The following is a 144,179-nucleotide window of genomic DNA, read 5'->3' on the forward strand; positions in this document are numbered from 1 at the left end:
CGAATAGTAGGCCAACACAACCAAATGGCTTTGACAGTTAACATCTGGCATCCCACATCTATAAATAATGGAATGTACAGAGAGAGCTTTGCTAAACTTGGCAAGCAAACTGTCAAGTAGTGCCAGAACATATTGAGGCCCAAGTGAGGGATGTGTGTTGGCCTCTCTTTGCCCCTTTCTTTAAAAAATACTTTTTAATTCCAAATGTTTCAACATTATTTCCATGATATTTATGTTTGTTTACAATTAGTCCACAGTTCTACTCTCCAAACTTAACCAGCTCCTCCCTTGGAAAATCTGATCAATTCCCTTTTACCTACACACTGATCTTCTGTGTTTATACAACGGCCAGAAGCCATTCCACTATCCATCGGAAGATAACAAACTAATAACAGAAAACTGTACCATATGATGGAGCTCTGATTCACTCACGTGCAGTTTCCATTTTGTATTTTGGGAAACAAACTCAGTGGAAGATTTGGAAGAAAGTATTTTCCATATATAATGAACATTGGCAGATGTTAGAATAATATGGGAAATGGTGGGTATGCTAATTTGCAGTTTTATATATAGTCCACATTATACATGTAAAAGTATAAACCAAACATCCATAAAATTACCAAATAACTATCTAAAGTTCCATATCAGGTTTTGACTATATATGTTATTGATGTGGATCAACAGTCAGCTATTTTATGCCACATTTTCACACTGTCCTGGAAGGAATATTAGGACATAGTTTCTGCTCCCATACGCCAGTGGTGCAGGTACACATCAGACACCGGAGGCAGAGAATTGGAAGCAGTCAGTGCACCCAAAAGTGCTAATAATAATATTTTCTGATCAGGCAGCACTGGGGGGCGAGCAGGAGGCTTACACTCCTCCTGGGTCCATTAGTACGTCAAAAAGAAAATGAATGGGCGCGGGGCATCCCAGTCCATCACTTTCCATTGCCCAGTGACAATTGTTCATCACTGATCAGCTGTTTAAAGAGACAGCAGGTGTACAGAAGGAGAATGAATTTCCTGACCCTCTTGAAGCACTGTGCCCCGTTGACCTTCGCTTTTTTCCCCAGACATGTTGTGTTCCAGTTTCTTGTAATAATTGAAGTGCATTGTGTTTTTCTGGTATTTCAGACTGGGAGAAATTTAGAACTCAGCAGAGGAGTACAAAGGGTTTGATTAGGGCAGGGAAAATGGAGTACGAGAAGAAGCTTGCAGGGAACAGTAAGACGGATTGCAAAAGTTTCTATAGATATGTAAAGAGAAAAAGATTAGTAAAAACAAACGTAGGTCTCCTGCAGTCAGAATCAGGGGAAGTCATATCGGGGAACAAAAAAATGGCGGACCAATTAAACAAGTACTTTTAAAAAAAAATACGTGCAGGAGTAGGCCATTCGGCCCTTCTAGCCTGCACCACCATTCAATGAGTTCATGGCTGAACATGCAACTTCAGTACCCCATTCCTACTTTCTCGCCATACCCCTTGATCCCCCTAGTAGTAAGGACTTCATCTAACTCCTTTTTGAATATATTTAGTGAATTGGCCTCAACAACTTTCTGTGGTAGAGAATTCCACAGTTTCACCACTCTCTGGGTGAAGAAATTCCTCCTCATCTCGGTCCTAATTGGCTTACCCCTTATCCTTACACTGTGACCCCTGGTTCTGGACTTCCCCAACATTGGGAACATTCTTCCTGCATCTAACCTGTCTAACCCCATCAGAATTTTAAACGTTTCTATGAGGACCCTCTCATTCTTCTGAACTCCAGTGAATACAAGGCCAGATGATCCAGTCTTTCTTGATAGGTCAGGCCCGCCATCCCGGGAATCAGTCTGGTGAACCTTCGCTGCACTCCCTCAATAGCAAGAATGTCCTTCCTCAGGTTAGGAGACCAAAACTGTACACAATACTCTAGGTGTGGCCTCACCAAGGCCCTGTACAACTGTAGCAACACCTCCCTGCCCCTGTACTCAAATCCTCTCGCTATGAAGGCCAACATGCCATTTGCTTTCTTAACCGCCTGCTGTACCTGCATGCCAACCTTCAATGACTGATGTACCATGACACCCAGGTCTCTTTGCACCTCCCTTTTCCTAATCTGTCACCATTCAGATAATAGTCTGTCTCTCTGTTTTTACCACCAAAGTGGATAACCTCACATTTATCCACATTATACTTCATCTGCCATGCATTTGCCCACTCACCTAACCTATCTAAGTCGCTCTGCAGCCTCATAGCATCCTCCTCGCAGCTCACACTGTCACCCAACTTAGTGTCATCCGCAAATTTGGAGATACTACATTTAATCCCCTCGTCTAAATCATTAATGTACAGTGTAAACAACTGGGGCCCCAGCACAGAACCTTGTGGTACCCCACTAGTCACTGCCTGCCATTCTGAAAAGTCCCCATTTACTCCTACTCTTTGCTTCCTGTCTGACAACCAGTACTCAATCCATGTCAGCACACTACTCCCAATCCCATGTGCTTTAACTTTGCACATTAATCTCTTGTGTGGGACCTTGTCGAAAGCCTTCTGAAAGTCCAAATATACCACATCAAACTGCTTCTCCCTTGTCCACTCTACTGGAAACATCCTCAAAAAATTCCAGAAGATTTGTCAAGCATGATTTCCCTTTCACAAATCCATGCTGACTTGGACCTATCATGTCACCTCTTTCCAAATGCACTGCTATGACATCCTTAATAATTGATTCCATCATTTTACCCACTACCGATACCAATTCCCTGTTATCTCTCTCCCTCCTTTTTTAAAAAGTGGGGTTACATTGGCTACCCTGCACTCCATAGGAACTGATCCAGAGTCAATGGAATGTTGGAAAATGACGTCAATGCATCCACTATTTCCAAGGCCACCTCCTTAAGTACTCTGGGATGCAGTCCATCAGGCCCTGGGGATTTATCGGCCTTCAATCCCATCAATTTCCCCAACACAATTTCCCGACTAATAAGGATTTCCCTCAGTTCCTCCTCCTTACTAGACCCTCCGACCCCTTTTATATCCGGAAAGTTGTTTGTGTCCTCCTTAGTGAATACCGAACCAAAGTACTTGTTCAATTGGTCCGCAATTTCTTTGTTCCCCGTTATGACTTCCCCTGATTCTGACTGCAGGGGACCTACGTTTGTCTTTACTAACCTTTTTCTCTTTACGTATCTATAGAAACTTTTGCAATCCATCTTAATGTTCCCTGCAAGCTTCTTCTCGTACTTCATTTTCCCTGCCCTAATCAAACCCTTTGTCCTCCTCTGCTGAGTTCTAAATTTCTCCCAGTCCCCGGGTTCGCTGATATTTCTGGCCAATTTGTATGCCACTTCCTTGGCTTTAATACTATCCCTGATTTCCCTTGATAGCCACGGTTGAGCCACCTTCCCTTTTTTATTTTTACGCCAGACAGGAATGTACAATTGTTGTAGTTCATCCATGCGGTCTCTAAATGTCTGCCATTGCCCATCCACAGTCAACCCCTTCAGTATCATTCGCCAATCTATCCTAGCCAATTCACGCCTCATACCTTCAAAGTTAGCCTTCTTTAAGTTCTGGACCATGGTCTCTGAATTAACTGTTTCATTCTCCATCCTATTGCAGAATTCCACCATATTATGATCACTCTTCCCCAAGGGGCCTCGCACAACGAGATTGCTAATTAATCCTCTCTCATTACACAACACCCAGTCTAAGATGGCCTCCCCCCTAGTTGGTTCCTCGACATATTGGTCTAAAAATCCATCCCTTATGCACTCCAGGAAATCCTCCTCCACCGTATTGCTTCCAGTTTGGTTAACCCAATCTATGTGCATATTAAAGTCACCCATTATAACTGCTGCACCTTTATTGCACGCACCCCTAATTTCATGTTTGATGCCCTCCCCAACATCACTACTACTGTTTGGAGGTCTGTACACAACTCCCACTAACGTTTTTTGCCCTTTGGTGTTCTGCAGCTCTACCCATATAGATTCCACATCATCCAAGCTAATGTCCTTCCGAACTATTGCCTTAATTTCCTCCTTAACCAGCAATGCTACCCCACCTCCTTTTCCTTTTATTCTATCTTTCCTGAACGTTGAATACCCCTGGATGTTGAGTTCCCAGCCCTGATCATCCTGGAGCCACGTCTCCGTAATCCCAATCACATCATATTTGTTAACATCTATTTGCACAGTTAATTCATCCACCTTATTGCGGATACTCCTTGCATTAAGACACAAAGCTTTCAGGCTTGTTTTTTTAACACCCTTTGTCCATTTAGAATTTTGCTGTACAATGGCCCTTTTTGTTCTTTGCCTTAGGTTTCTCTGCCCTCCACTTTTCCTCATCTCCTTTCTGTCTTTTGCTTTTGCCTCCTTTTTGTTTCCCTCTGTCTCCCTGCATTGGTTCCCATCCCCCTGCCATATTAGTTTAACTCCTCCCCAACAGCACTAGCAAACACTTCCTCTAGGACATTGGCTCCGGTCCTGCCCAGGTGCAGACCGTCCGGTTTGTACTGGTCCCACCTCCCCCAGAACCGGTTCCAATGCCCCAGGAATTTGAATCCCTCCCTGCTGCACCACTGCTCAAGCCACGTATTCATCTGTGCTATCCTGCGATTCCTACTCTGATTAGCACGTGGCACTGGTAGCAATCCCGAGATTACTACTTTTGAGGTCATACTTTTTAATTTAGCTCCTAGCTCCTTAAATTCGTTTCGTAGGACCTTATCCCTTTTTTTACCTATGTCGTTGGTACCAATGTGCACCATGACAACTGGCTGTTCTCCCTCCCTTTTTAGAATGTCCTGCACCTGCTCCGAGACATCCTTGACTTTGGTTCGGTATTCACTAAGGAGGACATTAACAACCTTCCGGATATAAGAGGGGTCAGAGGGTCTAGTAAGGAGGAGGAACTGAGGGAAATCCTTATTAGTCGGGAAATTGTGTTGGGGAAATTGATGGGATTGAAGGCCGCTAAATCCCCAGGGCCTGATGGACTGCATCCCAGAGTACTTAAGGAGGTGGCCTTGGAAATAGCGGATGCATTGACAGTCATTTCCCAACATTCCATTGACTCTGGATCAGTTCCTATCGAGTGGAAGGTAGCCAATGTAACCCCACTTTTTAAAAAAGGAGGGAGAGAGAAAACGGAATTATAGACTGGTCAGCCTGACATCGGTAGTGGGTAAAATGATGGAATCAATTATTAAGGATGTCATAGCAGCGCATTTGGAAAGAGGTGACATGATAGGTCCAAGTCAGCATGGATTTGTGAAAGGGAAATCATGCTTGACAAATCTTCTAGAATTTTTTGAGGATGTTTCCAGTAGAGTGGACAAGGGAGAAGCAGTTTGATGTGGTATATTTGGACTTTCAGAAGGCTTTCGACAAGGTCCCACACAAGAGATTAATGTGCAAAGTTAAAGCACATGGGATTGGGGGTAGTGTGCTGACATGGATTGAGAACTGGTTGTCAGACAGGAAGCAAAGAGTAGGAATAAATGGGTACTTTTCAGAATGGCAGGCGGTGACTCGTGGGGTACAGCAAGGTTCTGTGCTGGGGCCCCAGCTGTTTACACTGTACATTAATGATTTAGACGAGGAGATTAAATGTAGTATCTCCAAATTTGCGGATGACACTAAGTTAGGTGGCAGTGTGAGCTGCGAGGAGGATGCTATGAGGCTGCAGAGCGACTTGGATAGGTTAGGTGAGTGGGCAAATGCATGGCAGATGAAATATAATGTGGATAAATGCGAGGTTATCCACTTTGGTGGTAAAAACAGAGAGACAGATATTATCTGAATGGTGACAGATTAGGAAAAGGGGAGGTGCAACGAGACCTGGGTGTCATGGTACATCAGTCATTCAAGGTTGGCATGCCAGTACAGCAGGCGGTTAAGAAAGCAAATGGCATGTTGGCCTTCATAGCGAGGGGATTTGAGTACAGGGGCAGGGAGGTGTTGCTACAGTTGTACAGGACCTTGGTGAGGCCACACCTAGAGTATTGTGTACAGTTTTGGTCTCCTAACCTGAGGAAGGACATTCTTGCTATTGAGGGAGTGCAGCGAAGGTTCACCAGACTGATTTCCGGGATGGCGGGACTGACCTATCAAGAAAGACTGGATCAACTGGGCTTGTATTCACTGGAGTTCAGAAGAATGAGAGGGGACCTCATAGAAATGTTTAAAATTCTGATGGGTTTAGACAGGTTAGATGCAGGAAGAATGTTCCCAATGTTGGGGAAGTCCAGAACCAGGGGTCACAGTCTAAGGATAAGGGGTAAGCCATTTCGGACCGAGATGAGGAGGAACTTCATCACCCAGAGAGTGGTGAACCTGTGGAATTCTCTACCACAGGAAGTTGTTGAGCCCAATACACTAAATATATTCAAAAAGAAGTTAGATGTAGTCCTTACTACTAAGGGGATCAAGGGGTATGGTGAGAAAGCAGGAATGGGGTACTGAAGTTGCATGTTCAGCCCTGAACTCATTGAATGGCAGTGCAGGCTAGAAGGGCCGAATGGCCTGCTCCTGCACCTATTTTCTATGTTTCTATATCGTTGGGATTATCACAGTCCATTTGGGTTGTCCCTTTCTCAAAGAAGTCGAGGAGTATAGTCAGGCAGGGTTTTCCTTATCTGGATCGATGCTGATTGTCATTAACTAGTTTAATGTTATACAGATGATCCTAATGTTTACTCCTGATAATCAATTCCATTATTTTACATAGAATGGATCTGTAGTTCCATGTGTATATTTTGTTACCTGCTTTTGAATATGACATATTAACCTGTTTCCAGTCTCCTGCTATGTTCCCAGTACCCATTATCTCCCTCATAAATGATGGATAGTGCCTCACAAATCTCATTTCTGGTCTCTCTTACCACACTGGAATAAATACCATATATCTAGAGGGATTTATTTGTTCACTGTCCAATTTAGCTTGTCTAGATCTTCCATCTCATATATGGTGAAGTCATTGAATATAATTGGGACATCTTTGTTTGGAGAGAGCATGTTGCTCATGTCTTCCCTTGTCAATACTTGCAGGGCAGGCTAAGCCACTCACAGTGCAACAGCTCCACTAGCCTGTGAGCATGCTCACAAGTGCATACATTAAACAACCCAAACACATTTCAGAGTAGAAATCCATACAAACTGATTTTAGTGACAGCTAATGTCCTTTCCTATTTAAACTAAAAGATCCTGTTTATTGATAGGAATAATGCAAAGTTTAATTGAAGTTTACTGGAAAAGCGTTATTCTTTAGCTTTGGTTCCGAGAATGAAAATCAAATTGAGGAGTTGCGTTAAGAGTTAAGATCTCAGATTCGGATTGCAACAACAATTTGGGAAATGGGCGTTCCAAGTTCAATGGCTTTGGAATTAATCACCCGAAGGATTTACTTCAGAAATAAAACATCTGCGTTTTAGTTACTCAAAGCTAAAACACAAAGTTAAATACGAGAAGGGCAGCTTCACACTGTTCCAGTTCTTCGGTCGATCATGAATTTGAAGATTGTGTTCGTTCTCTTGGCGGTAGCATTGGCGGCGATTATCGCCCTGAACTGCATACTGCTGGTGGGGATGTCGAGGTCGGCAGCCTGTGAGAGCCGCAATGTATTTAAGGAGATGGAAGACGGGTATGAGAAGAGCGAGGTGTTTGCAGATCTCGATTCTGAGGAACTGATCAACACTGTGAAGTATCTGAAGCAGAAACTTGGGGTGACCCTGGTGAGCTGCAGTAAAGCACTTCCATCCGATAACTTCATCTACCTGATCGAATTGCAAGTCCCCCGGAAAAACGATGCCTTGATGTTTTTAGACCACGATGCAGATCAGCCAAGGAGGGAAGCCAGAGCTGTGGTGATATTTGGGGCTCAAATCGACCCCAATATAACTGAATACATCGTGGGACCTCTCCCTAGTCCAATCTACCATAAGGACATTACTTCTCACAAATACCAGAACCTCAACTTTAACTCCAGACCAGTGACACACTTTGAATATGAAAAGATCGTTTCAAGTATGGGATTGGAGAAAGTTTCTCGACTTCTTAGGGAAAGTTTTGGCTCCGATTCGAAAAGCTTGTCTTATCTGGACTCAGCGCCTCGCGGCTTCAAACCCGGTGACAGAGAAACCTGGTTCCCCTTTGTTAGAAACATCAGTGGTTTATTTCTGCATCCTTTGGGGTTTGAAGTAATGTTAGATCACAGCAGCACAAATGTCTCCGAGTGGAGTGTGAAGAAAGTCTTTTACAACGGCCAGTACTTTGACAGTATTGATGAGCTGGTAGATAAGTATGATAGGGGGTTAGTGAAGAAGATAAAACTGCTTCGAAATGAATCTGATCCCAACTATGCATCGCTGAAATCCCGGCAGAACTTCACAACCATCGCCCCTTTGCAATATAAGCCGCGAGGCGAACGATACCATGTTCGCAAGAATTATGTTCAGTACTTTGGTTGGAGTTTTGCATTTCGACATAGTACTATAAATGGTTTACAGTTGTTTGATATCAGATTCCAGAAGGAAAGGATCGCCTATGAATTAAGTGTACAGGAGATAAATTCTGTTTATGGAGGGGATACACCATCTTTATTGAGGACGAAGTTTTTAGACAGCCATTATGGAATTGGGAAAAGTTCGAATGAGCTTGTGAGAGGCGTGGACTGCCCCTATACTGCAACATACATTGATACCTTGCACTTACTGGACAGTGCAGAGCCAAGGGTGAAAACACATTCCATTTGTGTTTTTGAACAAAATCGGGGAATACCCCTGAGACGTCACTATTCCGACTGGTATACTCTCCCCTCTTATGGAGGATTAGCCGACAGCGTGCTGGTCATCAGGTCGATATCAAGCATGGGCAACTATGATTATGTTTTTGATTTCATATTCCACAACAATGGGGTGATTGAGACCAAGGTGCATCCGACAGGGTATGCACTAACATCATTACTTTTTAAAGAAGGAGTTAACTTTGGAGCAAAGCTTGAAGAGAACGTTTTAGGGAATATTCACACTCATTCATTGCACTTTAAGGCTGACTTGGATGTTGCGGGTAGGTCCCAAACGAATTTTAAGAAGTTTTAACTATGGATATGATGATACCTTTTGAGCAATGTGTCCCGAATTTATTTCATTAGTGAATGTTTAAAAGTCTGGGTGACACAGTCTTAGAGCACTTAAGTAATTGTTATTGAATATACATGGTATCCCTAGAAGGGCAATAAATATCTTGCTCAATGATGGGAAGGTCTTGTATCGGTGGTGAGGAAATAGGCTATTGCATGGGGACCTTTCTAGCATGTCGCTAGGCATTCAAGAATATTGAATGGCTGAAATCATTTAGTCGATAAAAAAAGTCACTATCTATCAAGTTACTTTCTTTCCATTCATTAAAGAACAGCAAACGACCAACTGGTAACCAGGCAATCATCACAATAGCAGCCAATCAATGCACTGAAATAATTTTTGCAAATACCCATGAGCAGCCATGTTGTCAGCCCACCTACTCCGCTATACGTCTTAAGTACAGCGCTTTTATTAAATATCAAACGTTAAACATTTCTGAAAGAAATCACTAAATGTAGACATAAATATTATTAATTTCATGTGAGAAATACATCCAATAATCTCCATAATGGAGGCCTGTCAATTTCCCAGGGACCTTGGGTTCATGAACTTGGATACTTAAATTTGCTTCGGTTCCCAAAATTCTTCCAGCCTCTACTCATGAGTAATGTCAGTGATTGCTGGCTCTTCTCCAGGGAGTTTAGCTGATACACTAGCGAGAGTATTTTTGTTATTCGTTCCTGGGATGTGGGCATTCCCAGCAAGGCCAACATTTCTTGCCCATCCCTAATTGCCCTTGAGAAGATGGTGGTGAGCTGCTTTCTTGAACCACTGGAGTTTGTGTGGTAAAGGTACTTCCACAGTGCTGTTAGAGAGGGTGTTCCAGGATTTTGACAAAGTGACGATGAAGAAACGGCAATATATTTCCAAGTCAGGATGGTGTGTGACTTGAAGTGGAACTTGGAGGTGGTGGTGTTCCCATGTACCTGTTGCCCTTATCCTTCTAGATGGTAGAAATTGCGGGTTTGGGAGATACTGTCGAAGAGTTGTTGCGATGTATCTTGTAGATGGTACACACTGCAGCCATGGTGCGTCGGTGGTGGAGGGAGTGAATGTTTAAGGTGGTGGATGGGGTGCCAATCAAGCGGGCTGCTTTGTCCTGGATGGCATCAAGCCTTTCAGCGTGGCTGGAGCTGCACTCATCCAGGCAAGTGGAGAGTATTCCATCACGCTCATGACTTGTGCCATGTACATGGTGGAAAGGCATTAAGGAGTCAGGAGGTGGGTCACTCGCTGCAGAATACATAGCTTCTAACCTGCTCTTGTAGCCACAGTATTTATGTGGCTGGCACAGTTAAGTTTCTGGTCAATGGTGATCTCCCAGGATGTTGATGGTGGGGGATTCATTGATGGTAATGCCACTGAACATCAAAGGGAGGTGGTTAAACTCTTTCTTGTTGGTGATAGTCATTGCCTGGCACTTGTGTGGCTCGAATGTAGTTTGCCACTTATCAGCCCAAACCTGAATGCTATCCAGGTCTTGCTGCATGTGGGCACAGACTGCTTTATCACCTTTCTTCCCAATCTAAAGACTGCTCTTTGACAACATCATCTGCAGACATGTACATTGATGACACCCAGCTCTACCTCCACCATGTTTTTTAACTCCTCCACTGCTTGTCCAACATTCAGTCTTAGATGAGCATTGATTTCCTCCCGCTAAGCACTGAAAAGACCGAGGCCATCACCTTCAGCCCCTGGCACAAATCTGTATCCTTGCCATTCTCTCTATTTCCTACCCCAACCGCTGACTCCATCTTGGTGTACTTTCAATCCTGAGCTTAGCTTCTGATCTCATCCTTTCCATCACAAAGACTGCCTCTGTCCACCTCCCTAATTTTGCCTGCCTCCACTCTGGTTCAGTCCAACTGCAAAATAAGATTCTCATCCATACCCTTCTTGCTTCCAGACTCAACTGTTCTCATATTCTTCTGACTTACCTTCCTATCCACCCTCATTAAACTTCAGCTCATCTAAAACTCTTTTGTCCATATCACATCCCACACTGAGTTGACAGCACAATCATTACAAATGGGTATGATTTGGTGGCCATTACAGAAACGTGGTTGCAGGGTGGCCAAGACTGGGAATTAAACATACAGGGGTATCTGACAATTTGGAAAGATAGACAAGAAGGGAAAGGAGGTGGGGTAGCTCTGTTAATAAAGGATGATATCAGGGCAGTTGTGAGAGACGATATTGGCTCTAGTGAACAAAATGTTGAATCATTGTGGGTGGAGATTAGAGATAGTAAGGGGGAAAAGTCACTGGTGGGTGTAGTTTATAGGCCCCCAAATAATAACTTCACAGTGGGCGGGCAATAATCAAGGGAATAATGGAGGCATGTGAAAAAGGAATGACAGTAATCATGGGGGATTTTAACCTACATATCGATTGGTCAAATCAAATCGCACTGGGTAGCCTTGAGGAGAAATTCATAGAATGCATACGGGATTGTTTCTTAGAACAGTATGTTACAGAACCTACAAGGGAGCAAGCTATCTTAGATCTGGTCCTGTGTAATGAGACAGGAATAATAAACGATCTCCTAATAAAAGATCCTCTCGGAATGAGTGATCACAGTATGGTTGAATTTGTAATACAGATTGAGGGTGAGGAAGTAGTGTCTCAAACGAGTGTACTATGCTTAAACAAAGGGGACTACAGTGGGATGAGGGCAGAGTTGGCTAAAGTAGACTGGAAACATAGACCAAACGTTGGCACAATTGAGGAACAGTGGAGGACTTTTAAGGAGCTCTTTCATAGTGCTCAACAAAAATATATTCCAGTGAAAAAGAAGGGCGGTAAGAGAAGGGATAACCAGCCGTGGATACCCAAGGAAATAAAGGAGAGTATCAAATTAAAAAACAATGCGTATAAGGTCGCCAAGGTTAGTGGGAAACTAGCAGATTGGGAAAATTTTAAATGACAGCAAAGAATGACTAAGAAAGCAATAAAGAAAGGAAAGATAGATTACGAAAGTAAACTTGCGTAAAACATAAAAACAGATAGTAAAAGCTTTTACCGATATATAAAACGGAAAAGAGTGACTAAAGTAAATGTTGGTCCCTTAGAAGATGAGAAGGGGGCTTTAATAATGGGAAATGTGGAAATGGCTGAGACCTTAAACAATTATTTTGCTTCGGTCTTCACAGTGGAAGACACAAAAACCATGCCAAAAATTGCTGGTCACGGGAATGTGGGAAGGGAGGACCTTGAGATAATCACTATCACTAGGGGGGTAGTGCTGGACAGGCTAATGGGACTCAAGTTAGACAAGTCCCCTGGTCCTGATGAAATGCATCCCAGGGTATTAAAAGAGATGGCAGAAGTTATAGCAGATGCATTTGTTATAATCTACCAAAATTCTCTGGACTCTGGGGAGGTACCAGCGGATTGGAAAGCAGCTAATGTAATGCCTCTGTTTAAAAAAGGGGGCAGACAAAAGGCAGGTAACTATAGGCCGATTAGTTTAACATCTGTAGTGGGGAAAATGCTTGAAGCTATCATTAAGGAAGAAATAGCAGGACATCTAGATAGGAATCGTGCAATCAAGCAGACGCAACATGGATTCATGAAGGGGAAATCATGTTTAACTAATTTACTGGAATTCTTTGAAGATATAACGAGCATGGTGGATAGAGGTGTACCGATGGACGTGGTGTATTTAGATTTCCAAAAAGCATTCGATAAGGTGCCACACAAAAGGTTACTGCAGAAGATAAAGGTACGCGGAGTCAGAGGAAATGTATTAGCGTGGATAGGGAATTGGCTAGCTAACAGAAAGCAGAGAGTCGGGATAAATGGGTCCTTTTCAGGTTGGAAATCGGTGGTTAGTGGTGTGCCACAGGGATCGGTGCTGGGACCACATCTGTTTACAACATACATAGATGACCTGGAAGAGGGGACAGAGTGTAGTGTAACAAAATTTGCAAATGACACAAAGATTAGTGGGAAAGCGGGTTGTGTAGAGGACACAGAGAGGCTGCAAAGAGATTTAGATAGGTTAAGCGAATGGGCCAAGCTTTGGCAGATGGAATACAATGTCGGAAAATGTGAGGTCATCCACCTTGGGAAAAAAAAACAGTAAAAGGGAATATTATTTGAATGGGGAGAAATTACAACATGCTGAGGTGCAGAGGGACCTGAGGGTCCTTGTGCATGAATCCAAAAAAGTTAGTTTTCAGGTGCAGCAGGTAATCAGGAAGGCGAATGGAATGTTGGCCTTCATTGCGAGAGGGATGGAGTACAAAAGCAGGGAGGTCCTGCTGCAACTGTATAGGGTATTGGTGAGGCTGCACCTGGAATACTGCGTGCAGTTTTGGTCACCTTCTTAAGGAAGGATATACTAGCTTTGGAGGGGGTACAGAGACGATTCACTAGGCTGATTCCGGAGATGAGGGGGTTACCTTATGATGATAGATTGCGTAGACTGGGTCTTTACTCGTTGGAGTTCAGAAGGATGAGGGGTGATCGTATAGAAACATTTAAAATAATGAAAGAGATAGACAAGATAGAGGCAGAGAGGTTGTTTCCACTGGTCGGGGAGACTAGAACTAGGGGGCACAGCCTCAAAAAAGGGGGAGCCAATTTAAAACCGAGTTGAGAAGGAATTTCTTCTCCCAGAGGGTTGTGAATCTGTGGAATTCTCTGCCCAAGGAAGCAGTTGAGGCTAGCTCATTGAATGTATTCAAATCATGGATAGATTTTTAACCAATAAGGGAATTAAGGGTTACGGGGAGCGGGCGGGTAAGTGGAGCTGAGTCCATGGCCAGATCAGCCATGATCTTGTTGAATGGCGGAGCAGGCTCGAGGGGCTAGATGGCCTACTCCTGTTCCTAATTCTTATGTTCTTAGGTTCTTATGTACTCCTTTCCTTGGCTGATCTACATTTTGTGGCTCAAATTTAAAATTCTCATCCTTGTGTTTCATTCATTCCAAGGCTTCACATGTCCTAACTCTGTAACCTCCTCCACTACTACAGCCCCTGCCCCACCTACCAAGCTCTCCATTTCTTTGACTTTAGCATCTTATGCAACATGACATCCTCTGCCATACGATTGGTAGCCATGCCTTCAGAAACCTATACTCAATGCTCTGGAATTTCCTTCCTAAACCACTTACCTTCTCCATCTCCATCTCCTCTTTTATAGCCTCAATTTTCCCTGGTCATTTGCACCATTTTTTTGGCGTGTGCCATTTTTTCTGGTGTATTTATTTTTTTGCAAGTTTCCCCCTATGATCTGTGCCAGCGTAACTGATGTAGTTACGATTTTTCTAGACCAATTTTTTTTCAATGTCATGTTCCCTCATGTCTGTGCCGGTTTTTACAATTTTTCGCAGTTTGGCCAACATTTTTTCCTCCTAAGTCGGTGTATCTGGCCACTCCCGAAAAACCTTCTGGGCACTTGAGAAAGCCAGTGCACATTCACAAATTGGCGCTGAAAGATGTCATTGCTTTTAAATCGAAGATTTTGGAGGGAGTTAAGAACACTGTCAAAATCAATAACAAAGTTCAACTATTTTTTACCTGTTAATGTCGAAGTGTTGAATTTCAGAAGTTTCCTCATTTTTTTACTCACTCACACACCACCACCGAACATCCTGAAGCAGAGCTGGAGAGTCATAGCTTTGACCGGCAGAATCGACCCCGCGCCCGGACACAGGGGCTTGTGGCTCATGACTCAGCTGCAAAACAAGCTGTGAGAGATGGGGTGGGGGGCGGGGGAGAGGAGAGAGAGAGCACAAGGTGCCGATCGGAAGGCTTGGAGCCTGAGGGAGCAAGGCACCAACCGATCGGAAGCCTTCTGCACTGAAGACTACAATGAGTTGGGGAGGGGGGGGAGAGAGAAGGGGAGAAGTCACAAGACGGCAAATGGTTAAGTGGGTGGGTGGTTGGAGAGAGGAGAAGTCACAAGACCTTTATGTGTAGTCCACCTATACAGACCTTGGGGAGAGAGAGAACTGTGAACCTGTCCTGCCTGCCTACTTTCCTGCCATTTTGAGCTTCTTTCAAAGGTTAAATTTAAGTATGCGGGCAATACTGACAATTCCATACCTTGTGTGAGCCTTCTGCATCATGGTGCTATGTAGGAGACAATTGATTCAATATCATCGCATCAGGAACATCAGAGCCCTTAGGGAGCTGAGCAGGAGGCCTTACCCACCTTGGGTATATCGAGACAGGCGTTCGTACCTCCACCAGAGTGATGCAGACTGTGTCAGTTTGGAGCTGTTCTGTAATGTGTTGTGTTGTGTTAATGGAACATGATTCAGTTTTAATGCAAAATATATTTTATTCAAAAGTTTATTAACAATGTACTTAACTTAACTTTAATAAAATTATTCTTGTATCAAACTTTACTTTAAGATCACTCTTTAAGATCACTTAAAAACTTTAAGATCACTTATAAACTTGTAAATTTACATAACTTACAAGAAACTTTTAATTTGAGATCAGTTACAACAGTAACAACAATAATAATAACAACAACAGCAGCAGCAAAGAAAGGCCGCACCCACCCATCTCTCCTCCATCTTATTCTAAGACCGCCCGCTGCGTTTGGTCTTGGAAACTCCACCACCCCTGCCCGCAGGCGGTGGCACAGTGTTTCTGGGCTTGGTACCAAGCTTATTCTTTCTAACCTCTCGGGCACTGCGCACCTCTTGATGGGGGAGGGGCATCTGCATCAGTCAGCAAGTTGGAAGATCCAGCTTTGGGCTCTTCAGAGGCTGGTGTGAGGATTGGAGTGGGAGTGGCACTGATTCTGTCAATGGGCGCAGGGTCTGGGCCTGTTCCCATATTGCAGTAGCTAACTCCAACATGCCGTCCCTCATGCGCCCTGACAGTGTTTCAACAACCTGCAACATTTCCTCCCTCATGTTGAGCAAAACTGTCTGAACAACCTGAAACATTCCCTCCCTCATGGTCAGTGACAGTGTTTGCACCACCTCTGACATTCTCTCCCTCATGGCCATTATTCCCTCGCTGATGGTCCTGGACATCGTTCCCAATTCTCGTGTCATTGCTGTTACTTCTCCCGACAGTCCCGCTGCCTCATCACTCACCCCACTGATGGCGTCCAGGAGTGATCAGGTAAGGTCACTGCTCTCTGCACTCAATGACATCATCAGAATCACATCTGTTAGATCCTGCACCTCAAGAGAACGCAGTCGAGCTCTCCTTCCCCTCCTCCCCATGGGTGTGCTTCGCTGCACCCCACCACTGGGACCCGCAGCCTGGGACAGCGGGGCCCTGGGTGTACCTTGCTGCATCCCATCACTGGAACCCACAACCTCGGGATTGGGGTCCTGGGTGTACCTTGTTGGATCCCATCACTGGAACCCGCAACCTTGGAAGGTGTGAAGCCATGGAATGACCCACCAACACTCAAACCACGAGTCATGGAAGGGGCTGTCACCTCCATGAGTGGCACCTCCTCCAAAGTCAGTACAACAGTGGGAGCTTCATCCAGCTCCATCCCCTCCCCCTCACCCCCATGTTCTTGGTCTGGAGCATTGGATTGGATGATGTTCTCCTCTTCAGGCTCATCTGCGTCTGAATCTTCTTCTACATTGTCAGGGTTGGCCTCAAGTTCTACAAAATATAACAGAACAGTCAAATGGTTAGCAGCAGAGGAAGGGGCAGGGTGGGTGACATGAGTAGGCTCATCAGGCAGCAGGCTGATTTGAAGGAACATGATGAATTTGCAGGACTTACCCTCTCCTATGAGTGTGGGCCCAGCTTGTTCAGTATTGATTGCTTTTTTCCAGGCAGGACCCATCAACGCAGCGACCCGCTCTTCTAAGTGTGTCAGTGGGTGCAGATTTGCTGGGACTCCTCCTGTTGGAGTTCTTTCCCTTTTATTATGTACCACCTTCCTCTGCAAAGATGAAAACCTAACTTTTTAGAGAGGGTGTCTTTCTGCTGGGTGGGACATATACAGCTGGTCACATTTACAATTGCAATTGCATTGAATAAATTCAAATATAGCTTACATTAACTACTTGACCAAGGTGCTGCCATTTCTTTTTGCACTGGCCTCCAGATCTCATGGTGGTCACCACTGCACAGTAATCTTCTGCAACTTGGTTCCAGCGTTTCTTCATTTCTTTGGGTGGAACTTTTATGTGACCTCTGCTGGTGTCCAGCACCTGCCGTCTGGCCTCAGTCACAGTAACTAGTGCCTCCACTTCTTCCTGTAAGAAATTCTTGGTCCTTGCACCGCGTTGTATCTTGTATTGCTCCAGCTGTGATATTTCCAATGCTGGCACACAGCACTCAACATTCTCACACACACAACTGGCTCTTTAAAAATGGCCGATTGCCAAAGTGGAGCTGTACTGAGCATGTGCGTCCATTGCAACAACGTCAAAAACATAACTTTTTTTCCCACGCATGCGCAGAAGGTGCAGCATTGTTTTTTTTGGGGCAGGCAGCAGGCTCCACCCCGCGAGGTGACTGGACACGCTGCGTGGCGCCAAATTCGAATGATACATCAGGGAAACTTTGGCAAGTTATTCCTGCCGCATTTCTGGTCTAGAAAACCAGGTGTAACTCTGGAAATATGCCAGAAAACGGGCTTGGGGAAAATTGAGCCCTTAATTCCTTCCATAAAATCCATCTCATTGACCAAGCTTTTGGTCAATCCTGCTAATATCTCCATCCTTGGCTCAGTGACTGTGAAGCAAGTTGAATGTTTTACTGTTAAAGGTGCTCTACAAATGCAAGTTGTTCTTCTTCCTGTTCCAAAGAGAGCTGAGGTGGTGTGAGGTTCTAGGGTGGATACTGCATTGAAGGAATTGGCATTTTAGGGAAGACAGGGTAAATGTAGACTGCTAAACAGATGAGAACACTTCATTGATAAGGTGCAATCTGATGGCCATCACAGAGTAGTCCTCCAGTCTTCATTATGCTCCATGCTATGGTCTTGTGCCTCCAAAGCAGCTGGGCCCACCGCTCTGGGATTCTGATGTCAAGCCTTTTTGGACTGCAAAGTTGTGCAGGGCACTGCAAGCTACTCCTATGCAGGATACATGCTCAGAATTATTTTTTTAGAACCCCTCCAGATCTATCAAGGCAATGAAAGCTCTTATTAAACCCCTATAGTTCTCGCAATATAGTTCTTCTTGTATAAGGAATGTCTCATTGTAGAAAATTCTGTGTTTGCAACTCACAGAGGGCTCATGCTCCATGGCAGCAGAGGGTACACTATGTCTTCATGAGCCATCCGATTACTGTAGATTCTTCCTTGAAGAGATCAGGGAGGTCAGAATGCTTGAGGGCAAAAGTGTCATGGCAACTTCCAGCACATCTGGTTTTCTCAAAGACATCAGGGAGATTTTATTGTGCAGGTAATCCTCATACTTCTTTTTATCCATTATTTATGTTACATGCAATTGAAGTATGACTGATGAGTATTTAGCTCTCTGTTTCTGTTTTATCACTGTATCTATTTGTATTTATTTCCTCTCACCATGGCTAACCTTATCCAATGCTTGTCCAGATCAACCATAAGTGGCTGTTTATTAAATGTAATATTGCAGATTCCTGTTTTATTTACACGGGGAATGTGAATTCTGCAACTGAGGAGAGACAGCGTGAGATTTTGCATTCACCATGTTAACGAACAGTTAAATTCTCAGAAAAGTACTCTGGATTGCAGAGCATTCTGGGATGGGCATTCCAGACCCAAAGTTTTGGGGAGAAATATACTGAGCAGGGGAGTGGAGGGAACAGTCGCTTTGCTGATCAACTGTGAAACAGTCAGAAGAGGGCCGCGTCACACTGTCTCACTTCTTCGGTCGATCATGAATTTGAAGATTGTGTTCGTTCTCTTGGCGGTAGCATTGGCGGCGATTATCGCCCTGAACTGCATACTGCTGGTGGGGATGTCGAGGTCGGCAGCCTGTGAGAGCCGCAATGTATTTAAGGAGATGGAAGACGGGTATGAGAAGAGCGAGGTGTTTGCAGATCTCGATTCTGAGGAACTGATCAACACTGTGAAGTATCTGAAGCAGAAACTTGGGGTGACCCTGGTGAGCTGCAGTAAAGCACTTCCATCCGATAACTTCATCTACCTGATCGAATTGCAAGTCCCCCGGAAAAACGATGCCTTGATGTTTTTAGACCACGATGCAGATCAGCCAAGGAGGGAAGCCAGAGCTGTGGTGATATTTGGGGCTCAAATCGACCCCAATATAACTGAATACATCGTGGGACCTCTCCCTAGTCCAATCTACCATAAGGACATTACTTCTCACAAATACCAGAACCTCAACTTTAACTCCAGACCAGTGACACACTTTGAATATGAAAAGATCGTTTCAAGTATGGGATTGGAGAAAGTTTCTCGACTTCTTAGGGAAAGTTTTGGCTCCGATTCGAAAAGCTTGTCTTATCTGGACTCAGCGCCTCGCGGCTTCAAACCCGGTGACAGAGAAACCTGGTTCCCCTTTGTTAGAAACATCAGTGGTTTATTTCTGCATCCTTTGGGGTTTGAAGTAATGTTAGATCACAGCAGCACAAATGTCTCCGAGTGGAGTGTGAAGAAAGTCTTTTACAACGGCCAGTACTTTGACAGTATTGATGAGCTGGTAGATAAGTATGATAGGGGGTTAGTGAAGAAGATAAAACTGCTTCGAAATGAATCTGATCCCAACTATGCATCGCTGAAATCCCGGCAGAACTTTACAACCATCGCCCCTTTGCAATATAAGCCGCGAGGCGAACGATACCATGTTCGCAAGAATTATGTTCAGTACTTTGGTTGGAGTTTTGCATTTCGACATAGTACTATAAATGGTTTACAGTTGTTTGATATCAGATTCCAGAAGGAAAGGATCGCCTATGAATTAAGTGTACAGGAGATCAATTCTGTTTATGGAGGGGATACACCATCTTTATTGAGGACGAAGTTTTTAGACAGCCATTATGGAATTGGGAAAAGTTCGAATGAGCTTGTGAGAGGCGTGGACTGCCCCTATACTGCAACATACATTGATACCTTGCACTTACTGGACAGTGCAGAGCCAGGGGTGAAAACACATTCCATTTGTGTTTTTGAACAAAATCGGGGAATACCCCTGAGACGTCACTATTCCGACTGGTATACTCTCCCCTCTTATGGAGGATTAGCCGACAGCGTGCTGGTCATCAGGTCGATATCAAGCATGGGCAACTATGATTATGTTTTTGATTTCATATTCCACAACAATGGGGTGATTGAGACCAAGGTGCATCCGACAGGGTATCCACAATCTACGCTTTTTTCAGAGGAAGCACTGAAATATGGAGAAAAGCTTGAAGAGAATGTTTTAGGAAATGTTCAGATGCATTTCTTGCACTTTAAGGCGGATTTGGATATAGTAGGTAGGTTGCAAAGTAATTTCAAAGGTTTCTGACCATTTTAACAAAATCATCGATTGTCAGAATCGAGCTTTTTAATATATGCCAGGACCGTTGTATTGAAGTTTAACATTTCCGAGGCTGGATTTTTTTTGCAGTGACCTTCTTGTATTTCGGGTGGGCTGCGAAGGGCAATGGGCATGGGATCCATTACTCCAGATCCCACTCTGATATATTCTTTACCACATCACTGACAAACACACTATACAAGATGGCTCTAATACATCATGTGACTTTTATTGTATTTACATCAGCAGTTGCATTACTACAGTAGTCCACTCGGTGGAGCAATAATCCACTAGGGGGAGCTCCATATTACACTTCTCCCTCATTAATGAAGAACGAATCATAACAAAATATATGGATTTATTTTGCCATATTTACAAATCAAACTTAACCACTTGTTTTCTGTTTTGAAGAGGGTACCTTCGCTCTTTTCAAACCTGTTGTTGAATTTAGACTTATTGTAGGGGGAGCCTGAGGAGAATTTTCCTCCAAGAGTAACCCCTGATCTACGTTTGGAGTCTACAACCTTAGACTGTTTGTCTGCCTGACTCAGACTCAGACTTAAATTCTGACTTTCTCTTGGACTTGTTTCTAGTACATAGAAATATAGAAACATAGAAAATAGTTGCAGGAGCAGGCCATTTGGCCCTTCGAGCCTGCACCACCATTCAATGTGATCATGGCTGATCATGCACTTCAGTACCCCATTCCTGCTTTCTCTTCATACCCCTTGATCCCTTTAGCCGTAAGGGCCACATCTAACTCCCTTTTGAATATATCTAACAAACTGGCCTCAACAACTTTCTGTGGTAGAGAATTCCACATGCCCACAACTCTCTGAATGAAGAAGTTTCTCCTCATCTCGGTCCTAAATGGCTTACCCCTTATCCTTAGACTGTAACCTCTGGTTCTGGACTTCCCCAACATCGGGAACATTCTTCCTGCATCTAACCTGTCCAATCCCGTCAGAATTTTATATGTTCCCTTGAGATCCCCTCTCATTCTTCTAAATTCCATTGAATATAAGCCTAGTTGATCCAGTCTTTCTTCATATGTCAGTCCTGTCATCCTGGGAATCAGTTTGGTGAACCTTCGCTGCACTCCCTCAATAGCATGAATATCCTTCCTCAGATTAGGAGACCAAAACTGTACACAATATTCAAGATGTGGCCTCACCAAGGCCCTGTACAACTGCAGTAAGACCTCCCTGCTCCTATACTCAAATCCTCTCGCTATGAAGGCCAACATGCCATTTGCCTTCTTCACCGCCAGCTGTACCTGTCATCATCATAGGCAGTTCCTCGGAATCGAGGAAAACTTGCTTCCACTCTTAGCATGAGTTCTTAGGTAACTGTACAGTCCAGTACAAGAACCACAGTCTCTGTCACAGGTGGGACAGATAGTCATTGAGGGAAAGGGTGGGCAGGGAGTCTGGCTTGCCGCACGCTCCTTCCGCTGCCTGCGTTGATTTCTGCTTGCTCTCGGCGACGATACTCAAGGAGCTCAGCACCCTCCCGAGTGAACTTCCTCCACTTAGGGCGGTCTATGGCCAAGGACTCCCAGGTGTCAGGGGGATGTCGCACATAACAGGAAGGCTTTTAGGGTGTCCTTGTAACATTTCCTCTGCCTGCCTTTGGCTTGTTTGCCGTGGACGAGTTCCAAGTAGAGCGCTTTCTTTGGGAGTCTCGTGTCTGGCATGTGAACTATGTGGCCTGCCCAGCGGAGCTGATCAAGTGTGGTCAGTGCTTCAATGCTGGGGATGTTGGCCTGGACGAGGACGCTAATGTTTGTTCATCTGTCCTCCCAGGGGATTTGCAGGATCTTGCAGAGACATCATTGGTGGTATTTCTCCAGCGACTTGAGGTGTCTACTGTATATGGTAGAAACTTTCAATGACTCATGTACCATGACACCCAGGTCTTGTTGCACCTCCCCTTTCACTTCCTGCACACATAGTAGTCAGGGACACTGGGAGCATCCCTGATTTCCCACATGGCACAGGAGGAGCATGACACGTGTCTGGGCTCTCCTTCCATGACTTAACCCTTAAATTACTTAATTTGGCAACAAGATTTCTTACTGCTAAGAAAAAGATGTAGGATTTCTTATGGGTACTCTAATTGTAATAAGACTATCAGAAATAATTGAATCAATCCAACGTTCAACACCATCCACATCTGTAGGTAAAGTATGATCAATGTGAACAAACCTAACCTTTCCATGATCAAACATCTTGATCAAATATGTGCAAGGACCACATATCTTCTTCCTGGTAGCAACTTTAACCATTTATGTTAATGGTTCTTCACTCTCACCTTCTGATTCAATTTCACACTTCTCTCTCTTACTCAATGTCTATCATGATTCTCTTTCTGTCTTAATTGATTCTCTTCTACTGACTATGCCAGGTTTGGCATTAACAACGAGAACCTGGTTCATGGCTGTCATTTGAACAACAACTCTGCTAGTGTTCTACAAGTACCGGTAGATATATGAGGAGTATTATGATAAGTAATTAGAAAATTTGCCAATTTGTGGTCCAATGACAACTGCCATTTCCTTGGATTTAGATCCAATATTGGCTTGATGAGGGCACATTTTACAATTTGTGCTCTACGCTCTGCTGCATCATTTAAAGCAGGGTGGTACAGTGGAACCTTGGTATGTTTCACATCATTTCTGCTCATGAACTAAGCAACTTCCTTTGAACAAAATTGTGGCCCATTATCAGACATAACTTCTTCTGGGAAGCCATATGAAAAAAATAATCTTCGCAAACTGTCTAATGTTTTACTTGTTATTTTCCACATCAGAAACACCTCTACCCAGTTTGAATGGCTATCAATCACAATGAACAATTGTTGTCCTTCTAGCTCATTCAAGGCCTTGCAAAATCTGGTTCATCACCCTTTGGAATATAGTGGGGGTGGAATACACTCCAAATGGTAGCCTATTAAACTGATATAGGCCTAGATGAGTATTTACAGTCAAGCATCACTTGGTCTCCTCATCTAGCTCAAGTTGTAAATAGGCATTGGACAGATCTAACTTCGTTAAGATCTGGCCACCTATCAGCGTTGTGAACAAATCTTCTACATTTGGCAATGTATTGGGTAGATTACCCTCTCGAGCCTGGTTTACGGTTACTTTATAATCACCACACAACCTTACCTTATAATCTGACTTAGGTACAACAACAATGGGTGTAGCCCAATTACATAGATAATGTTCTCAGTTTCTAGTCTTTTGAGTTCTTGCTCAACTTTCTCCTTGAGTGCATATGGTATGGGACACAGCTTGCAGTAAATTGGTCTAGTGTCCTTCTGTACTTTGACACACACCTTGAAGCCTTGGATCGGACTGCCTGTTTCATGGAACACCTTTGGATACTGTTTGATGTGATCATCCTTCGATGCAAATCTCGTTTCAACACGAAAAATCTCATTCCAATCCAGCTTCAGTGATCCCAACCAATTTCTACCAATTAAGGCAGGCTTGACTCCTGCCAGTACTAAGAGAAGCAAGCTCTGAAACTGATCCTTGTATTTCACCGATACGGTGATATATCCTACCACAGGGATTTGCTCGCCTGAGTAGCCTCGCAGTTCCATCTTCAAATTTTTCCGTGGAAAATCACTCAACTTGTCGAGATATAGCGATTCTGGTATTACACTTATGGATGCACCAGTGTTGATTTCCATGGGTATCCTGGTTCCTGCAATGTCTACTTGCATGACGATACTTCGTGAATCGTGTTAGGTACCCTTGTGCTCCAGATGACGTGTATCTCCAGAACCTCCTCATCCTGTTGCATCTCTTTAATACTATGTAGTCTCTGGTGATTTTGACTTGTAGCATTGAACATCGGTTTACTCTTCAGTCGGCATGCCTTTGCAAGATGCCCAGTTTTCTTGCAGAAGAAACACTCTGCCTTCACATATGGACAACTTTGAGCAATGTGTTGCCCCAGGCACCATTTCCATTTACTGTTACCTTGGCCAGTTGCTGAGGCCTTGGGATCGAACTGCCTTTTACTTTTAACCTGCAGGCGATTCACCTCAGTTGTCTGATGACTGGAAATGGTGCAAAATTCTGGGGATTATTGGTTGGCCATGTCCATCAACATAGCTGTCTGACAAGCTAAATCAAAAGTCAAGTTAGGGGTTGTCAACAACTTTCTTTCGATTGCTTCATTTTTTCATCCCACAAAAAAGGTGGTCATGCAATGCTCGGTCCTGAAAGTTTCCGAAATGACAGTGAATGGATAGCTATTTTAAAGCTACAATGTACTCACTGATACTCTCATTAATTATTTGATCTCTTATTCCAAAATGATAACTTTCAGCAATTTCCAGGGGCTCAGGACTGTAGTGCTGTTAGAATCTCCGTCAGTGGCGTGTCCTTTGGCTTGACAGGAACAAACACCTTGGGGCCTGCTTCAGTCAAGAAAATATCCCGTTTTTCTTTCTAACACCACCCGATTACGGTTTTCATCATCGGGGACTTCGACGATACCATTCGCGGTGAAAAACATTTTTAACCGCTCTACATGCGCTCTGAAAGTTTCTCAGTTGCGATAGAACTCACCCAAACACCCTATTATTCCCATAGGCGCAGCCATCTGGACTCTTGACTCTTCAGCTAAGTGTACTTGTAATTTACCTTGGCTTTTTAGCTGTACTGCAAAACAAAAAACCTCTCAAAGCCATTCTGTTGCTTGGATGATCCACCAACAAAAATTTCAGCCAGGGAATCCGATTATCCTGTCTTCATCGCCAATGTGATATATTCACTAACAAACCCACTATACAAGATGGCTCTAATACAATGTGACTTTTATTGCATTTACATCAGTAGTTGCATTACCACAGTAGTCCACTGGATGGAGCAGTAGTCCACTAGGAGGCGCTCTATATTACACCCACCCGCTTTAGCATCCACCCAATTTTCCTCGATCGTTTCTGACAGACATCAGGACATTTGGGCATGTACACTCAAATGAGGCAGTAAGAATACTTTGGTATCAGACGTCCCATTCTCCATCCTTATTGTCTCAATTGCAGCCAGTCATGGTGTTGCCTATAACAAATAGGTGTTCAAAGCAGACATGCAGGACAGAAAAGGTGGAAACATAGAAACTAGGTGCAGGAGTAGGCCATTCGGCCCTTCTAGCCTGCACCACCATTCAATGAGTTCATGGCTGAACATGCAACTCCAGTACCCCCTTCCTGCTTTCTCGATTGTAGTGGAAGTGGATTGTAAGGATCCAGGAGCCAAATGGGATGGATTTAACCATATTTCTTATCTGATTTGTGTGATATAAAAAAAAAACATTTATTTTGCTGCTAAAACGAAAGCGGATGATTAATCATAGAATCATAGAAATTTACAGCACCGAAGGAGGCCATTCAGCCCATTGTGTCTGTGCCGGCCGACCAAGAGCTATCCAGCCTAATCCCACATTCCAGCTCTTGGCCAATAGCCTTGTAGGTTACGGCACTTCAAGTGCACATCCAAGTACTTTTTAAATGCTATGAGGGTTTCTGCCTCCACCACCCTTTCAGGCAGCGAGTTCCAGGCCCCCACCACCCTCTGGGTGAAAGAAATTCTCCTCAAATCCCCTCTAAACCTCCTACCAATTACTTTACATCTGTGCCCCCTGGTTATTGATCCCTCTGCTAAGGGAAATAGGTCCTTCTTATCCACTCTATCTAGGCCCCTCATAATTTTATACATCTGAAGAAGGTCTCCCCTCAGCCTCCTCTGTTCTAAGGAAAACAAACCCAGCCTATCCAATCTTTCCTCATTAAACAGTTGTCTTTTGCATAAGGCTGCCATTTATACCTCCCTCCCATTGTAAAGTGGGCAAAATAGGCTTCCCATTGGGAATACTTCAGGATATTTTCTCTTTGGAGAAAGAAAAGAAACAATAGAGGAAGGCCTGGCTGGTTAGGCTGCACCAGCATCACGCAGTGCCTAGCTAGTGCCACTCCAGAACTTAGTAGCAGGTTTGCCAACTTTCATTGGGGGTGTTCCTGGAGGTTTGATCATGTGACGTCTGCAAATGTTACTGCATTTAGCTTAGAAAGATTGGGTCCCCTGTAGTTCAGTACCTCTGGTTCTTGGTTTCACACCAGCAGCTGTCGTGCGAGAGAAGTTCTGCAAAACAGGAGGCCACCCGGAATCAGGGGATGATGGATAACGGTGGATGGGGGAAGAGTCAAATCCGAAGGGGGGAGAAGGATTTGACAGGGGGAGAGCAAAATACAGGGTAGATGTTTTCTCTCGTGGGGGGATCTAGAACTAGGGGGCATAGTCTCAGAATAAGGGGTTGCCCATTTAAAACGGAAATGAGGAAGAATTTATTTTCTCAGAGGGTCGTGAATCTTTGGAATTCTCTACCCCAGAGAGCTGTGGAGGCCGGGTAATTGAATATATTTAAGGTGGAAATAGACAGATTTTTTGAAGGATAAGGAAGTCAAGGGTTATGGGGAGTGGGCAGAGAAGTGGAGTTGAGGCCAGGATCAGATCAGCCATGATCTTATTGAATGGTGGAGCAGGCTCAAGGGACCAGATGGCCGACTCCTGCTCCCATTTCTTATGTTCTTAAAGGTGGGAGAAGCTTTGATTCCGCCAGCAATTAATAGTAACTCAATGAAATTGTACCAATAACTAAGAGAGGCAGAGAGGTTTAGAGAGGGCATTCCAGAGCTTAGGGCCCAGGCAGCTGAAGGCACAGCCACCGATGGTGGAGCGATGACAATCGGGGATGCTCAAGAGGACGGAATTGGAGGAGCTCAGAGATCTCGGACGGTTGTAAGGCTGGAGGAGGTTGGATTAATCTCTAAATTCCTCAAAAAAAGTCACTAAGTCATTGGGGTGGAAATTCGGTTGGAAGCTAATTCGGGCGCTAATGGCGGCGGGACGATAAATTTTGCGCGGGAAATGGTCTGCGTCAGCAGCCACAAAATTCAGCAGCTGGGCCCCGAATGTGGAGCGGAGCGCTGAGGGAGGTATTCCACACCTCTCTTAGGGCGATCGGCCGGCTGAACAACTGAAAACCCCGAGCTAAAGAGCTGGACTAGGAGCATCCGAAGAGAGGCTTCCCTGTGGAAAAGAAATCGACAAAAAAACCCACCAAAAACATTCCCAATACCTTGCTCACCCCCACATAAACATAAATGGCAAAAATATAAAATAAAAAAACCAATCATACTTCCCTCAGGTATTCATTCCTTTGCTCACCATGGCCGGAACAGCTTGGACTGCCTGCTTTCCCACTAGGGCGCACGACCAGGCAATACAAGTCCCCCAGAAAACAAATTTCGAGCCGGTGTCGCAAGCGGGCTCACCACTCCCGGGCACTTAATGTCCCGGTGGGGCGCTGGAAGCTGGCCGCCTGCCCGGCAATCAATTCCGCCGCCATTACCACCCGTCCTGGGCGCAAACAGAGGCAGCAACATAACGAATTTCCACCCCGTTATCTTCGGCCTGCTTTGGTATTTGTAAAGAATTGGTCATGTACTTTCTTAATCAAGGGAGGTAATGCTTGAACTGTATAAAACACTAGTTAGGCCACAGCTTGAGTACTGCATGCAGTTCTGGTCATCACATTACAGGAAAGATGTGATTGCACTAGAGAGGCTACAGAAGAGATTTATGAGGATGTTGCCTGGACTGGAGAATTTTAGCTATGAGGACAAATTAACCTGCATGATGGTGTCCTATGGTACGAAACTCCTTTCTCTGCTATTTTAATGGAGGACCTCTGTTAAAATAACCGAGAGGAATTTCCTATGAACATGTTGAGCATTGATATGTTACTGTTCCACAGTGTAATTTCAAGGTCTTTATATTTAATGGTATTGTATTTATTTTGATATTATGACATTTTGGGAGTTTGAAAATAATTGCTGCAATTAGCACTGTGACGTTTTTACCCACCCGTGTAGCCTAGAAATTGCTGTCGCTAAGCAAATGTTCATGGTGTGTTTCAGATGGTTTTGAGGGTAGTTTTGCTTGGCTGTCAACCCCCGATATTCCTAGCTATGGAGCTGCGCATGTAGGCTGCCGAGTTTCCTACATTACAACTGTGACTGCACTACAAAAGTACTTAATTGGCTACAAAGTGCTTTGAGATGTCCTGAGGTCATGTAATGCTCTATATAAATGCAAGACTTTATTTCTTTTTTTCTTTTTATGGGTCATTCGTGTGAGTTCCTGGCTCCATAGCACTTGGGCCAATGCAGCAATCAAATGTGTTAAACCGTCGAGCCACTTCTAAATGACTACAGCAGTGATTTAAACTGCTGCATTTTTTGTTGGGATAACAAGGCAGGGGTTGGAGGAAAATGGATGCTTCAAGCCTGCAAACTGCCCACTTTTCCATTGCAGCACTCTGACAAAAAAGAATGAGTAAGAATGGTTGGAAGAGCACACTCCTCAAAAAAACATTTGCTCAATAAGCTTGTCAGGTGCTATTAGGCAGGATCAATACTTTCTGCAGCACCCAGAAGTCCCAGATAAAAGAAATACATACTTGCATTTTTATATAGCACCTTTGATAAACTCAGGACATCCCAAAACACTTTCCAGCCAATTAAATACTTTTGAAGTGTGTTCAATGTTGTAATATAGGAAACGTAGCAGACAATTTGAGCACAGCAAGGTCCCACAAACAGCAATGTGATAATGACCAGATGATCTGTTTTAGAGATGTGGGTTGACGGATAAATATTGGCCAGGATACAGGTCTAAAAGATGGCAGAGCTAAAGAAAGCTGCGACAGTAAGGCCATAGAACCGTTTTTCTATGTCAAGGAACCGCATTAAGTATGCATGGAACTATGATTTGTAACTTGTATACCGCTGCCTCACCCAAAGTATTCATACAAATTTATTCTGTGGAGTCTTACAAGGAGACAAAGAGCCTATTGAATGCTTTACACACACAACTGTTCTGCAACATGGCATCAATACAAACAACAACTCAGAAGTGAAACTTTTGTCCTATTGAAATCTTAAAAGGGCTTGAAACAGCCACATGATGCCAAAATTGGCTCAGAGGCAGGAAGCAAAGGGTAAATGGTCAACGGGTGTTTTTGTGACTGGAAGGCTGTTTCGAGTGCGGTCCCACAGGTCCTTTGCTTTTTGTGGAATATATCAATGATTTAGACTTGAATGTAGGGGGTATGATTAAGAAGTTTGCAAATGATACAAAAATTGGCTGTGTGTTTGATAAGAAGAAAGCTGTACACTGCAGGAAGATATCAATGAACTGGTCAGGTGGGCAGAACAGTGGCAAATGGAATTCAATCCAGAGAAGTGTGAGGTAATGCATTTGGGGAGGACTAACAAGGCAAGGGAATACACATTAAATGGTAGGACACTGAACAGTGTAGAGGAACGAAGGGACCTTGGAGTTCATGTCCACAGATCCCTGAAGGTAGCAGGCCAGGTGGATAAGGTGGTTAAAAAGGCATACGGGATACTAGCCTTTATTAGCCGAGGCATAGAATACAAGAGCAGGGAGGTTATGCTTGAACTGTATAAAACACTAGTTAGGCCACAGCTAGAGTACTGCGTGCCGTTCTGGTCACCATATTACAGGAAAGATGTGATTGCACTAGAGAGGCTACAGAAGAGATTTATGAGGATGTTGCCTGGACTGGAGAATTTTAGCTATGAAGAAAGATTGGATAGGCTGGGTTTGTTTTCTTTGGAACAGGGAAGACTGAGGGGAGACCTTATTGAGGTGTATAAAATTATGAGGGGCTTAGATAGAGTGGATAGGAAGGACTTATTTCCCTTAGCAAATGGGTCAACAACCAGGGGGCATAGATTTAAAGTAATTGGTCAGAGATTTAGAGGGGATTTGAGGGGAAATTTCTTCACCCAGAGGGTGGTGAGGACATGGAACTCACGGCCTGAAATCGTGGTAGAGGCAGAAACCCTCACCACATTAAAAAAAAATACTTGGATGTGCACTTGCAGTGCCATAACCTACAGGGCTATACACCAAGAGCTGGAAAGTGGGATTAGGCTGGATAGCCCTTTGTCAGCTGGCACGGACACAATGGGCCGAAATGGCCTCTTCCATGCAGTAAATATCAATGATTCTATGATGCATGTTCATTTACTGTCAGCCAGGATAACTACAGGATGGGCAGGTGCCCATCACTGAATGCTCGCTAAACTGACAATATCTCAAGAGTAATTATCTGTTTGCAAGACAGGATGGCACACAATAAAAATGAGCAGTCCCAAATTGGTGTAAGCTACAAGCCCTTGACTCCCTTTGAGGACACCACCCTGAAATTAATTGGCCAAGAGAGATGGGGAGGGTGAAAACAAAGGCCTATCTTAAGGTCCATTACCATTCTCTTCTTGTCATGTCTTATCCCCTACTCACCCAATGACCTACAACCATACATTTTTCCACAAAAACACAAGCCACAGTATATTGCCATGCACGTATTGTCGGAAGGTGCCTTTTGGAGCCTACACTGGACCTGGAAAAACAGATTGTAGAGCACTGATAGTGTTCCTGAGAAAGCCTCAACACCCTGTACCACTCTAACCAACTTTCACAAGCTTCAGTAGCAACACACACTCTGTAAAATGTAGATAATGAGCTTGAGGAGATCATCATCATAGGCAGTCCCTCGAAATCAAGGAAGACTTGCTTCCACTCTAAAAGTGAGTTCTCAGCTGGCTGTACAGTCCGATGTGGCAATTACAGTCTCTGTAACAGATGGGGCAGGCACTGGTTGAAGGAAAGGGTGGGTGGGGAGTCTGGTTTGCCACACGCTCCTTCCGCTGCCTGCGCTCGTTTTCTGCTCGAGGTGCTCAGCGCCCTCCCGGATGCTCTTCCTCCACTTTGGGCAGTCTTGGGCCAGGGATTCTTAGGTGCCGGTGGGAATGTTACACTTTATCAAGGAGGGTGTCCTTGAAGCGTTTCCGCTGCCCACCTGGGGCTCGCTTGCTGTGTTGGAGTTCCGAGTAGAGCGCTTGCTTTGGGAGTCTCATGTCGGGGATGCGGACGATGTGGCCCACCCAACGGAGCTGGTCGAGTGTGGTCAGCGCTTCGATGCTGGGGATGTTGGCCTGAGCAAGAACACCGACGTTGGTGCGTCTGTCCTCCCAGTGGATTTGCAGGATCTTACAGAGGCAGCGCTGGTGGTACTTCTCCAGCGCTTTGACTCTGAGCCATAAGGCCTTTGTGAGGTCAAAGAAGGCCATGTACAAGGGTTGATGCTGTTCCCTGCAATTCTCTTGTAGTTGTCGCGCGGTGAAGATCATGTCCATTGTACCCCTTAGTGGACAGAATCCGCATTGTAACTCTGGGAGGAGCTCCTCAGCCACGGGGAGAAGACGGTTGAGGAGGATTCTAGTGATGACTTTCCCAGTGGCCGACAGCAGGGAGATTGCTCTGTAGTTGCTGCAGTCGGACTTGTCCCCTTTTTTGAAGATGGTCACGATTACGGCATCTCTGAGATATCCTGGCATGTTCTCCTCCTTCCAGATAAGAGAGATGAGGTCATGTATTCGAGCCAATAGTGCTTCTCCGCCATACTTCAGTGCCTCAGCAGGAATTCCATCTGCTCCTGATGCCTTGTTGTTCTCGAGCTGACGGATGGCCTTTTCTACCTCGTGCAGGGCTGGGGTTTTGCCGAGATGGTGGCGGGTAACATGCTGCGGGATGGAGTTGAGGACACTCGTGTTGAAGGCAGAGTCTCGGTTCAGGAGATCTTCGAAGTGATCCTTCCAGCAGGCCCTGGCTGCCTCAATGTCCTTAATGAGTGCCGCTCTGTTCCTGGCCAGCAGTGGGGTTGGGGCCTTGGGTGTTTAGACCATAGGTGGCCTTGAATGCACTGAAGAATTTGTAAAAAGCAGTTGTCAGAAGCTTTGGCCAGTTTGTTCTTGTTACGTAGACAGGTTGTGAACTTGCCACATCTACAAGCAACACGGGCTTTGAATACAAAAGTATGGTTATACTTTTGATCTCTAAAAAGCTGCTATCTTATTTCTCGGTTCAAAACATCTGTGTGATGGGCTTTAACTCTGGAATGCAATATACAAATAATGAGGAGATAGCAGCAGGTGGGGAGGATCAAGAGGTGGTGACAGATGAGGAGCAGACACCTCCTGACCAGAGGGTGGCGCTATTCCTTTCTCTGTTTTAATGCCTCCCAGAGCATCATTATAAAAGATGATTGTTTTCTGACCAAGGCTTTATACTGACAGAAATCTCTCGGCTTTATATCCGGTAGCTGGCTCCTTGGTTTAGCATCTTGTGCGAAGTTAGTATGAGTTTAAAGCTTCATGATGGGAATCACACTCAAACCTTTTCTACTAGAGAGGAAAGTAGTACATAATCAAATGAACGGACACACAATTCACAATGGTGCAGTTATACTATTCAGTTTGCATAACTGTAAACAATCAGTTTGGCATTTTGTGCTGACTGTGAGACTCTTTGTAGTTCATATAAGGAAATGATTGTAACTGAAAATAATCTCAATGATGTTAACAAATAATGACAATCTTAGAAAGGAATTTGTACTTCTTGAGCATTATGGGTTTTGTGCATTGCATTTCAGAGTTAAAGCCCATCACACAGATGTTTTGAACCGAGAAAGAATATAGCTGCAGTTTAGTGATCAAAAGTATAACTGTACTTTCGTATTCAAAGCACGTGTTGCTTGTAGATGTGGCAAGTTCAAGGCCCGACTACGTAACAAGAACAAACTGGTCAAAGCTTCAGATAACTGCTTTTTAAAAAATTGTTCATGGGATGTGGGCACTGCTGGCAAGGCTGCCGGGCATTTATTGCCCATCCCTAATTGCCCTTGAGAAGGTGGTGTTGAGTCACCACCTTGAACTGCAGAGGGCAGTTAAGAGTCAACCGCATTGGTGTGGGTCTGGAGTCACATATTGGCCAGACCAGGTAAGGGCGGCAGATTTCCTTCCCTACAGGGCATTAGTGAACCAGATGGGTTTTTACAACAATCTGGTAGTTTCATGAACATTGCTTTTTATTTCCAGATTTATTTAATTAACTGAATGTAAGTTCCCCAGCTGCTGTGTCATTAGGCCAGGCCTCTCGATTGTTAGTCCAGCAACACAACCACTATACTATTGTACCCATTATCAGTAGCAGTGATAAATAATCCACCATTTAGCAAAGAAGCTGTGGAGTGTCTGTTCTGAAAGAAGGGATAACATTATATGGTTTCAGAAGCGCTGAAAGGTGACACAATACAAGATGCAAGCGTTTGCTGAGATGGCTATTATGGACTGCTGCCAATTGAACATTCACACTATCTGACTTTTAACTCGAGACTGGGAGAAGTTCAAGCAAAGACATATCAATTATGAATTCATAGAATCATAGAAATTTACAGCACAGAAGGAGGCCATTTCAACCTATCGTGTCTGCGCTGGCAGACAAAGAACTATCCAGGCTAATCCCACTTTCCAGCTCTTGGTCCGTAGCACTGTAGGTTACGGCACTTCAAGTGCATATCCAAGTACTTTGTAAATGTGGTGAAGCTTTCTGCCTCTACCACCCTTTCAGGCAGTGAGTTCCAGACCCTCACCACCCTCTGGGTGAAGACATTTCCCCTCAAATCCCCTCTAAACCTCCTACCAATTACTTTAAATTTATACCCCCTGGTTGTTGACACCTCTGCTAAGGGAAATACTATCCACTCTATACAAGCCCCTCATAATTTTATACACCTCAATAAGGTCTCCCCTCAGCCTCCTCTGTTGCAAAGAAAACAAACCCAGCCAATCCAATCTTTCCTCATAGCTAAAATTCTCCAGTCCAGGCAACATCCTCGTAAATCTCCTCTGCACCCTTTCTAGTGTAATCACATATTTCCTGTAATGTGGTGACCAGAACTGCACGCCGTACTCCTAACTAGTGGCCTAACTAGTGTTTTATACAGTTCCAGTATAACCTCCCTATATTAAATACAGCCATTGCATAAAAAGTGTTGACTTAAAGTAACAACACTCCTTATGATTGATGTTAAGCTGTCGAGGTGTTTAGTACAATCACATGGGCCATCCAAAAAAAATGCAGTAAAAACAGAAATTGCTGGCAATCTCAGCGGGTCAGGCAGCATCTGTGGAGAGAAAAACAGAGTCAACGTTTCAGGTCGATGACCCTTCGAAAGAAAATGCAGATTGTTCTGATCAAGTTTGCAAACTTTGCCAGCCAAAGATGGATCATATGTATGGGATGCATTCAACTCAAGAAATCAAATCAGTGGGAAATGGACAGACTGCGCAGTTATACCGTGAAGAACTGACAGATGGTTGTGATTTTGATTTGTGATGAAATTGGGTTTGGATTGAGAGATAGTCATGTGGCAGTGAGGCTACTGAGATACCAAAAGCTAAATCTGTGGATGAAACCGCAGAGGTTCAAATGAAGCAGACTGCAAATGATGAAACTGTTCATACAGGTGGGTAAAAATGGAATTCCAGGAATAAACTGCTTGGTAGGAAAATCAGTGACTGGAAAGTCAAGCTGGTTAATGGAGAGTTGATGGAGAGTTTTGTGGGTAGAGACCGATTTCCAGCATTTAAGCAAACATAAGAAGTGTGCTTTAGAAATAATTTCACTGCTAAATATAAGACAATAAAACAGCAAAGGAAAAGAGCAACTGAACCCATGGAAGCAGATGAATAAAATGTCAAGTACACTTACACAAGAGAGGAAGTGTAGGGTTTGAGGAAATAACTGCTCCAAAACATTTATCTGACACATTAAGAGCCAATGGTAAGGATAACATTAAGTTTTAGCTATAATATAAACAGAAAATGCTGGACATCTCAGCGGGTCAGACCACATCTGTGGAGAGAAACAGAATTAACATTTCAGGTCGATGACCCTTCTGATGAAGTTCTAACGAAGGGTCATCGACCTGAAACGTTAATTCTGTTTCTCTCCACAGATGCTGCCTGACCCGCTGAGATTTCCAGCATTTTCTGTTTTTATTTCAGATTCCGGCATCCGCAGAATTTTGCTTTTGTGTTAAGATTTAGCTAGATTGTGCAGCTACCTGCAAAGAGAATGCGAATGCTTTGGGAAATACCAACAATCTGCTCTAAAGAAGCAAAGCTGGGTTGAAACAATTCTGTCATTTCTCCAGTTGGCATATTAGACTGAACTTCACTAGAGAAAGATTTAAACAGAATACAGATAAAGTTGTCACACTCCTGTTGAGTGCAGAAACATGTCGAAAACTCTGCAGATGCTAGTAGCTCATATCCTGTCATCCTGCTAATAGCTTAACGACCAATTAGCTATAGAACCAGTTATATATTAGGCAATTAACAATGAGTATGAAGCATACAACAGATATGGTGATGAATTTGAAGGCCTGAGATACCATGTAGAAGTAGATCCAAGTGTGAAAGCAGTGATGCAGTCTCCAAAAGTTTCCTGTTGTATGGAGGGAGTTTCTGATGTCCTGGTAACAATAGAGCTGTTCCCTCCTGTAAATGAGCTCACAGCCTATGTATCAAGTATGGGTACAGTTCTGAAACTGAACAAGCTGAGAATCTATACTGATCCTAAGGACTTGCACAAGGCAATTGTTATGTATCTGGACTTGTATATACTCTGTACAGCCACCAGAAGGCTCATTCCCCGGAGTCCCAAGGGATCTCATAATCCCTTGGGAGCACAGGTATTTAAGAGTGCTTCACAGGTTGGAGAGGCACTCTGGAGACCTGCAATAAAGGACTAAGGTCACATTTTACTTTGAGCTCACAGTGTTCAGTCTGACTCTTTCTCCATACACTACAACTGGTGATGAGATACAGATAGCGAACCCAAAGATGCAGAGAACAGTGGGCATCCTGGAGAAATTCTCAGAGGGAGATGATTGGGAAACTGTTGTGGAGCGACTCGACCAATACTTCGTGGCCAATGAGCTGGATGGGGAAGAGAGCGCTGCCAAACGTAGAGCGATCCTCCTCACCGTCTGTGGGGCACCAACGTATGGCCTCATGAAGAATCTGCTCACTCCAACGAAACCCACGGAGAAATCATACGACGATTTGTGCACACTGGTCCGAGAGCATTTGAACCCGAAGGAAAGCATTCTGATGGTGAGGTACTGGTTCTACACCTACAAAAGATCTGAAGACCAGGAAGTGACGAGTTATGTCGCCGAGCTAAGACGCCTTGCAGGACATTGCGAATTTGAAGGACATTTGGAGCACATACTCAGAGACTTTTTCACACTTGGCATCAGCCACGAAACCATACTTCGCAAACTTTTGACTGTAGAGACCCATAACTTAAGTAAGACCATAGCGATAGCCCAGGCATTCATTGCCACCAGTGACAATATGAAGCAAATCTCTCAGCACACAAGTTCTGCTACAAGTACTGTGAACAAAGTGATGTTGTTTTCGAATCGTAACAGACAGGACAGGTCACACATACCTGCAGCTACACGTCCGCAGATGTCTCAGAGTCCACCATCAAGGGTGATGAATGCAAGGCCATTAACACCTTGTTGGCGCTGCGGGGGTGATCATCGTTTCCATTCATGCCGATTCAAAGGATACATTTGCAAGGGCTGTGGAACAATGGGACACCTCCAACGAGTGTGCAGGGAGCTGCTAGGCCTGCTTAACCTGCAAACCACCACGTTGCAAAGGAGGATAGATCCACGGATGATCACGACGAACCAGAGCCTCAGATAGAGGAGGCAGAGGTACATGGGGTGCACACATTCACCACGAATTGTCCCCCGATAATGCAGAAGGTTGAACTAAATGGACTCCCAGTGTCAATGGAGCTGGACACGGGCGCGAGCCAGTCCTTCATGGGCAAAAAGACTTTCGAAAGGTTGTGGTACAACAAGGCCTGAAGGCCAGTCTTAACTCCAATTCGCACAAAACTAAGAACTTACACGAAAAAACTGATTCCTGTAATCGGCAGTGCTACCGTAAAGGTCTCCTACAATGGAGCGGTGCACAAGCTACCACTCTGGGTGGTACCGGGCGATGGTCCCACGCTGCTCGGCAGGAGCTGGCTGGGAAAGATACGCTGGAACTGGGACGAGATCCAAGCGCTATCGCCCGCTGACGACACTTCGTGTGCCCAGGTCTTAAACAAATTTCCTTCGCTGTTCAAACCAGGCATCGGGAAATTCCAAGGAGCAAAAGTGCGGATCCGCCTAATTCCGGGGGCGCAACCCATCCATCACAAGGCGAGAGCAGTACCGTACATGATGAGAGAAAGGGTAGAAATCGAGCTCGACTGGCTACAAAGAGAGGGCATCATCTCACCGATCGAGTTCAGCAAGCGGGCCAGTCCTATTGTCCCAGTCCTCAAGGGAGACGGCACCGTCAGAATTTGTGACGATTACAAAGTAACTATCCATCATTTCTCCCTGCAGGACCAATACCCACTACCAAAAGCCAACGACCTCTTTGCAACGCTGGCGGGAGGAAAGACGTTCACGAAGCTGGATCTGACTTCAGCCTACATGATGCAGGAACTGGAGGAATCATCGAAGGCCCTCACCTGCATCAACACACACAAAGGTCTTTTTGTTTATAACAGATGCCCGTTTGGAATCCGATCAGTGGCGGCGATATTCCAGAGAAACATGGAAAGTTTACTGAAGTCGGGCCCGCACACCGTGGTCTTCCAGGACGACATCTTGGTCACAGGTCGGAACACAGTCGAGCACCTGCTGAACTCGGAGGAGGTTCTTAGTCGACTCAACCGCGTGGGGCTCAGGTTAAAACGCTCGAAGTGCATTTTCCTGGCGCCTGAAGTGGAGTTCCTGGGAAGGAGGATTGCGGCGGACGGCATCAGGCCCACCAACACGAAGACGGAGGCAAATTAGAACGCACTGAGGTCACAGAACATGACGGAGCTGCGGTCGTCCCTGGGACTTTTGAACTACTTTGATAACTTCTTACCGGGTCTCAACACCCTGCGAGAACCATTGCATGTCTTACTATGAAAAGGGGGCGAATGGGTTTGGGTCAAAAGCCAAGAAAATGCCTTTGTAAAAGTGAGAAAATTGTTATGCTCAAACAAATTGCTTGTGTCGTATGATCCATGTCAGTGTTTGGTACTAGCATGTGATGCGTCGTCATATGGCGTCGGGTTTATATTGCAACAAGCTAATGATTTTGGGAAACTGCAACCGGTTGCTTATCCATCCAGGAGTCTGTCTAAGGCTGAGAGAACCTACAGCTTGATTGAAAAAGAAGCGTTAGCGTGTGTCTATGGGGTAAAGAAAATGCATCAATACCTGTTTGGGCTAAAATTTGAATTGGAAACTGACCATAAGCCACTTATATCTCTGTTTTCCGAGAGCAAAGGGATAAATACCAACGCCTCGGCCCGCATCCAGAAATGGGTGCTCACGATATCCGCATTTTTAAAAAATTTCAAAATATACTTTATTCATAAAAAAATCTGTACAGTACATTCAAAGGCATTTCAATACATTTAGCTGCGGTCAGCAATCCCATACACTATTATTTGGGTGCTGACGGCAGTTCCGTTCGTTACATTTCCTTGTTTTCCAGTTCAAGTGCAATTTGGTCCAATACGGGATACCTTGTAGTACATTCAAACAAATTACATTTCATGTGTCACTATACAGTACACGGAATGGGTGACGGTACATTTATATTTTTCTTTTCAACATGCATTTCGCAACAGACCTTGCATTATACATGGCACTACATAGTTGTTTACAGATCATGGTGCTCCATGTACACAAAAAGTAAATTACAAGTACAGCCCGAGGGGAGTTTTGTACTGATTCCTGCCCCCTGGGTTTACCGTGGCAGAAGGGCTTTAAACTGTGGCCCTTCCCCACCGTGCCTTTGCGGCGACTGCACCAATTTTCAGTGCGTCTCTCAGCACGTAATCCTGGATCTTGGATTGCGCCAGTCTGCAACATGCAGACGTGGACATCTCCTTGCTCTGGAAGACCAGCAAGTTTCGGGAAGACCAAAGAGCGTCTTTGACCGAGTTGATGGCCCTCCAGCAGCAGGTGATGTCTGTCTCGGTGTATGTCCCTGGGAACAGCCCCTAGAGCACAGAGTCCTGTGTTACGGAGCTGCTCGGGATGAACCTCGACAGCAACCACTGCATCTCTTTCCAGACCTGCGTCGCAAAGGCGCAATCCTGAAGGAGATGGGTGACAGTCTCGTCCGCCCCGCAGCTGACTCGGGGGCACCGTGCCGTGCTGCTGAGACGTCGGCTGTGCATGAACGCTCTGACGGGTAAGGCCCTCCTCACCGCCAACCAAGCTACGTCTTGGTGCTTGTGTGAAAGCTCTGGCGATGAGACGTTCTGCCAAACAAGTTCGACAGTCCGCTCAGGGAACCACCCGACAGGGTCCACCCTCTCCTTCTTTCGTAGGGCGTCCAGGACCTTACGTGCTGACCACTGTTTTATGGCTTTGTGGTCAAAAGGGTTTTTTGTGAAAAACTTTTCCACGAAGGACAGGTGGACAGGCATGGTCCAGCTGGTGGGGCATTTCGCGGCAGCGTGGCCAGACCCATCCTTCTCAACACCGGGGACAGGTAGAACCTCAGCACGTAGTGACACTTGGTGTTTGCGTACTGGGGGTCTGTGCACAGCTTGATGCAGCCGCACACAAAGGTGGCCATCAGGATGAGGGCCATGTTCGGAACGTCCTTTCCTCCATTGTCCAGAGATTTGTACATCGTGTCTCTGCGGACACGGTCCATTTTGGACCTCCAGACAAAGTGGAAGACGGCCCGGGTGACTGCCGCGGCACAGGAGCGAGAGATGGGCCAGACCTGTGCCACGTGCAGCAACCCGAGAGCACCTCACTCCTGATGACCAGGTTCTTTCCTGCCATGGAGAGGAAGTGCAGCTTCCACCATCCCAGTTTTTTCTTCACTTTGGCGATACGCTCGTCCCAGTTTTTGGCGCACGCCCCGTCCGCTCCGAACCATATTCCCAACACCTTCAGGAAATCTGGCTTGACGGTGAAGGGGATAAAGGATCGGTCGGCCCAGTTGCCAAAGAATATGGCCTCGCTCTTGCTGCGATTGACCTTCGCTCCCACGGCCAGTTCAAACTGGTCGCAGATTGTGAGCAATCTGCGGACCGACTGCGGATCCGAGCAAACGATGGCCACGTCGTCCACGTACAGGGAGGTCTTGACCTGAGCACCTCCGCTGCCTGGGATCATCACCCCTGTAATGCCCGCATCCTTCCTGATGGACCCGGCAAAGGGCTCGATACAACACACAAACAAGATAGCCGAGAGAGGACAGCCTTGCCTGACTCCAGGTCTGTTCGGAAAGCTTTCAGTTTCCCACCCGTTGATTAGAACTGCGCTACTGATGTCTCTGTAGAGCAGTTTGACCCAATTGCGGATACCCTCCCCAAACCCCATTTTGGAGAGCACGTCCATCAGGTATGTGTGCGATATCCTGTCAAAGGCCTTCTCCTGGTCTAAGCTGATTAAGCAGGTGTCCACCCTCCTGTCCCGCACGTAGGCGATCGTATCCCTGAGTAGCGCCAGGCTATCAGAGATCTTCCTGCCGGGGACAGCGCAGGTCTGGTCCGGGTGAATCACCAGCTCCAGAGCAGGCTTGACCCTGTTGGCGATGACCTTTTGACAGGATCTTGTAGTCCACATTGAGCAGCGAAATGGGCCACCAGTTTTTGATTTCCTCCCTCTCCCCCTTCTGCTTGTAGATGAGGGTGGTAATGCCTTTCCTTATCGATTCTGACATGCTGCCGGCCAGAAGCATACCCCCGTACACTTCCAGCAGGTCTGGGCCTATCCAGTCCCACAGAGCCCAATACAACTCGACCGGTAAGCCATCGCTTCCGGGAGTTTTATTCGTCCCGAAGGACCGGACGGCCTTTGTCATCTCGTCCAGAGTTAGCGGGTGGTCCAGACTCTCCGGCTCGCTGTCGTCTAGGACCTCTGAAATAGACGACAGGAAAGACTGGGAGGCCGCGCGGTCTGTGGGCTTGACGTCATACAGCCCGGCATAGAAGGATTTGCTGATCCTCTGCATGTCAGGCTGCGAAGACGTCACAGAACCGTCTTCTTCCTTTAGGCTGGTGATCACAGAGCTCCCCCTGTGTACCTTTTGGAAGAAGAAACACGAACACGTCTCATCCTGCTCGACGGAGCGGACTCTGGAGCGGAAGATGATTTTGGAGGACTCTGAGGCAAAGAGCGAGGCTTGCTGACCCTTCACCTCTTCGAGTTCCTCCGCGACATCAACCCCCATCAACTGCAGCAGGAGCAGGTTTTGCATGCTCTTCTGGACAATTCCCTCTGTCTCCCTCTCGCCTGCTGAACACCTTTGAGGAGGAAGAACCTCTTGATGTTCGTCTTGATTGTTTCCCACCAGTGCATCGGGGAATCGCAGAGGGGCTTTACGGTTCTCCAACCTTTGTAATCCCTCGCAGTTTCACGTTCAGCTTCCATATCCCTCTGTCAACTTTCTGGTTTTCCTGTGGGCGACAGTCGGCCAGTAGGAGGCAGTGGTCAGAGAAGAACACCGGCGTGACATCTGTAGATCTGACCTTGAGCGTGTGGGACACAAACAGGAAGTCTATTCTGGAACGGACGGACCCGTCTGGTCTCGACCAGGTGTATCTGAGCGGTGCTCCGTCTGCAGGCTTGCTGAAGGCGTCGCGCAGCTTGGCATCTTTTACCGCGTCCATCAGGAGTCTGGACGTGGTGTCCAGTTTCTGCTGGGTCGTCCAGCCGCATCGATGATGCAGTTGAAGTCACCGCCCAGAATGACCGGCCTAGACGTTGCCAGTAGCAGTGGGAGCTGCTGGAAGAGGGCCAGCCGCTTGTTCTTGGGAACTGGGGCGTAAACATTAATTAACCTGAGAGGGGAGTTTTTGTACATTACGTCTGCTACGAGGAGGCGGCCGCCCACCACCTCCTTAACTTTGGCGATGGTGAAGTGGCCTCCCGGCAGCAGAATGCCTAGGCCGGAAGCCCGGCAGTCGTTGCCTCCTGACCATATGGATGGTCCATGGGCCCACCATCGTGACCACTGCCGGTAACTGCTGGAGTGCGGCAGACCGCACTCCTGCAAGAACAGCAGGTCCGCTTTGACCTTGGCGAGGTACCCCAAGGTGGAGACACATCGCGTAGTGGATTTTACGCTATGCACATTAATACTAGCAATTTTTAAATCCATTTTAAGGCTATTTTTTTACAGTTTCAAACACTACGCTTCACATAAATTGTCCTTTATGTGCTCAATGGCCATTTCTAGCATGCGTAGGTTATTACTATCATAGTCTGCTACACCTGGGCTGGCGTGGTCGTCGTCCTCTGCTGTGGCGGTGTTTCGACCAGGGGACTGCTGCAGTTTTGTGATTAAGTCCATTATGTCCTCTGCACAGTCCTCGCCTGGTGTTGGTGCTTCCCTCTTTTCCTCAGTCGCGGCGGCTTCGAGCTGGTGTGCTTTGATCGCTGCGTCGCTCCCGGTATTCCGGAGGTGGGGTGTGCTGGGCACTTTGCTGCTCCCGTTATCCCGGAGCTGGTCTGCGTTGGTCGCTGGTTCGCTCCCGGTGTTCCGGAGCTCCTGTGCGCTGGGCGCTTCGCTGCTGGCGGGTTCCCGGAGCGGGGCTGTGCCGGTCGCTTCACTGCTCGCGGTCGCCTGTGGCTGTGGGATGGCGTATTGCCTCTTCTTTTGGTGTCGGTGGTGAGAGGCTTTTTCTCGCCTTTCCTCATCAGACGAGCGGCCGCCGCCGCTGTCTGTCGAGCTTGGTAGCCGCCTCTTCCCAGTCGTTTCCGCAGGGGCCCTTGCTCGCCTGTTCTCCTGACGCTTGCGGGTCTTTTTCTTGACGGTCTCCCATCCCGCTTCATCGTCTGCTGTCCCCTCGTTCCTGGACTCGGTGCGATGGGGGAGAGCTTCGCTGCTGGCTGCTGGTGTCCCGCAGCTCGCCGTGGCAGGCTTCTCTTCCTCACCGACTTGTTCCGAGTCCACGGGGGCGTTGGTCGGGGGGAGGGTGTGGCTCTCCTCTGGAGCGTTGTGTTCCTCAGCTTCCTCCTCCTCTGGTGTAATGTTCTTTGCTGCCTGCGCACAGCTGAAGTTGCGTTTGGGGCAGTTTTTGTAAAGGTGCCCAGCCAGATTACAGAGCTTGCAGCACTTGGTCTCCTTACAGTCCTTTGTCTGGTGGTCTTGGTTCTTGCAGTTTCAGCAGATGAGAGTTTTGCAGCTTGCCGCCACATGGCCTGCCTTCCCGCAGGTGCGGCACTCGTTGGGTTGGCCAGCGTACACCATGTAGTCCCGACTACCTCCGATGGCGAAGCTGGAGGGGGGGGTGCAGGATGGTTCCGCTGGCGTCCACCTTCGTGGTGACCTGGATCTGGTGCTTGCTGGTCCATATCCCGTGCAAGTCTTTCACGTCGCTGCTGCTTCCTGCCCCATCGACATACCTGGCGAGGAAAGTCAGCACATCAATGACCGGGATGTGGGGGTTGTACATTTGCACTGTGATAGTGCGTCTTCTCTGCGACGGGAGGGTGAACAGTGGCTCCCAAGTTAGCACTGAACGCAGCGGTTCACTCACCTCCTTCAGTCCCTTCAGGAACTTCAGGCAGAGGGCGACGGTTCTGAAGGTCACGTCGAAGTAACCTCTCTTCGGGAGGTCCTGCAAGGCGAAGATGTCGGCAACTTTCATGCCGCATGTTCCCAGCAGGATTTTCTTCACGAAGAGGTCCCGGTGCTCATGATGTCCGCATACAACTATGCCATCCGCCACAGGCCAGGCACAGAAAACTGCGCCGATGCTCTTGTTAGTGAAAATAAATTCACATAGACTCTAGTAAAGTAAGAGAGACAACTTTATTGCTAACAGAGCTCTGGGAGAAGAGTTGAGATCCCGCGACCTGCAAAGCACCTACTCCCCGAGTGCCTGGTGCCATGGGGTTATAAGCAGTTTACAGGGGGCGGAATACAATCATTTAAATTCATTTACATACAACCAATCAATCCATATGGCAACGCAATTCATTTACATACAACTTTTTAGTCCTAGTGAAACCTGATAGCATGGCGCAAGTTTGGGGGCCCTTCCTCTGTATCTTCTTTTGTGGTTAGTTATTCTGTTGCAAAGTTTTCTATGAAACAGTGGCCTGCACCTGGCCAGGAGTCACTTGTTGCGCAGAGTTCATATCAGGGACAGCAGATAGGTACAAAGTTCATTTAGTGATGACTTACCCCATCCTACTTTGCTATGTCGGAAAATCAACTCCAACAATCTCAGAAGACTGCCATTGCCCACCACGGGGGCGGAAATGGCGCAGCCCGCAGATTTAGACATGGTTATGGAAGCATTTGAGAGTGAGCAATCACCCGTCACTGCCCGGCAGATCAAAACCTGGACAAGCCAGGACCCCTTATTATCTCTAGTCAAAAGCTGTGTGCTTCACGGGAGCTGGTCCAGTGTCCCAGTGGAAATGCAGGAAGAGATAAAGCCGTTCCAGCGGCGCAAAGCTGAAATGTCTATACAGGCAGACTGCCTTCTGTGGGGCAATCGAGTAGTGGTCCCCACGAAGGGCAGAGACACCTTCATCAATAACCTCCACAGTACCCACCCAGACATCGTAATGATGAAAGCAATAGCCATATCCCATGTGTGGTGGCCTGGTATCGATGCGGACTTAGAGTCCCATGTTCACAGATGTAATACATGTTCTCAGTTAAGCAATGTACCCAGGGAGGCACCGCTAAGTTTATGGTCTTGGCCCTCCAAATCATGGTCTAGGGTACACGTCGACTATGCAGGCCCGTTCTTGGGTAAAATGTTCCTTGTGGTTGTAGACGCGTACTCCAAGTGGATTGAATGTGAGATAATGTCGGCTAGCACGTTCGCTGCCACCACTGAAAGCCTGCCGGCCATGTTTGCCACACATGGCTTACCGATGGCCTGGTGAGCGACAATGTGCCATGTTTTACCAGTGCTGAGTTCAAAGAATTTATGACCCGTAACGGAATCAAACATGTCACATCTGCCCCATTTAAACCAGCGTCCAATGGTCAGGCAGAGAGAGCAGTGCAAACCATCAAGCAAGACTTGAAGAGGGTAACTGAAGGCTCACTGCAGACTCGCCTATCCCGAGTCCTGCTGAGTTACCGCATGAGACCACACTCACTCACTAGGATCCCACCTACTGAACTGCTCATGAAAAGAGCACTTAAGACAAGGCTCCCGTTAGTTCACCCTGATCTACATCAGGTAGAGAGCAGGCGGCTTCAACAAAGTGCATACCATGATAGCGCAAATGTGTCTCGCGAGATTGAAGTCAATGATCCTGTATTTATATTAAATTATGGGCAAGGTCCCAAGTGGCTTCCCGGCACTGTCTTGGCCAAAGTGGGGAGCAGGGTATTTTGGGTTCAAACTTTCAAATGGACTCATTCATCGGAAACACTTGGACCAAACCAAACTCAGATTCAGGGACTTCCCTGAGCAACCCACCTTGACCCTACCTTTTTTGATCCCCCAACACACACACACCAGTGGCAACCAGCACCACGGTTGACCACGAAACAGAACCCATCATCCACAGCAGCCCTGCAGGGCCTAACACACCAGGCAGCCCAGCAAGGCCAGCTGCATAGCAGCCCAGCGAGGGCCCAACAAATGACTCAACAACACCAGCCTTCACACTGAGACGATCAACCAGGGCAAGAAGGGCCCCAGATCGACTCACATTGTAAATAGTTACACTATTGACTTTGGGCGGGAATGTTGTTATATATGTGGACTTGTATTTACTCTGTACAGCCACCAGAGGGCTCATTCCCCGGAGTCCTAAGGGATCTCATAATCCCTTGGGAGCACAGGTATTTAAGGAGACTTCACAGGTTGGAGAGGCACTCTGGAGACCTGCAATATAGGACTAAGGTCACACTTTACTTTGAGCTCACAGTGTTCAGTCTGACTCTTTCTCCATACACTACAGCAATTGTGCTTGGTAAACATTACTGGCAATGCTAGAGATTGCCATAAAACAAAGCAAAGTGAAGGTTTTCTCATAAGTGCTAATGACAGTTTCTAGCAAGTTAAGCTTGTACAGAAAGCACAATTTACTGACATCCTTCAACATCAAAGGGTTGGTGGATGTGCATGCCATTTGACATTGCATCAACTCCTGACAAACACCAAAGATACCTGCCTTTAATATTTTACAAGCAGCTTTTTAAAGCTTCTGCCAGTGAACACTTGAGCTCTGGTAGGTCCTTTCATTGCGTAATACCATTTATCCATAAATATTGTAACATTTCTTTAAAAAACCCCAAATTACTATATAGTCCCAACACCATTCAAGTTTAACATCCAAATTGATATATTCAACATTGAAGGTACACTGAGACCTGACTTCATGCAAGTGTCAACTTATCTAAGAATTTAGTAGAGGTAGGACTGAGGCTCATTGAACGGCCAAATTTATGAACGCACATTTTCAGTGACATTGGTGTCTGCTTTGAAATAACTATCCAATTAGACCCACTTACCCACTCTTTCCCCAAAGCCCTGCAGTGTGGGCAGAAAAGTAGCAGTCCTAATGGCGAGGTTGGAAACTGCATAATGAGATTTAGAAAATAACATGAAACTAACCATCGTTAATTAGCTTGGGTGTCACGGCTTTTGGATGAAAACTTGAAGACATAACTATTTCAGGGTTTTAATATGTCTACATATGAAGACTGCTGCTAGCAATAACAACTATTACCAACAACTTGTATTTATATAGCGCCTTTAATGTAGTGAAACGTCCCAAGGCGCTTCACAGGAGTATTATGAGATAAACATTTGACACCGAGCCGCATAAGTAGAAATTAGCCCAGGTGACCAAAAACTTGGTCAAAGAGGTATGTTTTAAGGAGCAATTTGAAGGAGGAGAGGTAGAGAGGTGGAGAGGTTTAGGGAGGGAGTTCCAGAGCTTGGGGCCTAGTCAACAGAAGGCACAGTTGTCATGTATCTCACACCACTGTATATAACTGTATCTTACCATGCTATGCAGGACTGTAACTAGATATGATCTGTAACCACAAGCATATCTTACCACCAGGGGTGCAATTGCAGGAGACACTGCACACCTGTCCTACACAGGTATATAAAGGCAGGTCTCAGGCAAGTGTGACATTCGAGAGCTGTGAAATAAAGGTGCGGGTCCTGAGTGATCTTGACTTCAGCATGTGCCTCGTGTAAGTCTGTACTGCAGGGTCAGGACTTTACAGTGGCGACGAGTTACGGGATCACAGGATCCACAGAATGGCGACCAACGGCTCAGATGAGAAATACAATGCTGGAGATAATTGGGAGGACTTTATAGAAAGGCTCCAGCAAACCTTTGTAACCAAAGACTGGTTGGGTGACAATAAGGCAGACAAGAGAAGAGCCCATCTCTTGACCAGCTGTGGCTCGAAAACATACGCCTTAATGAAGGACCTGCTGGCACCCGAGAAACCAGCAAGCAAGTCGTTTGAAGAATTGAGCACACTGGTGAGAGACCACCTGAAGCCAGCGAGCAGCCTATACATGGCCAGACACAGATTCTACAACTACAGATGCTGTGTAGGCCAGAGCATACCCGACTTTGTGGTGGAACTTCGGAGGCTGGCTAGTTTATATGAGTTCTCCGATGAACTAAGGAGAAAAGTACTGAGAGACTTTTTTATTGAAGAAATAGGCCACGCAGGCATATTCCGAAAGCTCATAGAGACCAAGAACTTGACCCTAGAGACAGCAGCACTGGTCGCACAGACATTCTTGGCAGGAGAAGAAGAAACGAGGTTGATCTACACTGCGGGTACGACAACTAACAAAACATCGGAACAAGGGGTTCACAGTGTGAAACAAGCCCCTACCCCCACACACAGACAAAGGCAGGAGAGCAGGCCTTCAACAGCAGGCAATGGCGCCAGAAGCCATCAAGGGCCACATGAACGGCCGTTCACACCTCATCAACCCACAATGCGAGCAATCAACTACAAACTGAGAGAAGCTCAAGAGAGATCAGCCAGACGCAGCTCATCCTTCGGAAACAATGGAAACGGTCTGTGCTGGAGATGTGGGGGAAGGCACTCATCAAGGGGGTGTCGATTTCAGCATGCAGTTTGCAGAAACTGCAACTACACAGGGCATCTGGCTCGCATGTGCAGAAAAACAGCAGCTCGGCTGGTATACGAATCGGAAGGGTCGGAAAGCGGACCTGAAGATGGTGGGGTCAGTGCCCGGGACACCGAGGTACAGCGGGTCAACACGATCAATGTCCAATGTTCTTACAACAAGACGCCTCCAATAATGATGAGGGTCCTACTCAACGGGATACCCGTCAACATGGAACTGGACACGGGAGCGAGTCAATCTCTCATGAGCTTCCAACAATTTGAACAGTTGTGGCCTCACAAAAGCAACAGACCAAAACTCACAAGGATCGACACCAAACTAAGGACCAAAGAAATCGTCCCAGTCCTTGGCAGCGCCATGCTCTCAGTCACACACAAAGGGACGGTGAACTGACTTCCCCTGTGGATTGTCCCCGGAGATCTCCCAGCACTGTTGGGGAGAAGCTGGCTGGAAAAACTAAATTGGAAATGGGATGATGTTCACGCCATGTCGTCAGAGGAACGGATCTCCTGCTCAACAGTTCTAAGTTGATTTGAACACCTCTTTCAGCCAGGTGTGGGCATCTTCAAAGGGGCTAAGTTAAAATCTACATCACACAGGATGCTAGATCGGTCCATCACAAGGCTAGAGCTGTGCCTTATGTGATGAGGGAAAAGATTGAACATGAACTGGACCAGCTTCTGCGGGAAGGCATTATCTCACCCGTGGAATTTAGCGACTGAGCAAGTCCCATCATCCCCCTCATGAAGCCTGATGGATCCGTACGGATCTGTGGGGATTACAAGTCTACCATAAACAGAGTCTCCCTGCAGGACCAATACCCGCTGCCCAGAGTGGAGGACTTATTTGCCACATTGGCTGGAGGAAAACTTTTCTCGAAACTAGATCTCACATCTGCGTATATGACGCAAGAACTGACCAAAGAGTCTAAGCTACTCACCACCATCAACACACATCGAGGCCTTTTCATGTACAATCGATGCCCATTCGGCATCAGGTTGGCAGCTACTATATTCCAGCGCAACATGGAGAGTCTGCTCAAGTCCATCCCGGGGACGGTTGTGTTTCAAGACGACATACTCATCATGGGCAGGGACATCGAGTCCCATCTCCGCAACTTGAAGGAAGTACTAAAGCGATTGGATCGGGTAGGCCTAAGGGTTAAGAAATCCAAGTGTCTGTTTCTCGCGCCCGAGGTTGAATTTTTGGGCAGAAGGATTGCCGCTGATGGAATCCGCCCAACAGAGTCCAAAACCGAAGCAATTCGTCTGGCACCCAGGCCCCGGAACGGCTCGGAACTGCGTGCCTTTCTCGGGCTACTCAATTACTTTGGGAACTTTATGCAGAACTTGAGCACGCTGCTGGAGCCTCTCCATGTGCTACTCAGAAAGGGGTGCGATTGGTTTTGGGGGGATTCCCAGGAACGCGCCTTCAATAAGGCACGCAACCTTCTGTGTTCCAACAGTGTTTTGGCTTTTTTTGACCCAGATAAAAAGTTAATTCTTACATGTGATGCGTCCGCGTATCAATGGTGCGGGTAAATTACAACCCATAGCTTATGCCTCCAGGTCACTTTCGCGGGCGGAGCGCGGGTACGATATGGTGGAGAAGGAGGCGCTCGCGTGCGTGTATGGTGTCAAAAAGATGCACCGATATCTTTTCGGGGCCAAGTTCGCGTTAGAAATCGACCAACTGTACCGACGCGCTTAGCAGGCTACCCCGGCGACCGAAGGGTCTGACGAACAGGACTGTGAGATGGTCATGGCAATCAATGCCTTTGAGTCCACAGATTCGCCCATAACGGCTCACCAAATCAGAGCCTGGACGACCAGTGACCCCACGTTATCCTTAGTAAAAAGATGTGTCCTAACCGGTGACTGGGCAGAGGCTCGCGATGCCTGCCCCGAGAAGATCAAACCTTTCCATAGGCGCATGCATGAACTATCACTACAGGCAGACTGCCTGATGTGGGGCAGCCGAGTAGTTATGCCTCTGCGAGGCAGAGAGGCGTTTGTCCGGGGATCGTTCTCATGAAAGCCATAGCCAGATCCCACGTCTGGTGGCCTGGCATTGACGCGGACTTGGAGCTCTGCGTCCGACAGTGCACCATTTGTGCCCAACTCAGTAATGCCCCCAGGGAGGCCCCCCTGAGCCCCTGGCCCTGGCCCACCAAACCGTGGTCGCAGGTGCACGTAGACTATGCGGGCCCATTCATGGGCAAAATGTTCCTCGTAGTCGTCAATGCATTTTCAAAGTGGATCGAATGCACCATTTTAAACTCGAGCACCACCTCCACCACTGAGGAGAGCCTTAGAACCATGTTTGCAACGCACGGAATTCCTGACATATTGGTCAGTGATAATGGTCCGTGCTTCACCAGCGCAGCATTCCAAGATTTTATAGTTGACCACGGTATAAATCATGTTAAGACGGCACCGTTCAAGCCGGCCTCCAATGGCCAGATGGAGCAAGCAGTGCAAATCATTAAACAAGGCATGCTTAAAATCCAAGGTCCCACGCTGCAGAGCCGCCTGTCGTGACTGCTGCTGGCATACAGATCTCATCCGCGTTCGTTGACTGGGGTTCCCCCGCGCAACTATTGATGAAACAGACCTTAAAGACTAGGCTCTCGTTAATCCTCCCAGACATGCATGAAATTGTTAAGGCAAAGCACCGAAATTTGAGGGGGAGGTGGAATGAGATAGGGGACAAAGTGTTTGTGCTAAACAATGGCAGGGGTCCCAAATGGCTTGCAGGGACAGTAACAGGCAAGGAAGGAAACAGGCTACTGGTTGTACAAATGGACAATGGCCAAACCTGCCAGAAGCATGTAGACCAAGTAAAAAGTAGATTCACCAACAACACTGCAGAACCAGAGGCAGACTACAATGTGGAACTCACACCACACCTGGTGGACAGACAGAGGGAACAACCTGAGGAAAGGGCAATCTCAACAGACAGCCCAGGTGAGATACCAACAATCATACTGAACGAAACAGACAGCCCAGGCAAGATACCAGCAATCACACCGAAAGAAAAACAGGCATCAAGGCAAGCAGACGCTCCACGCGAGAGTGTAGACCACCTGAGAGACTGAATCTATAAAGACAATAAGACCTTGGGGGAGAGTGATGTCATGTATCTCACACTACTGTACATAACTGTATCTTACCATGCTATACATGACTGTAAGTAGATATGACCTGTAACCACAAGCATACCTTACCACCAGGGGTGCACTTGCAGGAGACACTCCATACCTGTACCACACAGGTATATAAAGGCAGGTCTCAGTCAAGTGCGGCATTCGAGAGCTGTGAAATAAAGGTGCAGGTCCTGAATGACCTTGACTTCAGCATGTGCCTCGTGTAAGTCTGTACTGCAGGGTCAGGACTTTACAACAGCCACCAATGGTTGAGCGATTATAATCATAGATGCTCAAGAAGGCAGAATTAGAGGATTGCAGACATCTCGGGGGGTTGTGGGGCTGGAGGAGATTACAGAGATAGGGAGGGGTGAGGCCATGGAGGGATTCGAAAAAAAGGATGAGAGTTTTGAAATCGAGGCATTGCTTAACCGGGAGCCAATGTAGGTCAGCGAGCACAGGGGTGATGGGTGAATGGGACTTGGTGCAAGTTAGAACATGGGCAGCTGAGTTTTGGATCACCTCTAGCTTACATAGGATATTATAATGCATCTTTTGCATGCTATGGAGCAGTTTTGTCTTTGCAACAATGCAAAATGAACAGGATAACGGCAAGCAGCGTGCCTTTGAGAATTCAGAACAGAATGAGTTGTTCCAAGATATTTTATCAGTGGTATATTGTTTTATATTCTGAGTATTATGAATGCATATTCCAAAACAAGCTTTTGCTTGGAATAGCTGGAAGATGAAATACAGCATTGTCATTTTTACATTTTTGGTGATCGTTTCATATTTACTTTTTCTCCTTTTAGGTACAATTAACGCTTTTGAAACAAAAGACGTGGAATACCAACTCAAATCAGTCCCATGGAAAAGTGATCAGAAGGTACATGTACCCACCGTGAAAAGGCAGATATTAGACACAGAAGAGGAAGCAGCTTTCAGAGTCGGAAAAAAACTGCCTAGATATCTGAGTTTTGTAAATTTGGATAAGACAAATAAATGGGGACAGTATCGGGGTTACAGGATTCAAGTGACAAGCTTCAACCCTGACAGTCTGCCAGAAGATTGTCCAGAAGAAAAGGGCATCTCCTGGCAAAGGTATGGCACATTGATCTCTTGGTCATTGAATATTACCCAACAGTCTGGCACTCTCACCCTGCCTGGTTACAAAAATAATGCGACTGACTTTAGTTTTCTTGCAATAGTAAACTATGATGCATCTGCAATGTTAAGATTTTGCATAGGGTAGATGTAGGAGTATTAATAAGTGTGGTTACTTTATATAATCATACTTACTCACGATTCCATTAATTCAAGAGCTTTAGATTTCCCTTGATATCACCATTGGATCGTGAATAGTACTGTGTTTTAGACTATAGGGAAGGACATAAAAATAGACACAATATCATGTAAGCTAATTGATGCTCCATGACTTGCTCATGAAAAAAATGGTGTTGCTCTGTCTTCCTGTAGCTCTCTCTGCTTGCCTGTACTCACTGACTTTTTCTATATTGTTTTCTGTTTACTTTTCACTGTCTGTCTCCTCCTTTCTCTCTCTGTAAGACTTTCACACGCTTTTCTCTTTGTATCTCTATATCTGTCTATGACCTTCGTCTCACTCTCTTTTCCTTTGTATACATCCTGCCTTGCTGTCTTTCCCCTCTTCTTTGTACCTGTTACTTTTTCTGTCTGTATCTCACACATTTTCTGTCTTCCTCTCTGTCTGTCTGTCTTTCCGTATTACTGGCAATCTCTATGCCCTTTTCATACATTACCATTTCTTCTGCAATGCTGTCATCTTTTCTGTATGGTTCTTGGTACATTCATAATAAAGGATGAAACTGAGTACTGTGTACAATGAGCATGTGTGACCTTAGCTCCTTTAATAAGACTCCAGGGTGCAGGTACCTCGTGGGTGGCCTGCTTATATACTGTGCTCCCAAAGGGTGCTGGGATCCCTTGGGACTCCCAACAGGTGTCATGCAGGTTACAAAGGGTTAATTGCGGATACTCCTTGCATCCAGGAGTTTGTCCAGTGATCCTGGCTGGTCCAGGTCCTGATCTGACGGGCTGTAACGGGGGTCTTCTCGTTCTCGAGAGTTTCCATGACCATGAGCAAGTCCGCTGGCTGTGCCATTTCTATCCCGGTGGTGGACAATGGCAGCCGACTGAGAGCATCAGCGCAGTTCTCTGTGCCCGGTCTGTGGCGGATTACATAGTTGTATGCCGACAACGTGAGCGCCCATCTTTGAATGCGGGCAGAGGCATTGGTATTAATCCCTTTGCTCTCAGAGAACAGAGGTATGAGCGGCTTGTGGTCAGTTTCAAGCTCAAACTTGAGGCCAAATAAATACTGGTGCATTTTTTTCACCCTGTAGACGCACGTGAGAGCCTTTTTTTCAATCACGCTGTAGGCCCTTTCGGCCTTGGACAAACGCCTGGAAGCATAAGCGACCGGTTGCAAAATCCCCGCTTCATTTGCCTGTTGTCACACACACCCGAACCCATAGGACGACACATCACAAGCTAGCACTAAACGTTTACAAGGGTTATACAGGACAAACAGTTTGTTTGAACACAACAGATTTCTGGCTTTCTTAAAGGCAGCCTCTTGTGAATTCCCCCATACCCAGTTGTCTCCCTTGCGCAGTAGCACATGTAGGGGTTCTAGCAGGGTGCTTAACCCAGGTAGGAAATTACCCAAATAGTTGAGGAGTCCCAGGAATAACCGCAGCTCCATCACATTCTGTGGTCGCTGCGCGTTCCTGATGGCCTCCGTCTTGGCGTCGGTGGGTCTGATGCCGTCTGCTTCGATTCTTCTTCCCAAGAACTCGACGTACTGTGCCAGGAAAACACACTTCGAGCATTTCAACCTGAGCCCCACGCGATCCAACCGACTAAGTACCTCCTCCAGATTCTTCAAGTGCTCCATGGTGTCCCGACCTGTAACCAATATGTCGTCCTGGGAAACCACTGTGCAAGGAACCGACTTTAGCAGGCTCTCCATGTTCCGCTGGAAGATAGCCGTGGCCGACCGAATCCCGAACGGGCATTGGTTATAGATAAACAAATCTTTGTATGTGTTGATGCAGGTGAGGCCTTTCGAAGACTCTTCCAGCTCCTGCATCATGTAGGCCGAGGTCAGGTCCAGCTTGGTGAATGTCTTCCCTCCAGCCAGGGTCGCAAATATGTCGTCTGTCTTGGGTAGTGGGTACTGGTCCTGCAGCGAAAAACGGTTAATCGTTACTTTATAGTCTCCACAAATTCTAATCATGCTGTCTTCTTTAAGTACCGGGACAATAGGATTGGCCCAGTCGTTGAATTCCACCGGTGCGATGATGCCTTCACATTGCAGCCTATCGAGCTCAATTTCCACTTTTTCATGCATCATGTACAGTACCGCCCGTGCCTTGTGGTGGATGGGTTGCGTACTGGGAACAAATGGATCTGCACTTTCGCTCCCGAGAAGCTTCCAATGCCTGGTTCGAACAATGATGGGAACTTGCTCAGAACCTGGGTACATGAGATGTCGTCGATGGACGAAAGCGCTCGGATGTCATCCCAGTTCCAGCGGATTTTTCCCAGCCAGCTTCTGCCAAGCAACGTGGGGCCATCTCCTGTCACAATCCACAGCGGGAGTTCATGTACTGCTCCGTCATAGGAGACTTTGACTTCTGCACTGCCAATTACAGGGATTAGTTCCTTGGTGTGAGTCCTTAGTTTGGTGTGAATGGGGCTGAGCCTGGGCCTGTGTGCCTTTTTGCCCCACAGCCTGTCGAAGGCCTTTTTACTCATTATGGACTGAATTACACCCATGTCCAGTTCCATAGATACTGGAATACCGTTCAGTTCAACTTTCAACATTATTGGTGGAAATTTCATAGTGAATGTGTGTAACCCGTACACTCCTGCCTCTTCAGTACGAATCTCTAATTCAGCCTGATCCACAGTGGATCGATGTTCCTCTGCAACATGGTGGTTTGCAGGGTTTGCAGCTCGCCTGCACATTCGTTAGAAGTGTCCCATTGTTCTACAATCATTGCATGCATAGTGCTTAAAGCGGCATTGATGGGGCCGATGATCACCTCCACAATGCCAACAAGATGTTAACTGCCTCGCATTAACGATTGATGGCAGACTCTGGGTCAATTGAGGTCAGGCCACAGCAGCCGGTGTGTATGTTCTGCCATGTACATTTCTGCTCGAGACCGACGTTACTTTATGCACAGTACTGACCAAAACTTCTTTACTCTGCAAAATCTGTTTGGTGTTGTCGCTGATGGACATAAATGCCTGGGCTATCGCTATGGCTTTACTTAGATTCGGAGTTTCTACAGTCAACAGTTTGCGAAGGATTGTCTCATGTCCAATGTCCAGTAAAAAAAGTCTCTGACCATTTGTTCTAGGAATCTCTCACAATGTCCTGCGAGGCGCCTTAGTTCAGCAACATAGCTCGCCACTTCCTGGTCCTCCGATCGTTGACACGTGTAGAACTGATATCTCGCCATCAAAATGCTTTCCTTAGGATTTAGGTGCTCCCGGACCAGCGTACACAATTCTTCCGAGGATTTCTCTCTTGGTTTTGCCAGAGCCAGGAGATTCTTCATGAGGTCATGGGTTGTTGCCCCACAGACAATTAGGAGGATCGGCCTTCGTTTGGTAGCGTTCTCGTCCCCTTCCAGCTCGTTGGCCGCGAAGTATTGGTCGAGTCTCTCCACGAAGGCCTCCCAATCGTCCCCTCCTGAGAACTTCTCCAGGATACCGACTGTTCTTTGCATTTTCACGCGTTGTTCGTTACCTCGTCGCCAATTGGTATACTCATAATAAAGGATGAAACTGAGTACTGTGCACAATGAGCAAGTGTGACTTTAACTCCTTTAATAAGACTCCAGATTGCAGGTACCTCATGGGTGGCCTGCTTATATACTGTGCTCCCAAGGGATGCTGGGATCCCTTGGGACCCCAACAGGTGGGCCCTCTGGTGGTCGGGTGTCATGCAGGTTACAAAGGGTTCAATACATAACAGTTCTGATTTTGAAATCCCTCTGTGGCCTCGCCCCTCCCTATCTCTGTAATCTCCTCCAGCCCCACAATTACCCGAGATATCTGCGCTCCTCTAATTCTGCCCTCTTGAACATCCCTGATTATCATCGCTCAACCATTGGTGGCCGTGCCTTCATTTGCCTAGGCCCCAAGCTCCCTGCCTAAACCTCTCCACTCCTTTACCTCTCTTTCCTCCTTCAAGACGCTCCTTAAAACCTACCTCTTTGACCAAGCCTTTGGTCACCTGCGCTAATTTCTACTTATGCTGCTTGGTATCAAATTTTTGTTAAACTCATAATACTCCTATGAAGCGCCTTGGGACGGTTCACTACGTTAAAGGCGCTATATAAATACAGTTATTGTTGTTGTCTTCATGCTTTCCTTTTCTTCTCACTTATCATGGGAACTCTAGGGCAAACTCAGGCTTCCGAGCTTCTGCTAGCTTCAGACTTTATCACACCTCTCTAGGAGCAGGTAGGTGGGGGATTTTGCCATCTTTTTGCTTTTGTGCAAAGGCTAGAAGAGAGGCAGCAGGCCACCAGTTCACTCCATCTCCGCCTGTGCCAGAATTTGGAGGCCTATATTTCTGCAGCCTTACAAATGGAAAGATTTAATAATACAGGTAGACCGGGATAAAGAAAGAATCATAGTAATACAGTGCTCGCTCTTCTGAGACACTGTTGATACCATTGCAGGAGTTATGAACTGCACCTGGTCTGTGTCAAACTGGGCGTGGAATGTATGGACGAACGTGGACAAATGTTACATTTCTCAATACTGTAACTCCTCACCTTGCACATCCTTCATCCAAGGAACAGAACTGCTTGCACCCTTGGGGATTTCTGTTGACCGGACAGTAACAGTTTCCCAAATAATGGGAGAGCATAGAGAAGGGGTAGGAAGGAAAGCATTGAATACCACCATTTGAATCTGTGCAAAGTCAAGGGACAAGAGGTAATAATGTTGTTTCTTCTATTATAGGTACCAGTTGGCAGTGACAAAATACAAAGATAAAGAGCAAAGAAGCAGCAGCATCTACAATCAGAACAATCTCTGGCAGCCTGCTGTTTATTTTGATGACTTTATTAATGATGAAAGCATTAAAAATGAGGTTTGTTTATACGTGTACTTCTGAACAACTTGTTTCACTATGGAGATATATTTGTTCCAGAACATGGATTGCAACCACAATTCCCCACAGAAAGTGAGGCGGGTGGGTGAGAAACCCCAGGTCCTTCTTGCATGCCCGATGACGCTTGACGGCTAATTGCACTGTGCAGTGTGGTGCTAAGCCGTGCAGACCATAAGATCTGTGTCGAATTAGCTGACCTTAGCCAGGGCAGCAGTTGGGGTACTATCATTGGCTTCATTACCCCTGGGCTAAAGATTGTTAGGCCTCAATCTTCCGATGCATTCTGCTGAAACATGCTCATGAGCGATGCTAGAATCGAGTTAGGCCGCAATGCCTGGCACTGCTCACTAGCTAAGCTTCCAGCTCATGAAGAACGCCCCCCCCACTTGGATGAGGTTCTCGATAGGGACTAAGGAGCTGTACCCTAGCAAGAGTCAGTGTTTCAGGAAAGGACATAAGAAAATTAGTGGGATTTTTTTTGAATAGTGAATATGCCGATTGGTAACAATACTCCTATTTTCGTTATGTTTATAAACAGGACCTGGTAGCCTGGATTACAACTGGCTTTCTCCACATTCCCCATGCAGAAGATGTTCCCAATACCGCCACGACTGGAAATGGCGTTGGCTTCGTTTTAAAGCCAGTCAACTACTTTAACAATGACCCATCTATTTACTCTCAAGACGCTGTCTACATCGATCCTTCCCAGCAAACAGAAGGATGTGGGAACAACCCCATGGCATGTGCAGCAGAATTTGCCTCCTGTATACCTAATCTCCCACATTTTACCTATGGCAATGAATATTAGCTGTTTATAGTCAATATGACTTCATTACAGTGAGTAAGCAAGCTAACTGAGACTAACTGCCACTTTCACTGAAGTGAACTAATCCTATCCTATATTTGTTTGTTGAGAAATCATTTTCATAGGCCCCCTCCGGTCTACTTGAAACTTTCCCAGCTCTAATCATTGGGGTTAGACTGACTTCATACATGAGTTGTTTTGTTATTTTGTTGGCACTAGTCCTAATAATCCAGCGTCAAATGATAGAGGGTAGATTTCACAACTTCCTGCTCTCGCCACACAACCTTGTGCACTGAAGTGGAGAGGCCAATGGGCCCCACAGGATTCTTCATCTGTTAAATCTTAATGGACAGGAAATCCTGGCAGGGCAAGAAATCCTGGCAGACATGTGCTCCTGATGCACAAAGCTTAGCACTAGGAGCATAAATTTGTAAAATCTACCTTTAGATTTATCATGGTTGAAAACAATTTTGGGGCCGAAATTAAACCCCGCCCCAAACGAGGCCCACCTACCATTTTTTAAAGTGTTGTGGACAATCCAGAGAAATTCAGGACTTGGAAGTTTTTTTCCGGTCGGAGCAGTGTTGCGGGTCGGAAGTGCAGACGGGTCAGAATGGCCATCGCTCCAAGTTATCAGCGCTGCGCTGACAATTCACAACCTCCCTCCCCTTCAGTTAAAGGTGGGGGGGGGGGGCGCTGTGAACTCTGCAGCCACTTTAGTGGCACACACTGGCCACTAAGGAGGGTTTTGGCTGGGCCAGCGGCCTGGCACCTGGGGGTCGGAGAGCAGGTTGCCGCCGGTCGGTAAGGGGTTGGCGCGTGTCCGACACAGTGGGAAAACAGGCGATGTGGTAACACGTTCCCGCCACTTCCGGCCCGGGGGGCAATTTCAGATGGGTCAGCCTATCTGTCTGCCCCCGGTCTGTAAGACCTCTCCACTCCGTTCCCGCCTCGAGCTTATGGAGGGGGCGAAATTTCGGCCTTTTTATGTTTAGTAGCTCACAAACAGACCAACTTCTTCCAGCCTTGGTATAACGGATTGATTGATTGAAAAGTTGACACATACGGGCATTTCTTTAAAGCTCGAACTCAAGCTGATATATCATTACAATGTAACAGGAGATGTGTCCTAGCCAGTGGTTAGATACGGTAAGTGTCTCCAAACTGAGGCTGGTATACAAATGATGACTAACTGATTGATTGTAACTGAGTAAGCCACATTTCATTTTTGCTACAAGGAATTCTGGTGCTCCTACAATGATTTGAGAATTGCTTTCCAGAATCGTAGTTGTTTATTATAGAGCCCGTGGTTTCTAGTGACTGAATAAGTCAAGTTCTGTTTTTAATTACATGCAGTCTTTGAATCTTTCCAAGATTTTTACTGGTACTTTGGGGATTGAATTCCATGATTCCATCTGTTTACTCTTCCTAATAAAGGATTAATTCATAAGTAAGTTACAGTAAGCTTCACTGTTGGTTTGAGTTTTTATTTGTAAACCTTTTTTTATAACTTCATTGTTAAGTACATTTTTATGTTTTTATATTACAAGCATGCTAATTTGAAAGAAACCCCTAGACTGATAGTATAATACTTTAACTGATAAGAAACAGTGGAGCAAGTAAATTAACGCCCTGGGTTTGTGTGCTATGTACTTTACAGTGTCATAAATTGGATTACTGTGGCATATGCCAACAACACCATATTGGATATTCTATTTCTACTACGCTTCAGCATGTCACTTTAATAATATATATATGAAGGCATTATGTATAAAACATGTATAAATGGAGTTGTCACCCTCATCATCCTGAGGTCATGTAATCAGTATTATTTCTGAGTCAGAAAACCTCAGTGCTGGGAGATTCCATCTCTGGTAGTTGTTATGTATTTTTGTGTGTATCGTCCTGGTACCTTAAATGTATAATAAGCACAATGGTACACCACAGAGGGCGCTGTGGTGGGAAACCTGAAAGTACCTGCAAGAGGCAGTATAAAAGGCTGACCACCACACCTGAGAGTCACTCTGAGGCTGTTCAATAAAGGACGAAGGTCACAGCAGTTAGATTAACACCAGACCGTGTGGAGTCAGTGATTTGTGTGCTACATACACCACATTGGCGACTAGGAAGCGGACGAACTCCACGCAACCATGGCTACTCTGGGCTCGCTAAAGGATTTTACCGTGGGCAATGATTGGGAGGCCTTTACGGAAAGACTTCACAGCAAACAACCTGACGGAGGACACGGATGCAATGAGAGAGAAGCGTAAGGCGATATTGCTCTCCAGTTGTGGAGATGAGGTTTACTGTCTCGTCAGGGATTTGCTGGCACCTGGGAGCGCCAGGGACAAGTCATACGAGGAGCTGACTGAACTCACTCGTGACCAGTTGAAACCGAAGGAGAGCATCCTCACGGCCTGATACAAATTTTACCATCACTGCAGACCCGAGGGCCAGGATATCACCAAATATGCTGCGGACCTCAGGAGACTCGCGGCGCCGTGTGATTTTGGCGCACACCTTGATGAGGCGTTGTGGGACGTTTTCGTTATGGGCATTGGCCACGAGGGTCTCCTTCACAAGCTGCTGGCCACGGAACCCACAGTCACTCTGACAAAGGCCATCACCTTCAGCCGGGCATATATGACCTTGACTTGCAGCACCAAGCAAATAATCCACACAGTCTCGAACCCGGCAGGCACTGTCCACAGGATAGCGCCCACCACGGACAAAACTGCAGAACGTGGCTCTGCCCGGGTCAGAGAGCACGGACCTCGGGGTCCTGGAACTCAGAGTCCGCTGAGGGGGGCCAATCAAGCAGCACCATGCTGGCGCTGTGGAGGAAGCCATGGGGCTCACCGGTGCAGGTTTGCGGAGTACATGCGCAATACCTGCCATCTGAAAGGCCACCTTCAGCATATGTGTAAAAGAAATCAGACTCACCATGTGGCTGAGGAGATGGGGGATGATCCACTGTTCAGCGAGGGGCAGGCAGAAGAAGATGAGGCGTTAGGACTGTATACGTGTACCGACGATTCGCCCCCAGTGATAATGGAAGTAAAAATCAACGGAGTCTCTGTGAGTAAGGAAGTGGACACGGGCTCAGGTCCGTCGTTGATGAGTCGGAGAACTTTTGATAAACTGTGGATTAACCCAGCTGCACGACCCAAGCTGGTCCCGGTCACGGCGAAGCTGCGTACCTACACCAGGGAACTAATACCTGTTCTCGGCAGAGCGATGGTGCAGGTATCCCACGGGGACGAGACGCACAGTTTCCCTCTGTGGGTCGTTGCAGGCGATGGGCCGACACTCCTCGGCCGGAGGTGGATGGGGACAGTCCGTGGGAGCTGGGAAGACTTCACCACTCCCCGGGGTGCTGCTCCCCGGGGTGCTGCCGTGCCCCGGGTCCCCAGAGAGCAGCGCCGACCGAGCTGGAACTGCAGCCTCAATCCACCCACAGGCAAGTCCCAGGCCTGGACCTCACACAGAGATCCTGCAGCCTCAATCCACCCACAGGCAAGTCCCAGGCCTGGACCTCACACAGAGATCCTGCAGCCTCAGCCCCCACAGGCAAGTCCCAGGCCCTGACCTCACACAGAGATCCTGCAGCCTCAGCCCCCACAGGCAAGCAGCCCTGCAGAGAGGGGCCTAGTGGGGGGTGGGGGGGTGAGCCGGCGGGGTGCGAGGGATCCAGGATGGCCGGCGGATCGGAGGGCCCACGCAGAGGGAGAGTCGGGCGGCCGTGGCAGCTGGAGGTCGGGGGTCACGGCGGCCGCAGAGGAGACCGCTACGGAGGCCGCGGGGGGAGGCGGCAAGTGCGGCGGCTGGAGAGGCCACGACGGCCGCAGGGGAGGCGGCTACGGTGGCCGCCGGAGAAGCGATGATGACGGCCGCAGGAGAGGCGGCAAGTCAGGTGGCAGCGGAGGGGAGCGGAGGCTGCGACGGCAAAGGACATCCGGAGCGGCGGAGAGCAAGATGGCGGCGGCCTCGTGTCCAGAGCAGCAGAGCATCAAAGATGGCGGCGCCCAAGGAGAAGCCTCGTGGAATCTTGCTGCATCAAAGATGGCGCCTTAAAAAGGAAATGCACCCGGGATTCTTAAAAGGGCCTTACCACGTGGTGGTCCCCACAAAGGACTTCTGTAAGGCAAAAGCAAGTCTAAAATGAGCTATGTTAATGTGAGATGGCGGATTTATAATAAGAATTAATATTTTAATGCTGAATGGTCACTGTGTTTGTGTAAAATAATGGATATGAAGTACAATTAATGATAAGAGCTAACAAGGAAATCAGGGATCCGTTACCAGTCAATAACTAGTTAATGTAACTGCTCAGTGTACCCGCAACTTGTTGACACACATCCATACCAGATAGCATGTACCATACTAACGCACTCTCTATGCCTACCTGCCTTCCGTTGGACAAACAAGGTCGAGATCCCCAGCAACAGCTTCGGGACTGGGGGGGGGGTGAGATGTTATGTATTGATGTGTGTATCGTCCTGGTACCTTAAATGTATAATAAGCACAATGGTACACCACAGAGGGCGCTGTGGTGGGAAACCTGAAAGTACCTGCAAGAGGCAGTATAAAAGGCTGACCACCACACCTGAGAGTCACTCTGAGGCTGTTCAATAAAGGACTACGGTCACAGCAGTTAGATTAACACCAGACCGTGTGGAGTCAGTGATTTGTGTGCTACATACTCCACAGTAGTGACCACTGTTACAAAGTGCAAAGTGTTTTTGTTACTACTGGTAATACTGCAGCATGGAAACGATCTTCAACATTAATGGCATTTGTAGATTGAAAGTTCCTATTGATTAACAGGTCAACATTTGACAAACTGGACCTGTGGTTTCTTGTTCTACTTCAGTCGGCACTATTTTGTGGAGGGAAAGCGGCTGTTAAAACAATGATCTTGTATATTGGATGGATTTCCACTGACACAGTCAACATTAAAATACTTTTGTTGCATCTGTACTAAATCAGGATCCATTCCATGGGCTTTGTGTAATATCGTTGTACACAGATGTTCTTTGTTAGTCTAAAAGATTTTTTATAAGAAACAGATGAAAAATAAACCACAGATTTAAACAAAAGTGATAATCTTCATTCCAGCTTGATTGCTGATTTTCTGGCGGGTTGCTTAAGGAACCAGTGGAACTAAAACAGAAGCGAAACCAGATTGCCTCAATTCTTCCTTTGTTTTATGTAAAAAATGTGTAACGTAGAACCTTTTTACTTTTCTGTGTTTAGGAACTGTTTCCTATAGCATGCTATAAAATGAAGAGTCTGAGATACAGCAGAGTGTTTCCTGCTATGGTTTGGAGGCTAACAATATTGATTGATCAAAACTTTCTGGCTAGCAATCATGAAATGCCTGGTGATAGATGTTGTGGTGTACCAGTTGTCATGGTCACCACTGTTGGTCACAAATGATTCAATCCTATAATATGAATATAATTCATTTACCACTCAGATAGCTTCTAATCAGAGTATGATGTACTGGTGAAATCTTTTTGATAGGGGTTTGAAACTGTCGTGACCATCTTACAAAGATTGTGCGGGATCTGAATTTCAGCTGTCGCCTTTGATATTCAGCAACTGCGCAATATTGTCCATTAATATCACTATGGTAACAACTTCGTGCAGCATCGCTCCATGTTCAACATTCCCCCTTTAATCCCCCACCACGATAAAGAAGTTGATGTAGGTGAGTAAATATCGGGTAATTAAAACCAACTGCTAACATACATAAATATATAGTACCATCATTGTTGGAGAACTGAAAGGGGATTAATGAAAACAATTCATAAGTTCACCTTTTTAAACCGGATGTCCATTCTTCATCTGGTAATGTGATTGTTATGAGGTAAACACATCATTATCCACCTGCGGATTCAGGACTGGTACTAACTCTTGGCATTGTAGCCACGACATGTCAACAACAGTACAATATAAAAAATCTGATGGACATCGTAGTCTTGTCTTTCAGCTGCAGATGAATAGGATCCTCATCACAATACGAGGTTCAAAATGATATCATATGTCAGATTGGTTGAGCACAACAGATTCTGCTTCATAAAGGCTCGAATCATATAGAAAACCCGTCAGGATTCTGGCTTATGATCACTATCCAGTGATCCCGCTGGGAAATGTATGTGAGAAGCTGCTGGGTACATGAAGAATGGCTCCTTGAGTGAATCACTGAGGTAACCCCAGCTTAAATCAGCAGAGGTGGGGAGAAAATGGGAAAAATCTAAACATTTTAAAAGCAAATTGAACTCGATATCTTTTAGCCATGTTTTGAAAACAGGCTCAGTCTCTGGTACATCAGCAATTATTCCCTTCAGGAGGTGGCACTGTTCTCTAACTCAACTGTAGCTCAAGTGACCACCACAGAGTAAAAAAATGCTGGTTGAATGTTGGACAGATTCCAGATGGCTCACTGACACTGAATTACACAGGAAAGATTTAAACCTGGAACTTAAGGTGAGCAATGTGTGAAGACTTAACATGCTAGCACCAAATTCCTCTCTGATATCTTAATGGCAATGTTAATCCATTTATTTTAAATGAATTCATAGTTTCCTTAAAATAGAAGAGAGCAATTTGGTACAATTAGGATAAGCATTCATATTACAGCATAATTCACAGTAATTTCCAGATTTTATTCTCAATTAACAATTGTATGTGTAACTACCAGTTAGTAAAAAATGAACATAACTTCCTGTATAATGAACTTGTAACAATATTACATTTCTTCTGTTTTCAATAAAAGACATGATTGGCAAGGCAATCAGTCCATTTACTTCTAGAAGATCCAAATCATCATTGAGGTACAAATAGCTTAATGCATGCAATCACACCCATCTATTGAAGTCATTAAGGAGGCTAGGATTCAGTTAGTTTTTATCCAAATAATTTTGGAAAATGACCCTGAGGTACTTCTAAAGGCAAAGAAATCAGTAAGTCACACCAGAGAAATATTAGGTTCTCATAAAGGCTCATCGACCTTTTTATGTCCTTATGGCCCATACTTGAGAGAAGGTCACTCTGTGACCAGTTACCTTTATTACCAAGACCTCAAGTGATGAAGGTGGGTGGAGCTTCCCCTTTTATACCGGAAAGTCCAGGTTAGGAGTGTCTACCACAAGTTCAGTCCTTATGGTCAATGTTCTCAAGGTGTACAACTTAGGTCAGCTTCTTCATGGGTTACAATGATAGTTGAATACATGACAGACCTGAAACATTAAATCTGTTTCTCTCTCCACAGATGCTGACCTGCTGAGTATTTCCAGCATTTTCTGTTTTTATTTCAGATTCCAGTATCCGCAGTATTTTGCTTTTGTAGAAATATTAGGTTACTAGTTCCATGCAACACAGTTTGGTTTATGAAGTAGAACCATACTGTGTCCCAGATATTTCAACATAGGCTAAATCAATACAAATACAATTAATGCAAAAACCCTGACAGTTTCAGGGTCCAAGCACCCGGCATGTGCATGCCAGGGAATTCTGCACCCCCGGCAGAGAATTTCCATCCAATAAGAGCTGGGCGTGTGCAATATTCCAATATACAGTCCCAGAGTGCCTTGGGAGCACCAAGGTAGAAAAGCTCCCCTGTGATGACTGTTCAGATGGAACGATATTTGAATCAGACATCCGTTGCACGTTTTAAGTGAGTAAAAGAAAAATACTAAACAAAGACAACGTAAAGCTGTAAAAAAGTAGAGAACCTGCAAATGCTTAAAATCTGAAATGAAAACAGAAAATATTGAAAACATACAGCTGGTTCATCAGCTTCAGTAAATAAAAAAGAGGGGTTAATGCTTGAGGTGTAGTCCACTTATCAGTTATGAACCCAAAATATTAACTAGCCTTTTTACAGATTCAACCTGACCTGTGTATTTCCAAACAGCTAAGTTCATGAATAGAGGTCAAAATCATGCGCACATTGGGAAATTGGATGTACCCTTCCCCCACAAAAGGTTTTCTATCCATTAAAATGAATGTTGTCTGCTAAAGTGGAGGTGGTGCTACATGGTGAAGACGTAACATGCTAGCACCAAATTCCTCTCTGATGGTGGCGGTAATCCCTTTATTTTAAATGAATTCATAGTTCCCTTAAAATAGAAGAGAGCAATTTGAGCAGGGAGAGGGGCAGGGTGGGGGGCATATTTGCCACTTCACAACATCATCTCATAGACCAGCTTTTCAGGATGCCTAGAAGGAGAGGGAGGCAGGCTTGAGGACATTTAACACTGTCACTGGCTGTGCCAGCCTGTTGCTAAATGACAACTACAACTGGCCTAACAGCAGATAAAACAGCTCTGCTTCTGGCTCTCGGAAGACCCAGTTAATTTAAGCCCTGCGTTCTGGTGTGGGAAAATACATCCTGAGTGTAATAGTTTTCTGCTGAATGATAAGCAAATAAATTATTACATGTCATTGGTTATGCTATGCTGATATGTTTATAATTACCGATGTCTAAATATTTGGAAAATTCTTGCCCCTGTCGTCGAGTTACGACACTGGTGGAGTACCGGAGACATACAGACATACGAACAATGATGGACAGGTAAAGACCATCTGGTCCATCGAGCCTGTCCCACAAAATCGCGATACCTTGTGAATCGCAAAATATATGCTCCACCCCACGTGATCTCCAGGAGGAGGCAAAAAAACAGGTTAAAAAGCCCAGGCCAATTTGGGGGACAAAATCTGGGAAATTCCTCTCCGACCCATCTAGGCAATTGAAACTAGTCCAGGAGATCCCTCTGGCCTTGAATTCCCTGCAGTACCTACCTTCTGTAAGAGGTGATCTCCACAGCAGCCAGAAACAAACCCACCTTTCGTTTGAAGGAATTCAGCGAGTCTGCATCCACCCACATGAAACGCCAGCTTGTTCCAGAGCTCTAACTATTCGCTGGTAAAAGAACCAGCTTCTGACGTCTAACCCAGAGCCAGCCCTATACAACTTAACAGACAGTTGCTGAGAAGTCTTAAGCATATAATCACTGTGGATTCAAACTAGTGGTTATATAATAAAGTCACTTGGTGTCCCAATCTCTGCAATGAAACCCTGGTTCCTGTTTTACAAACTTTCTGAATATAATCCCCATTATCACAATGGATGTTGTGCTATGAGAAAGGACTAATTAACAATCTTGTTGTGCGAGGCCCCCTGGGGAAGAGTGACCATAATATGGTAGAATTCTTTATTAAGATGGAGAGTGACAGTGTTAATTCAGAGACTAGGGTCCTGAACTTAAGGAAAGGTAATTTCGATGGTATGAGATGTGAATTGGCAAATGATATGTTGTGTATTGCTCTGATACATTAAAGTGATGTTGTGTATTGCTCTGGTACATTAAATGTATGATAAGTACAATGGTGCACCACAGAGGGCGCTGTGGTGGGACACCTGAAAGTACCTGCACGAGGCAGTATAAAAGGCTGCCCACCACACCTGTGGGGCACTCTGGAGCTGTTCAATAAAGGACTAAGGTCACAGCAGTTAGATCAACACCAGACCGTGTGGAGTCAGTGATTTGTGTGCTACATACATCACATGATACTTAAAGGGTTGACAGTGGATAGGCAATGGCAGACATTTATAGATTACATGGATGAACTTCAACAATTGTGCATCCCTGTCGGGAGTAAAAATAAAATGGGGAAGGTAGCTCAACCGTGGCTAACAAGGGAAATTAGGGATAGTGTTAAATCCAAGCAAGAGGCATATAAATTGGCCAGAAAAAGCAGCAAACCTGAGGACTGGGAGAAATTTAGAATTCAGCAGAGGAGGACAAAGGGTCTAATTAGGAGGGGGAAATAGAGTATGAGAGGAAGCTTGCAGGGAACATAAAAACTGACTGCAAAAGCTTCTATAGATATGTGAAGAGAAAAAGATTAGTGAAGACAAACGTAGGTCCTTTGCAGTCAGAATCAGGTGAATTTATAATGGGGTACAAAGAAATGGCAGACCAATTGAACAAATACTTTGGATCTGTCTTCACTAAGGAAGACACAAATAACTTTCCGGAAATACTAGGGGTTCGAGGGTCTAATGAAAAGGAGGAACTGAAGGAAATCCTTATTAGTCAGGTAATTGTTTTAGGGAAATTGATCGGATTGAAGGCTGATAAATCCCCAGGGCCTGATAGGCTGCATCCCAGAGTACTTAAGTAAATGGCCCTAGAAATAGTGGATGCATTGGTCATCATTTTCCAACTATTGACTTTGGATCAGTTCCTATGAACTGGAGGGTAGTTAATGTAACACCACTTTTTAAAAAAGGAGGGAGAGAAAACAGGGAATTATAGACCCGTTAGCCTGACATCGGCAATGGGGAAAATGTTGGAATCAATTATTAAAGATGAAATAGCAACGCATTTGGAAAGCAGTGACAGGATCGGTCCAAGTCAGCGTGGATTTATGAAAGGGAAATCATGCTTGACAAATCTTCTAGCATTTTTTGAGGATGTAATTAGTAGAGTGGACAAGGGAGAACCAGTGGATGTGATGTATTTGGACTTTCAAAAGGCTGTTGACAAGGTCCCACACAAGAGATTAGTGTGCAAAATTAAAGCACATGATATTGGGGGTAATGTATTGACGTGGATAGAGAACTGGTTGGCAGACAGGAAGCAGAGAGTCGGAATAAACGGGTCCTTTTCAGGATGGCAGTGACCAGTGGGGTGCCGCAGAGTTCAGTGCTGGGACCCCAGCTATTTACAATATACATCAATGATTTAGATCAAGGAATTGAATGTAATATCTCCTAGTTTGCAGATGACACTAAGCTGGGTGGCGGTGTGAGCTGTGAAGAGGATGCTAAGAGGCTGCAGAGTGACTTGGACAGGTTAGGTGAGTGGGAAAATGCATGGCAGATGCAGTATAATATGGATAAATGTGAGGTTATCCACTTTGGGGGCAAAAACACAAAGGCAGAATATTATCTGAATGGCGGCAGATTTGGAAAAGGGGAGGTGCAACGAGACCTGGGTGTCATGGTTCATCAGTCATTGAAGTTTGGCATGCAGGTACAGCAGGCGGTGAAGAAGACAAATGGCATGTTGGCCTTCATAGCTAGAGGATTTGAGTATAGGAGCAGGGAGGTCTCACTGCAGTTGTACAGAGCCTTTGTGAGGCCACACCTGGAATATTGTGTTCAGTTTTGGTCTCCTAATCTGAGGAAGGACATTCTTGCTATTGAGCGAGTACAGCGAAGGTTCACCAGATTGATTCCCGGGATGGCAGGACTGACATATGAGGAGAGACTGGATCAACTGGGCTTGTATCCACTGGAGTTTAGAAGAATGAGAGGGGATCTCATAGAAATACATAAAATTCTGGCGGGATTGGATGGGTTAGGGGCAGGAATAATGTTCCCGTTGCTGGGGAGTTCCAGAACCAGGGGTCAGAGTCTAAGAATAAGGGGTAAGCCATTTAGGACCGAGATGAGAAGAAACTTCTTCACTCAGTGAGTGGTTAATCTGTGGAATTCTCTACCGCAGAAAGTTGTTGAGGCCAATTCGTTAGATATATTCAAAAGGGAGTTAGATATGGCCCTTACAGCTAAAGGGATCAAGGGGTATGGAGAGAAAGCAGGAAAGAGGTTCTGAGGTTGAATGATCAGCCATGATCTTAGTGAATGGCAGTGCAGGCTCGAGGGGCCGAATGGCCTGATCCTGCACCTAATTTCTATGTTTCTATGTTTCTAAGTTTCTAATCCATGAAGGCAGAATAACCAGCAACCTCTCTTCCTGAAAATGCTGGTCTTTCATTTTTTTTTTGCAAAACTCAAAAAAGATTGTGGGAATTAGCAGCCAGCTCACAAACTGGTGTCCTCCCAAAGGTCAGAAAATGATTGACATCATAGGATTAACATCACCCAATCAAACAGAGCTTTTTTAGAACTCCCATGTTACTGAACAGATGACCTCCTGTGCACTGACCTCCTGAATCGCAGCCAAAAAATACAAACTTATTTAGCCAAAGCAAATCCAAATTCAAAAAGACCCAAGGTGGGAACTATATAGGCATTTGTAAGCTAACTTGGTTTCAAATCTGGCTCTATAGAGGGCTGGAAATTCGGCGATTTTGCGACTGGGTTTTTGGTGATATTTCACTTTTTTTGGCGAAAACCCGGTCACCAGAAAATTGGGTGGCATTTTGCGGTGGCAGTTTTCAGATACCGCTGGAGAGAGGAGCACCGCAGTGCAAGACCCGAAATAGCGTTTTCGCCAAAAATTTGGCTCTGTGCGCACCCATATTTTACATGAAAAAACCGACAGAGAAAAACCTGTCATAGCAGCCCTGCCTGCCAGCAGCGGTCAGTGTGAAGACCTGCAAAAAGGTAAGTTAAAGTTTTTATTTTTTAATTTATTTGCTGTAATTCGATAGATAAGCATCTTGCAAATGTTTTGTGAATTTTTTTGTTTTTTTGTTTTTTCGAATTTATTTTTAGGTGTTTTCCCCACCCTCCAAAGGCCCAACTCGCAGCGGTATCGGCCTCGGACTAAGGTTGGCGAGGATCGTGGTTTGCGCCGTGAGTCCTCGTGCAATGCCGATTTTTTACCGCTGCACAGATTCAAGCTTGAATTTCAGGCCCGATAGCGACAGCGAAGCGATAACGGTAATTTTGGCGGAAAAAAATAGCGTTATCGCTGAGAACCAAATTTCTCGCCCAAAGTCTCACCGAGAATCAAACTCTCTGATGTGCCGACATGGTTCTGGGTGTATGCTACAGTTCAAATCCTTCCTTATAAAGTGCAGTGTACTTAAATGAATAACCGTCAACTGGAGAGGGTGCGCTAATGTACTACAGGTTAGAAATAGGAGCAAAGTAATGTTTGCATCCATATACAATTGTCATTATTTTCACAAGAGAGCTCTGGGAGGAAGGGCTAAATGTTTCACTCACCAACTCTATGCTGAGCCCGTGACACTTCAGAAGTGCACTTTGAAATAGTGAACTTTGCTACAGATGCAAAACAACCTTTTAAAAAAGCCAGTCATTTCTTGTTTTTCTTTTTGGTCATCTCTGACCTGATTGAGCTCAGGATGTGCCTGTTTGCAGCAATTAATGTGGCTTTAAACAGGAACAGCTCAGCCCAAGCAGCAGAATTATTCTTACCCATTACATGGCATATTGCTCCTGTCCTCTACAGTGACACTGCAGTTAAGGTGTAAGCGGACCTTAGCGCACACCAGATAAATTTGCACCCTATTTATTATTGGTGAGGGTACGGTACCATAGTGGTTATGTTACTGGGCTACAAATCCAGAGGCCTGCACTATTGATCTGGAGACGTGAGTTCAAAGCCCACCACAGCAGCTGGGGAATTTACATTCAGTTAATTCAATAAATTTGGAATAATAAGCTTGTGTCAGTAATGGTGACCATGAAACTACCCAATTGTTGTAAAATCCCATCTGTTTCAGTAACATAGAAAATAGGTGCAGGAGTAGGCCATTCGGCCCTTCGAGCCTGCACCGCCATTCAATAAGATCATGGCTGATCATTCCCTTAGTAACCCTTTCCTGCTTTCTCTCCATACCCCTTGATTCCTTTAGCCGTAAGGGCCATATCTAACTCCCTCTTGAATATATCCAACGAACTGGCATCAACAACTCTCTGAGGCAGGGAATGCCACAGGTTAACAATGTCTTTTAGGGAAGGAAATTAGCTGTCCTTACCCGGTCTGGCCTATTTGTGACTCCAGACTCACAGTAATGTGGTTGACTTTTAACTGATCCTGTGAAATGGCCTCGTCAAGCCCCTCAGTTGTATTTAAGGCAGCGGCTCACCACCACCTTCCCGAGGGCAATAAATGCTGGCCTTGCTGGCGATGCCCACATCTTGTGAATACATTTTTTTTTAAACTACACAGTTGCTGTTGCTGCACAGCTGGCCTATAGTAAACAATAAAACAAAGTCATTCACAAACTTAACTCCACAATAGACAGCATGGAAGAAGCACCAGCATTTGTCAATTTTTATTGGAAAACCTTCATAATACAGTAACAAAAACAAACATTACAAGTTATACAAATATAATCACCGTCAGTTATTTCAAATACATTTTTATTCTTGTAATATACTTTCTACCTTTCCTCAAACAAAAACACCATCAATACAAATAAATAACTAACACTCCAAGGTCTTGCCATGTTCCAAGGAGGGGTGTGTGGGAGGGGGGGAGGATGGGAGGGAATGTTGTGGGGGAGTGGGGTTGGGGAGTGGGGGTGGGGAGTTGTGGGGGTGGTGGGAGGGGGGATGGGAGGGGGTGTTATGGGGGGGTTGGGGGGGGAGTGGGGGGTGAGAGGGGGGGTTGTGGGGGTGTGTGGGTGGGGGGGATGGGAGGGGGGTTGTGAGGGTGTGTGTGGGGGGGGGATAGGAGGGGAGGTTGTGAGGGGCTGTGGGTGGGGAATGGGGGGGGCGGTTGTGAAGGGGTGTGGGTGGGGAGTGGGGTTGTGAAGGGGTGTGTAAGTGGGGGGTTGGGAGGGGGCATTATGGGGGGGGTTGGGTGCGGGGTTGTGAGGGGCTGTGGGTGGGGAGTGGGGGAGGGTTTGGGGGTGTGTGGGTGGGGGGATGGGAGGGGCGTTATGGGGGGGTTGGGTGAGGAGTGGGGGGGTTGTGAGGGGGTGTGGGTGGGGAGTACGGGGGGTTGTGGGGGTGTGTGGGGGGATGAGAGGGGGCATTGTGGCGGGGTTGCGTGGGGAGTGGGATTGTGAGGCGGTGTGGATGGGGAGGTGGGAGGTGGAGTAGGGGTTGGGGGGTGAGGGGCAGGAACCTATTGGGAGTGCAGCGAATACAAACCTCCCACCACCACCATCTTAACCCTATGCCTGCACCATTCCCCCCCCCCCCCCCCAGGGGAGTTTAAAATCAGGCCTTTATTCCCACACTGTAGTGATAGTGAACTGATCACCCCCAAACCTTCCATCACCCCCATCCCCACATCCTATATCTCCCATTAATCACCAGTCAAGAGGTATGAAATTTAAAAATACATGAATTACTGCCTCGGATGTTAATCAGTTGCCCCGCATTATGGTTAGGAAACCTTTGGTGAGTTATTTGTGATTATGTACAGTGAAAACACCACTGTGAGACACTTTAAAAGATATAAGGCCAACGGGGTAATTAAAATGATCCAAATTGGGTAAGATTGGCCTCAAAAAGAAATGTCAAATTGTCCAAATGAACGGTTTTGGATTCCTACTTCCATTTCACAGTTTACAACAAATGGTAAAATATATTCCGACAACATTTCTCTGCCAGGTAGTTCAACAGAAATGTTAGCTCATTTAAGTTAAATGCTGGAATGCCTCTGTGAAAATAATGGAGGGAGGAATGTCATACAAAAGGTCACGGAGTCATCTTCATCGATCACCCGGGAGTTGACACGTCACTGGACAGACTCATTCTACCTGTGCATTCTGCTCTGCCTCATAGAAATCATGATGGAAGTGAGTGTTGATCAGAAAGCTGTGCAGCAGCTCTCGTCTGCTCTACACGAACCAGTTAAGTGTAGACTGATTGTTCTTTAAGGTCCTCTGAACATGCACCCCATTCGCTGTGATTATGTTTCACTTCAGAAATCTACAGAAGCTTTTTCTCCCGTGGGGTTGCAAGCTGTGATACACAGTACGGGACGATCGCCACGGCGGCCAGAGGCACTGCGGCACTTTTACCGAAGGACAGTAAATAAAACAGGAATTCCCGCTGTGTCGGGGGCTTGACCGTGTCAAACAGGTGCAGGACGGTCAATGACGCTACAATGCAACCCAGTCTGAAGCTGAGCTGCCGGCCCCTCTTTCCTTTGCAGCTTTCTGCGTACATGGGGGAGTTGAGCGCTAATCCCAATCCAAACAAGGCTCCCATGTTCCTGACCAAACTAGCGAAGGGAGTGCTGTCGATATGGATCCACTCTGCTCGGGCACACCACCTCTGGGCTTTCTCCAGCGACCACAGCAGATCCACTCCCAGCACCTTCAGCAGCAGGTAAAAGCCCAGAGCGAAGGAAAACAGGAAGAGAGTGATCTTCAGATACTGCCTGAGGGTTGCGTTGTAGATTGCCTTAATCCGACCAAACAGTTCAGCCACAACCATTCCTGAGCACAAAATAGCACCAAAGTTAGCACTGAGGGGAATTCAGTGAAGTTCCCGAAATCAGTACAAAGCCTCACATTTATGAATTAACCTGAATAGCTTGTGGAAGAAAGAAAGACCTGGATTTATAGATGACCTTCTCGCCAAGGCCACTGTTTTCTGGTGACTGAATAAGTCCAATTCTGTTTTTATTACGTTGGATTAAAAAGTTTTGCGGGACTTTTGCCGTTTAATTCTTTAAAAGGTCGAGAAATTCGACTCGCATCCAAAACGGGCGCAACATCGGTGGAGCCAAGGGCCGCCCCAAATGTGGTTGTAAATACCACCGGTGAACCACAGGCGATAAATCTGTCCTGCTACAGCTCACAACTTGAGGGGGGAGGGTGGGGATATCAGGGAATTGGCAGCAGGTTCAGGCTGAGGGGGTGTCCTGCTATCCTGGGGAGGCCTCGTAGGTGCTGGGAGTAGGCCCAAGTATTTGGTGGTGCTATATCAGAGATGAACATTAATCGGGGTAGATATGCTGTATCTTCCATTAACTCTGACCATAAACATATAATCGCCAACAACTGCAAACATCTGGAAAGGCCTTTATTCAATACAGGCCACAGTAGAAACTTTAATTAACAGTTATAGGTTACGCATGACGTGGTGTTATTTGCATTATTTAGGATCTAGTACTTATAGTTTATCAGAATAAACAACAAATACTCTGCTTGTTGAAATTTAAAGGACCATGATATCTTTTATTGAATGTTACAATCTGTAAGTAATAAATGCGTGCACTGACCTGAAATGACTCCCAGGAAGACCTGATGAGGAAAGTGGGTGGCCACAAATACTCTGGATGCACAGACACAGAGCTGCATCAGCCAGAATGCTATCCAAAGTACAGAACGAAGACATCTGGAACATAGCAAAGCAACGCTGAGTGTCAGTGTTTAACTAAATCTCCCTGCCCGATTTTAACTCTGCTCCAGTTTTGGGCAGGTGAGCAGCGGCGTGTGTTTAGAAACGTGCTTCTCCAGAAATGAGGCCTGGAGCATTTTAACGCCTGGACCTCAATTAAATCCCATCAGCCGATTTCCACATTTATCGTTTTGTACGTCCCCACAAGTGGAACAATCCACTTGTAACTAACTATAGGTAACTGTGATTAATCTGTACTGTCGATCTGTACAGATCGATCAGTACTCTCGGTCAAATTCAGACAATGATGCTTATTTAGAAAGTAACTATATTCCTGCCCGAAGCTTTGCATAGCCTGAGATGGTAGATCTCGCGTAACAACAAATCCAGAATGTGAGACTCACCGGTTTTGGACACAATGCTGTTTATTCTGAAATGCGCTGGCCAGAAATGCAGTCACCATCACATACCAAACCCCAGCTGATCCCATGGCGTGGCCCGAGGGGCTTCCTGAAACGGACAAAGTTTGGGGTCAACTTTACATCACCAGGAACGCTGAAGAAAATCTAATCTTTGGTTTATTAAGATCTACAGTTTCCATTATTTGGAAGCGTGCTGGTCTCTCAGTACCTGGCCCTGTTTCACAGGTGATGGGGTATTGCTCCAACACAGGAACAGATGAGTTGCCGTAGTAGGAGGTTTCATGAACCCACCAGTAAGGTCTCTGGCCAAATAATATCCTACAAAGCAAAATGAAAACAAATTTTCAGTGGTGAGGTAAGAATTCTATTTTTACACCGCGGGTTATTATGATCTGGAATACATTGCCTGAAAAGTCGGTGGAAGCAGATTCAACAGTAACTTCCAAAGGAAAATTGTATATACACCTGAAAAGGAAAATTTGTAAGGCTATGAGGAAAGAGCAGGGTGATGGGGAAAATCGGATAACTCTGTCAAAGAGCCAGCACAGGCACAATGGGCCGATCGGCCTCTTTCAGTGCCGTATCAGTCTAGGATTCTATGAATAGACTCACTGTCTATAACAAAAAATATTTCTTTCATTCATCTGAAGGTGATACTCATGCTGTGGTTTGGTTCCAGCTTTGTGCAAGTGGATGAGCAAAGACAGTAAGTGGCAGCAGGCTATTCTGTCGAGAAGAAGCATAGCTGAGCCAGATGGACCCTTTCCTCACCGCACATCCACACATGCACACTTTGGAGTAGCTGCTGTTTTACAAAAAAGCTCAGAGTAGCAGTCTTGCCAACTCCTTGCCCCACAAAAATGATGTCAAACTGGTGAGTATTCCTGGGTTGGGCCTCCTCACCAGTCTCGCGGTGCACGACACATACTCCGATCATTTCCAACCTCAACTGACAATTGGGGTCCGAGGACATCAATTTGCATATCGAAAGGGGCCTGCCGTCTGAAACAGGCAAACCAGGCGCCTCGGGGTAGGCCCCTTTCAAAATGGCACCCTCTGCATCACTGGGGTTAACGGACCCCATTTTGAGGTCGTTATCGCCCTGGTAATGCCAGGCGATAGAATTTAAAATGGACCACCCCCTCTCTAGGCTGAGACATCTCATAAGCCCGATGTGACTTGCAGTCTGAACTCCTGGTGCGATGGAAGAGAGGGTGTTCATTGACATTTCACTTGATTCATGACTTCTTCGGTAGCTGCTCAGGAGCGGAGCTGTAAGGCATGTGGACTGTCAGCACCCGATGCTCGCAGGGATCGAGAGGGGGTCAGGGGTCAGAGGTGTGGCTGCTCTATCTTCACATGGCTGTTCACATGCTCCAATTTACAGGAAGCCGACAGGAAAGGGTGGTTGGTTGAGGGTGCGGGGAGCTCAGTGATCCTCAGTGCTATCTGTGTTCTGCGAGTTTACCACAGCGCACAAAAGAATGACTGAACACCTAACATGCCAAAGTGGCAATTACATTTTAATGTATGCCAACCAGGGTCCAAGAAACTTAAACAAATCTACATTCGATGCTCAAACAAAAAGTAAGAAAAGATGCACCCTTCATAAGAGGTGTCAGCATGCATTTGTGTGTGTGTGTGTGTGTGAGCGGGGGCGGGGGCATATATATCTGCAGGACAATGGGACATGGACACAGCTGAACCTGAGGGAAGTTCCCTGAGGAAACTGATATGGGAGCGGAGCCTTTGCTTTTAGCTGACAATAGTAAAGTCTGAATGGGGAGGGAAAAACAGGCATTTTCATAGAATCATAGAACGGTTACAGCACAGAAGGCGGCCATTCGGCCCGTCGAGCCCATGCTGCCTCTCTGCAAGAGCACCTGAGCTAGTCTCACTCCCCTGTCCTTTCCCCATAGCCATACAATTTTTTTTTCTTTCAGGTACTTATCCAACTCCCTTTCCAAAGCCGTGATTGAGTCTGCCTCCACCATCCTTTCAGGCAGTGCATTCCAGATCCTAACCACTCGCTGCGTAAAAACGTTTTTTCTCATGTCGCCTTTGGTTCTTTTGCCAATCACCTTAAATCTGTGTCCTCTGGTTCTCGACCCTTCCGCCAATGGGAACAGTTTCTCTCTATCTACTCTGTCCAGATCCCTCATGAATTTGATCACCTCGATCAAATCTCCTCTCAACCTTCACTGCTCTAAGGAGAACAACCCCAGCATCTCCAGTCTATCCACGTAACCGAGCTCCCTCATGCCTGGAATGATTCTCGTAAATCTTTTCTGCACACTCTCTAAGGCCTTCCCACTTTAACCAGTAACTTGGTCTTACTGCTGACAGGGAAAATTGAAGGGTCAATAATGACCAATCTGCCAGCATTGTTAGATGTGACAGTGCACGCACACTGCCCCTCAGTCCTAGCCACCCAATGTCCTAGCATGACATTCAAAGCCGAGAATTCCTCCAAGGCCTCTTAAGACATTTAATTGAGTTTCTCAGAATATACCTACCATTTAAAGATGAGGTTAAGCCAGTCTCCAATGACGGCCACCCAGATGAGTTTGACACCCACCGCCTCACACAGGTGGAACCAGATGGGAAAGAAAACAAAGAAAGTGTTTCTCAGGTCCGCAGCGAAAGAGATAAAAGTGAGCCAGCTCTGGGAGTCCTTGTAGTTCAGCTGTAGATACTGCACCAGTTCTACCCCGGAGCTGTGGAGCAGGTCCATCCCCGTGTCCATTCTCTGCATGTTCAGAAACTATCGAAGAGTCCAGCGAAGATGTCTGTCTGTCTCTGTTCTTACCTTTAGCACCTCGCAATTCGTTGTCTCAAACTCTCTTTTGTGGGTCAGTTATATACAACCACGGTCGAAACAACACATGTGTAAAGAGTGATCTTTGGACTTGCAAAGTTGACCCAAAGTCAACGAGCAACGTAACATCAGTTCAAGCTGACGCAAATGTGTTTAGAACATTCGTATTGAAAATGACTTCAGTAGCTGGCTTATTGATTCATCAAATAAGCTTTGAAATTGAACAATAAACAGCTGATTTTAGTTCAGCCGATTCAGCGTAATTGTTTTATTATAGTTTTCTTTTCATCTTTGTTAGATTTTGAAGTGACTAAAACCTAATTTTAATATTAACTACAAATATGAAAGGCCCACAGTGTTTGCAGCAGAGTATCTTGTAACGTCGTTATTAGCGTCTCTCATGATATTGGCAGTTGCTCCATTGTTGTCAGTAGCAGCAGTTCAAAGTGAGCCAGATAAACCAACGAGAAGAAGGATCGCTTTTTGCAGTCACCACAGTTTGCAGTAACGAGGTTTCATTCCGCGGTGATTACACTAACTTCAAGGCTCAATCATTCTCCATTCTCTTCGGGATTCACGTTGACACATTCTGTCTGGTTCTACACTGACTACACTTCTAAACACTGCATCGGCTGTACCGCGCTTTGGGACGTCCTGCGGTCGTGAAAGACACTGTATAAATGCAAAACTTTCTTTCTGTTCCATAGATTCTCAATTTTGATGATTTTGCTTTTCTTAATTCTGATCATTTAATGTTTGGTTTGGATTGAAGCGTGTTTTCAAACAGCTCTATCTAAGATTAAAGATGCACTTAACGGCCCTTCGGTATCCTAACATTCTCCCCCTTCAATCTTTTCTCCTCCCTCCCTGACTCTCGCAGGGTGACGTTTCATATCTTCACAAGCTCTTCACATGTGAGCCTTGATGGTGACAGTCGTCAGGCTATTTGGACTGCGGGGACATCGCAACCAAGCCTGATCCTGTACTTATTTGGTATCCATTCACGTATCGCACTCCAAAGAATTGAGCACAAAAATCCAGGCTGACACTCCAGTGCAGCGCTGAGGGAGTGCTGCACTGTCAGAGGTGCCGTCTTTTGGATAAGACGTTAAACCGAGGCCCCGTCTGCTCTCAGATGGATGTAAAAGATCCCATGGCACTATTTCGAAGAAGAGCAGGAAAGCTATCCCCACTGTCCTGGCCAATATTTATCTCTCAATCAACATAACTAAAAAAAAAAACAGATGATCTGGTCATTATCACATCACTGTTTGCGGGAGCTTGCTGTGCGCACATTGGCTGCCGCGTTTCCTACATTACAACAGTGACTACACTTCAAAAAGTACTTCATCGGCTGTAAAGTGCTTTGAGACATCCGGTGGTCGTGAAAGGCGCTATATAAATGCAAGCCTTTTTTTTTTCAAGTATCATTCGATAGCGATCAGGAGTGGGAGCTAAGGCTCCTCCTTAGCTCAGGGATACTGAGACCAATTTGTTGCAAGCATTCTCCTGCCCTGGCAAGAGATCAGCTAAACACAGCCAGTGGTCAAACCTGTGAACCTTTCAGTCTGTATGGCTTAGTCCCACATTTGGCAGTGCATTTGCCAAATAAGACATCATATGTTTCATATAAGAGATGTTTTGTAATGGATTGGATAATATGTCTATCTCATGACTATTGGAGGTATTTTACAGCGTATAACTTGAATTAACACTCACTAATAGATTCTCCATTTGAAGCAAGAAGGATTAATTTTCTATTGATACAAGAAAAACAGCAACTTGTGTTTATATATTGCCTTTAGCACAGTGAAACATGCCAAGGCGTTTCACAGGAGCGTTAGCGAACAAAATTTGATCACATATGGAGATATTAGGCCAGGTGACCAAAAACTTAGTCAAAGAAGTGAGTTTTAAAGATCCGTTGGGAAGTTACATCTCAAAGAGATAGGAATAGGACTGTCCGTGAGGCAGGAAGAAGTCTTTGAATTTGGTGTTGCAGTACTGACATTGTACAGCAGGTGGCTCAATCTTCCCCAACCCACAAAATGAGGAGGATGCACAACAGGCAGGTTCAGCCGTACTGCAAGGGTCTTCCAAAACTGATTACTGTTCAGTGACCTCCTGCTGAAAGTGTCCCTGTGTGTGAACAATAGCCTTTAATCTGCAAATTTGAAAATCAGAGGCAGCAGGTTAAAAAATCAGTGACAAATGGTCGAAATCAGTGACACTTTAATTATGCGTCATATTTTGAATATTTAAATAATGTAATGTTTTTTTAATCAGGGTGTAAGGATAAGCCCAGCAACTACAGGCCAGTCAGTTTAACCTCGGTAGTGGGGAAGCTATTAGAAACCATAATCAGGGACAAAGTTAACAGTCACTTGGACAAGTGTGGATTAACTAAGGAAAGCCAGCACGGATTTGTTAAAGGCAAAATTGAAGCCCATGGAATAAAAGGGACAGTGGCAGCATGGATACGAAATTGGCTCAGTGACAGGAAACAGAGAGCAGTGGTGAACGTTTTTTTTTACGGACTGGAGGAAGGTATACAGTGGTGTTCCCCAGGGGTCAGTATTGGACCACTGCTTTTCTTGATATATATTAATGACTTGGACTTGGGTGTACAGGGCACAATTTCAAAGTTTGCAGATAACATAAAACTTGCAAGTATAGTGAACAGTGAGGAGGATAGTGATAGACTTCAAGAAGACATAAACATACTGGTGAAATGGGCAGGCACGCAGGTGAAATTTAACGCAGAAAACTGCAAAGTGATACATTTTGGTAAGAAGGAGAGGCAATGGGTACAATTCTAAAAGGGATGCAGGAACAGAGAGACCTGGGAGAATATGTGCACAAATTACTGATGGTGACAGGGCAGGTTGAGAAAGCAGTTAATAATGAATTCGGGATCCTGGGCTTCATAACTAGGCATAGAGTATTAAAGCAAGGAAGTTATGATGAACCTGTATAAAACACTGGTTCGGCCTCAACTGGAGTATTGTGTCCAATTTTGAGCAACGTACTTTAGGAAGACTGTGAAGGCCTCAGGGAAAAAATTTGCGAGAATGATTTAGGTCATGTACAATTCTGGTCGCCATATTATAGAAAGGATATAGACATTGGAGAGAGTGCAGAGAAAAATGACAAGGCTGATACCAGAAATGTGAGGGTATTCCTATCAGGAAGGGATGAACTGGCTGGGCTTCTTTTCGCTTGACAAAAGAAAGCTGAGGGGTGACCTAATAGAGGTCTTTAAAATTATGAAAGGTTTTGATAGAGTAGATACAGAGAGAGTGTTTCCACTTGTGGGGAAGAGCATAACTAGAGGCCTTTGATATAAGATAGTCACCAACAAATCAAATAGGGAATTCAGAAGAAACTTCTTTACCCAGAGGTTGGTAAGAATGTGGAACTCACTACCACAGGAAGTAGTTGAGGCAAATAGTATAGAGATATTTAAGGGGAGGCTAGATAAGCACATGAGGGAGAAGGGAATAGAGGGTTATGCTGATAGAGTTAGATGAGGAACGACGGGAGGAGACTCAAGTGGTGCAGAAACGCCGGCATGGACTGATGGACTGCTTGGGCTGAATGGCCTGTTTCTGTACCGTATATCCTATGTAAAAGGATTTACGAGAATGACTCCAGGGATGAAGCACTTCAGTTTCGTGGATAGACTGGAGAAGCTGGGGATGTTCTCCTTAGAGCAGAGAAGGTGGAGATGAGATTTGATAGAGATATTCAAAATTATGAGGGGTCTGGACAGAGTAGATCGAGAGAAACTGTTCCTGTTGGTGCAAGGGCCGAGAACCAGAGGACACAGATTTAAGGTGATTGGCAAAAGAACCAAAGGCGACACGAGGAAAAACTTTTTTACGCAGCGAGTGGTTAGGATCGGGAATGCACGGCCTGTAAAGGTGCTGGAAGCAGACTCAAATCATGGCTTTTAAAAGGGAGTTAGATAAGTATCTGAGGGAAAAAGGTTTGCAGGGCTATGGGGAAAGGGCGGAGAGTTGGACTAGCTGAAATGCTCTTGCAGAGAGCCAGCACGGGCTCGATGGTCCGAATGACCTCCTTCTGTGCTGTATCCATTCTATGATTCTATGATCAGTAGATTAAAGTAGAAAATCTATTCAAACAAATGTTTTTAATGTTGGGACCGAAAACAATTGAAATCTTTAATTATAACATTTTCTGGCTCTATCAGAACGGCAGTCAGAGAATATATCGCGTCTGGTCACCACGATGGAGCGAACCGCTGACTCCGTCGATGCCATGCAGCAATTGACAGGATCGGGACATGGCACCTGAAGGTGGGGAGCTGCCAGCAGCTTCCAGCCCTGAAGCTGTGCCTTCCGGATCACGAGCTTCTCCTGAGGCCCCATTTATTGCGCCTGTAATGTCTGACCCCCAACGACAGCAACAGCACTCGGGGTGTGGTGCTGCACGCTGGCTTGGTACCACCACGGGGAGGTCCAGGCTCAGGGGCAGTGGGAAAGGGAAGGGCGGGAGTAAGAAAGGGGGGAATAGTCCCACGGGTGGTGCAGCACACGGTCGAGGTTGAGTTCGTGGACAGCAAATGGTCTTTTGTTGTACTTGTTCATTGAAGTTTGAGAAAAGTTTATTAAAGTTGTTAAAGTTTTGTTAAAGTTGTTATTAAAGTTGTTAAAGTTGTTTTATAGTCATAAGTTTTACAAAGTTTTAAAACTGTTGTATATTTTTTACATTTTTACATAAACGTTTGAATTGAATTTAAGCACTCTGTTGTACAGTGTTAAACTTTTGGGGTAACAGTCATCAGGGTCCCAAAACATTGCTCTCCACATTCAAGCATTTATGAGCTGCTGACGTAATAATTTTGCAGTGGCATAATTTTGCGTGCCCTCCGCTGTGGTGTTGGGGGGGGGGGGGTGTCACGGATTCATCTGGAAGCTCCTTCTCATCCTCCTCCCCCTCATTTTCCTCTTCTTCCTCCTCCGTCTCCTGCACTCTCTCCCCAGGTGGTCCCGCAGTCTCCTGTGGCAATTCCTGCCCCTGCATGATTGTTAAATTATGCAACATGCAGCACACCTCTGTGAACTGAGTAACCTGCTGTGGGTGGTATTGCAGCCTGCCTCCCGAGTGGTCCAAGTATCGAAAACGCTGCTTCAGCACTCCAATTGTCTTTTCGATAATATTACGTGTGGCTATATGGCTCTTATTATATCGTTGTTTGGCTTCTGTCTGAGAGTTCCACAGGGGGGGTCAAGAGCCAGGTGACGAGGCCGTACCCTTTGTCCCCCAGCATCCAGCATTTACCTTGTGGCTCAGACTTCAACAAGTCAGACACAGTGCTCTCACACAAGATGTGCGCATCATGGATGCTCCCTGGAAAGTTGGCATTCACTGCCATTATGCGCTGTGTATGGTCACAGACGAGCTGCACGTTGAGGGAGTGGAATCCCTTACGGTTTCGGTACACCTCTGCCTCCTGTAAGGTGCTCGCAGCAATATGTCCTTACTACACAGTATAAATGCACACGAGGCCCATACTTGAGAGAAGGTCACTCTGTGACCAGTTACCTTTATTACCAAGACCTCAAGAGCCAGACGGTGGGTGGAGCTTCCTCTTTTATACCGGAAAGTCCAGGTTAGGAGTGTCTCACACAAGTTCGCCCCCTATGGTCAGTTTTCCCAAGGTGTACAACTTAGGTCAGCTTATACATGGGTTACAATGACAGTTGAATACATGACATCACCTCCCCCCGCAAAGTCTTATTGGGATCACAGGTTGAGTCTCTCTGGTGGTTTACGCTCCCTTGTAGAGCGCCTGAGTTGGGGCTCCGGTTGTTGGGCGCTGGCCTGAGTGTCTGCTGTTTGCGGTGCCTTAGGCCTGTCCGGACTGTCCACAGTGACTGGGCTCTCTTCCACTTGGTTCCGGTGTTCGGTCACCTGTGGTGGAGTAAACTCTACGTCGTGTTCTTCCTCTGCTTCTTCTATGGGGTTGCTGAACCTCCTTTTAGTTTGATCCACGTGTTTGCGGCAGATTTGTCCATTGGTAAGCTTAACTACCAAAACCCTAATCCCCTCTTTGGCAATCACAGTGCCTGCAAGCCATTTGGGCCCTGCAGCGTAATTAAGGACAAAAACAGGGTCATTGACATCAATACATCGCGCCCTCGCATTCCCGTCATGGTAGTGACATTGTGACTGGCGTCTGCTCTCAACAATTTCTTTCATGGTGGGGTGTATAAGGGATAACCTGGTTTTGAGCGTCCTTTTCATTAGCAGCTCTGCGGGTGGAACCCCTGTGAGCGAGTGTGGTCGGGATCTATTGGCCAACAGGAGGCGTGATAAGCAGCTTTGTAGGGAACCCCCTTGGATTCTGAGCATCCCCTGTTTGATTATCTGCACTGCTCGTTCCGCCTGGCCGTTTGAGGCCGGCTTGAACGGTGCCGTTCTAACATGGTTGATTCCATTGCCTGCCATGAAGTCCTGGAATTCAGTGCTTGTGAAGTAAGGGCCATTGTCGCTGACCAAGACGTCCAGTAGACCATGGGCAGCGAATATTCCCAGTAGACTTTCTACCGTGGCAGAGGATGTGCTTGGATTTAAAATGTCACACTCAATCCATTTGGAGTAGGCGTCTACTACAACCAAAAACATTTTTCCCATGAAAGGACCTGCGTAGTCCATATGAATGCGTGACCATGGCTTGGCGGGCCAGGACCAGGGGCTAAGTGGGGCTGCCCTGGGTGTGTTGCCCAGCTGGGCACACGTGTTGCACCTGCGAACACAAAGTTCCAGATCTGCGTCTATCCCTGGCCACCAAACATGTGAGCTGGCATTTGCCTTCATCATGACAATGCCCGGGTGCCCATTGTGGAGTTCTCTGATGAACACCTCTCTGCCCTTCTGGGGCATGACTACTCGGTTTCCCCACAGTAGGCAATCGTCCTGAATCGAGCGTTCATCCCTGTGCCTATGAAACGGTTTAAACTCCTCAGGGCATGTCCCGTAAGTGACTGCCCAGTCCCCATTCAGGACACATTTCTTAACTAAAGACAGTAGCGGGTCTTTATTTGTCCAGAGTTTAATCTGATGGGCTGTCACAGGTGAGCCGTCGCTTTTGAAAGCTTCAACAGCCATGACCATCTCAGCATCATGCTCAGTTGCCCCCTCAGTGGTGGCTAGTGGGAGCCTGCTGAGTGCATCGGCACAGTTTTCAGTGCCCGGTCTGTGGCGAATTGTGTAATCATAGGCAGCTAACGTGAGTGCCCACCTCTGTATGTGGGCCGATGCATTCACATTTATGGCCTTGTTGTCGGCCAAAAGGGACATTAGGGGTTTGTGATCTGTCTCCAGCTCAAATTTCCTGCCGAACAGGTACTGGTGCATTTTTGTTACTGCATATACACATGCTAGCGCTTCCTTTTCTACCATCCCGTAGCCCCTTTCTGCCCGGGACAGACTTCTGGAGCATAAGCTACCAGCTGTAACTAACCATTGGCATTCACATGCTGCAACACACACCCGACCCCATAGGATGACGCATCACACGTTAAAACTAGTTTCTTACACGGGTCATATAACGTTAACAGTTTGTTGGAGCGTAACAAATTGCTTGGTCTATCAAAAGCCCTTTCCTGGCTGTGCCCCCGACCCAATCGCGACCTTTGCGTAGGAGCACGTGTAGCGGCTCTAGCAGCGTGCTCAATTTGGGAAGAAAGTTGCCAAAATAGTTCAGGAGCCCCAGGAACGAACGCAGCTCCGTCGTGTTATGGGGTCTGGGTGCTCTCTGGATCGCTTCCGTTTTGGACGCAGTAGGTCTGATCCCGTCTGCTGCTACCCTCCTCCCCAGGAATTCTACCTCTGGAGCTAAGAAGACGCACTTCGCCTTTTTCAGTCGCAGCCCTACCCGGTCCAGTCTGCATAGCACCTCCTCCAGGTCGTGGAGGTGTTCTTCAGTATCACGACCCATGATGAGGAAGTCGTCTTGAAAAACCACCGTCCTTGGAATCGACTTGAGGAGGCTTTCCATATTTCACTGAAAGATCGCGGCGGCCGAACGAATCCCGAACAGACATCTGTTATACGCAAACAACACCTTGTGTGTCGTGATGGTGGTCAGCTTCTTCGACTCACTCACCAGCTCCTGGGTCATGTAAGCTGAGGTCAGGTCCAATTTTGAAAAAAGTTTGCCACCGGATAGTGTCGCAAAGAGGTCCTCTGCTCTCGGTAGCGGGTACTGGTCTTGGAGTGACACCCGATTGATGGTGGCCTTGTAATCACCACATATCCTGACCGACCCATCCGCCTTGAGCACCGGCACAATCGGGCTCGCCCAGTCACTGAATTCCACTGGCGAGATGATGCCTTCCCTCAGCAGGCGGTCCAATTCGCATTCTATCTTTTCCTGCATCACGTACGGCACCGCTCTGGCCTTGTGGTGTACTGGCCTGCCGTCCGGGTTTATGTGAATCATTACCTTGGCCCCCATGAAAGTGCCGATGCCGGGTTGAAATAATGAGTCAAATTTGTCCAGGATCTGTGAGCATGATACTCACTCCACAGAAGAAATTGCATTGACATCGCCCCATTTCCAGTTCATGACAGCAAGCCAACTCCTCCCCAATAATGTGGGACCGTCCCCCGGGACAATCCAGAGTGGCAACCAGTTCTCCGAATCTTTGACTACCGTGGTGCTGGCTAGCACCGGAATGATCTCCTTTGTATATGTCCGTAGCAGTGCGTCAATCGGCAATAATTTTGGCCTCCTGGCCTTGGACACCCACAACCTTTCAAACTGTTTGATACTCCTCAGGGACTGGCTGGCCCCCGTGTCCAGCTCCATTAGTATTGGGATGCCATTGAGGAGCACTTTCATCATTATCGGTGGCGTCTTGGTATATGAACTGTATATGTGCTCCACATGAACTCGCTGAACTTCAGCTTCCAGCGATTTCCCCCAGTGTCCATTTGGCCTTGTAGGGCTTACATCGGGCCTGTCCTCCTCGTACATCAACCTGGCTGCAGGCTTCCTGCACATACGCGCCAAGTGACAGTTGACGTTACAGTTTCTGCAGGTATATTTCTGATACCTGCAAGCTCTGGCTGGGTGTTTGCCTCCACACCTCCAGCATGAGCTAGAGGCCCCATTGTCGGAAACAAAAGGTCCATTATCAGTCGATCGTCTCTGACTGTCTCTGTAACTGTCCTTAAGCGCACCATTAACAGGTGTTGATGGCCCCATTACTGGCTGCATTGTCCATTGTGATGGCATGAATCACCGTTCAGCTAGCCATTGTCTCTGTTGAATTCCCCCTTTGGGTTCGACTGCATGCTGGGGCATGTCCGATTGCCCTTGTCTGTCTAGAGAACTGTGTGCCGCATTAACAATGTTGACTCCCTGGTCGTTTGCCGCATTTGAGCCAAGATTGTTACCATAAATCATTCTGGTCTCTTCCTCCCCTGCGATAATTGTCTGAGCTATCAGAGCCGCCGCTTCCAAGGTCAAGTCTTTGGTCTCAATCAGTTTCCTGAAAACCCCAGCGTGCTCGATGCCCTCAATAAAAAAGTCTCGCAGCATCTCTGCTCTGCATGCATCTGGGAACTTACATAGGCTCGCCAGTCGCCGGAGATCTGCCACGAAGTCTGGAACGCTTTGCCCGTCTCACCGCTGGTGCGTGTAAAACCGGTGTCTCGCCATGTGCATGCTGCTCGCCGGTTTAAGGTGTTCCCCGATCAACTTACTGAGCTCTTCAAACGCCTTGTCCACCGGCTTCTCTGGCGCTAGAAGGTCCTTCATCAGGGAGTACGTTCTGGTTCTGGATCCACAAACCGTCAGGAGATGAGCCCTGCGTTTGTCGGCTGAATCCTGTCCCAACCATTCCTTAGTGACAAAACTTTGCTGTAGTCTCTCAATAAAGTCGTCCAACACAGTACCTCTCTTCAGTGCTGCTAGTGGCCATGCTCGTGTGGTTTAAATCTCAGTTTCTCGTCACCAATAATATGTCCTTACTATACAGTATAAATGCACACGAGGCCCACACTTGAGAAAAGATCACTCTGTGACTTGTTACCTTTATTACCAAGACCTCAAGACCCAGACGGTTAGGAGTGTCTCCCACAAGTTCGCCCCCTGTGGTCAGTGTTCTCAAGGTGTACAACTTATGTCAGCTTATACATGGGTTACAATGACAGTTGAATACAGGGCAATATGGGTACAGTCAACAGCACCCTGCACCTTGGGGAAGCCGGCAATGCGTGCAAATCCCAAAGCCCCCTCACTCTGTGCCGTCCTGGTCATTGGGAAGTTTATAAATTCCATCCGGTGTGCATACAGTGCTTCGGTTACCTGTCGAATGCAGCGATGAGTAGCGTACTGAGAAATACAGCATATGTCCCCAGCTGATGCCTGAAAAGAGCCGCATGCATAAAAGGAAAGTGCCGCAGTCACCTTCACCCCGACAGAGAGTGCAGTAATGTTGGTGGTACTGGGCTGCAGGTCTGCCTTAATGAGCCAGCAAATCTCACTGATCACCTCTTTTTGGAAGCGCAGCCTTCGAACGCACTGTCGATCGGTCAGGTCCAAGTGTGAGCATTTCTCCCTGAAAATCCTTTGGGGGTAAGGCCTCCTCCTCCTCATCAGTCTGCGACCTCCTCCATTACCCTGATAACTCTGCTCAATAAACCTTCTCCCATCTGGATCCTGCATTAGATAGGCAGTCAGCAATACAGGCTGAGATAGTACAGGCCCCATTCTTTTTAAATCTCCAGATTATTTTTCTATGAAAAGAATCTAGCTAAAGTGCCTTTGATTTTAATAATTTACTCAGTACCAATAAAAATACCTTTCCCACTGTAAATCACACTGTAAAGTCACTGTCCACCTCAGAAATACAGAGGTGCTGCTTTAGCTGACTGTTCCCGATTTTAAAATGGCGGCTCCGAGCACTACTGCCCATTCCCGCCCACTTAGCATTGCGTAAAACCGCCTTTTCCAGGACGGTATACAGCTCCGGTAGTATGTCAGCGGTATGCCATGAAAATCGGACTTTTTGGGTGGTATGCGGGCGGTTCTGCATGGAGGACGGTGTGCATACTGCTCGGCGGTATATCAATGATGAATATGTAGATGTTTTTTCATCAAAATTGCATTTTTGGGCGGTAAGCGGGCGTTACGCAGGTGGTAGGGGACGGTATGTCCATGAATTTTGGGCCCTAAATGGAGCCGTACCATGTACTTGTATAACGTAAGTATTGTATTTCTAGTTTTACACTGAACTGTCCTGGTACACACCTTAACATCCTATTCGCCATCCCTATGGCCATGTAACATTGTTTGTCAACTTTTTAATATTCCACCAACCACTCTTAGATTCCTTTTCTGTTCTGTCCACTTCGGTGGATAATCCTGTAAGGTATACACATGTCTGGAATTACTGTGGGCCAAATACACCATACTGTATTTATTCACAGTGAAGGACATCTGCCACACATTGCCTTGATGTAACTGGAGCAGCCTGCAGTCTATTAACTTCATCTACATTCCTACCTCCCAAAAATATATTTGTTTAATCAGCAAGCATAAGAATTATTCCCTCGATGCCTTCATCCAACACATTGATAAAGTTGGTGAAGATGAATGGTCCCAAGACAGATCCCTGCAGGACCTCACTAATGGCCAAACCCAATACAAAGCTACTCCCCTTGATTGCCTGCCCTCAGCCTATGAGATTAGCCAATTTGCTATCCAGTGTAAAATCTGCTTACCAATCCAAAACCTTACTTAACAGTCTTCTGTGCATCAGTTTGTTGAAGGCTTTTTGAAAATTTCTTGACATAAAATTTACTGGGCCAGCATTGTCAGCTCTTGAAACAGTAAGATAGTACCTCCCATTTCAAAAGCCATGTTGGAATCCCCTAAAACCTGCTGCGTTCTCCAAGTGGTTGTACAGTGTTCTAATACGGACTTCCAACAAGTTACGTATCATCAAACTAACCGGCCTATAATTCCCAAGTTCTGATTTACTTCTCTCCTTAAATATTGGCATCGCATAGGCCTCTCTCCAGTCCATGGGAATAACCCCAGGCATCAATGAGCTATTAAGTATATCAGTCAGTGGCTCGTAGCACAGCCCTCATTTCTTTTGGTACTCTAAGGGTGAGCCCGAGCTGCATAACAGCCTTAATCCCAGCCAGCTCTATTTCTGCACTGATGCCCAGGGATTGAATTTTACTCACACCTCTATCTGTCACCATCAAAAATGTAGCATCAGCTTCAGTCATGTAAACAGATGCAAAGCGCTTTTTTAATACCTCAGCCAAGTCTTGACTCTCCACCACAACCTGCCCTACAGAATCCTTCAAAGGTCATATCCAGTCATTGATTATTCTCTAACTCCTGACACAACTGAAAAATAGCTTACTCTCACTACTACACCTGTCTACAATTCTCTTTCACACTGTTCCAATTCCATCTTTCTCTTTCAAAGTAATGTTGGCATTGCTGTGATTATAGGTTAACAGTACTAAGCATAATCTAGTCTTTATTGCAGACCTTTAAGGCCAGAACCTGGAGGAAACAAGCGCCATGAGGAGCAATTGAGATGACTAGGCCTATATTTCCTAGAATTTAGAAGAATGAGAGGTGATCTCATTGAAATATGAAATTCTTACAGGGCTTGACAGGGTAGATGCTGGAAGGATGTTTCCCCTGGATGGGGAGTCTAGAACCAGGGGTCACAGTCACAATAAGGGGTCGGCCATTTAGGACTGAGGTGAGGAGAATTTTCTTCACTCAAAGGGCTGTGAATCTTTGTGCTTGTCTGAACATCTCTGTGCTCCTGGGTAAGAGGCTGAGTAGAAACAGGGATGGGGGCTAAGGTACATAAGATCATAACACAGGGAAGCATGGTGCAGAGAATACACAGAGAGCGTGTGAAAATTTAGTGGAGCAGTTAATCCTAATCTTTCCTTTGTGGGTCTCCCAGCAACTTACTACAGAGTCGGATTAACAAAGGCTAAGGAACCGATCTCCAGCCTGTACTCTCAGCTGGGGCTGTACGCGGTGCCAGGAAATTAAGGAAGTGAAAGAAATTAATAAAATAAAAATACCACAAAAAATAAAAATACACGAAAAACAAAACAGCATCATTGCTTTCAAAATATTTATTATAATAAAATCTTAAAAACAAAACAATTACTCAAAAAGAATAAAATGGCGGCAAATTGTTAATCTAGCTAATTGGTCTTCGAAAGCACTTAACAGTTGTTATCTCTATGATAAAAACCACCTATATAAAATAAATAACCATCCATCCAAAGTCAGAAAAAAACACTATGTCCCATTGAGAGGCATTGCGTTTGAGATATGTACATTTTCAAATCCTTTTATTACAGTGCAAGTTTTAAAGGGTTGCATCCCTGTAGAATGTACGCCCTTTACCAGAATTACACGGCAGTGAGCAAAGTGTTCCCCTTATCCAATTACTTATGTTAAACAAGGTAAGTAGAAAATGAACTGGTATACAAGCAATGTATTCTTTTTTGTCCCTCCCTGACTCATACTCCACAGGGACCAATATGCCTCCAGTACCTTACCCCAACTGGCCCTTCTTTCATGTGGTTTGAATGTCGGCAGTATATTCCACCAAGGGATGAATCACAGCTTAGAACAATCCTTTCCTCACCCACACATGCATACTTTCCATGCAGGCTACCAGTCAGGAGCTGGAACCCTGGCTCCTGCCCCAGGTAAAGCCAACTGACTGACGATAGAATAGGGGATTGCACATGAAAGCTGTCTGTCTGGTTATCAGGGGAGCTCCAAGTATTTCCTTTAAACAAATAGCTTTTTGACAAGGAGCCCTTTGAAAGCAAACATCAGAGTACAAAAACCTTTACGCTCTCACTTTAGCACACAGCAATATGCAGGGTGACGGATATCTAGAGGTTTGACTTGGATAAATGCAACTTAATACAAGCACTGGATTACAAAAAAATACAAACGGGACTGCAATTAAAATGCAACTGCTGATCTATTCATTCTCAGGAAACCTCCGGTGCATGTCATTTATCTGGATCATCTGGGTAAGTCACACGTCTAACAAGACCATCCTGTGCAGTAGGACTTGCTAGCCTTGTGGCTTTGTTGTGTTCGTTGAATTCAGATTCTGTCCCAAATTACAACTAACCAAAGTCAAACTGATTTGATTCTGAGGGTGACTTCGTATATGCCCTTAACGTACAAATATTTCCATTCCAGACATCTACAGAATTTTCTTCTCTTGTTGGTTCATAACTTGCGATGCTGAGAATGGGATGATCGCCACGGCGGCCAGAGGCACTGCGGCACTTTTACAGAAGGACAGTAAATAAAACAGGAATTCCCGCTGTGTCGGGGGCTTGACCGTGTCAAACAGGTGCAGGACGATCAATGACGCTACAATGCAACCCAGTCTGAAGCTGAGCTGCCGGCCCCTCTTTCCTTTGCAGCTTTCGGCATAAATGGGGGAGTTGAGAGCTAATCCCAATCCAAACAAGGCTCCCATGTTCCTGACCAAACTAGCGAAGGGAGTGCTGTCGATATGGATCCACTCTGCTCGGGCACACCACCTCTGGGCTTTCTCCAGCGACCACAGCAGATCCACTCCCAGCACCTTCAGCAGCAGGTAAAAGCCCAGAGCGAAGGAAAACAGGAAGAGAGTGATCTTCAGATACTGCCTGAGGGTTGCGTTGTAGATTGCCTTAATCCGACCAAACAGTTCAGCCACAACCATTCCTGAGCACAAAATAGCACCAAAGTTAGCACTGAGAATGTAAAGACCAAGAAACAGTTGCGAAGTTTTGATATTAACTCCTCTAGTTATTGACATCATTCATGATGAGAAATGTATACATTTGATGGGTTGTGCTGAAAGCACTTGCTCTCAAATTAGCCAATGTCCTCTATCTTTTCTTTTATTCATTCACGGGCTGTGGGCACCAGTGGCAAGCCAGCATTTATTGCCCATCCCTAGTTGCCCTCGAGAAGGTGGTCCTAAGTCGCCACCTTCCTGAATACAACTGAGGGCAGTCAAGAGTCAACCACATTGCTGTGGGTCTGGAGTCACATATAGGTCAGATTGGGTAAGGGCGGCAGATTTCCTTCCCTAAAGGACATTAGTGAACCAGATGGGATTTTACGACAATCCAGCAGTTTCACGGCCACCATTACTGATACTAGTCTTTTATTTAATTAACGAAATTTAAGTCCTCCCACTCATGTTTCTGGATCACAAGTGCAGGCCTCTGGATTAGTGGTCCAGTAACATAACCACTATGCTACCGCACTCCAGTAAAAATTGCATTGAGGTTGGTCAGAAACATCACACAGCTCTCTGCGTACAGTGAATTACTCTGAAGTGCACTGACTGTTCTAATGTAGGCAGATACTTTGCACACAAGATCACACAAGCAACAATGAAATGAATGACCAATCTATCTATTTTTTGATGCTATTGACTGGAACGATCTAACAAAACAAAGACTACAGAAAAGTTCTATCTGTTTGGAAAAGGGTTAAAGGTTAATTGGATCAGTGTAGTTAGAGATCATTGAACAAGCAGCGAGGCTGCTCTGCTGTGGCCCAGTATCAGGGGACAAAAGCAATCTGTTAGAATGAAGCAGATGCAAGAATAGACTAATATTCTGGGATATATGTTTGGGTTTGTTACTTTCAGGAGTCAGGGAAAACTTTTGCAGAACATTCCATCAGGCGATTAAAGAATTATAGGAACATAAAATGTAATCAGCACAGATAATACTTTAATACCCCTCACAAAATATCATGTAAAAGCTGTCTCTTGAATTATTGTCATCTCAATTCTACACCGCCATCGGTCAATCAACAAAAAGCTTCTGAACAATGCAGGTTTGCTAACTGCACTTCAAAAAGTAATTCATTGGCCATGAAGCATTGTGGACATCTTGAGAATAAGATAGCGCATTGCATTTTCTTTCTTAATTGTAAAGGGAGACGTAATTCCAACGACAAAGTTATTGCTGTGACAGCTCAAATAATTTTTCAAAATACTTATGTGTTAAATCCCTGTAGTCAAGGAGACAATAGTTAAACAATAGTTGTGCTTTTTATATGTAAGCTTAGAAATTTCGATCTCAGATGTTCCTATATGTGTACAACATTCATCGCTGTGCTAGTGTAACAGGGGTGTGGACCAGTTTTAAATAAACAGAGCGGAATTTTGTATAAGAACAGCACAAATAGGATTCTCGACCAATATTGTGGTCTTTCAGTGATGCAGGAAGGATTTCCGAGTGTTTCCACTGACCTGAAATGACCCCCAGGAAGACTTGATGTGGGAAGTGAGTGGCCACAAACACTCTGGACACACAGACACAGACCTGAATCACCCAGAAGACGCCCCATAGGAAAGCACGCAGACACCTGAAATAGCGAGGGCACTGATTACAGCAGATGACAACATCACATGATAATTCAGCTTTAACTATATATGCTTGTAAAGTGTCTAAACAGCATATACTACTAACATAACAAGTTGTTCTTGTATAATAACAATCATTAACCAATACTCCGTTTTACTGTCTGATTATGTTATTAAATGCTCCCATTGTTTATAAGGTGTACATTATTGTACAGGCACGGGGGAAATTGGACAGACAGTTTTGTCAATTTAACAACCTTAATTTTCAAAGAAATCAGTAACTATAACCATACACTTTCCTTTTTACCTTAGAAATTATCTACAGGCTGACTATTCTCTCTGCAGCTGGAGCTGGGCTTATACTCACTTTCCAGTGCTTGCAATGTTTACCTACACTCTCCTGCCAGTATTTAATGGGCTCAGAGCTTGATGGGCCTCAGCTTGTAGCTTGTGTTTACAGCCTGCGCCAACTCGGAAGCTGATACATCAATGTAACGTTGTAATGTTGGAGGTGCTATCTCTCAGGTAAGATTTGAAACGGGGCCCTCATCTGCCTGATCTGTTTGTTCAGGTGGATGTAAAATATCTTGTGGCACGATTCTCAAAGGAGAGTAGAGAATTCTCCCGGTGTCTTTGTAATGCATGCACCTGTGAATAGGCTCACAGGTTTGTAGAGCTGTTGACTGCTCCTCAAATTCTGGCTGCACTTCAGTCCCACACTCCTGATCTTTGGGCACCCTGTGCGGAGGGGAGCGGGCAGGTCGAAAGGCCTCCTCGTAGGACTGCTCCTGGGCCTGGCCAAGGGGGCCATCAGCCGGTCCAGGCAGCGGGCAGTCGAGGGGGTTGTTCAGCCCGACTGCCTGCCTCTCTTCCGCGCCTACATCCGGGCCAGGGTGTCCCTGGAGATGGAGCACGCGGTGTCCACCGGTACGCTCGCGGCCTTCCGCGAGAGGTGGCGCCGGAGGGACTGGAGTGCATTGTCACCCCCGGTAACCAAATTTTAATTTGATTTAAGTTGACTGTCTAAAGTTTAATTTGTTTAAGTTTGTTGGTTTTAGTGCCCCCCCTTTAATCATGGGGCACTTGTATTAATGTTCAACAATAAAATAGTTGTAGAGCTGTTGCCGAGAGGTGAGCGCCGGAGGGACTGGGGTACATCATCACCCCCGGCAACCAAATTTTAATTTGAACCACGTAATGTCTAAAGTTTAATTTGTTTAAGTTTGTCGGTTTTAGTGCCCCCCCCCTTTAATCTGGGGGCACTTGATTGAATTATTTATTGTGTTACAGGTGCAACTACAATAGTTGTTGAGTTGGGAGTGGTTAGTCAGTCACGTGATGTTCACAAGACTCAATAAAACCCCAGCCAGTTGGGTTCAGAAGATCCACAATGAGGCAGGTGGTTGTGAGCCTGGTGGATGAACTGGTAATGTGTAGTGTGATTGTTAAACCTTTGCTAATAAAGCAACTAGTTCTTAATAGCAATGTGTTGCTGTGAATTCTTAAGCAAAGAAACCATGAAGCAAATATATTACAGTCTTGATCAACATTCCTCCCTCAACCAATATCACTAAAACAGATTAACTGATCATTCATCACATTTGCTGTTTGTGGAAGCTTGCTCTACCCAAATTGGCTGCCATATTGGTCTACAAAATAACAGTAACTGCACTTCAATAGTAATTCATTAACTATGAATTGCTACCAACAGGGTGGCCAGGAAGGGTAATTGAGACCAGGATACTCGACTAATTTAGCAAACAGCCAGATGATTTTAATTTCTCATATTTTACAGTAACAACTAAATCAAACACTGACTGAGAGTTTATTTAAAAAGCAATAGGGTGAAAACAAATTATTATTCACTCCTTGTGAAATACTTTTCTAATGTTTGGGCAGTTTATTGCAACAAAACTTTAATTATAATTTACAACATTTTCTAAACCCGTTTATGTGATTCATAAAATATAAAGCATTATATCTATTTACTGTTTTCTCTGTCATTGGAAAATACAAGCCCCTGTCTCCAAAAAACAATGCTACTTGCTTTTGATTTTGTGTTTAGATTATTCTATAATTTTTAAAACTTTACGTAGGACTGTACAGAACCACTACAGTTCATCTGGCCAGTTCCAAATTTTGAAAATACCTTACACTTTCTTTTTTTTTTAAATGTATTTTCTTTCATTTCCTTCTCATAAATGAATTGCTTTGCCTGCCAAATGTCTCACTGGTCACATCTGGGATTTACTGACACTATAAATTCACCAACCTCCACATAAAGTAGTTAACTGTTCACCTTCCCCCTTCTGAGCATCTCTTTGTTGTCACATTTGTGAGTCAAACATATTATTAGGGTTCAATTTATCTCTATCCCCTAATATCTTCGATATCTCAGTCAGATCTGTCCTGAGCTTTCCTTCCTTCAGCCTCCAGTTTTCTGTAGGCTCTCTTCATAGCTCGGGGGCCCAACCTCAGGTATCAATTTAGTTGGTCTTAAATTCATCCGTGTTAACAGATGCAGGGGGAGAAATTCGGTCGCGCCTTGAAAAAGTTGCCGCCCTCCGCCCAGAAATTCGTCAGAATCGGTGGAAGAGTTGACAGGGGTGCTCAATCAGCCGTTGCACACTACAGCTGGGGGCGGGGGCCCTAATGAAAGTTTGGTCGGTAAATTTTGGGGACCCATTGTGCAAGCGCGGAACTCTGAGTCACATCCTGGGAAAAGCCGAGTCTTAAAGGCACGGCACGGTAATACAGCCATTAAAGCTTTCAAATCACTTGTTTTCAACCTGTACTGTTTTGTCTGTCTGGTGTTGCAAACTCGGAAGCTCACGCACCGTGCTGTGTGTAAACGTTGCACTGACTGTGACCTTGGAGGGAAGCGCTTCCTCATCCCTTTAAGTAGCCACCAGTTAACGACTCTGCAAGCCCGCACCGACTGTTTTTCCAGACGTTGTTCTTGTCGGTCGCTAAATGAGGCTGCTGCACCGGATTTACCGACTGGGCGCAAGTGTGGGCCTTGCACCAGGAATATGTCAGCATCACACTGATCATCAGCAGCCAGGTGCTCCTGGTTTGCACCCCCGGTGAGCCTCTAATGAATTTTCGGTCGAGTCTTTAGACGCTGCGCTTCTGGTCAGTAGCCTTTTACACTCCCATTAACGCCCCCTCTGGCCGCTAACTGAGGCGTCAGGCAACCGAACCTCCAGCCCTCAGTGTTTCAGATACTTACCAGTTTTGGACACAATGCTGTTTATTCTGAAATGCGCTGGCCAGAAATGCTGTCACCATCACATACCAAACCCCAGCTGATCCCATGGCGTGGCCCGAGGGGCTTCCTGAAACGGACAAAGTTTGGGGTCAACTTTACATCATCAGGAACGCTGAAGAAAACCTAATCTTTGGTTTATTAAGATCTACAGTTTCCATTATTTGGAAGCGTGCTGGTCTCTCAGTACCTGGCCCTGTTTCACAGGTGATGGGGTATTGCTCCAACACAGGAACAGATGAGTTGCCGTAGTAGGAGGTTTCATGAACCCACCAGTAAGGTCTCTGGCCAAATAATATCCTACAAAGGTGAAGGAAAAGCATATTGGAAGAAAGCAGATTTAAGAAAATATATATTTGGATTTCAAACAACTTCTGGGTTTCACTCAAAATCTTTGTTAACCAAATACAAAACATGTTAGAACATAATAACGCAGGACATTTGCTAAACATTTACACTGGAGCATCTAGAAAATGCTGATAAGAATTGTTTTTTGAAAGTGCACTGAACAACAAGCTGACCTCAGCAGTTGAAACTATTGTAAAACTTAGGGACCAAGCGCCTTGTGTTTACTAAGTGCTGATTATCGCGAGCTTATCTCGGAATGTTGCCTTGGTCTCATTAATTACTGATTCCTGTTTTTCATCTTGTAAAATATCTTTTAACAAAACGCATCTACATCTTTCACTAAATTTCATACGATTCCAAAAGTTTGCAATTAAATGAACATAAACGCGGTATCAAAAACCTGAGGGTTCATTTGCACTACGAACGCGACAACAGTGTAACGCAGTTTCACTTCACACCAATTATATAGCGGTAATTCAGCCTGCGTCCAGAGTCAGGCCCTGATCTGACACTGGATCAAAGGGGGGTTCTGACTCCACTTAGCTCCCGAGTCATGTTGGGCCTTAAATCAGAATAAATTTGTATTGGTAAAAATTGGTAAATATATAACGTAACTGCATCCTAAATTAATGCCACCCTGTGTATCTCCTTCAATTATAAGTAGAGTTCTAGGATGGTGAAAGTGAAACAACTCATACAGGATAGTCCGGAAAGCATCAGTTCTGGTCAATTTTCTCAACTATCACTTTTCTTTTAACCCTCCAATTTTCTTCCCTCCTGTCATAGAATCATAGAAATTTACAGCACGGAAGGAGGCCAACTGACCTATTGTGTCCACGCTGGCCGACAAAGAGCTATTCCATCTAATCCCACTTTCCAGCTTTTAGTCCATAGCCCTGTAGGTTATGGCACTTCAAGTGCTTTTTAAATGTGGTGAGGGTTTCTGCCTCTACCACCCTTTCAGGCAGTGAGTTCCAGACCCCCAGCACCCTCTGGGTGAAACAATTTCCCCTCAAATCCCCTCTAAACCTCATATCAATTACTTAAATCTATGCCCCCTGGTTGTTGACTCCTCTGCTGAGGGAGATAGGTCCATCCTATCCATTCTATCTAGGCCCCTCATAATTTTACACACCTCAATAAGGTCTCCCCTCAGCCTCCTCTGCTCCAAAGAAAACAAACCCAGCCTATTCAATCTATCCTCAGAGCTCCAGTCCAGGCAACACCCTTGTAAATCTCCTCTGTACCCTCTCTAGTGCAATAATATCTTTCCTGTAATGTGGTGACCAGAACTGCATGCAGTACTCTAGCTGTGGTCTAACTAGTGTTTTATATAGTTCAAGTACAACCTCCCTGCTCTTGTATTCTATGCCTCGGCTAATAAAGGCAAATAATCCATATGCCTTCTTAACCACTGAAGAAGGCTTCCTCTGGCCCCTCACCTAAGTGTTTCTTTTTCATGTGAGAATGAGCGGCAGTATTGAACCAGGAGACATCAAAGCCTTTTCTTCTCTTATCCAGTATCCACACACATAATCACTTTGGATGCGTGCCATGCTAACGAGAACAGGACTCAATCCATCCTCCCATTATTTTCTAATTTGAAAGTGTGTTAAAATAAGAGACGGTGATTGATCAAAGGGCACAAGATCTTCATTATCTTTTTAAAACTATTTTATATTTCATGGTTCACAATCCCATTGTATATTGACAACGTATGAATAAAGTGCAGCCTCCATGTTTGGAAAAGTTCTCCTTTAATCGAGACAGTGGACACGAGCACAACGGAAAGGTCAGCAGGGATAATATTCTTTCAATTGTGGACAGGAATACAAAGTCCAAACTGATTCAACAAAAGTTAATGGGCAAGCGCACTGATTGGTGTGGTACGAAGATAGGAATGTCTCGGGTGGTATCCTTGATCTGGATTATATTGGCTGGTCACCATCGAGGCAATTGGCCTCAGTGCCCCTGAGCTAAGTAAGGGAAGGACCAACCAGAGTAGGTCTTAGCAAGTACTCGAGTATAACCATCGGATGAGAGCAGGATTGGGTAGTGCTGCGTCCCCTGGTTGAATTGCCCTTCTGCGCAGAAGCAGCCCAGAGAAAGTCAGCACTTTCAAGAGAAAAGAGGAGGAATCGGCAGGAACGTATAAAAATAGGCTGCGAAACCCTCTGATGACAGTGGAGACCTGCAGCCCAGGGGCTCAGCTGGTTAAGCCAGTGAGTAACCAAGCCATACAGGCCAGAGAGGTTCCAACATTCATTGAGGCTCAAAACCGCCACAGCCAATTCCACAAAAAATGAAAATGTGATCGTAAACAAACCTTTTACAAAGATCAATTTGTTCCTGGCTCATAAATACAAGCAGAGCCATTCCTCTTTTGAGCAGGTCTGGTTCTCAGAAACATTTACCCTATTCCTGAGCTTTTGCAGGTAATAGAATATATCTACGGAACTTACCATTTAAAGATGAGGTTGAGCCAGTCTCCAACCACGGCCACCCAGATGAGTTTGACACCCACCGCCTCACACAGGTGGAACCAGATGGGAAAGAAAACAAAGAAAGTGTTTCTCAGGTCCGCAGCGAAAGAGATAAAAGTGAACCAGCTCTGGGAGTCCTTGTAGTTCAGCTGTAGATACTGCACCAGTTCTACCCCGGAGCTGTGGAGCAGGTCCATCCCAGCATCCATTCTCTGCACCTTTGGGAACTTCAATTAGCGGAGCCTCTCTCGCAGTCTGCCCCTTTTCAGGATTGACTCTTGCCTGCTGTGCTGTGTGGATCCGTTATATACAGCAGTCGCCAGCAGTGTAATGCGTAAACTGTGATCTTTGGACTCAAAAGCTCGACTCACAGAGTCAACGAACAAAGCAAGATCATGTCAAGCTGACGCAAACATGTTTGGATACTGTATTGCTTGAAAAACACCCAAGTCATTGAATTTATTGATTGAGCTAACAAACAACTAGAGAGAAAGGACTTAAGTGTTTTTAACATTATTGCACATAATTCAATTTTAGATGTGGTAACAGAGGTATAAGACTGAGCAATTTTTTAAAAAGTAAATTAATTCTAATGTTTAATATATGCATTTATTTTCAAACTGAAGAAAGCAAACCTTAACCCTGTAACAGCTGGGGTTTCCACTAAAAGCACAGAAGCATATTAAATTACTGTGTAAACATGTAGGTCATTAATGCACCATCCTGTAAAGGTCACATTGAGAATATCCTGTCTCATTGTGAAAACCAGTGGACAGATTTTTTTATGTAAAAAAAATATTTTTGCAAATATCATTTTATTTTAATAGCCGGACTGGTAATTGTTAAATATTTAGCAGGTTTCCTGCCTCACTTTGTAATTGGTGTGTAATGTTTGATTCCTCGAAATAAAATATAGAAAAAGTCTTGTAGCTTTTTCAAAGAGGTTGATAAAGTCTCTTCAACAACACTATACCTTAATAATGCACCGAGAATTTTTTGTAAACTTTGGCACAGGTGGGGAACTTTTACAGACTGTAATCTAGTGACAAGGCTTCCAACCTAACTAACCTATGGGCATTGAAAGCAATATGGTGTTTGTCGGACAGTGCCCAGAGTTTCTCAGTTTCCCGCTGCTAAGTTTCTGGCGGAACTGGTGCAGGTGAGGGTAAGATGAGTGTCCTAGATGTTCGCCACAATGTCCCCGCCCATTTTTCCGCCCTTCGGATATCCCGCCTGAAGTGACAGGTGACATTCAATGCTGCCATAGTTAAGCTATCGACCGTGAGGTCAGAAAGTTGGTTGGGGTCATTAATATATTTCTGGAAGGCCTATGTCCCACCACATTGAACATAAGAACATAAGAATTAGGAACAGGAGTAGGCCATCTAGCCCCTCGAGCCTGCTCCGCCGCTCAACAAGATCATGGCTGATCTGGCCGTGGACTCAGCTCCACTTACCCGCCCGCTCCCCGTAACCTTTAATTCCCTTATTGGTTAAAAATCTATCTATCTGTGATTTGAATACATTCAATGAGCTAGCCTCAACTGCTTCCCTGGGCAGAGAATTCCACAGATTCACAACCCTCTGGGAGAAGAAATTCCTTCTCAACTCGGTTTTAAATTGGCTCCCCCTTTTTTGAGGCTGTGCCCCCTAGTTCTAGTCTCCCCAACCAGTAGAAACAACCTCTCTGCCTCTATCTTGTCTATCCCTTTCATTATTTTAAATGTTTCTATAAGATCACCCCTCATTCTTCTGAACTCCAACGAGTAAAGACCCAGTCTACTCAATCTATCATCATGAGGTAACCCCCTCATTTCTGGAATCAGCCTAGTGAATCGTCTCTGTACTCCCTCCAAAGCTAGTATATCCTTCCTTAAGAAAGGTGACCAAAACTGCACACAGTACTCCAGGTGAGGCCTCACCAATACCCTGTCCAGTTGCAGCAGGACCTCCCTGCTTTTGTACTCCATCCCTCTCGCAATGAAGGCCAGCATTCCATTCGCCTTCCTGATTACCTGCTGCACCTGCAAACTAACTTTTTGGGATTCATGCACAAGGACCCCTAGGTCCCTCTGCCCCTCTGCACCGCAGCATGTTGTAATTTCTCCCCATTCAAATAATATTCCCTTTTACTGTTTTTTTTTTCCAAGGTGGATGACCTCACATTTTCCGACATTGTATTCCATCTGCCAAACCTTAGCCCATTCGCTTAACCTATATAAATCTCTTTGCAGCCTCTCTGTGTCCTCTACATAACCCGCTTTCCCACTAATCTTTGTGTCATCTGCAAATTTTGTTACACTACACTCTGTCCCCTCTTCCAGGTCATCTATGTATATTGTAAACAGTTGTGGTCCCAGCACTGATCCCTGTGGCACACCACTAACCACCGATTTCCAATCCGAAAAGGACCCATTTATCCCGACTCTCTGCTTTCTGTTAGCCAGCCAATTCTCTATCCATGCTAATACATTTCCTCTGACTCCGTGTACCTTTATCTTCTGCAGTAACCTTTTGTGTGGCACCTTATTGAATGCCTTTTGGAAATCTAAATACACCACATCCATCGGTACACCTCTATCCACCATGCTCGTTATATCCTCAAAGATTTCCAGTAAATTAGTTAAACATGATTTCCCCTTCATGAATCTATGTTGCGTCTGCTTGATTGCACTATTCCTATCTAGATGTCCCGCTATTTCTTCCTTAATGATAGCTTCAAGCATTTTCCCCACTACAGATGTTAAACTAACCGGCCTATAGTTACCTGCCTTTTGTCTGCCCCCTTTTTTAAACAGAGGCGTTACATTAGCTGTTTTCCAATCCACTGGTATCTCCCCAGAGTCCAGAGAATTTTGGTAGATTATAACGAATGCATCTGCTATAACTTCTGCCATCTCTTTTAATACCCTGGGATGCATTTCATCAGGACCAGGGGACTTATCTACCTTGAGATCCATTAGCCTATCCAGCACTACCCCCCTAGTGAAAGTGATTGTCTCAAGGTCCTCCCTTCCCACATTCCCGTGACCAGCAATTTTTGGCATGGTTTTTGTGTCTTCCGACCGAAGCAAAATAATTGTTTAAGGTCTCAGCCATTTCCACATTTCCCATTATTAAATCCCCCTTCTCATCTTCTAAGGGACCAACATTTACTTTAGTCACTCTTTTCCGTTTTATATATTGGTAAAAGCTTTTACTATCTGTTTTTATGTTTTGCGCAAGTTTACTTTCGTAATCTATCTTTCCTTTCTTTATTGCGCTGCAGTTCCTCAAAAGCGAAAAAAGACTTACATTTATATAGCGCCTTTCACGACCACCGAATGTCTCAAAGCGCTTTACAGCCAATGAAGTACTTTTTGGATTGTAGTCACGGTTGCAATGTAGGAAACGCGGCAGCCTATTTGTACACAGCAAGCTCCCACAAACGGCAATGTGATAATGACCAGATCATCTGTTTTAGTGATGTTGATTGAGCGATAAATATTGGCCAGGACACCGGGGATAACTCCCCTGCTCTTCTTCGAAATCATGCCATGGAATCTTTTACATCCACCTTAGAGGGCAGAAGGGGCCTCAGTTTAATGTTTCATCCGAAAGATAGCACCTCTGACAGTGCAGTGCTCCCCCGGTACTGCACTGGAGTGGATGGGGACATTGTGCAGCACGTTTAGGACTCAAGGGTGAAATATCTGGGCCACTGTGTCACAGAGCCGTAGGCACACATTTACAGCCTTGGCAGCCCACTTAGCATATTCCCAATCTCAGTAAATAACACTCAAGGGTAACATTCCTTTTTTCATGAAAAAAGCAAGAGTCCTTTTTTCCCCACTGATCCTGAACTACGAATGAAGCAAGGGAATACAAGGGCTTGAAATGTGCAACTAATGCAAAAAAGGGACTTTGTTCACAGTGATGAATAAGTATCAGATAATCATGATGTACCGACAATAGTAATCTTTTAACATTTCTCAAGCCATTTTACTGCTATAAATCTTCCAAACTTCATTAATCAGTGTGGATGCACAATTATTCTGCGAAATGGTCAGGGGATTTGTTCTGATTTCACCATGAGGCCCTGAATTTGGCACAAGGAGAGTTGGTTTATGCGATATTTGCACTCCAGCTGCATAACCAATTCCTCTTAAAATCCCCGTTCGCACAAATTCACTAATCATTGCTGGCAAGATCACGTTGCACAATTTCTGAGCTAAAGCAAAATGAAAGATGTTTTCTTATTAATAAATGTTCCACTCCTTTACACCCAGAGTTTACAGAAAGTCAAGCAGGAGGTTGCAAGGAAGTTGACTGTTTGCACTATGAGTTGCACAAAATGTGATTCTATTATTAATCAAATAACACGGCTTACAACTTCTTCTGCCTTTTAAATGCATTCTGTCAACTGATATAAATGTAAAGTTTGTAACTATCTAATGAATTACACAGCCACTTTTTATTTCCTCAGGGTACATCACTGTACATTTCCCACGATCAACCTTAAATATTTAAAATTACAGAGGGCGGGTAAAGCTTGGTCTCGGGTTTCCGCGGAGTTTGCGTTGGTTTTTCCAGAGCATTTTGCCCCAAATCGTCCAAACCAGCTGAAAAGATCGAGAAATTTAAGCGCAACGTTCATTGAGCATAAATCAAGTTTCCGTGATCCTTAACGCTGGTTTAAAAAACATTGCACTATAAACTGGCCCCGCCCACAGAACTGGCCACGCCCCCGATCGAAATAGCGAGGATGACGCGTTTCCATCATTTGCGGTCATTTGAGAAGGCTCTTCAAACTGAACTTGCTTTTTTTTAGGTGCACAGGCTCGTTTTAAAGGTTTTTCATGTCAAAAAGTATTTAACTTATGAAGAAACTGACTGGCGTACACCAATGAAACTAGTACATGGTTCAGTATAGTTTTTTAAAGAAATTTTCAGTGATTTAAAATCAGGTTTTATATTTTGTAATACACCCATTTTCAGCTGTTTTTATAAAACTGCACCAGGTTACCACTCTTGACTACATAAGTGAATCATTTTTAATGCAAGGATAAAAAAAATAAACAATTACATTCTATTTCACCCCGCAATTGTGCTGTTTCATGGAAGATTTTACATTTGTAAGTATGCAGGTGAGTTTGAGCGAAAACTTGAATCATAACGTCACTTTGGAAAACCAGCGCAACTTCAAGTACAATTTGCGTCCAGATTACTGATTGCACCCAAAGCGGAAAAGCTACCCCCTTATTTATTACCTGTTTTATTGCCAGTACCATTTTAATGCAAGGAGCGAAGAAAGTTCCTCCTTTCAATAATTTTACTGAATGATTGTGTGCATAGGAACAGTCACCATGGGAACACATGGAGCCAGAAACGATTAGGCCGGTCTAAAAGTCCAAAAAGGATCGTACATCACACCCTCAATCCCTCACGCACATATCCCTCAATCTCATCTTGTACTCATGTCAATTTTCCTTCTAAAATTATCAACAGGATGAGTTTTAGCACAAGGTCCTTTTCCAGCAGTTATTGAAAGGTGCTTCAGATAAGCACGCCAGATGGGAGCATGTAGACTTGAACACAAAGTAATACTCAAATTAATCGGCCTTCTACAAACGCTTTAAAAAAAACTTATAAGTTCATATTTTTAAATCTAAACAACTTTACCCAATATTTTTCCTTCCAATTCCTCTATTTCACCCGCAATAGAGTCCTTGGCTCATGTTGTACTAAATTAAAGGAGAATTACAGGTTTTCCCTGTGTAGCAACTATTGATAAATTGAAACATTGAGAGAAAAATATCATACAATTGTAGCCATATGACCTATGTGTGAAAAGACTGGAGTTAAAATTGCCATAACAGGGTTACCATCTTTAGAAGATTCTAGTCTAGTACTGAGATGGAGGTCTGGTCCAACAGTGGTAGTAGGTGCGGGATGGGAGTTATACCTCACTAACACACTGTTCTTGCACATTCACAATTTCCAGATATTATTCTCAAGTCAGAAGTTTGAAGGCAGTTTAAAGTGAGTACAGATCCCAAGATGTATTTCTTAACACTGGGCACTCCTCATTTGACATATGCCGGCATCATATTTTAGTGGTGCGTTATAGATCTTCTCATTCATAACAAAACCAATCCAATAATCCAGGGGTTATTGAATTAGTTTTATTTATGAGTACAATTGCAATTCTGTGGATTTTTATAAGCATATGCATTTCATAGGATATTTAGAGTTTAAAATGTCAAAACCCAAATAAAGTTAACGGTTTATCTTTAAGATGTATTTAAAATACTTGTTACTAAAAATGCACCATTACCCTCTCTCATCTTTTGATTTCACTCATTGCAACAAATTTGGATTGCTAGCTAAAAAAAAACAGAGCATGTTATAGTACAGACCATTTTAAAATACAAATCCTGGAAAATCCTTCAAAACTTTCAGGATAGGCAGTCCACGTGGCTTAACATAAATCTCGAGAAATCCCTTCCTAATCTGTTAAACATGACATGACAATCTAATGAAAGCTTCATATACAGTTCAATTATCTACCATAATCAAGGCTCCTCACACAATGGAAATTGTCTGATAATCGAAAGTTTCACAGCAAACGACCTGGCAGGAGACGACCCGGCCACACTGGCTGATAAGCGCAGAGCTATCTTGCTAACCAGTTGTGGGCCCACCGTCTATGTCCTCATCAGGGACTTGCTGGCACCAGCGAAGACAACGACCAAGACGTACAAGGAGCTTGTAACCCTGATCCATTAGCAACTCAAGCCCAAGGAGAGCATCCTCACAGCCAGACACCGGTTCTACACCCACCGACGGCCCGAAGGCCAGGAAATCGCGAAATATGCTGCAGACCTCAGGAGACTAGCGGCACCGTGCGAGTTCAGCAACCACCTCAATGAAGCGTTGGGGATCATTTTCATCATTGGAATGGCCATGAGGGCCTTCTTCACAAGCTGCTGTCGGTGGATACCACAGTCACACTGCAGAAGGCCATCTCTGTGAGCCAGGCATTCATGACCTCGACCTGCGGCTCTAGGCAGATGTCTCACCCTCAGGACTCAAACCCGGCACAGAGTGGCGCTTTTTAGAGGCTGGACTGTAGAGCGCGAACCCTCTCAGGGAAGAGAGAACAGGCCCCTGAGTCCCTTAACTCAGAGTCTGCCGAGGGGGGCTAATCGAGTAGCACCATGCTGACGTTGTGAAGGGAATCACAGGGCTCACCAGTGCCGTTTTAAAGACTATGTATGCAAAGGCTGAAGCACAAAGGGCCACCTCCAGCGAATGTGTAAGAGAAATATGACTCACTGTGTGGATGAAGAGTCTGCAGATGGCCATGAGTCCAGCGCGGATTATAAAACGATAGTCAGAGAGGCAGCTCTGCCTCACACTGAGGTATACAGCATGTTTACCTGCACCACCAAGTGTTCCCCGCTGAAGATGGAAGTCGACATAGATGGCATTCCAGTCTTCATGGAAGTGGACACAGGGGTGAGCCAGTCAGTAATGAATCAAGAAGCCTTTGCGAGGCTATGGGACAATCAAGCTGAACGACCCAAGTTGGTTTCGGTACAGGCAAAGCTGCGCACCTACACCGATAAAATTATCCCAATTGTTGGTAGTGCGAATGTAAAGGTACTCCATGATGGCGCAGTGCACAAGTTACCTCTGTGGATTGTTGCAGGTGATGGACCAATGCTGCTCAGCAGAAGGTGGATGAAGAAGATCCATTGGAAGTGGGAAGACTTCAACCCTCCAGCGATTGACGTCCTCCGCGTTCGGAGGCATAGCAAGCCCTCACTTGAGGGTGGACCCAGCACCAGAGAGCAGACCCGCACAGTACCCAAGGCACAGACCGCTCAGCACGACTACTTGGAGATGATCCAGCTGAGACAACCCGAACACACCTTCCAGGCTCCAGTGGCAGGACTCCGGAGGAAGAAAATCAGATCCAGAGGCGACTTCCCGGCTTCGGTGGCAGAACCCGGGGAGAAGAGGATCACCGCAGTGGACATCGTGGATGGAGGAACGATGGTGCCCAAACCACGAGGTGAGGCGCTGAAGAAAAAGATGGCCGTGGCCAGACCACGAGGTGCAGTGCTGATGGAGCAACACGTGTTACCAGACGGAGAAGAGGATTGGGGTAAAGCAAGCAAGGCTCTCTTAAAGGAGGCCTGCACCCATTACAATTAAAGAGATCCACATTCTCAATCAATGTAATAGCAACTGTAAGGTAGAGACAAAGTGCATAACTGACGATCAGAGTTGTGTACATGCAATAAGCAAGGAAAAATCGCGCGATTATGTAAAATGTGTAATTGATGATCTGAAGTGTGTACATGCAACCAGTGAGGAAAAGTCGTGCGATCGCGATTGGAACTACAGAGTATCCATCATAAGTAATGAAAAGTTGTGCGATGTAGGATTTCAACTGCATGCAGCCAGTGCAGCAGGCAGACACCCATTGGGAGCACACAGGTCCAGCGAGCTACCCAATGCTGTAGCCTGCGTCACGGGGACCAGAGTTATGCACCATGGAGTGAGCCACAAACAGCCAACACACACGAGCTGCAGAGCAATCGACCTCAGTAGGGCAACGGCACCGGTATCGATACCCTGCCCCTGATCGGCTCCACCTCTCAGGCACCCGATGGCACCAACCGCCACGAGCCTGAAAGAGCAGACTGTGCTAAGGCGCAGTCCCCAGACCCCATCGCCACCAAGGCCATACCCGTAAACGAAGGGTCATCCGCTACAGTCCCCCCAAAGGGGACCGGGACCAGCCAGGATCCCAAAGCAAACAACGCCCAGGCCAGTGAGTCAGCAGTTCCCTGTGCACTGCTAGACAACAGCTCCTCAGGGAGCAATGAAAGGACAGGGAGGTCACAGGCATCTGTGAACCTGCCCGACGCTAGGAACCACGGCAACAGCCCCAAAAGCAGGCAACTTGAGCCAACCGGGTTCCCACTGCCAGCACTGGGCATCGCGCTGCCACCAGACTGCAGGGACACCATCCAGCAGTTCTGGAACTAGTTTGTTCTTACGCACCGGTCACAGCATCGACAATGTATCTCACCAGTCTAACGTACTTGTCTCACAACGGAACCACAAATGTAATGCAACCTTGTTTTTCTGAACTTGAATGTATATGAATGTAATGAGCCTCTGGCATAATCTATATGTGTGTGTGGGGGGTGGAGGGGGGGGCGAGGAGAATGGAGTGATCAGGGACACACACAAACAGCAATCACCAGCACACTACTGCACCAACCACTCACCCAAGATTGAAAAGACCTGCCAAGGGTCAAACAGACAGAGCCCAGATAGAGCTAAGCCCAGAGCACAATCAATGTAGAGGCGATTTGCACTAAAGGCTTAGGGGAAAGTGATGTCATGTATCCTACATGGCTGCTGTTGGTACTATCACAAGGTGTGCCACCAGAGGGCACAGCAGTGGGAGACTGTACAGGTGTGCCTGGCTTCGTATAAAAGGCAGGCCACCAGGTGTGATCCTCACTCTGGAGTTAGCAAATAAAGGACTAAGGTCACTACAGTTCAAGTACAACACATTGTCTCATGGAGTCATTATTAGAGCATCTAAGGACACAACAAAAACGTTTTGTGCACAACTCTCCCAAAAGTGTTTTTGCACAATCAAGAATGTAGATAATGTGATTGTGTTGAATTGAGATTCCACTGTATTCTCCCATTATGTTACATTACACTGGGCCCTTTCTGCAAAGCAATTTAAGCACCAAACAAAAATGTACGATACTAAGCAAAATACCTGGGCTTGTCCTATAACCTCTTGTCAGCCAACATTCAAGACTTCCCATGACTTATCTGTCGTGGGTTTGGCACTCGTCCCAGGGAGCCATCAGTGTCAATGATAAAAAGACAGCTTGTTGTTTGTCATTGGTGTATTAAGCAAGGTGTTTCCTATGGGTTCCTTATTGGAAAGGAAACTAAACAAGGTGTGGTAAATCAGGGAATATTATAGTGAATGCTGACAATACTTCAACAATCAATCAGATTTCAAACTAATTTTATATGTTGATTGCTGAATTAAAATTTGACTAGCACTGCTTAAAAAAACGCTCTTCAAACTCAATTTTCCTTTTGTAAACAATTCAGGTGATTTTCATAAGATCTGTCCTTGTGAATCGAGACATGCGTAGGGCTTCAATCCCAATTATTCCAATGACGCAGGTCTTGTTGACAGAAAGGACATTGACTCTGTTTTTTGCTGGGTTTGCCCCAAGTAGTAATCATTGACTGACAGTGGAAATGATAACAAAAGTAGAAAAACACTATTTCAGCACTGAGTGAAGTGGATGCCAACAAAGCTTCGAGATTCCCTTAGAAACAAGAGCTCGGAAAGTTTACCTCATGGCATGTTCCTTCAACTCTCGCTGCTCCTATAGTCAAGTTGGTGACCTCAAATATATTTTTGGTGGTTACTATTATAACAGTGCTCAACCATCCAAGAGGGTGGTACATGAAGTTCAGGGTGAACATGTTCCCACAAAGAAAAAGAGTAGAACTGCCAAATTTAGAGCCCCTTGGATGACAAGATGCATACAGGGTAAGATAAGGCAAAAAAGGTAACCTATATCAGATACCATGAGCTCAATACTGCAGAAAGCAGGGGTTAAATTAAGAAGGACATTAGGAAAGCAAAAAGAGGGTATGGAAAAATACTGGCAAGTGGAATCAAAGAAAACCCAAAGATGTTTTACAATTACATAAATAGCAAGAGGATATCTAAGGAAAAAGTAGGGCCTATTAGGGACCAAAATGGTGATCTATGGTGGAGGCAGAGGATGTGGGTAAGGTACTAAATGAATACTTTGCGTCTGTCCTCACAAAAGAGGGGGCCGATGCCGATGTTGAAGTTCAGAAGGCAGATAGTGAAATATTGGACGGGATAAACATCGTGAGAGAGGAAGTATTAAGGGGTTTAGCATATGTGAAAGTAGATAAATTGCCAGGACCATATGAAATATATCCGAGGCTATTAGGAAATTGCAGAGTCGCCTACAAGAGTTGTGCCAGAGGATTGGAGACCTGCTAATGTTGTACCTTTGTTCAAAAAGGGAGGAAGGGATAAACCGAGCAATTACAGGCCAGTTAGTTTAGCCTCAGTCGTGGGCAAATTACTAGAATAAATTCTGAGGAAGCAAAGGGTAATGGTTATGGGGAGTTTTTGTGACTGGAAGGCTGTCTTCAGTTGGGTTCCACAGGGCTCAGTACTCGGTCCCTTACGTGTTGTAGTATATATTAATGATTTAGACTTAAATGTAGGGAGCATGATAAAGAAATTTGCAGATGCTACAAAAATTGCCGTGTGATTGACAGTGAGGAGGAAAGCTCTAGGCTGCAGGAAGATATCGATGAACTGGTCAGTTGGGCAGAAAAGTGGCAAATGCAATTCAATTTGGAAAAGTGTGAGGTATTGCATTTGGGGAGGGGCAACAAGACAAGGGAATACACAATAAATGGGAGGATACTGAGGGGTGTGGAGGAACAGAGGGAACTTGGAGTATATGTCCGTAGATCCTTAAAGGTAGCAGGACAGGTCGATAAGGTAGTTAAAAAGGCATACGGAATGCTTTCTTTTATTAGCCGAGGCATAGAATACAAAAGTAGGGAAGTTATGCTAGAACTGTATACAATATTAGTTAGGCCACAGCTTGAGTACTGCGTGCAGTTCTGGTCACCACATTACAGGAAGGATGTGATTACACTAGAGAGGGTGCAGAGGAGATTTACGAGGATGTTGCCAGGACTGGAAAACTTTAGCTATGAGGAAAGATTGGATTTGTTTTCCTTGGAACTGAGGAGGCTGGGAGATTTTATTGAGGTGTATAACATTCTGAGGGTCCTAGATAGAGTGGATAGGAAGGACCTATTTCCCTTAGCAGAGGGGTCAATAACCAGGGGGCATAGATTTAAAGTAGTTGGTAGAAGGATTAGAGGGGAGATGAGGAAAAATTTCTTCACCTAGGGGGTGGTGGGAGTCTAGAACTCACTGCCTGAAAGGGTGGTAGAGGCAGAAACCCTCATCACATTTAATAAGTACTTGGATGTGCACTTAAAGAGCCGTAACCTACAGAGCTATGGACCTAGTGCTGCAAAGGTGGGATTAGGCTGGGTAGCTCTTTTTCGACCGACACGGACACAATGGGCCAAATGGCCTCCTTCTGCGTCGTAATTTTTCTATGATTCTATGATTCTATTGCAAGATTGGGAATAAAGGTCAACTGCATGTGAGTTTACAATAAACAATAATTCATCCGTACAATAGAAAGTTTGGGGAAATTACTGACATTTATTGTTTTAATTTTCACACTAGATTATGGAGAAGATTCCCTGAATGTACTCTTGTGATGTCTAAGAAAAATGTTTATATTGAAGAAACCTCGGACAAAAAGTTATTGCAGTACAATTTTGAAAGATATTGTGCAGAGAAAAAAGCTTTGAATTTGTGCAGAGAAAATGGTTCATCACTTCAAGACTATATTGTTTCACCAAATAGTCAATACATTTTAAATAGGGGAAGAGAAAGTTGATTCCTAATTCTTCAGTCAAGGCTAGTAGTGTTTGTGCTTTCACAAGAGCATAAGAAATCATTGAATGTGGACAGGCCAGTTTGCCCATCAAGCCACAAACTAATATGAATTATATTGAAACTCCTAATGGAGGTAACCAACTAAGGTATTAAGAAGACAAAGTTCTGATAAACTTTTACGGACTAAAGATAACTGAGCAATATTTGAGTCAGTCTTACAACCTCTATTATTCAGCGCTGATGAGTTGCTACCAATACCAAAACCTTTTACCCATTTCCAACTATTTATATTTTCTATTTTAATATGCGCATCAAAATCCACAGGTCATTCCATAGCAAATGTTTTTAATTTCTGCAGATCCTTTTGAATGATGCCAATCTCTCTTACACTCGTCATTTGGCTGCATAACTTGATAGTCAGCAAGTTTCCTATTGCTACATGAGCCCTCTTCTATCTAGTTTATGAATGGTGTAATTGGCAGAGATTGCTGAGTTTTTTCAGTGACGAATATTAAGGGTTTAACAAGCTCCCGTGTTTTTCACAAGAGTTGGCCTTGTGGATCTGTTCATGCGTTAGGATTTCGGCTTGACGCAGGTGCTGTTGCCAAAAAGGCCATTGACATTGTTTTGCACCAGGTTGGTTCAAAGTCTTGTGATCATTGGCTGCAAACAAAATTGATAACAAGATAGCAAAACACTCTCTTCTGCAATATAAACCCTGACCTTCCAGGAGCAAAACCAGAAACCACACTGAAAGCCGAGCGAATCTGCAGCACCCTCTGAACGTGCAGTGAATGGACACGGGGATGGACCTGCTCCACAGCTCCGGGGTAGAACTGGTGCAGTATCTACAGCTGAACTACAAGGACTCCCAGAGCTGGTTCACTTTTATCTCTTTCGCTGCGGACCTGAGAAACACTTTCTTTGTTTTCTTTCCCATCTGGTTCCACCTGTGTGAGGCGGTGGGTGTCAAACTCATCTGGGTGGCCGTGGTTGGAGACTGGCTCAACCTCATCTTTAAATGGTAGGTATTTTCTGAGTTTGGAGTTTTAATAAAGATCTAATTCGAGCAATGAAATAGACTTTAATACATGATGGATAGCAGACTGAGGCTAACCTCAGATGTACATGTTTTAAGTTCTGAGACCTGTGCACTTATGATTGAGGACAAATAAATTATTTTTATTTCAATCTTAGTTTTAGAAAATGATAAATATTTATAACTTAACATATTTTATTGCATTTAGTTCTGCCTTGGTCAGCCTGCAGCCAACTTCATTTTGGGCTAAGGGGTAAAAGAAAAAAAGGAAGACTTACATTTATATAGCGCATTTCACAACCGCCGGATGTCTCAAAGCACTTTACAGACAATGAAGTACTCTTGGAGTGTAATCACTGTTGTAATGTCGAATACACTGCAGCCAATTTGCGCACAGCAAGTTCCCACAAGCAGCAATGTGATAATGACCTGATAATCTGTTTTTGTTATGTTGACTGAGGGATAAATATTGGCCAGGACACCGGGGATAACTCCTCTGCTCTTCTTCAAAATAATGCCATGGGATCTTTTACATCCACCTGAGAGAGCAGACCGGACCTTGGTTTTAATGTCTCATCCTAAAGACAGTACCTCCAACAGTGCAGCACTCCCTCAGCACTGCACTGGAGTGTCAGCCTAGATTTTTTGTGTTCAAGTCCCTGGAGTGGGACTATGAACCCACAACCTTCTGACTCAGAGGCAAGTGTGCTATGCACTGAGCCACTAGCAGAAAACCAACCTCTAAATGACAGTCAGTGTTGGTCTATATCTTGCTGCCAGGAAGATGGCAGTGGGAGTATAGAGCAATCTCTGACTTTCCTGAGGGAAGTGCTTGGACCTTCTGACCTCTGCGTGGCAACTTCCCATGTTGACATGCTGACATTCGGAACCTATTTTACGAAAGTTTGCTGCTGCAGAAAAGTACCTCATCAGTTCACGCACAGCATATTGGAGCTCTGTCACTCTGCACCACCTGAGAATCATTTCTATTTACAAACATTGTCTTAAATATTCTTCCATTTCTAATTGATGAAGATTGAGACAAATTATAGGTAATATTAAAATAATAAATCTTTATTTAACCTTATTTTTGTACTTTGTTTCTTGATCTTATCTCTGGTTAATAAATCTTTTTTAAGTCTAATATTTATGGCTTAATGTTCATTTTTTAAAATTTGGATTTGTTTTTTTGAGGAAACAAATGATTACTCGAGAACAGCTTCAGGTGATAATGTGTCAATTCACATTTCAGGGTGTCTGGGCAGAGGTTAAACCAGCAGACAAGCTCAGAAGAATTCTAATTTGATCTTAGCTTGTAATAGAGGTGGAAACTCTTTCCTTCCCCCTATAAAGTGCTGCACCACCATGACGCACTTCAGCTGAACTCTTGGCAAGAGCGAGAAAATCTCAACTTTGGATTCCAGTCGTTGGTTAGGTTCCAACCTGAATCTCCTGAATGGGATTCCAATGTCATTTTTTCCAGAGCTCTTGGCCACCCCATGCCATAAGCCTTTTAACTGTTCCTGAGCCAGTGGTTCAAATTTCCCATATTTATCTGTAAGTGAAGTTTCTTATTAGAAGAGTTAAATACAACTAATAAAGAACACAGACATTTAAGCAAATTATATATGGGAGATTGCTCACATATTAACCTTCTTACCCCTCTTTCTTTTACAGGTTCTTATTTGGGCAGAGACCTTACTGGTGGGTCCATGAGACTCAGTTTTATGCTAATTCCTCTCTTCCCTTATTGCAGCAGTTTCCCATCACCTGTGAAACAGGACCAGGTACTGGCAATGCATTGTATTAAAGGGACAAAGACAAAAATTGTAGTTTTAAATCTTGATCATTTTTACATTTGACTTCCTTTCACTGTCGCGGTTTCAAGTCCAATACTACTTGATATTTTCCATCAAAGTAAATAATTCATCATCTTAGATCGATATTAACACTAAAACAAAGTTCTTATTCGTCTTGTATTTTGTGTTAGTAATACCACTCTTAATGCTTTTAATCTGTTAGCTACCTAAATTAAAATGATAATCTGGAGAGATTTTCATGTCGGATAGGCAAAGATCTTTCATAGAATGTAATGAAAGTGCATTCTAGATTAAATTCCAGAGTATTTAATGGTAAACAGGACAAATAAAATCCAAACTGCAGTGTTCAAAAAAGCCTCTCAAATGTTATTAACATTAGGTAAAATAAAGGAGTTTCACAATAGAACATTCTAAAAGCAGGGCAATTATTAACACCCAAACTTCTTTTCTTCTGTTAGATGCTGGGTCTATAAGGGTTCATCATCTCATGCTAATTTTTCATTAACAGTTTCATAATTTTTCCAATATAATTCATGTGTGGATCATACTGAAATTGGTTGTGGTTTATTTTTTAAATGGATAAAAGTGTTTAAATGCATTGTAAAATATAACTTGAATGTTTAGCAACAGAAAACGCCATTTTATAATTGAGTCTTTGGATGATGTGCTTGACAGGAAGTCCATCTGGTCATGCAATGGGTTCAGCTAGTGTCTGGTATGTGATGATCACAGCATTCCTGACCTTTGGATTCCAGAAGAAGCAACCCTGCTTCCAAAAATGGTAAGGCTTCAAAATATTATATGTACATACAAGTATATGTGTAGTTATGTACAGTCCTACATAGGATTACATAGGATTATAGAAACATAGAAACATAGAAAATAGGTGAAGGACTTGGCTATTCGGTCCTTCGAGCCTGTACCGCCATTCAACAAGATCATGGCTGATCACCCACCCCAGCATCTCCCCCCCACGCCCCCTCCAGCCGCAAGGACCACATCCAACTCCCTCCCGAACACATCCAATGAACTGGCATCAACAACTCTCCGCGGCAGAGAACCCCACAGGCCAACAACTCCCCAAGTGAAGAAGTCTCGCCCCATCCCAGCCCCAAACAGCCCACCCCCCCATCCCAAGAGTGTGTCCCCCACCCCCCACCCCCCGGCTCCAGACGCACCCAACACCGGGAACACTTCCCCCGCACCCAACCCGACCCGTCCCGTCAGAATCCTTCCCAAATGCCAAACACCCCCAGATGTCGAGCCCCCAGCCCCGGCCACCCCAGAGCCACGCCCCCGCGACGCCAACCACACCACATCCACCAACCGCCATCTGCACAGTCAACCCGTCCACCCCACTCCGAACACTCCCCGCACCGAGGCACAGAGCTCCCAGGCCCGCCCCTCCAACACACTTCGCCCCCCCTAGACCTTCACTGCAATGTGGCCCCTCCTGTCCCCTGCCCTGGATTTCTCCGCGCCCCACCTCCACCACTCTCCCCTCCATCCCCCGCCCCCGTCTCCCCTCCACTTCCCTCTGCCTCCCCGCATAGGCTCCCATCTTGGGGGCGGTAACCTTCTGGGGCCGGGAATTTTAGCCCCCAGCGTGGAAGTCCTGCTCCTGCCGCAGAATTGGCCTTACCACCCCTCAATGGAAGCGGAGTGCAATTTCCCACACTCCACTTCCTTTGGGGGCAGTTACCGGGGCACGACTGGATGCTCCTGTGACAGTTGGAACTGGTGCTCTCCACTCTCTGTCCTGTGACAGTGGGAACTGGTGCTCTCCACTCTCTGTCCTGTGACAGTGGGATCTGGTGCTCTCCACTCTCCCGTCCTGTGACAGTGGGAACTGGTGCTCTCCACTCTCTATCCTGTGACAGTTTGAGCTGGTGCTCTCCACTCTCTGTCCTGTGACAGTGGGAACTGGTGCTCTCCACTCTCTGTCCTTTGACAGTGGAAACTGGTGCTCTCCACTCTCTGTCCTGTGACAGTGGGAACTTGTGCTCTCCACTCTCTGTCCTTTGACAGTGGAAACTGGTGCTCTCCACTCTCTGTCCTGTGACAGTGGGAACTGGTGCTCTCCACTCTCCCGTCCTGTGACAGTGGGAACTGGTGCTCTCCACTCTCTGTCCTGTGACAGGTGGAACTGGTGCTCTCCACTCTCTGTCCTGTGACAGTTGGAACTGGTGCTCTCCGCTCTCCCGTCCTGTGACAGTGGGAACTGGTGCTCCCCACTCTCCGGTCCTGGAAGGAGGCCATTCGGCCCAACCAGTTCATGCCGGTGTTTATGCTCCACTCGAGCCTCCTCCCATCTGTCCTCATCTAACTCTATCAGCATAACTCTCTATTCCCATCTCTCTCATATGCTTACCTAGCCTCCACTTAAATGCATCGATACTATTCGCTTCAACCTCTCCCTGTGGTAGCGAGTTCTACATTCTCACCATTCTCTGGGTAAAGAAGTTTTTTCTGAATTTCCTATTTGATTTCTTGGTGACTATCTTATATCGATGGCCTTTAGTTGTGCTCTTCCCCACAAGTGGAAACACTCTCTGTGTGTTTACTCGATCAAAACCTTTCATATTTTTAAAGACCTCTATTAGGTCACCCCTCAGCCTTCTCTTTTCAAGAGAAAAGACCCAGCCTGTTCATCTTTTCCTGATAGGTATAACCTCATATTTCTGGTATCATCCATGTAAATCTTTTTTGCACCCTCTCTAGTGCCTCTATATCTCTTTTATAATATGGCAACCAGAACTGTACGCAGTACTCCAAGCATGGTCTAACCAAAGTTCGATACAAGTTTAGCATAACGTCTCTACTTTTCAATTCTATCCCTCTAGAACTAAGACCTAGTGCCTGGTTTGCATTTTATGGCCTTATTAACCTGCTTTGCTATTTTTAGTGATTTGTGTATTTGTACTCCCAGATCCCTTTGCTCTTCTTCTTTATTTAAATTCTTATGTTCCAAGTAAAATATCACCTCCTTATTTTTCTTAACCAAAATGTAATACCTGTACCTCACATTTATCTGTGTTGAAATTCATTTGCCCATTCTGCAAGTTTATTAATGTCTTCTTGTAATTTGTTGAAGTCCTGCTTTTATCTATTGGGTTTATATAGATTTATATGGGTTCGTAAAATGCAATTCTATACATGAGTTGTGGATGCAATTCAGCATGTATGCAATTCTGTATGTCAGTACTGTCTGGCTGTATGCATAACGATTAACTGATTACGGTTAAAATCAACACTGCCACATTTATCATATTGAATCTGATCTTCATAAATGTTTTTGAAATATTTATGTATAAGTACCTTAAGTATAGCATTGTGTGTGTTGACTCTAATTGTCATAAATGCTTATTATGATTATGAATTTTGTACCAAGTGCACATCATGTTTAGCTTTGTGACTACCCTGGTTTTCCCAGGTTTGGGGGAGGGCTTATTCTCAGTCAGTTACTAAACACAGTGATATAAATTACATTAGTGTAACTTTAATGAAATGAATAACTGTGTTAAACTTTCAAAAAATATAGTTAGATTGGTAAAAATGTACTTTGCTAATTCTTGTCTTTTCATTTTAATGATGAATACCTATTTCCCTTTATTGAGAAACTGCCTACAGCAGTAACTTTGATTTAAATAATGTTGGTGTAAGTACAGGTACACTTGTGTGTTAAGGTCTCAACTTACAGTTCCTCCGATACAATCTAGTCAGTTTAATCTATAGTACTGATATATAAAAATAAATGTGGATGGATGGATATTAGCTGCTTGGATGGAGGATGACTGATGCCATTGTCCCTCTCCACTATTTCATTGTACCGGACTCATTCTTTGATTAACTGTACAATAATTGCCTTCTCTTCTTCCAGGTGTCTCCATGCTCTGCTTTGGACAGCATTCTGGGTGATTCAGGCCTGTGTCTGTACATCCAGAGTATTTCTGGCCACTCACTTCCCTCATCAGGTCTTCTTGGGGGTTATTTCAGGTCAGGATTCCTTCTTTCATTTGCAAATATCACTGAACAACTCTGTTAATTGTGCATTAATTGAACTTGCATTAATTTGAACATCTCCACCCATTCAGTGGTATTTTACATAGTTGAGTTCTAGGGGTAATAAATACAGAATTGATTCAATGGCTGTCTAGTTGCAGTGCCTAAATCTGACACTCTGTGATCAGGTTGATGTGCTATATGTTATTGTGACTATGGTGGAACCAGGTCTTTTTAGTGCTTGAAAGATACTCTAAATTGAAAAAAAGTTTTAGCAGCATTAAAGCTGGTGAAGAAAATGTATTAAAATGGCTAGGATTTACATTTCAAATACACCAAATACTCAAAAATGGCTTTGCTATTGGCACACATTTATATTGTATGTATTATTTGATGAAATATTAATTGAGAATTTCCATTCATAGGAATGGTTGTGGCTGAACTGTTTGGTCGGATTAAGGCAATCTACAACGCAACCCTCAGGCAGTATCTGAAGATCACTCTCTTCCTGTTTTCCTTCGCTCTGGGCTTTTACCTGCTGCTGAAGGTGCTGGGAGTGGATCTGCTGTGGTCGCTGGAGAAAGCCCAGAGGTGGTGTGCCCGAGCAGAGTGGATCCATATCGACAGCACTCCCTTCGCTAGTTTGGTCAGGAACATGGGAGCCTTGTTTGGATTGGGATTAGCTCTCAACTCCCCCATGTACGCAGAAAGCTGCAAAGGAAAGAGGGGCCGGCAGCTCAGCTTCAGACTGGGTTGCATTGTAGCGTCATTGACCGTCCTGCACCTGTTTGACACGGTCAAGCCCCCGACACAGCGGGAATTCCTGTTTTATTTACTGTCCTTCGGTAAAAGTGCCGCAGTGCCTCTGGCCGCCGTGGCGATCATCCCGTACTGTGTATCACAGCTTGCAACCCCACGGGAGAAGAAAAAGTCCTAAAGTTACAAAACTTAGAAACACCTCGAGGTCATCCCAGCACTATTGAGTGTTTTTTTTTAAAAGAAGGTTGTGGAAATACACAGCAGGTCTGTCAGCATTTGAAAAGAGAAAAGACAGAGACAGAGAACGACAGAGACAGAGAGAGACAGACAGACAGAGAGCTCGACAGCGTGAAGCAGAGAGAGACAGAGTTTCAGTTCACTGGAATGTTAACCCAGCACCTTTCTTTCCAGATGCTGATGAACCTTCTGGTTTTCCTGTTTATTTTTCTGTGTTGTTTCTGGTTTTCAGTTCAGATTTTGTCATTTGTAGTTTTTTTAAATTATTTTCTAGATATTATTTCGAATTGAGCTTCTTCATTTTAGTACGCACAAAAACATAAAAATATACAGAGAAGCTAACTTCTGAATGTGTAACTGTCTAGTTAGAAACTTTGTTCCTTAACGTGGAGAAACAAACAGCAGGCCTATTTTAGTACAGTAGATAGCTTGTCTTCTCGGAGTCACAGTATGAGCCAGATACGCTATCCACTCTTAAAGCAGCAAAGAGTGGATAGCGTACCTGGCTCATACTGTGAGCAGACCAGAAGAGGTGAGCGCAAAGGGTTAACTATGGTGCTTTTAATAATAGTATAGTGACTCAGATGTGCACTTCACACGGCTGCATGTGATTCGTGGGGAAAACTGGCACTCCATCTGTCTTGTGCTTTGGAACGGGCATCCGCAACTAGCTTGCACATCACAACGGCAAGAAAAGAGATGTGCGAGAGTCTGTGGCTCACTCAGCTTACTCTCCCTGTAAGGAGGGAGAGCAGTCTGGAGCTGAACAGGAGAATAAAGAAACTAGGAAATCAAATAAGAAACAGAGAACTCTGACCTTTTGCATACAATTGTCGACCATTATGGTTGGGTACAGGCTTTCTGTTATGTAATAGCTGTAAAAATGTTTTCTGTTATTTCCTTATGGTGTATGCTTTTGAATGATTTCTTTATATTCTGCTGTATTTTCGCTCTGACTGCTGACAGCCATTGGCAGGCCCCTGTACCAGGGCAAGAATGGCTATATAAGGCTATGGACTATATATAGCTGCTTCAGTGCCATTTGATGATTGGCTGTCTGGATGCCATTTGATCAGGGTGATGATGAGATTGCATTGCACATGGCGTTCTGTGACATGGTCAGGTCAACACTTCACCCATAAAAAGGAAGCCAAGACTGAGACTCGAAATTAAATGGCATTCTCTTTGTCTTTCATTTCTTATATTTGTGTAAAATGAAGTCCTCAAAGCACTTTAAACTGTTTCAGTGTAATGGTAATTTCAAATTGCATGTACATTCATTTAATTCTAATAAAGTCTCATGATGTCATTTGCATTCAGATGTGAGGTCACCTATATTGTCACAGCCACTATCTCGAGTGCACCCACCACATAGCGGTTAAACAAAACTAGAAAGCAAATCTATGCCTCATTATAAATAGCAGTCAGGTTAATAATGGGATACTGCAGGATTAATGTCCTGCAAAGGCTCTGCCGTGGAATGCTCAATAAACAAATATGCCTCTATAATTGATGTTTTTAAATATTATAGTTTTGTAAATTTAAAGAAATTTTAACAGTTGCTATACAGGCTGGTTTTCCAATGAGGCTGCCATCCACTCAGCAGTTCTTAGGCCCAGCGTGGGAACGGGGAAGAATTCTTCTGATTGTGTGTTGTAATATTATAAATATTACTACGCACAGCAGAGAGCAGGACATAGAAACATAGAAAATAGGTGCAGGAGTAGGCCATTCGGCCCCTCGAGCCTGCACCACCACCCAACGAGCTCATGGCTGAACATGCAACTTAAAGGAGGAAAGAGAGGTAGAGAGGCGTAGCGGTTTAAGCAGGGGGTTCCAGAGCTTGGGGCTTAGGCAGCTGAAGGCACGTCCACCGATAGTTGAGCAGTTATCAAAGTGCTTTACAGCCAAAGTGCCCAAATTTTGCTCCCTTTATCTTATGCTTAAGATAAAGGGAGCTGTGATGAATGTGCTGATCACAGCAGAGATGGTGGTAGATGCCCTAAAATTGACATCAGTGCCCTTTCTTACTATTTCTTCTCCGAGGGCTGCAAATGCTTTATCGATGTTCATGTCCTCTTTTGCACTGGTCTCACAGAATTGCATACCATGTTCCTGGGTGAGCCTTTTTCCATTGTCCCATGAAACTTGCCGTGCCACTAGCATTTCACATTTATTACCAATCAATATTCTTTAAATTGGTGATGTCACAGACAAGCATAAGACCATCTGACCCACGAAAATAATGAGTTGTAAGGGCGTGGAATCATTCCTGGCCAGCTGTATCCCATATTTGCAGCTTAATTGTGCAGTTCTCTTTTAACTGGATGGTTTTTAGCCTGAAATTGATTCCTATTGTGGGTAAGAATGGTAAGGACACTGCTGTTCAGCAGCAAATCCCAGCATCCCCAGTGCTCATCACTTCAAACTCTGAGTTGCGTTTAAAGAAAGAAAGATTTGCATTTATACAGTGCCTTTCATGACCACTGGACGTTTCAAAGCGCTTTACAGCCAATGAAGTACTTTTGGAGTGTAGTCGCTGTTGTAATGTGGGAAACGCGGTAGCCAATTTGCGCACAGCAAGCTCCCACAAACAGCAATGTGATAATGACCAGATAATCTGTTTTTTTGGTGATGTTGTTTGAGGGATAAATATTGGCCAGGATACCGGGGATAACTTCCCTGTTCTTCTTTGAAATAGTGCCGTGGGATCTTTTGCGTCCACCTGAGCGAGCAGACGGGGCCTCGGTTTAACGTCTCATCCAAAAGAATAAATAATCAGGCTTTAGTCTTGGAGTTGGACACCATCGGAACAGTGTAATTGAATGAACACCTTCAAGCTCCATGCAATCATCCATTAACTGCAGCAGTTCATTTTTTTTTTAAAGTTCAATACACCAGAAATGTATTATATATTTGGTTGTGCTTTAAGATAAAGGTAAGTACAGATTAATCTCTGTACATTGTATAATCTGAACATTAAATTCCTTTCAAACACATTCAGGTGTAACACAAAATTTCAAAGTTGACAATAGAGGGTTGGTTGTTACAGCTGATGACATCGGATTACTATGGGAAATGAGGTTATGGCATCAAATTATAGATTGGCCATAGATAAGATGATCGTTAGGACTTATACCAATACTTTGTCTTGACATATGAAGAACAAAGCCTCCCAGAGCATTGGCCAGTTGTGGGAGCAATGAGTGGAAAACAATGCACCTACAATTTCTCTGAGGTCTGCAACAAAGTTGGCTGAAGGTATGATACCTGACTCAGCAATAATTTGTGCCTAATTATTCAAACTACTAGCTCAGACCATGAAAATAGACCAGAGTTATGAAAATAGGCAGCATAAGGCCACTAATAAACCAAGATCCATTAATAATCCTGATCCAAGCATAACCTGCATTGCCAAACAAGTGTTTTATCAGGGTCCGGGTGTACTTTGTATTAGATAACTATATTGGATCTAGACTAATAACCTAAAGTTGCCTTTCATTTTTGGAGTTCTGCTTTCAAAGACTGTGAGCTATTAATGTGGACTGAAGCACATACTTGCTCTAATGAAGGAAGGTGGTGGCAGCCTCATTATATACTTAATACTACATCCCAAAAACTTGGATTGAAAAAAAATACATAAACTACTTAATTTATCTACCTGCTAATTCACTTGTATTGTGCAAATCTATATTTTGCACCCCATCTAATCTATTTAGTGGAATTGCTGATACATAAATTATTTACAGGTTAAACAAACAAAGTGACTCCCTCAAGTGCTCTCATTAAATTAATATCTTAAAATAATGTAAGTAATGTCAAAGTTCTAACTTGTAATGTCTTTATCTACAGAAGCCGATGTTTAATTAGATGCTATTTTGAGCGTACCAATGTTTCACCCAGAGGTTAAAGAGTACATTTTTGTGTCATGTTCAACAAAGTTTTACTGTTGAAAAATGTAATGATGGTTTTGCTGGAAAATTGGCACAGATCAAAGAACCATGGGCTGGATTTTCGGCCTTCTTCTGCCCGTTAGCGCCCCAGATCGGCGGCAATGGAGGCGGTAAGCCCGCTGGGATATTCGGGGCCGGTTTCAACGGCGCACGGAGCATTACCGCCCGGAAGAGGCAAGCTGGTGTGCAACGCCCCTGGTTGCGACATCGGCTCGATTTTTGGCTGCCGCCCACCCGATCCGTAATGCCCTCTTGAGCACCGTGCTGGGACCGCCTGGGACCGGCATTCTAAGCTGTAGCGACCGCAGTGAGGTAAACAATGTCAACATCAGGTAATTGTGGTTGTTGTGGTAGCGCGAGTTATTTATTGGGAATGTTTTTGGTGTTTACCTTTCAGATTCCCGCCCCCCCCCCAGTCACTCTTAGAGCGTTCCGAGGCCGGCTGTTTAGCTCAGGATTTTCGTTTGCTCAACCGGCTTAGCGTCCTGAGAGAGCTGTGTAACACCTCCCTTAGCGCTCCACCCCACACTCAGGGCCCAGCTGATGAATTTTGCTGACTGAGGCACAAACTTTACTGCCCCACCGCCATTACCGCCCCGAATAGAGCCGGGCGAAAATCCAGCCCCTTATCATTACTATTGATGATTAGATTCAAATAACATTTGGAGTCGGGTTATTACAAAATATCTTGTCATTGATCTCCATAGTATCACAAAGGCTGTTTCAGAACATTCCAAACTGTGTCGACATTTAATCCAACACTCATATTGGGTTCAGGATTCAGGAATTGACCCCTTGGATTGGAAAATTGCCAATGTCACTCCACTATTTAAGAAGGTTATGAGAGATATACCAAGAAATTATAAGCCTATTAATCTAACATCAATTGTCGGGAAGTTGCTGGAATTTGTTATTAAGAGACTGTGTAGACAAAATTTGATTAGGCCCGTAAACAGGCATGGGAATCACAATGCGCGATCTTCTTGCGCCTATTGAAAGCAGTGCAAGCGGCACACAAAATTCATTCGGGGTGATGCCATAGATACTTCTTCACACAAAGGGTATGGAAATCTGAACATCTCTTTGCTAAAAAACTGTTGCAGCGTGGTCAATTGAAAATTGCAAAACTGATTGATAGATTTCTGTTAGGCAAGGGTATTAAGTGTTAAGGAACCAAGGCGGGTAGATGCAATTAAGATACAGATCAGCCATGACCTAATTGGATGGTGGAACAGGCTCAAGGTGCTGAATGGCCGAATCCTGTTTCTATGTTCTTATATTCAGGAATTCAGTATTTACATCCTCCATGTCACACACCTTCATGACTTGGACATATATCGCTGTTCCAACATCGTCGCTGGATCAAAATCCTGGAACTTCCTACCTGACAGCACCATGGGAGCACCTTCACCACACGGACTGCAGCGATTCAAGAAGGCGGCTCACCACCACCTTCTCAAGGGCCACTATGAATGGGCAATAAATGCTCACACCTATATCCACAAAATGAATTTTTTTAAATGTGAAATAATCTTTTATATCCAATAGATAAAGGTGCACATTTTTATAGCTCCAATAAGTATAATAAACTGGAATCGTTGTTAGTCAGTTATGTAGCAGCAGGAATGATAAGAGGCTATTTTTAATCCATCCAGCTTTCTTTGTCTTTTAGGTCTTTTTTCAGAATCTGCACACAATACTTTCATGTTCCACCTGCCCTGGCACATCACTCCAATTCTTACCATGTCAGGGCACAGCATTTTTGAATCATTCAACCCATTTAGCATTAACTGCTGAGTAGCAGTTTATTCCATAAATTAATATCTAAGTCAAAGCAGTTATTCCTTATAATCTGTTTATTTTCCTACATTACAACAGTGACTACACTCCAAAAGTCCTTCATTGGCTGTAAAGCACTTTTAAGACCTCCGGTAGATGTGAAAGGCGCCATATAAATTCAAGAATTTCTTTCTTTCCCAACTCTCGATATACTATTAGCACTAATAAGAACATAAGAAATAGGAGCAGGAGTCGGCCATTTGGCCCCTCGAGCCTGCTCCGCCATTTAATAAGATCATGGCTGATTTGATCATGGACTCAGCTCCAATTCCCTGCCCGCTCCCCATAACCCTTTATTCTCTCATCACTCAAAAATCTGTCCATCACCACCTTAAATATATTCAATGACCCGGCTTCCACAGCTCTCTGGGGCTGAGAATTCCATAAAGTTACAACCCTCTGAGAGAAGAAATTCCTCCTCATCACAGTGTTAAATGTGCGGCCCCTTATTCTGAGACTATATCCCCTAGTTTTAGTTTCCTCTATAAGTGGAAATATCCTCGCTGCATCCACCTTGCCGAGTCCCCTCATTATCTTTTTTGTTTTGATAAGATTACCTCTCATTCTTCTGAACTCCAATGAGTATAGGCCTATCTTCATAAGTCAAACTCCTTTTCTCCAGAATCAATCTAGTGAACCTTCTCTGATCTGCCTCCAATGCAAGTATATCCTTCCTTAAATACGGAGACCAAAACTGTACGCAGTACTCTAGGTGTGGCCTCACCAATACCCTGTACAGTTGGAGCAGGACTTCTCTGTTTTTAATATTCCAACCCCCTTGCAATAAAGCCAATATTCCATTTGCCTTCCTGATTACTTCTTGCACCTGCATACTAACTTTTTGTGTTTCATGCACACGGACCCCTAGGTCCCTCTGTACTGCAGCACTTTGCAATTTTTCTCCATTTAAATTACAATTTGCTTTTCTATTTTTTCTGCCAAAGTGGATAACCTCACATTTTCCCACATTATACTCCATCTGCAAAATCTCTGCCCACTCACTTAGCCTGCCTATATCCCTTTGCAGATTTCTTGTGTCCTCCTCACAATTTGCTCTCCCACTCATCTTTGTATCATAGAAACATAGAAACATAGAAACATAGAAACATAGAAAATAGGTGCAGGAGTAGGCCATTCGGCCCTTCTAGCCTGCACCGCCATTCAATGAGTTCATGGCTGAACATGCAACTTCAGTACCCTATTCCTGCTTTCTCGCCATACCCCTTGATCCCCCTAGTAGTAAGGACTTCATCTAACTCCTTTTTGAATATATTTAGTGAATTGGCCTCAACAACTTTCTGTGGTAGAGAATTCCACAGGTTCACCACTCTCTGGGTGAAGAAGTTTCTCCTCATCTCGGTCCTAAATGGCTTACCCCTTATCCTTAGACTGTGTCCCCTGGTTCTGGACTTCCCCAACATTGGGAACATTCTTCCTGCATCTAACCTGTCGAAACCCATCAGAATTTTAAACGTTTCTATGAGGTCCCCTCTCATTCTTCTGAACTCCAGTGAATACAAGCCCAGTTGATCCAGTCTTTCTTGATAGGTCAGTCCCACCATCCCGGGAATCAGTCTGGTGAACCTTCGCTGCACTCCCTCAATAGCAAGAATGTCCTTCCTCAGGTTAGGAGACCAAAACTGTACACAATACTCCAGGTGTGGCCTCACCAAGGCCCAGTAGCAACACCTCCCTGCCCCTGTACTCAAATCCCCTTGCTATAAAGGCCATCATGCCATTTGCTTTCTTAACCGCCTGCTGTACCTGCATGCCAACCTTTAATGACTGATGTACCATGACACCCAGGTCTCGTTGCACCTCCCCTTTTCCTAATCTGTCACCATTCAGATAATAGTCTGTCTCTCTGTTTTTACCACCAAAGTGGATAACCTCACATTTATCCACATTATACTTCATCTGCCATGCATTTGCCCACTCACCTAACCTATCCAAGTCGCTCTGCAGCCTCATAGCATCCTCCTCGCAGCTCATACTGCCACCCAACTTAGTGTCATCCGCAAATTTGGAGATACTACATTTAATCCCCTCGTCTAAATCATTAATGTACAGTGTAAACAGCTGGGGCCCCAGCACAGAACCTTGCGGTACCCCACTAGTCACTGCCTGCCATTCTGAAAAGTCCCCATTTACTCCTACTCTTTGCTTCCTGTCTGACAACCAGTTCTCAATCCATGTCAGCACACTACCCCCAATCCCATGTGCTTTAACTTTGCACATTAATCTCTTGTGTGGGACCTTGTCGAAAGCCTTCTGAAAGTCCAAATATACCACATCAACTGGTTCTCCCTTGTCCACTCTACTGGAAACATCCTCAAAAAATTCTAGAAGATTTGTCAAGCATGATTTCCCTTTCACAAATCCATGCTGACTTGGACCCATCATGTCACCTCTTTCCAAATGCACTGCTATGACATCCTTAATAATTGATTCCATCATTTTACCCACTACCGATGTCAGGCTGACCGGTCTATAATTCCCTGTTTTCTCTCTCCCTCCTTTTTTAAAAAGTGGGGTTACATTGGCTACCCTCCACTCAATAGGAACTGATCCAGAGTCAATGGAATGTTGGAAAATGACTGTCAATGCATCCGCTATTTCCAAGGCCACCTCCTTAAGTACTCTGGGATGCAGTCCATCAGGCTCTGGGGATTTATCGGCTTTCAATTCCATCAATTTCCCCAACACAATTTCCCGACTAATAAGGATTTCCCTTAGTTCCTCCTCCTTACTAGACCCTCTGACCCCTTTTATATCCGGAAGGTTGTTTGTGTCCTCCTTAGTGAATACCGAACCAAAGTACTTGTTCAATTGGTCCGCCATTTCTTTGTTCCCCGTTATGACTTCCCCTGATTCTGACTGCAGGGGACCTACGTTTGTCTTTACTAACCTTTTTCTCTTTACATATCTATAGAAACTTTTGCAATCCGTCTTAATGTTCCCTGCAAGCTTCTTCTCGTACTCCATTTTCCCTGCCCTAATCAAACCCTTTGTCCTCCTCTGCTGAGTTCTAAATTTCTCCCAGTCCCCGGGTTCGCTGCTATTTCTGGCCAATTTGTATGCCGCTTCCTTGGCTTTAATACTATCCCTGATTTCCCTTGATAGCTACAGTTGAGCCACCTTCCCTTTTTTATTTTTACGCCAAACAGGAATGTATAATTGTTGTAGTTCATCCATGCGGTCTCTAAATGTCTGCCATTGCCCATCCACAGTCAACCCCTTAAGTATCATTCGCCAATCTATCCTAGCCAATTCACGCCTCATACTTTCAAAGTTAGCCTTCTTTAAATTCTGGACCATGGTCTCTGAATTAACTGTTTCATTCTCCATCCTAATGCAGAATTCCATCATATTATGGTCACTCTTCCCCAAGGGGCCTCGCACAACGAGATTGCTAATTAATCCTCTCTCATTACACAACACCCAGTCTAAGATGGCCTCCCCTCTAGTTGGTTCCTCGACATATTGGTCTAGAAAACCATCCCTTATGCACTCCAGGAAATCCTCCTCCACCGTATTGCTTCCAGTTTGGTTAGCCCAATCTATGTGCATATTAAAGTCACCCATTATAACTGCTGCACCTTTATTGCATGCACCCCTAATTTCCTGTTTGATGCCCTCCCCAACATCACTACTACTGTTTGGAGGTCTGTACACAACTCCCACTAACGTTTTTTGCCCTTTGGTGTTCTGCAGCTCTACCCATGTAGATTCCACATCATCCAAGCTAATGTCCTTCCTAACTATTGCATTAATCTCCTCCTTAACCAGCAATGCTACCCCGCCTCCTTTTCCTTTTATTCTATCCTTCCTGAACGTTGAATACCCCTGGATGTTGAATTCCCAGCCCTGATCATCCTGGAGCCACGTCTCCGTAATCCCAATCACATCATATTTGTTAATATCTATTTGCACAGTTAATTCATCCACTTTATTACGGATACTCCTTGCATTAAGACACAAAGCCTTCAGGCTTGTTTTTTAACACCCTTTGTCATTTTAGAATTTTGCTGTACAGTGGCCCTTTTTGTTCTTTGCCTTGGGTTTCTCTGCCCTCTACTTTTCCTCATCTCCTTTCTGTCTTTTGCTTTTGTCTCCTTTTTGTTTGCCTCTGTCTCCCTGCATTGGTTCCCATCCCCCTGCCATATTAGTTTAACTCCTCCCCAACAGCACTAGCAAACACTCCCCCTCGGACATTGGTTCATCATCAGCAAACTTGGCTACATTACACTCGGTCCCTTCATCCAAGTCATTAATATAGATTGTAAATAGTTGAGGCCCCAGCACCGATCCCTATGACACCCCACTAATTACTGGTTGCCAACCGGAAAATGAACCATTTATCCCAACTCTCTGTTTTGTGTTAGTTAGCCAATCCTTTATCCATGCTAATATATTACCCCCAACCCCATGACCTTTTATCTTGTGCAGTAACCTCTTATGTGGCACTTTATCGAATGCCTTTTGGAAATCCAAATACACCACATCCACAGGTTCCCCCTTAGACCACCCTACTTGTTACATCCTCAAAGAACTCCAGCAAATTTGTCAAACATGATTTCCCTTTCATAAAACCATGTTGACTCTGCTTGATTAAATTATGCTTTTCCAAATGTCCTGCTACTGCTTCCTTAATAATGGACTCCAGCACTTTCCCAACAACAGATGTTAGGCTAACTGGTCTATAGTTTCCTCTTTTCTGTCTTCCACGTTTTTTTTTAATAGGGGCATTATATTTGCGGTTTTCCAATCCGCTGGGACCTCCCCAGAATCCAGGGATGGTTTGAACATTAGTCGATGGGTGGATTTGAATATCCAAACATTCATTTTGCCTTGCTAATCACTGCATGATAACCCTTCTAACATTTGATCAATTGCTACATTTAGCCTTCTTGTCTCACTTGTATTTACAGTGATTCTGCCACACACCTTTCTAGTTGTTAAGTCACTGCAGAACGATTTAAATCACATAGCTCTCCTCTAACCGTCGCACTCACAGTGCACAGACTGAAATGTTCTATTTAGTAAGATCGTCAACAAATATCTCGCTACATGTGTAGCAATTTGGAACTTGGTAAATATGTACTTACAAAAGATCTGCAGATAACGTATGTGGATTTAACAGAATATTTTTGAGCACCTACTATTCAGGGATATGCATTGTTATCTATACATTCGCCTTATCTCCAATAAAGTACTATTGACAGCACAAAAAACACAAATATTTAAAGTATTTTTATATGAGGGTGGAAGTTACTCACTAAAACTCCGTCCTCTGCTTTTTCCTACTTATCAGGTCATTAATTGAACACATTTTGGTATGCCTTAGAGGTCTCATGAATCCTCAATAAGAACATAACATAATAGGAGCAGGAGTAGGCCATACTGCCCCTTGAGCCTGCAAGATGTAGAAGATCATGGCTGATCTACATCAACTCCACTTTCCCGCCCTATCCCCATATCCCTTGATTCCCTTAGTGCCCAAAAATCTATCGATCTCTGTCTTGAATATACTCAACAACTGAGCCCCCACAGTCCTTTGGGGTAGAGAATTGCTAAGACACAACCCTCTGAGTGAAGACATTTCTCCTCATCTCAGCCCTAAATGGCCGACCCCCTCACTGAGATTATGGCTCCTAGCTCTCGATTCTCCAGCCAGGAGAAACAGCCTCTCAGCACCTACCCGCTCAAGCCTTCGAAGAATTTTATATATTTCAATGGGATCCCCTCTCATTCTTCTAAACTTCAGAGAATATAGGCCCATTCTACTCAATCTCTCCTCATAGGATAACACTCTAATTTCAGGAATCAATCAATGAGATTAGCTCTTTAGTCAATGTTGATTTAATGATAATTTAAGTATTTTGCTAGCTCATTTTTTTCTATGTCACAAATCTGTAGTAATGGCAGTCTACATGTTTAAGCAGGAGGATTGGAGGTGATACAGCACGAGACGATAGGGGGCGTGTTCAAGCTTCAGATTGTTAGCTTAGCTCCTGTTTTCACATGGCATAGTGCACTTTTGGCAAACCGCTTGTATTTACTGCAATGTTCAGTCAGTCCTGCAGTTCTAATGCATTGCAGAAATGGAAGGATAAAGCACAAAGAAAGTACAATTAGGCAGGAGATACATGCCACTCGAACCAGTGAGAGAAGGGGATCTGACACCTCATGAGCCAAGCATGCTCAGTCACTAGTCTCCTGACTTGTATTACCATTTTTGCATTGAGGTGCAGCTAGAATCCCTTCACACTGATGTGACAGCGGGAATATACTGCACTCTTATGGTTGGAAGTTTGTTTGGAGGGTTCCGAAGGTGCTAATGTCGTGCGGCCACTAAATTTAGCGACGGAAATTTTTTTAGTGACGTGAACAGCAAAATTCAGCTTTTGCGCCCAGAGAGTGGAGCGGAGCGCTAAGGGAGGCGGTTCCACACTTCTCTTGGGGCGCTAGGCCGGGTGAGCAACTGAACATCCTGCGCTAAAGAGCCGGATTCGTAGCGCCCCAAGAGAGGCCTCCCTGCAAAAAAAATCAGAACAAAAAACATTTCCTATACATTACTCACCCCAAATAAAGTTAAATCGCAAAATAGTACATCAATCACACTTACCTTCTCTTAGCAACACAGGACAGCTCTGCACACCAACTTTCTCTGGCGGGGTCACTCTGGGGCACTATGGGTGCAGGGCAAACCAAATTTTGCACCCGTGTCAATACCAGGGGCGTTGCACACCGGCGCTACACTCCTGGCCGATACTCCTCAGCGCCGCTGGTACCGACACACTGAATTTGCCGAGAGGCGCTCACGGCTGCAAACCTTTTAGTGCCCCTTGTGAGGGACGCTATCCAACCAAATTTCTCCCCCTGAAGTTTTACACATAAAAGAACAGCGACCGTCAGCTGAAAGTATCTCAGGCACCTTCGTGGGTTAAAGATTTGACTTTACCAGTTAGCTGTACATCCCTTTTTGTCAACTCTTCAGGAAGTTCTGTCCTTTACGCTTTGGGAGGGAAAGCATTGAATCAGCGTAATCATTTCCTTCGCAACGATGTTGTGTACAAATGACACATGGTGCAACCGTGTATTTGCTTCCAACAAGCAAACTGGGGGAGGGGTTTCCAAAATGATTCGGGCTTTTTAGGTTTACCAGTATGTCACCTTGACTAGTTTTGCAATCTTTTTTCGAGAACTTGCTTTTCTGCAACAGTGTGGATCAATTATGATCACTGGCATTGAAAAAGACTGAATAGCCTTTTATTCAAATCTACCTCTGGTACCATTAGTTTTAGTGTTTCTAGAATACCATTGCCTTAAGGTAATTTTAACTCCCCTCCCATGGTGGGTGGGAGAGGGTCGGGGGGGGTGGTGGAGAAGAGGGTCAGGGGGTGAATGGGGGGGGGAGGGGAGGGGAGGGGGGTGGGGAGAGGGGGGGAAGGGGGAGACGGTCGGGAGTGGGGGTTTACATTTGAAAAAATGGAAAACCGATGCAAACCCACTGTGAATTTCTCTGGCGGGGTCACTACGGGGCACTGCGGGTGCAGTGCACGGCGGGTTTGGGGTCAGAAAAGTGACCCACTCGGCTGAGGCGGGTTGGTAACTCTAATATTTAAATGAGGCTGCGTACCTCAGATGTTATCAGCGATTTGGATTTAATGACTGCGGCCCGGATTTCCCAGGTCTCAGGAAACCCGGCAGCTGAAGGGAGGCGGGAGCTGCCAGATCCAGCAGATAGATGCTTTCCTGCCACTGCTTGTGGGCCAGGAAGCAGGATTGGTGCCCCCCATCCCCGCCCCCTCAAGCAAACCTGCCGCGATCTGCCTCCCAGCGTGTGGCTAACCCCATCCTCCATGATCCGTCTTCAACTGCTCACAAAACTGAGCTCCCCGTGATCCGAGCCTAAGCTTGCCCCGTGATCGGAATCCGACCATCGGAGCCCACTATACCATCCGAGCCCGATGATCCAAGCCCACTTTGCACCGACCCCCGAACTTCCTGATTGGCGGGGACTGTCCCCAGTGGTCCCCGGATGCTGGCTTCTTTCCCGCCTGACAGCTGGCCAGCCTTCAGTCTGTCAGGTAGGAAACAGAATTTTAAAATTCTAATGAGATCCTGCCATTAAATTCTGCAATACGTCTGCGTTCCTGAGCTGCCCAGCTGCTGACAGACACCCCCCCGCTCCCTCCCTTGCTCCCTCTCCACTACTCCCCCCCCCCTCACCCCTCGCTCCCTCCCCTCCCACTCCCTCCCTTGCTCCCTCTCCACTACCCCCCACCCCCCACCACCCCTCGCTCCCTCCCCTCCCACTCCCTCCCTTGCTCCCTCTCCACTACCCCCCACCCCCCACCCCTCGCTCCCTCCCCTCCCGCTCCCTCCCTTGCTCCCTCTCCACTACCCCCCACCCCCCCCAGCCCTCGCTCCCTCCCCTCCCGCTCCCTCCCTTGCTCCCTCTCCACTACCCCCCCCCCATCCCTCGCTCCCTCCCCTCCCACTCCCTCCCTTGCTCCCTCTCCACTACCCCCCACCACCCCTCGCTCCCTCCCCTCCCGCTCCCTCCCTTGCTCCCTCTCCACTACCCCCCACCCCCCCCAGCCCTCGCTCCCTCCCCTCCCGCTCCCTCCCTTGCTCCCTCTCCACTACCCCCCACCCCCCACCCCTCGCTCCCTCCCCTCCCGCTCCCTCCCCGCTCTCTCCCCCTCCTCCCCGGGGAAATATCGGGACTGCAATATTAATACTTAATTACACAGATGCTGCAGAGTTGCAATATGAATCTGGTCCCATTATCTCATTTTCCACGGAGCAGAGTTTATTTCACAAGCTGGCTGGTTTATTGCTGAGAGGGCATTACCGGTTACTGACTAACCAGAGCGAATAGAAATAGATTAACAGGAAATACAACCTTGTCAAAAAAAAAAATGACAGACTTTGTCCAACCTTCCATGAGTTTTACCAGATCTTTTGGATTACAGTGGGGAAAAATAATTGTTGGTGTCATGATTCATTAAAGTTTGGTCACTGCAAGTTATTGGGGCCGTAATTCAGGGTCTGAATAAGGATGGTTACCGCCGCTGCGGCGGCCATGCGACGGAATCAAGTGACGTCACGTTGCAGTTGATTGGCCGCCACGATCCAAATTCACCTCGGGGATTTTTCGCGCTGTCCCCGCTTCCGTCCACTGCTGCCGACCGCCCCGAGTGCATCATCAAAGCACGTAGCGCCGCTCTCCCACACCTCCATCCCACTCCACGGGAAATACACCTCAAAAAAATCCACGACCTGCCGCGCAGTGCCCCCGACAGCTTTTTCTGTCGGTGCACCTAATCTCTCGAGCGCCTGAGCCACGGCCAGCCCTCTTGCTGGGTGACTTCCCGATCGGTCAGACCATTATGCCCCACCTTGGGCGCCAGGCCACTGGCCCAGCCTCAACCCTCTCTGGTGGCCCCAGGCCAAACCTAAAAGAGAAATCGCTCCTTCTCGCCCCTTTAAATGAGGGGAGAGACATGGGTGATGCACAGGCGCACTGATGTCACCACCACTCCGCTGCTGAGGGACAGCGACAGAGACTCTGCCCACTTCTGCCCCTCACCAGCACTTATCGCCGCACTTCCGCCCCCATTATGACCGACTCCCAAAAAATTGCCAAAGAGGTGAAAATGGATCATGAGTTCGTCTTGTTGGACCCAACGGTAAAAACATCTAAAAAAAAAAGTTAGGTGTGCCAGCTTTCCGGTGGGTCGGAATTCTGGTTTGGAGACAGTTTTCTTATATTGAGACTACTAAAGGTGCCTGAGGATACTGATCGGGATTTACTTGCATTTAATAAAACGTACAATAATGTTCCCATCAGAGATTCTGTACCATTTGATATATTACTGAGGAAAATCCTCGTTTTGAATGCTGCTTTGTGTTGACTTCCACAACCTAAGCTGGGGTGGCATTAAGAAGTCACAGTTAGCCTCAGTGCCCTGAGCTTGAAAGGGCTCAGGTTCCTTTTGCTGATCTTTGTCCCAATGCTCCTTGCAACTGAACTGACAAACGTTAAAGTTTATCCTAACTCGGGCCCGGCAATTTAAGTGACAGGTGACCCGAGGATTTCATTCTAACCTTTGTGTTGGGCGGTTCAATGAGCTAATAGGCGGTTGTTATTTTCTTTCTTTTATATGTCAAGAAGCATTAAAAAAATCATTGCCTTCAAATTGTGCTGTTATATTAGCTACAACAGCATGTTAACACATTTGTTATGAATCTTGCCCAACATGACATTAAGGCTTTTGTTATTAAAACAGATTGTGTTGTCGGTGAAGACAGGTTGTCCAAACAATATCGCCTAGCCAAGTTGTTTATGGTTTCTGTTTTCACCTCCCGCTATAAACCCTTAAATTATTTGTTTATTATTTTAATATTAGGCCCTTCAAATCTTTCAAGTAAACGATTACTAACTCTACCAGATTTATTGCACGCTCTGACCTTTTTTAAAAAAGTGTTACTGAACAAGGATTGAACAATAGTAATTCCATGTAGGAACAGTTTGACAATAGGTTACAGGCCACTAGCTGATCATTCTGTGGCTACCTCACTGCTGACATCAGGATTCCATTTGTTGATTAAAGATTTACAAGGAAAATAGTTCTTAAAGTGGAACGGCATAGGTATAATGATGACTTTCCTAATTGTTTGTTGATTGAGACATTGTATTACAAATAAGCCATTAGTGCAATTCAAAGAGCAGTTAACCTTACTGAATACTCATTTTAATCTTTATGAGGCGTGACAGTGTCCCGGACAAAATGTTCCACAACTACATGAACCTATCTTTGGGTTTCCCACCTGTTAATCTTCTAAGGGTAACCAACCACATCTTTTAGCATTTTTATTAACTTTGACTAAAATAATAAATAAAGACAAACTTCAAACAATTTTGACCAAATGAAGCTTCTTCTGTTTCCCACCCCTGACATATCTTTCACCAAGCATATCGAGGATTGTAAGAAAAAACCCAGGCTTTCCAACAAACCATGGACAATTTATATGATCTCAGGTTACAGTTATGCTGTCACTACAGATTGGGATAAGCATCAATACAAACGCTCGTGCTGTATTCCAGTTGCCAGGTTGCCATCAGAGAGCAATAAAGCCAAGCTGCAGAAGAAGCTTCCTCCCCAAGCTGGCATTCAATCGCATTTTGGGTTGGCCCGGGCTGTAGCTATCTCCAGCTGGCGGAAAGCTGCATTTCAGACGTGCTCAGCCAGTCCATCAATCCCCTGGGGAATTTCTCACCCAGTCTGTCGAACATTAAAAACTAGCCGCACACATGCACAAGGCTCCATTCTCGCTGGGCCTGGGTCTGATCAGAGTCCAGTCAGTGTGCACCAGAGGATCTGCTGTTCGCACTGGTGGATACTGGTCTCAGTTTGCTCACTGCAATATAACTGCAGCCATAATTCTGTCCATTTATTTCATCACCACAGAAAGACAGAAGGAAAGCATCTAAGATAATAACGTGAAATTCCTTACAGATGACTGAAATCTCACATGCATGCATTAATCAAAATCTCTCTCATGGTACAAAATAAGAACTCGCTAACATTTCACTGACTAGGAACAATGAACGATTATCCCTTACTCAGCTCTTCTTATCTGGTACAGATTGTTTATTTGAAATTCAAGGACTTCAGTGCATGAAGTTAATGTGTGACAAGCAAAAAATGTGTAGGGCTAAACAACATTGGGGTAAAAACATACACAAACCTGTTAAACCTCATCTGATACCTTATATATACTTTCCTTCTGTAGAATGAATCAAGCATCTGCATAAGTCGTTGCAGGAACACTTCCACTAATTGTAAGTTTCATTCCCGAGTACATTCCTGAGCCAGTGCCATATCAACTAGCCATACATTCTGTTGTGAGGCACCCATCGCTGCCTCATGAACAGCGACCCCATTTGCACCGTCCCCTTCTCTTTCCGACCTTCCCACCTACTGGGGGCTGACCCCATCAAACTCCATCTCATCCCACCTACCACTTCTCTCTAGAATGTCTGATCATACTGACATCCTGACCTCAACTGAAACTTGGCTCATGGGTGCTTGTTTTCAAAGCCTCTCCACCTGGCTCTACTTTCCATCAACTGTCCCGCCCGAACCTCTGAGGTGGTGGTGAGACCCTTATCTTTTACCCATGTTCTTCTGGCACCTTATTCTCCTTTGAGCTCCTTACCCCATTCTATCCCTATTGTTTCTCCTTTAATGACAATCCTGCTGTCACGTATGTAGACCATGTATACTAACTGTATAGTCACATAAGGTGTGCCACCAGAAGGCACTGCGGTGGGAGACCTGAGGGTCACCTGCATAGGTGTGCAGGGCCCAGTATAAAAGGCTGCCCACCATGCGTGTGCCTCACTTTGAAGTTACAATAAATAGGACTAAGGTCACAAAAGCTCAAGTACAATACTAGACCTCGTGGAGACATTCAGAAGAGTATTACAGACACAATACCTGCCATATCATAGAATTACAGAGAAACAGGCCATTCAACCCAACTAGTCCAAGCTGGTGTTTATGCTCCACACGAGCCTCCACCTATCCTTCATCTAACCCCATCAGCACATCCTTCTATTCTTTTCTCTCTCGTGTTTATCTAGCTTCCCCTTAAATGCATCAATGCAATTCGCCTCAACTACTCATAATGAGATTCAAGATAAAGATTGAGAAGGACATAAGTAAGGCAAAGACCAAAGTAATAAATTGGATAAAAGCTGATTTTAAGGAGATGAGAATGGAATGAGGGGAAATAAACTGGAAACATTTACTGACAAAGAGAGAGAACAGCAGTGGGAAACATTTAAAAAGGTGATCCAGAGAGTCCAGGAGAAATATATCCCATTAAAAAACAAGAATCAACTAGCCAGTAATGCCACACCATGACTGAAGAAAGAAATAAGGGCAAAATTAAAACTAAAGAAAAAGGCGTACACTAAGTACATAGACAACAAAGGAATGGATGACTAAAAGGAGTTTTAAAAAGTTACGAAAGAAGCCAAAAAAGCAATTCGGAAGTCAAAGGGAAATTACAAAATTAAATTATCAAGGAATATAAAAATAAATAGTAAAGTATTCTACAGTTTCAGCCATTGCCCAGTTGTAGCACACTCGCCTCTGAGTCAGAATGTTGTGGCCTCAAATCCCATTCCAGAGATTCGAGCATAAAATCTAGGCTGGCTAATACTGAGGGAGTGCTGCACTGTCGGAGGTGCTGTCTTTCGGATGAGACGTCAAACCGAGGCCCTGTCTGCTGTCTCAGGTGGACGTAAAAGATCCCATGGCACTATTTCAAAGAAGAGCAGGGTATTTACGAGGGAGACGAACATGGTACAAATGACAATAGAAGAAGAGATCAAAAAAGATATAAAGACATTTAAGATAGAAAGGGGGGAGATAATTGATAAACTCATCAAACTTAGAGGATAAAGTGCCTGATCCGGATGGATTGTATCCACGCATATTAAAAGAAGTTAGGGAAGAGATAGCAGAAGCAGGGAGTAGTGCCAGAGGACTTCCAGGCAGCTAATGTGACTCCTATATTTTAAAAGGGAGCTAGAACAAGTTCAGGGAACTATAGACCAATTAGCTTAATGTGGGTGGTACGAAAGATAATAGAATCTTTACTCAAAGATGAAATAGAAAAACATCTAGCAACCAAAAATATAATCGAGTAGTTGGTACAGATTTCAACAGGGAAGGGCATACTTGACCAACCTTATTGAATTCTTTGAAGTAACAGACTTAAATTAATTTGGCGATGCTGGGCACCAAGATGTAGTATTATACATTAGAAACAAAAGACACAGAGAGCTGGGAGAGACAGATAGAAATAATACAGAATTAGATGGTAGCATAGAAAATACAAAGAAGTCGAAGTTAGGTTGCGTGCACAAGTGTGGTTAATAAGGTTGGTGGGCTGCAGGTGAAAATAGCCACGTGGGAATATGATGTGGGGTCAATAACGGAGACCTGGTTCAAAAAAAAGGGAGGATTGGATGCTTAATATTCCTGCATACAAGGTATTCAGGAAAGACAGGGAAGGAATAAAAGGAAGAGGGGTAGCAGTTTGATAAAGGAAATACTACAGTGTTAGAAAGAGAAAATGTCCTTGAGGGCTTCAAGACAGAATCTATTTGGTTGGAGTTAAGAAACAATAGAGGAGCTATTAAGTTACTTGGTGTATTTTGTAGGACTCTGTTATACTTGTATTTACTCTGTACAGCCACCAGGGGGTTCATCCCTTGGAGTTCCAAGAGATCCCATAATGATTTAGATGAAGGAATTGAGTGTAATATCTCCAAGTTTGCAGATGACACTAAGATGGGTGGCAGTGTTAGCTGTGACGAGGATGCTAAGAGGCTGCAGGGTGACTTGGACAGGTTAGGTGAGTGGGCAAACGCATGGCAGATGCAGTATAATGTGGATAAATGTGAGGCTATCCACTTTGGGGACAAAAACACGAGGCAGAATATTATCTGAATGGTGGCAGATTAGGAAAAGGGGAGGTGCAACGAGACCTGAGTGTCATGGTTCATCAGTCCTTGAAAGTTGGCATGTAGGTACAGCAGGCGGTGAAGAAGGCAAATGGTATGTTGGCCTTCATAGCTAGGGGATTTGAGTATAGAAGCAGGGAGATCTTACTGCAGTTGTACAGGGCCTTGGTGAGGCCTCACCTGGAATATTGTGTTCAGTTTTGGTCTCCTAATCAGAGGAAGGACGTTCTTGCTATTGAGGGAGTGCAGCAAAGGTTCACCAGACTGATTCCCGGGATAGCAGGACTGAAATATGAGGAGAGACTGGATCGACTGGGCCTGTATTCACTGGAGTTTAGAAGGACGAGAGGGAATCTCATAGAAACATATAAAATTCTGATGGGACTGGACAGGTTAGATGCAGGAAAAATATTCCCGATGTTGGGGAAGTCCAGAACCAGGGGACACAGTCTAAGGATAAAGGATAAGCCATTTAGGACTGAGATGAGGAGAAACTTCTTCACTCAGAGAGTTGTTAACCTGTGGAATTCCCTACCGCAGAGAGTTGTTGATACCGGTTCATTGGATATATTCAAGAGGGAGTTAGATATGGCCCTTACAGCTAAAGGGATCACGGGATATGGAGAGAAAGCAGGAAAGGGGTACGGAGGGAATGATCAGCCATGATCTTCTTGAATGGTGGCGCAGGCTCGAAGGGCCAAATGGCCTACTCCTGCACCTACTTTCTATGTTTCCCTTGGGAGCGCAGGTATTTAAGGAGACTTCACAGGTTAGAGAGGCACTCTGGAGACCTGCAATAAAAGACTAAGGTCACACTTTACTTTGAGCTCACAGTGTTCAGTCTGACTCTTTCTCCATACACAACAACTGGCGATGAGATACAGATAGCGAACCCAAAGATGCAGAGAGTAGTGGGCATCCTGAAGAAATTCTCGGAGGGAGATGATTGGGAAACTTTTGTGGAGCGACTCGACCAATACTTCGTGGCCAACGAGCTGGATGGGGAAGAGAGCGCTGTCAAACGTAGAGCGATCCTCCTCACCGTCTGTGGGGCACCAACGTATGGCCTCATGAAGAATCTGCTCACTCCAGCGAAACCCACGGAGAAATCGTATGACGATTTATGCACACTGGTCCGAGAGCATTTGAACCCGAAGGAAAGCGTTCTGATGGCGAGGTACCAGTTCTACACCTACAGAAGGTCTGAAGGCCAGGAAGTGGCGAGTTATGTCGCCGAGCTAAGATGCCTTGCAGGACATTGCGAATTTGAAGGACATTTGGACCCCATGCTCAGAGACTTTTTCATACTTGGCATTGGCCACAAAACCATACTTCGCAAACTTTTGACTGTAGAGACCCCAACCTTGAGTAAGGCCATAGCGATAGCCCAGGCATTCATTGCCACCAGTGACAATACTAAGCAAATCTCTCAGCACACAAGTGCTGCTACAAGTACTGTGAACAAAGTGATGTTGTTTTTGAATCATAACATACAGGGCAGGTCACACATATCTGCAGCTACACCTCCGCAGATGTCTCAGAATCCACCATCAAGGGTGATAAATGCAAGGCCGTTAACACCTTGTTGGCGCTGCGGGGGTGATCATCGTTTCCATTCATGCCGATTCAAAGAGTACGTTTGCAAGTGCTGTGGAACAATGGGACACCTCCGAGTGTGCAGACGAGCTGCAAAGCCTGTTAAACCTACAAACCACCATGTTGCAGAGGAGGACAGATCCACAGAGGAT

At 45.2% G+C, this 144,179-nt stretch overlaps 4 protein-coding genes across 13 annotated transcripts; 2 read left to right on the plus strand and 2 right to left on the minus strand.

Annotated features, from left to right (window-relative positions):
- Positions 1 to 7,333: 7,333 nt before the first annotated feature.
- LOC139233800 (amine oxidase [copper-containing] 3-like) lies at positions 7,334 to 60,910 on the plus strand. 2 transcript variants are annotated; one of them, XM_070864336.1, is made up of 4 exons: positions 7,334 to 9,059; positions 52,671 to 52,959; positions 57,886 to 58,015; positions 58,575 to 60,910. In XM_070864336.1, exons 1-4 carry the CDS (start codon positions 7,499 to 7,501, stop codon positions 58,842 to 58,844), a joined length of 2,250 nt encoding a protein of 749 aa, XP_070720437.1. In that variant the 5' UTR covers positions 7,334 to 7,498; the 3' UTR covers positions 58,845 to 60,910. The 2 variants fall into 2 exon arrangements, with proteins under 2 accessions (XP_070720437.1, XP_070720438.1); XM_070864337.1 differs by lacking the exon at positions 7,334 to 9,059 and adding an exon at positions 18,869 to 20,504.
- Positions 60,911 to 74,457: 13,547 nt separating this feature from the next.
- On the minus strand, positions 74,458 to 79,053 carry LOC139233802 (glucose-6-phosphatase catalytic subunit 1-like). 4 transcript variants are annotated; one of them, XM_070864344.1, is made up of 6 exons: positions 78,815 to 79,044; positions 76,507 to 76,616; positions 76,294 to 76,386; positions 76,091 to 76,103; positions 75,758 to 75,873; positions 74,458 to 74,969 (listed from the first exon to the last, which is right to left on the minus strand). In XM_070864344.1, exons 1-6 carry the CDS (start codon positions 79,042 to 79,044, stop codon positions 74,458 to 74,460), a joined length of 1,074 nt encoding a protein of 357 aa, XP_070720445.1. The 4 variants fall into 4 exon arrangements, with proteins under 4 accessions (XP_070720445.1, XP_070720444.1, XP_070720443.1 ...); XM_070864343.1 differs by having other exon boundaries at positions 76,091 to 76,096; positions 76,281 to 76,386; XM_070864342.1 differs by lacking the exon at positions 76,091 to 76,103 and having other exon boundaries at positions 76,281 to 76,386; positions 78,815 to 79,053.
- A 14,041-nt stretch (positions 79,054 to 93,094) lies between these two features.
- On the minus strand, positions 93,095 to 101,860 carry LOC139233804 (glucose-6-phosphatase catalytic subunit 1-like). 6 transcript variants are annotated; one of them, XM_070864350.1, is made up of 7 exons: positions 101,628 to 101,857; positions 99,008 to 99,117; positions 98,817 to 98,887; positions 97,842 to 97,866; positions 97,402 to 97,414; positions 95,436 to 95,551; positions 93,095 to 93,886 (listed from the first exon to the last, which is right to left on the minus strand). In XM_070864350.1, exons 1-7 carry the CDS (start codon positions 101,855 to 101,857, stop codon positions 93,375 to 93,377), a joined length of 1,077 nt encoding a protein of 358 aa, XP_070720451.1. In that variant the 3' UTR covers positions 93,095 to 93,374. The 6 variants fall into 6 exon arrangements, with proteins under 6 accessions (XP_070720451.1, XP_070720449.1, XP_070720447.1 ...); XM_070864348.1 differs by lacking the exons at positions 97,402 to 97,414; positions 97,842 to 97,866 and adding an exon at positions 97,704 to 97,730 and having other exon boundaries at positions 95,436 to 95,568; positions 98,823 to 98,887; XM_070864346.1 differs by lacking the exons at positions 97,402 to 97,414; positions 97,842 to 97,866 and adding an exon at positions 97,155 to 97,170 and having other exon boundaries at positions 98,795 to 98,887.
- A 13,159-nt stretch (positions 101,861 to 115,019) lies between these two features.
- LOC139234049 (glucose-6-phosphatase catalytic subunit 1-like) lies at positions 115,020 to 122,026 on the plus strand. The gene is made up of 5 exons (XM_070864917.1): positions 115,020 to 115,252; positions 116,945 to 117,054; positions 117,763 to 117,868; positions 120,968 to 121,083; positions 121,515 to 122,026. Exons 1-5 carry the CDS (start codon positions 115,023 to 115,025, stop codon positions 122,024 to 122,026), a joined length of 1,074 nt encoding a protein of 357 aa, XP_070721018.1. The 5' UTR covers positions 115,020 to 115,022.
- Positions 122,027 to 144,179: the final 22,153 nt, after the last annotated feature.

This window comes from Pristiophorus japonicus, chromosome 21 (genome assembly GCF_044704955.1).
Source record: "Pristiophorus japonicus isolate sPriJap1 chromosome 21, sPriJap1.hap1, whole genome shotgun sequence".
Taxonomy (NCBI): Eukaryota; Metazoa; Chordata; class Chondrichthyes; family Pristiophoridae; genus Pristiophorus; species Pristiophorus japonicus.

Coding starts and splice junctions, on each gene's coding strand:
- LOC139233800 (XM_070864336.1), top strand. CDS start 7,499: ATGAATTTGAAGATTGTGTTCGTTCTCTTGGCGGTAGCATTGGCGGCG. Junction 52,960..57,885: donor AAGGGCATCTCCTGGCAAAG/GTATGGCACATT, acceptor CTTCTATTATAG/GTACCAGTTGGCAGTGACAA. Junction 58,016..58,574: donor ATGAAAGCATTAAAAATGAG/GTTTGTTTATAC, acceptor GTTTATAAACAG/GACCTGGTAGCCTGGATTAC.
- LOC139233802 (XM_070864341.1), bottom strand. CDS start 79,044: ATGGACACGGGGATGGACCTGCTCCACAGCTCCGGGGTAGAACTGGTG. Junction 76,387..76,506: donor CACCTGTGAAACAGGGCCAG/GTACTGAGAGAC, acceptor TGTCCGTTTCAG/GAAGCCCCTCGGGCCACGCC. Junction 74,970..75,757: donor CTTCCTGGGAGTCATTTCAG/GTCAGTGCACGC, acceptor TTTTGTGCTCAG/GAATGGTTGTGGCTGAACTG.
- LOC139233804 (XM_070864345.1), bottom strand. CDS start 101,857: ATGGATGCTGGGATGGACCTGCTCCACAGCTCCGGGGTAGAACTGGTG. Junction 99,118..101,627: donor CTCAACCTCATCTTTAAATG/GTAAGTTCCGTA, acceptor TCACCTTTGTAG/GATATTATTTGGCCAGAGAC. Junction 95,569..98,792: donor TTCAGAATAAACAGCATTGT/GTCCAAAACTGG, acceptor TGCTGTAATCAG/TGCCCTCGCTATTTCAGGTG.
- LOC139234049 (XM_070864917.1), top strand. CDS start 115,023: ATGGACACGGGGATGGACCTGCTCCACAGCTCCGGGGTAGAACTGGTG. Junction 117,055..117,762: donor CACCTGTGAAACAGGACCAG/GTACTGGCAATG, acceptor TGTGCTTGACAG/GAAGTCCATCTGGTCATGCA. Junction 121,084..121,514: donor CTTCTTGGGGGTTATTTCAG/GTCAGGATTCCT, acceptor TTCCATTCATAG/GAATGGTTGTGGCTGAACTG.